This window comes from Panthera leo, chromosome D3, assembly GCF_018350215.1.
Source record: "Panthera leo isolate Ple1 chromosome D3, P.leo_Ple1_pat1.1, whole genome shotgun sequence".
In the NCBI taxonomy this organism is placed as follows: domain Eukaryota; kingdom Metazoa; phylum Chordata; class Mammalia; order Carnivora; family Felidae; genus Panthera; species Panthera leo.
Window position 1 is genome coordinate 42,108,915 of NC_056690.1, and position 144,179 is coordinate 42,253,093.

Consider the following 144,179-nt stretch of genomic DNA (forward strand, 5'->3'; position numbering starts at 1 on the left):
TTAAAAGATTATTGGACATATGTTTGTGGATTCATTTCTGGGTTCTCTATTCTGTTCTATTGATCTGAGTGTCTGTTCTTGTGCCAGTACCATACTGTCTTGATGATTACAGCTTTGTAGTATAGCTTGAAGTCTGGGTTTGTGATGCCTCCTGCTTTGGTTTTCTTTTTCAAGATTGCTTTGGCTATTGAGGGTCTTTTGTGGTTCTATACAAATTTTAGGATGGTTTGTTCTACCTCTATGAAATATGCTGGTGTTATTTTGATAGGAATTGCATTGAATATGTAATTGCTTTGGGTAGTATTGACATTTTAACAATACTTGTTTTTCCTATCCAGGATCTTGGAATATTTTTTCATTTTTTGTGTGTTCTTCAATTTGTTTCATAAGCTTTGTATAGTTTTCAGTGTATAGATTTTTCACCTCTTTGGTTAGATTTATTCCTAGGTCTTTTATGGTTTTTGGTACAATTGTAAATGGGGTAGATTCCTTGATTTCTCTTTCTGTTGCTTCATTGTTGGTGTATAGGAATGCAACCGATTTCTGTGCATTGATTTTATATCCTGTGATATTGCCGAATTCATGGTCAATTCTAGCAGTCTTTTGGTGGAATCTTTTGGGTTTTCCATATAGAGTATCATGTCATCTGCAAAGAGTGGCCGATTTGGATGCCTTTTATTTCTTTGTGTTGTCTGATTGCTGAGGCTAAGACATCCAATACTATGTCGAATAACAGTGGAAAGAGTGGACATCCCTGTCCTATTCCTGACCTTAGTGGGAAAGCTCTCAGTTTTTCCCCATTGAGGATGATATTACCGGTGGGTCGTTCATATATGGCTTTTATGATCTCAGAGTATGAACTTTCTATCCCTACTTTCTTGAGCATTTTTTAAAAAAATTTTTTTAATGTTTTTATTTATTTTTGAGACAGAGAGAGGCAGAGCATGAGCAGGGGAGGGGCAGAGAGAGAGGGAGACACAGAATCAGAAGTAGGCTCCAGGCTCTGAGCTGTCAGCCCAGAGCCCGACGTGGGGCTCAAACCCACAGACTGTGAGATCATGACCTGAGCCGAAGCTGGACGCTCAACTGACTGAGCCACCCAGGCGCCCCTCTTGAGCATTTTTATCAAGAAAGGATGCTGTATGTTGTCAAATGATTTCTCTTCATCTATTGAGAGGATCATCTGGTTCTTGTTCTTTCTTTTATTGATGTGATGTATCACATTGATTGTTTTGTGGATATTTAACCAGCCCTGCATCCCAGGTATTAATCCCACTTGGTCGTGGTGAATAATTTTTTTAATGTTTTGTTGGATCCAGTTGGCTAGTATCTTCTTGAGGATTTTTACATCCATGTTCATGAGGGAAATTGTTCTATAATTCTTGTTTTTAGTGGGGTCTCTGTCTGGTTTTGGAATCAAGGTAATGCTGGCTTCATAGAAAGAGTTTGGAAGTTTTCCTTCCATTTCTATTTTGGGAACAGCTTCAGAAGAATAGGTGTTAACTCTTCATTAAATGTTTGGTAGAATTCCTGTTGAAAGCCATCTGGCCCTGGACTGTTGGTTTTTGGCAGATTTTTGACTACTAATTCTATTTCCTTACTGGTTATGGGTCTGTTCAAATTTTCAGTTTCTTCCCGTTTCAGTTTTGGTAGTGTATATGTTTCTAGGAATTTGTCCATTTCTTCCAGATTGCCCATTTTTTTGGCATATAGTTGCTCATAACATTCTCTTACTATTGTTTTTATTTCTGCTGTGTTGGTTGTGATCTCTCCTCTTTCATTCTTGATTTTATTTATTTGGGTCCTTTCCTTTTTCTTTTTGATCAAACTGACTAGGGGTTTATCAATTTTGTTAATTCTTTCAAAGAACCAGCTCTGGTTTCATTGATCCGTTCTACTGTTTTCTTTCTTTCTTTCTTTCTTTCTTTCTTTCTTTCTTTCTTTCTTGGTTTCAATAGCATTAATTTCTGCTCTAATCTTGGTTATTTCCTGTCTTCTGCTGGTTTTGAGTTTTATTTGCTGTTCTTTTTCCAGCTCTTTAAGGCAGAAGGTTAGGTTGTGTACCTGAGATCTTTCTTCCTTCTTTAGGATGGCCTGGATTGCTATATACTTTCCTCTTATGACTGCCTTTGCTGCATCCCAGAGGTTTTAGGTTGTGGTGTTATCATTTTCATTGGCGTCCATATACTTTTTAACTTCCTCTTTAACATCTTGGTTAGCCCATTAATTATTTTGTAGGATGGTCTTCAGTCTCCAAGTGTTTGTTACCTTTCCAAATTTTTTCATGTGACTGATTTTGAGTTTCATAGCACTGTGGTCTGAAAATATGCACGTTATGATCTCGATCTTTTTGTACTTGTTGAGGGCTGATTTGTGTCCCAGTATGTAATCAATTCTGGAGAATGTTCCATGTGCACTGGAGAAGAATGTGTATTCTGCTGCTTTAGGATGAAATGTTCTGAATATATCTGTTAAGTCCATCGGATCATGTGTCATTCAAAGCCATTGTTTTCTTGTTGATTTTCTGTTTAGATTATCTGTCCATTGCTGTGAGTGGGGTGTTGAAGTCTCCTACTGTTATGGTAACACTATCGATGAGTTTCTTTATGATTAATTGATTTATATCTGTGTGCTTTCACATTTGGAGCATAAATGTTTACAATTGTTAGGTCTTCTTGGTGGATAGGCCCCTCAATTATGATATGATGCCCTTCTCTTGTTACAGTCTTTATTTTAAAGTCTAAGGTTTCTGACATAACTATGACTCCTCCAGCCTTCTTTTGGTGACCATTAACATGATAGATTGTTCTCCATCCCCTTACTTTCAATCTGAATGTATCTTTAGGTCTAAAGTGGGTCTCTTGTTAGCAGCATATAGATGTATCTTGTTTTCTTATCCATTCTGTTACCCTATGTATTTTGATTGGAGCATTTAGTCCATTGATGTTTAGAGTGAGTACTGAAAGGTACAAATTTCTTGCCCTTAGTTGTATTGCCTATACGGTTGGATTTTCTGGTGGTCTCTAGTCCTTTCTAGTCTTTGTTGCTTTAGGTATTTTTTTCTCCCACCTTTTCTCCCCTCAGAGTGTCCTCTTAAATTTTCCTGCAGGACTGGTTTAGTGATCACGATCTCCTTTAATATTTGGTTGGGAAACTTTTAATATCTCCTTCTGTTTTGAATGAAGCCTTGCTAGATAAAGAATTCTTGGTTGCATATTTTTCTGATTCAGCACATTGAACAAATCCTGCCACTCCTTTTTGGCTTTTCAGGTTTCTGTGGATAGGTCTACTGCAAACCTGATCTGTCTTCCCTTGTAGGTTAAGGACTTTTTTTCCCTTGTTGCTTTCATGATTCTTTACTTGACTGACTATTTTGTGAAGTTGCCTATGGTACACCTTGTTGATGGCTGGTTTTTGGCGAATCTAATGGGAGTCTTCTCTGCTTCCTGAATTTTGATGTCTGTGCATTTCCTCAGGTTAGGAAAGTTTTCTACTATGATTTGCTCACAAAACACTTCTACCCCTTTTTCTCTCTTCATCTTCTGGGACCCCTATGATTCTGATGTTCATTTTTAAGGAGTCACTGGTTTGTCTAATTCTTAAATCATGCTATTTGCCTTAGTCTTCCTCTTTTTGTCTGCTTCATTGTTCTCCATAAGTTTGTCTTCTATATCGCTGACTTGCTGCTCTGACTCATCCATCCTTGCTGCTGTGCCAACCATTCAGGATTGCAGCTCAAGTATCGCATTTTTTATTTCATTCTGACTAGCTTTTTCTCTACAGAAGGGATTCTACTCTGTTTTCAACCCCAGCTAGTATTCTTATTATCGTGTTTCTGAATTCTGGTTCGGACATCTTGCTTGTATCTGTGTTGATTAAGTCCCTGGCTGTCATTTCTTCCTGTTTTTTGGGGGGTGAATTCCTTCATTTTGTCATTGTGAAGGAAGACAAGGAATTAATAAGGTAAAAAAAATTACAATTAAAAAATTAAAATCAACACAAAAAAATCAAATAAAGGATGCTAGATCCTAAGTGTGTTCTGGTCTCGTTGTTGATAGGAGCTTGATAGAATAGAGAAAAAAAGGATAGATAAAAAAAAGAAAGAAAAAAGAAAGGAAAATATTTGAAAATTTGAAAAAATGAATACAAGGAAATAGAATAAAATAAAATGATGGAAGTAAAAAAATGGAATATGAAAAATTTCCAAAAATAAAACGTATAGTAAAAAAAAATTAAAGAAAAATATTTTTAATAGAAATGGAAAATTTAAAAAAAAATTTCTCTTTCTGGGTTCTAGATGAAGAAAAGAAAAGAAAAATTGAATAGATGGTCCAGCAAACACACTGAAGTATGTTTGAAATTACATTGGTTTCCCCTAGGAGTCAAACTATGAAGCAATGTATAGTGTATAAACAACTCATGTTGTTCCTGAAGAACAACACTGGTCCAGTTGGGCAGGGCCAGTGTAATGATTCCATTCTCCACTAGATGGCACTGATTAGCTTACTGGGGTGGATTGTTGTGGCACCTGTAGGTGTGTGTGTGCACGCGTGGGAGGGGTGAAAATGGCATCACCCTGCTGCCCACTCTCTAGTATTAGAACTCTCTGCGCTCCTGTTGCGCTCCCATCCTTTGTCTCTGGCTTCTTCTACTCCCTGCTTTTACAATGCCTGTGACTGTGCTCACAGGTTGCCAGGCAGCACCTCCCTGCTGAGTTTTATCCCAGATGCGGCTATGTTTCCCAACCCCTTACTTCTGAGGGACTGTGGCTGTGACCCGCTCAGACCCTCTGGGGGTGGGTCTCACTGAGCAATGGCCAGGTGCCAGCCTGCCCCCAGGAACGTTCATGGGACCGTTCCAATGCCAATGCCCAGAGACTATGGCTGGCTGCCAGTCCGCCCCCGAAAAGGTTCATTTGATTGTGTAACAGCAGTGTTTCAGGTGTTATGGTAAATCACAACACACATGTGGCACCAGGCTTCCCCCTTAGCGTGCTTGTTCCAGCACCAGCAAATGTGGTTGTTCACTGGGGTACACTGGGCCCTTTGCCTGTGGGAAGGATGCACAGCCTCTACCAAATGTCCTCTCAGCAGAGAACTGCCTCTCCATGTGTGGCCAGAGGACCATGAGGGCCTTGCTTTCTGCTCCTGGGAATTCATCCTTCCCACCAGAGCACCACCAGGTATTGAGCTTCAGAGTTTCAGACTCTGTACTGCCCCTGTTTATAGAGTCTTAATGGAATTTAAACCCTCTCCTTTCTCCTTTCTCCCTTTTTTGTTGAGTCCCTTGCATACTCTTTCTTTTTTCTCCAGCTGCTTTTGGGTTGGGGGATGCTTTCTGTACTATCCCTCTGTCTCCACAAGCAAAAACAGCTCCCTGCTCTCTGTGGCTTTCTCCCCCATTCACCTCTCTGAGCCGCATACCTGCTAAGTTCTGTGGTTCAGGTTATGCAGATTGTTGTGTTAATCCTCAAATAAGTTTTCTACATTTGCAGGATGGTTTAGTATTGATCTGGCTGTATTTCAGGGATGAGAGATGCCAAAAAAACTTCCACATTGTTCTTCCATCTTGGCCCCTCCCAAGTCTCATGAGTTCTTCACATATTTTGGATATTAACCCTTTATCAAATATATGATTGAGAAAATGACATTTAGCATTAACTCAGTAGATACCTACATTGGTGTTATATACCATATACCTGATATTTCTTTATTTGCTGACTTAGCCTGTGAAATAAGAATTGGTCTAATTGATTAATATAATTATATTAGGAGAAATAAGAGATTTTGAGATTCTGGTGCATAAAAATCACTCAGTAATATTATTTTTTCATGATTGCCATAAAAATATAATACTAGGAACTTTATCCTTGAATGAGATAGATATAGACTAAGCCAGGCAGTGCAGTTTTACTATCATAATTTCATATCACATACTATTTATGCTACTTGTGATTTTCTGAAAGACAAATTAATAAGACTTGCAAAGTAATGTGCTTAGCATTTTATTCAAAAATAATGATTTCATTCCTCACCTTTATTTATAACCACTGCAGAGTTATTAAAAGGAACAAGATGGGGAGATTTTACTAAATTGGTGAAGCTTATTAGAGTACTTTCTAGACTAGTATGAGGTAAGAGGAAGAAACTGGGAAGCACAGGCTCAAAGTCTTAATATTCACTTTTAATTATGTGTATGCTAGACCTAGAAATTCTCAGGAAAACATTTGTTATTCTAGTCTCAGTTTTAATTAAAATTTTAAGTAAGTGTGACCTTTTATTGCATGCTAGTTTTTACTTAACATTTTGTTCCTTTATTCAGCAAATGTATCTCTATCTTCCTATCTAGATATTTTAGTGTCTACCAGGCATTGAATTAAAATACAATGAAACATAATATGTAGTTCCTTTGATCAATGCCCTGCTATTTTCTACTTTTGCTTGCCTAGATTTAGGTACCTAGGTCATCTTTAAAATGAATTATCTCAGGTTTGCATTTGTGAACTGCAAATATACCCAATGGTCAGATCATGTGTGGTATTTCTGCAAATGTGAATAAATGGGGATTAATTTCATGCTCCATACAGCAGTCAGATCTTTTGCATATTTGAAGGTAAATCACAGAAGTGGATGGGTGATATATCAATATAGTGTGATGCTTTACTCTTATTTCTTTGTCCTCAGTATTTAGAGATGTGAATATTTGAAAAATAATGCAAATTATGAAGAATATTAATCATTTTTCTAAAACTATTTTTGGTAAACTTGTAGGTTTAAGGCCATTTAATACAATAAGGAAGGAGAAATTGCAATTATTTTGTTGGATTTCTTAAAGCTTTACAAAAATTGCTATACTAGATGGAATTCAAAGAGTTGAAATGTAATTGTTTAACTGAAATTGAAAGTCTGAAGAGAGTGCTGTGTAGTGGTTTTTAGGCTCTGAGAAACAAGAGAAAAGACTCCTATCTCAAGTGAGTTGTTTCCCTAAATAGGTCTTTCAATTTTTAACTTTTACAAGCAAAACCAGAAAGATTTTTTTTTTCTTATTTTTCTTTTATTTATTTATTTTTTTTTTAATTTTTTTTATTTTTTAATATATGAAATTTACTGTCAAATTGGTTTCCATACAACACCCAGTGCTCATCCCAAAAGGTGCCCTCCTCAATACCCATCACCCACCCTGCCCTCCCTCCCACCCTGCCCTCCCTCCCACCCCCCATCAACCCTCAGTTTGTTCTCAGTTTTTAACAGTCTCTTATGCTTTGGCTCTCTCCCACTCTAGCCTCTTTTTTTTTTTTTTTTTTTTTTTTTTTTTTCCTTCCCCTCCCCCATGGGTTTCTGTTATGTTTCTCAGGATCCACATAAGAGTGAAACCATATGGTATCTGTCTTTCTCTGTATGGCTTATTTCACTTAGCATCACACTCTCCAGTTCCATCCATGTTGCTACAAAAGGCCATATTTCATTTTTTCTCATTGCCACGTAGTATTCCATTGTGTATATAAACCACAATTTCTTTATCCATTCATCAGTTGATGGACATTTAGGCTCTTTCCATAATTTGGCTATTGTTGAGAGTGCCGCTATAAACATTGGGGTACAGGTGCCCCTCTGCATCAGTACTCCTGTATCCCTTGGGTAAATTCCTAGCAGTGCTATTGCTGGGTCATAGGGTAGGTCTATTTTTAATTTTCTGAGGAACCTCCACACTGCTTTCCAGAGCGGCTGCACCAATTTGCATTCCCACCAACAGTGCAAGAGGGTTCCTGTTTCTCCACATCCTCTCCAGCATCTATAGTCTTCTGATTTCTTCATTTTGGCCACTCTGACTGGCGTGAGGTGATATCTGAGTGTGGTTTTGATTTGTATTTCCCTGATAAGGAGCGACGTTGAACATCTTTTCATGTGCCTGTTGGCCATCCGGATGTCTTCTTTAGAGAAGTGTCTATTCATGTTTTCTGCCCATTTCTTCACTGGGTTATTTGTTTTTCGGGTGTGGAGTTTGATGAGCTCTTTGTAGATTTTGGATACTAGCCCTTTGTCCGATGTGTCATTTGCAAATATCTTTTCCCATTCCGTTGGTTGCCTTTTAGTTTTGTTGGTTGTTTCCTTTGCTGTGCAGAAGCTTTTTATCTTCATAAGGTCCCAGTAATTCACTTTTGCTTTTAATTCCCTTGCCTTTGGGGATGTGCCGAGTAAGAGATTGCTACGGCTGAGGTCAGAGAGGTCTTTTCCTGCTTTCTCCTCTAAGGTTTTGATGGTTTCCTGTCTCACATTCAGGTCCTTTATCCATTTTGAGTTTATTTTTGTGAATGGTGTGAGAAAGTGGTCTAGTTTCAACCTTCTGCATGTTGCTGTCCAGTTCTCCCAGCACCATTTGTTAAAGAGACTGTCTTTTTTCCATTGGATGTTCTTTCCTGCTTTGTCAAAGATGAGTTGGCCATACGTTTGTGGGTCTAGTTCTGGGGTTTCTATTCTATTCCATTGGTCTATGTGTCTGTTTTTATGCCAATACCATGCTGTCTTGATGATGACAGCTTTGTAGTAGAGGCTAAAGTCTGGGATTGTGATGCCTCCTGCTTTGGTCTTCTTCTTCAAAATTACTTTGGCTATTCGGGGCCTTTTGTGGTTCCATATGAATTTTAGGATTGCTTGTTCTAGTTTCGAGAAGAATGCTGGTGCAATTTTGATTGGGATTGCATTGAATGTGTAGATAGCTTTGGGTAGTATTGACATTTTGACAATATTTATTCTTCCAATCCATGAGCAGGGAATGTCTTTCCATTTCTTTATATCTTCTTCAATTACCTGCATAAGCTTTCTATAGTTTTCAGCATACAGATCTTTTACATCTTTGGTTAGATTTATTCCTAGGTATTTTATGCTTCTTGGTGCAATTGTGAATGGGATCAGTTTCTTCATTTGTCTTTCTGTTGCTTCATTGTTAGTGTATAAGAATGCAACTGATTTCTGCACATTGATTTTGTATCCTGCAACTTTGCTGAATTCATGTATCAGTTCTAGCAGACTTTTGGTGGAGTCTATCGGATTTTCCATGTATAATATCATGTCATCTGCAAAAAGCGACAGCTTGACTTCATCTTTGCCAATTTTGATGCCTTTGATTTCCTTTTGTTGTCTGATTGCTGATGCTAGAACTTCCAGCACTATGTTAAACAAGAGCGGTGACAGTGGGCATCCCTGTCGTGTTCCTGATCTCAGGGAAAAAGCTCTCAGTTTTTCCCCGTTGAGGATGATGTTAGCTGTGGGCTTTTCATAAATGGCCTTTATGATCTTTAAGTATGTTCCTTCTATCCCGACTTTCTCAAGGGTTTTTATTAAGAAAGGGTGCTGGATTTTGTCAAAGGCCTTTTCTGCATCGATTGACAGGATCATATGGTTCTTCTCTTTTTTTTTGTTAATGTGATGTATCACGTTGATCGATTTGCGAATGTTGAACCAGCCCTGCATCCCAGGAATGAATCCCACTTGATCATGGTGAATAATTCTTTTTATATGCTGTTGAATTCGATTTGCAAGTATCTTATTAAGAATTTTTGCATCCATATTCATCAGGGATATTGGCCTGTAGTTCTCTTTTTTTACTGGGTCTCTGTCTGGTTTAGGAATCAAAGTAATACTGGCTTCATAGAATGAGTCTGGAAGTTTTCCTTCCCTTTCTATTTCTTGGAATAGCTTGAGAAGGATAGGTATTATCTCTGCTTTAAATCTCTGGTAGAACTCCCCTGGGAAGCCATCTGGTCCTGGACTCTTATTTGTTGGGAGATTTTTGATAACCGATTCAATTTCTTCGCTGGTTATGGGTCTGTTCAAGCTTTCTATTTCCTCCTGATTGAGTTTTGGAAGAGTGTGGGTGTTTAGAAATTTGTCCATTTCTTCCAGGTTGTCCAATTTGCTGGCATATAATTTTTCATAGTATTCCCTGATAATTGTTTGTATCTCTGAGGGATTGGTTGTAATCATTCCATTTTCATTCATGATTTTATCTATTTGGGTCATCTCCCTTTTCTTTTTGAGAAGCCTGGCTAGAGGTTTGTCAATTTTGTTTATTTTTTCAAAAAACCAACTCTTGGTTTCGTTGATCTGCTCTACAGTTTTTTTAGATTCTATATTGTTTATTTCTGCTCTGATCTTTATTATTTCTCTTCTTCTGCTGGGTTTAGGCTGCCTTTGCTGTTCTGCTTCTATTTCCTTTAGGTGTGCTGTTAGATTTTGTATTTGGGATTTTTCTTGTTTCTTGAGATAGGCCTGGATTGCAATGTATTTTCCTCTCAGGACTGCCTTCGCTGCATCCCAAAGCGTTTGGATTGTTGTATTTTCATTTTCGTTTGTTTCCATGTATATTTTAATTTCTTCTCTAATTGCCTGGTTGACCCACTCATTCGTTAGTAGGGTGTTCTTTAACCTCCATGCTTTTGGAGGTTTTCCAGACTTTTTCCTGTGGTTGATTTCAAGCTTCATAGCATTGTGGTCTGAAAGTATGCATGGTATAATTTCAATTCTTGTAAACTTATGAAGGGCTGTTTTGTGACCCAGTATATGATCTATCTTGGAGAATGTTCCATGTGCACTCGAGAAGAAAGTATATTCTGTTGCTTTGGGATGCAGAGTTCTAAATATATCTGTCAAGTCCATCTGATCCAATGTATCATTCAGGGCCCTTGTTTCTTTATTGACTGTGTCTAGATGATCTATCCATTTCTGTAAGTGGAGTGTTAAAGTCCCCTGCAATGACCACATTCTTATCAATAAGGTTGCTTATGTTTATGAGTAATTGTTTTATATATCTGGGGGCTCCGGTATTTGGCGCATAGACATTTATAATAGTTAGCTCTTCCTGATGGATAGACCCTGTGATTATTATATAATGCCCTTCTTCATCTCTTGTTACAGCCTTTAATTTAAAGTCTAGTTTGTCTGATATAAGTATGGCTACTCCAGCTTTCTTTTGGCTTCCAGTAGCATGATAAATAGTTCTCCATCCCCTCACTCTCAATCTAAAGGTGTCCTCAGGTCTAAAATGAGTCTCTTGTAGACAGCAAATAGATGGGTCTTGTTTTTTTATCCATTCTGATACCCTATGTCTTTTAGTTGGCGCATTTAATCCATTTACATTCAGTGTTATTATAGGAAGATATGGGTTTAGAGTCATTGTGATGTCTGTCTGTTTTATGCTTGTAGTGATGTCTCTTGTACTTTGTCTCACAGGATCCCCCTTAGGATCTCTTGTAGGGCTGGTTTCGTGGTGACAAATTCCTTCAGTTTTTGTTTGTTTGGGAAGACCTTTATCTCTCCTTCTATTCTAAATGACAGACTTGCTGGATAAAGGATTCTCGGCTGCATATTTTTTCTGTTTAGCACACTGTAGATATCGTGCCAAGCCTTTCTGGCCTGCCAAGTTTCAAAGGAGAGATCAGTCACGAGTCTTATAGGTCTCCCTTTATATGTGAGGGCACGTTTATCCCTTGCTGCTTTCAGAATTTTCTCTTTATCCTTGTATTTTGCCAGTTTCACTATGATATGTCGTGCAGAAGATCGATTCAAGTTACGTCTGAAGGGAGTTCTCTGTGCCTCTTGGATTTCAATGCCTTTTTCCTTCCCCAGTTCAGGGAAGTTCTCAGCTATAATTTCTTCAAGTACCCCTTCAGCACCTTTCCCTCTCTCTTCCTCCTCTGGGATACCAATTATGCGTATATTATTTCTTTTTAGTGTATCACTTAGTTCTCTAATTTTCCCCTCATACTCCTGGATTTTTTTATCTCTCTTTCTTTCAGCTTCCTCTTTCTCCATAACTTTATCTTCTAGTTCACCTATTCTCTCCTCTGCCTCTTCAAGCCGAGCCATCGTGGATTCCATTTTGTTTTGCATTTCGTTTAAAGCGTTTTTCAGCTCCTCGTGACTGTTCCTTAGTCCCTCGATCTCTGTGGCAAGAGATTCTCTGCTGTCCTCTATACTGTTTTCAAGCCCAGCGATTAATTTTATGACTATTATTCTAAATTCACTTTCTGTTATATTATTTAAATCCTTTTTGATCAGTTCATTAGCTGTTGTTATTTCCTGGAGATTCTTCTGAGGGGAATTCTTCCGTTTGGTCATTTTGGAGTGTCCCTGGCGTGGTGAGGACCTGCAGGGCACTTCCCCTGTGCTGTGGTGTATAACTGGAGTTAGTGGGCGGGGCCGCAGTCCGACCCGATGTCTGCCCCCAGCCCACTGCTGGGGCCACAGTCAGACTGGTGTGTGCCTTCTCTTCCCCTCTCCTAGGGGCGGGATTCACTGTGGGGTGGCGTGGCCCATCTGGGCTACTTGCACACTGCCAGGCTTGTGTTGCTGGGGATCTGGCGTATTAGCTGGGGTGGGTAGGCAAGGTGCATGGGGGCTGGAGGGGCAGGCTTAGCTCACTTCTCCTTAGGTGATCCACTTCAGGAGGGGCCCTGTGGCAGCGGGAGGGAGTCAGATCCGCTGCCGGAGGTTTGGCTCCGCAGAAGCACAGAGTTGGGTGTTTGCGCGGAGCGAGCAAGTTCCCTGGCAGGAACTGGTTCCCTTTGGGATTTTGGCTGGGGGATGGGCGGGGGAGATGGTGCTGGCGCCTTTGTTCCCCGCCAAGCTGAGCTCTGCCGTCCGGGGGCTCAGCAGCTCTCCCTCCCTTTGTCCTCCAGCCTTCCCGCTTTCCGAGCAGAGCTGTTAACTTATGACCTCCCAGACGCTAAGTCGCGCTTGCTGTCGGAACACAGTCCGTCCGGCCCCTCCGCTTTTGCCTGCCAGACTCGGGGGCTCTGCTTGGCCGGCGAGCCGCCCCTCCGCCCCGGCTCCCTCCCGCCAGTCCGTGGAGCGCGCACCGCCTCGCCGCCCTTCCTACCCTCTTCCGTGGGCCTCTCATCTGTGCTTGGCTCCGGAGACTCCGTTCTGCTAATCCTCTGGCGGTTTTCTGGGTTCTTTAGGCAGGTGTAGGTGGAATCTAAGTGATCAGCAGGACGCGAGGTGAGCCCAGCGTCCTCCTACGTAGCCATCTTCCTATCTCTCCCCCAGGCCATTTTTAAATTGGATTGCAGTAAAACCTTGGATTGTGAGTAATTTGTTGTGCGAGTGTTCTGCAGACAAGCAAACATTTCTAATAAATTTTAACTTGGTAAATGAAGGATGTCTTGCAATACAAGTAGTATGTGATGCCAAATGTCACATGATCACAATGGAGCCAATGGTTCTTCTCTCTTTCTCTCTCCCCCACCCCGTCTCTCTCCCTGTGGGATTGAGGGTGATTGTCAATGCAATGTCACATTTCCGTGAAATCCTCAAAAGGAGGCAAAAGCAAGTGTCATTAGATAGGTTCCTTGTTAAAGTTTCATGAAAAGGAAAAGATTCCACTGAGCCAAGAGATAGCAGTACTTGTTAGTGATAGTGAAAGTTGTCCTACACAATAACTCTCCTCTCTCGTCTCCTTCATAGCAGCTATGAAGGTTTTCAAAGGTAAGTGCAGGTTAATTTGTTTATTTTTCTTTATAGTTTGTATTTTATTTATTGTTTTTTATTAAAGTATTGTAATCAATTTTATATGAATATTTGGGTTTGTGGAATGAATCATCTGAGTGTCCTTTATTTCTTATGGGGATATACAAGTGCTTTGGATTGTAAGCATGTTTCTGGAATGAATTATGCTCACAAACCAAAGTTTTACTGTATTTGTTTTTTGGGTGTTCATACACACACACACACACACACACACACACATATACATACATACATACATACATTCATACACACACACACACACACATACATACATACATATATCCTTTTTGACTTCGCCTAATTTAGATGGCTCCCTATCACATGATGTTACATTTCAATAAGTTTTGGTTAGCAAACTTAACCATAAAAATCATTTTTATTTTATTGCTATTGACAAGAAAAAATATGACTTATAAGATTTCTGGCTCATTACAGGTGCTGCAACTCAACTCTTTGGAAGTGGTAAAACTTGTAAAACTCTTTTGTAAGCATAAATCCTCATGGATTTTATTATATGATGTTTAAACTGTATATTTTAAATGGCAATTTTAGTTTTTTAACATTAAAGATAAGTCATAAAAATAGAGGTAGGAGGATTACATTTCCAATAAGAGAATTACAATAAGATGAAGAATAGAAATAAAAATGTAAATTATTAGTAGATCTGTAGTATGCTACCATTTGAATACTTCCCATATTTCACTGTATTGTATTATGTACTATTCTATCAAATCGTATCTTCTTTTAATATAAATTTACTAAAACAGATGACATTGGAACCATAAGGCTTTTGTGGTTGTTTTATAGTTGTGTTTTTCTTTCCAGAGCTAGTATGAATTTAGTTGCCAAATACGGAAGAAAACCTGATTCAGTTAACTTTGTATACATATGTTGTTATGTGGGAGGAAAAGTAACAATTAAGGACTCGTTTCATTGAACTAGAAACTTCTGTGAGGGAAAAGTGAGGGAAAAAATCAATCACACATTTGCGTTGTGGAAACAAACAGTTTTTAACCATTAGATATGCCTTCCATACTTATTAAGTAGAAGGTTATATTTTCTAGTTCATTTGGTATATCTCCACAAATGTTTTCAGAGCTCATAGAGAAACAACTGTTAGAATCATTTAGTAATTTATTCTCCAAATATTTATTCACAACCAGTTTTCTAATGGCTGGAGATATACAATAAATAAAATAGGTAAAATATCTCTGCCCACATAGAATATGCACAATACTGAGGTGAGAACAATTAAGTATGTATGTGTGTGTGTTGTATATATGTATGTATATATATATACTTATAAATAAAATATATTTTTATTAAGTATTATGAGCATTAAAAAAGAGAGAATGTTTGTGTCCCCTCAAAATTCATATGTTGAAGTCCTAACCCCTAATGTGATGATATTTGGAGGTGGGGCCTTTGGTAGTTAGGGTTAGGTGAGGTTGTGAGAGTGGAGTCCCCATGATGGGATTAGTATTCATATGGGGGAAGACAGTCCAGAGCTCTTTCTCTCCCTCTTTCTGCCATATGAGACAGAGTAAGAAGGTGACTGTCTGCCAGCCAGGAAGAGTGTCTTACCAGTAACTGAATCAGCAGGCTTCCTGATCTTGGATTTTTCAGTCTCCAGTACTGTGAGAAATAAATTTATTTTTAATGCCATCGAGTTTATAGTATGTTGTTGCAGCAGCCCAAACAGACTAAGACAGAAAGGATGGGGGTGGAAAATGTTAGAGAATTCAGGGAAGACCTCACTGAAAAGATAATATTTAAGCAGACTTTAGAAGTTGAGTGTGTGAGCCATGTCTTGGTATGCATAAAGAATTGCAATACAAGGGTCTTGGGGAGGGAAAGTGCCTGGCTTGTTCCAAAACAGTGGAAAGCCGCAGTGAACAAAGCAACAAGAACAAGCACAAATATTAATAAATGAGGTCAAGGGGATAAATAGTGGCCTAATTTTGTGTAGGAAATGGAAGGCCATTTTAAGGGCTTTGTGTTTGCTCTGAGATGGAAAGTAATTGGAGGGTTATGAGCAGCAGAAGAAGATGCTCTGAGTTATGTTTTAATAGGATCATTCAAGTTCTATAGGGAGAACATATTGGGAGGACTGGAGCAAGAGAGGAAAATGAAAAAGGAATCAATACATGATGGTGGCTTTGACAGTGGAAATAATAGCAGTAGAAGCTGTGAGAAGAAGTTGGGTTGTGGATATTATAGTTTCAAGATAGAACCAATAGAATAGGCTGATAGATTGGATGTGGCAGGTAACAATAATAGAGGAATAAGCGATTACTTTAAATTTATTGATGTAGGCAACTGGAAGGAAAGAGATTTCATTAGGTGAAATGGGGAAGTCTCTAGAATGCAGGTTTGGTGGAGAAGATTAGAAGTTTGTTTTAGGAGATACTATTTGAGAAACCTATTAGGCAACCAGGTTGCGATATATAGAATAGGTTACTGAATATAGAATTCTGAAATTCAAGGGAAAGATTCAGAATTGGGATATAGATCTGTGAATCAGAAGCTTGTAGGTAATATGTAAAACATGAGATAGGTTGCAATCACTAAAGAAATGATTATCAAAGGAAAAGTCCCAGGCCTGTGCTTTGAGGGCACTTCAATATTAAGAAGTTAGGGATAAAATGAGCAAAGAAGTAACCAGTAACCAGTGAGGTAGGAGGCAAGTGAGGTAGGAGGCAAGACAGGTGAGTGTGTTATCTATTTCTGGACTTTCTCTTCTGTTGCTTTGATCTAGAAGTTTGTCCTTTTTTCCAGGATCATATTGTTTTTGATGACTTCTTTATACTTAATCTTAAAATCAATTATGATTCCAACTTTTTTTTTCAAAATTGTTTGGCTCATCCATTATTTTGTTTTTCATATACTTTATATAATGAGATTTTAATTATTTTCAAAAATCCAGCTCAGATTTTGATTAAAATTGTATTTTATCTCTAGGTAAATTAAGAGAGAACTGACATATTTTATTATATTGAGTCTACCACTCTGCAAATGTGGTGTATTTGACCATTTATTTAGACCTACTTTGATATGTTTCATCAGTGTTTTTTTAGTTTTCAGAATACAGATCTGACACATATTTTGTTAGATTTTTGCCTAATTATTTAATTTTTGAGGCCATAATGAAGTTTTTTTCAACTTCCAAATATTTGTTGCTATATATTACATATTTTTTGTTACCTTCTTTGAGATTTTTTAATTAAACAATATTATTGCCTGTGAAAAAATGTTTTTGTTTTGTCCTTTCCAATTTGTATGTCTTTTATTTCTCTTTCTTTCCTAGTTGTGCTGGCTAGGACCTCCAGTCCCATGTTGAATCTAAATGGTTGGAGCATATTATGTTCCTGAGATGGTCTTGTCTTATTCCTGATTTTGGTGGGACAGTGGGCATTATTCAGACTTATATCATTAAGTATTACATTATAATATGATCATTGCTTTCTGAGCACTGCTTTAGTTTGACTCATCATTTCTTGATATGCTGTTTTATCATTTTAAATTCTTCCAAAATATTTTCTATTTTCCTTTCCTGTGATTTTTTTTCTTTGACCCATGACTTAGTGAAAAACATGTGTCCGGGGCACCTGGGTGCCTCACTCGGTTAAGGGTCCAACTCTTGGTTTTGGCTCAGGTCATGATCTCATGGCTCATGAGTTCAAGCCCTGCATCAGGCTCAGTGCTGCTGGTTTGGAGCCTCTTAGGATTCTCTCTGTCTCCCTCTCTCTCTGCCCCTCCCCTGCTCTCTCTCTTTCTCAAAATAAATATATAAACTAAAAAACAAAACGTGGTTTCCAAACATTTGGGGATTTTTGAGATATTATTGTTATTGATTTCTAGCTTCTTAATTTCATTGTATTCAGTGAACCTACTTTGTATTGTATAAGTTAAATTTTTTTAAATTTCTTGAAATATATTTTATGGCTCAGAATACAGTTTATACTGATGCATGTGCACTTGGAAAGAATGGACATTCAGCTGTTGATTGGCAGATTTTAGATAAAATTGGATGAAAATATGGTTCAGGTCATCTATATCTTTACTGATGTTTTTCCTTTTCGTTCATTTACTGAGAGAGGAATATTGAAACCTCCATTTATATTAGTTAATTTATGTAATTCCATTTTATCCTCCACTATTGGCTTATTAGACAGCCTTCTTTTTATTTTATTTAATGGTTATGCTAGGGTTTTGGTACACATTTTAAACTTATAGTCTATCTTCAAATGATATTATACTACTTCACAGTTAGTATAGGAAACTTACAGGTATATACTTCCATTTCTGCCCTCCTATCCTTTGTACTATCATTGTCATATACATTACTTTTACATACATTACTAACCCTGAAATGTGCTTGTAGCTTTTTTTGCATTCAGTTATCAACTACCTTATAAAGAGTCAATAAATCAGAAAAAAATCTTTTATGTCTCTTCTTGTCTTTACTATTCTGGTACTCCTCATTTCTTTGTATAGGTCCAAGTTTTCTTCTAGTATCATACTCCTGCCCAAAGAAATTCTTTTAAACTTTCATTTGGGTCTAGGCTTTTGTTGGTTGGTAAGTCTTTCTTCAACATTCATTTTTGAAAGATAGTTTTGCTGTGTATAGAATTTCCTTATTTATCTGTGACCTTCCATATACTTTCCTTGCAGAAAAAATATATATATTTCATTGCTTTGTAGTTACTTCTTCTTTGTACCATGAAATACTAACTCAAGAATTGAAATGTTAAAATAAGTTATCCACTTATTTGGCATCATGTGGAAAAAACTACAGAGATGTTCATGATTCCATCTATTTTTATATTATGTAAGTGTTGCCCCAGTATGACAAATCCCTCTGGTACCACTGGTACAAATTATTTGATGAATGAGAAAACAGGCAATAATTATGATTTATTGGCACTTCCAAATAATATGCTTAACTACTGTTATGGGAAATCCTTAGCAAATTCCCCAAATGAGATGACACTTCTGGAACAACACTGTAATATTATTTTCTTCTTATAGGAACCAAAGATGACAATAGATTGTAGCCACTTTTCTTTTTTTTTTTAATATGAAGTTTATTGCCAAATTGGTTTCCATACAACACCCGGTGCTCCTTCCAACAGGTGCCCTCCTCAGTGCCCATCACCCACCCTTCTCTCCCTCTCACTCCCCATCAACCCTCAGTTTATTATCAGTTTTTAAGAGTCTCTTATGGTTTGTCTCTCTCCCTAACTTTTTTTTTCCCTTCCCCTCCCCCATGGTCTTTTGTTAAGTTTCTCAGGATCCACATAAGAGTGAAAACATATGGTATCTGTCTTTCTCTGTATGACTTATTTCACTTAGCATAACACTCTCCAGTTCCATCCATGTTGCTACAAAAGGGCATATTTCATTCTTTTTCATTGCCAAGTAGTATTCCATTGTATATATAAACTACATCTTCTTTATCCATTCGTCAGTTGATGGACATTTTGGCTCTTTCCATAATTTGGCTATTGTTGAAAGTGCTGCTATAAACATTGGAGTACAAGTGCCCCTATGCATCAGCACTCCTGTATCCCTTGGGTAAATTCCTAGCAGTCCCACTTTTCTTAAGCAAAGTGTGGCAAGTTCAATGTTCCATTTTCTAATCTATAGAAATGCTTGTCTTTATTGAGGGAGGAGTAACATCTGCATATCATCTGCTCAGAGGCCTTCTGGTTAGGAATTCTCCTTTCTGTATTCTTCTTATTTTTTTGTGAAACCAGTGTCTCTGGGTAAATTGGTAAGATGAGAGATCTGTCCCTTTGTATCTGGCCAAATGAACATTATAATTGGATTTCACCATGGACCCAAAACATTGGTCCATAGAAAGTAATAAAAAGATCAGAATACTCCTGTAACATTCACTAGTGCTCCCTAAGGTTTTGAGCTGTGGGCTGTGTGCATGTGTGTGGGGGGACAGCCCACTGTCATCCTCCTGCAAGACATCAAGTGAACAATTCTGGCTGTCATTTTTATAATTAAAGATACCAACATTCAAGCAAATGCCTGAAGACAGCTAGATTAACATCTGGATATCGTTAAACATTGTATTTGGTAGGAGAAAAGGATTGAGAAAACTTTTGATTATTTCTTCCTCTCATTGACTTGGAATTTACATGTATGACTTTGAGAAGAATCAAAGTCAGGTTTTTTACAGACAAGGGAAGGGGTAATACCAAGTTTGGTGAAACCTAAAACATTGTACACAGCTAAACAGCTACGTTCTTTAGACATGCAAACACTTTTGAAAAAATATTGAATAAAAGTTCAGTAATTTGAAAAGATCAGCAAACATTTTAATTGCAGTGATTTTTGCATCATGACTAAGTTCTACCATGATTTAATCTCATGAGGCTCTCCACGAATAAGCATCAGATCACATTGTAGAGCTGACCTCCACACTCCAACCCCTGATCTCTTTCCACATCTCATGCTCTGTTGCTTCTTTGCTGGTGGGCAGCTTAATTCAGTCACTGGTCAGTCTCCTGAATGTACTATTGGTGCTAGCATTTTGCACTCACACTTCATTACTCTTAAGGGTGGATGGTATGGATTAAATGTTTGTATCTCTCCAAAATGCACACATTAAAGCCATAATATGATGGTATTTGAATGTGGGCATTTGGGAGGTAATTAGGTCATGAGGGTGGAGCTTCCATGATAGGATTAGTGTCCTGGTAGGAATAGGAAAAGAGCTAGCTCTCTTTCTCTCCACCATGTGAGGGTACAGTGAAGATGGCTGTCTATAAACCCTCACCAAGAACCTGACCTTGCAGGCACACTGATCTTGGACTTCTAGCCTTCAAAACTGTGAGAAATAAATGTTTGTTGTTTAAGCCACCCAGTCTATGGTATTCTGGTATAGCAGCCCAAACTAAGACAGTGGTTTCTTCTTGAATTCCTTTCTACTCTAGAATATGTTATATATACACATATCACTCCTGTATTACACTTTTCTCTTTCACTTCACTTTTATTTGAAGTCTCTACCCAGTATCCATACCAAATGAAAGGTCACATTATAAAATTAATTTCCAGATCTATTGATAGTTAAAGCTCAGAATTATATCCTTCTCTGGGATAGAAAGCGGCTAAAGACCATGAAATTATGGTTTCTGCTAAAATGAACCAAAATCTTGTCCTCAGGCACCTCAGGTCTTACATTCTACACATAATTGTTGACTCATTTCTCTCTATCTGACGTACTGTCTGTGTTCTGCCTGGCTCCTCGATGTCCATGTGAATTAGTCTCTGATCACCTGGTCATATGCAGGTTAAAACTCACCTCATCATCTCTTTCAGTTTTTCAGCCTAACCTGGAATCTCCTCATTTGTGTTGCCCCACCTGGACTTCTTTTAGGTAGTGCAACAATATCTCCTAGAAGTTACATTCTCAGAGGCATAACTACCAGGATTTGGTATGTAGATAAATAATTGCTTTCCAATTTATATCCATAAATCTTTAATTGTATTAATTTTAAAGTCTTTAGAGTTCTACAAATCTAGATTGAATTCTGGATCTGCCACTTACCAGCTATGTGCCCTTGGGCAAATTGCTAATATTCTTTGGGCCTCATTCCCATCTTGTCTAGATGTTCTACTTGTGCATAGGATTATTTTGAGAATTAAAATATTTATGTAAACTGCTCAGTACAATATCTGGTACATAAGGCACACAGTATGTGCTGAATAAGTGTTAGCAACTATTAAAATTTTTGTTATGGTTCTTAATAAAGGCTGTTATGAGAACATAATGATGATGAAAATTAATGATATAAATATTGTAACTATCAAGGTGTGGTGGACATTAACAGTATCTACTAACACCTTGTTCTTTTCTCATTCTGGGTATACTGGAGGATTAAAATTTCTAGTCTCTTGAAGTTAAGCATGGCTATGCAACTTACTTTTAGTTAATAAAATATTTGAGAGCTGGTATGTGACTCTACATTATTCTCTTCTCTTTCTATCCCTGTCTGGATTATTGCATAATCATTTATTGATAAGTCTGGGCTAATGCACAGAGCACTGGAACGTTTCTTTAAGCCATTTAGATTTTGGTATTACTACCAAATAGTAATTATCTTACTGTCACTGATTTGTAAAATCAATGAAAGGAAAACTGATATCATAGGTTATTGTTTCTTGATGAGCTTGCCTGAAAGGAAAGTTAGAATCTCAGCACTGGCCAGAGGAACTAAATCTAGGGTTGGGCATTGAGTGATTTAAATCTATTCTAAGGGCTATAGTGACTGCATGATCAGTTGAACTGACTCTCATAGCAGAGAGTGACACAGATACTGAGCTAGGTCAGGCGCAGCCACCATCCCAATTCTAAGGAGAACGCTATCTAGTCACTGGAAGTATGATGAAGAGTTCCACCTCCTGGGAAGGACAAGCCCGCAACATGTAACCACTTATAGAAAGGGCTTCACTGAAGAATTTCAGCCCCAGAAGGGGAACCAGAATACTGATAACAAAAATGAGGCAAACTCAGTTCTAGAACTTAGTAAGTTTTTGTAGGTTTGTGGCAAAGGGGGCAGAGTTTGATGGAATGGAAAAGAGAGAAGTGCTGAATTGTTCTCTCATTTGGAATAAAATAATAAAAATGTTTCCTTGTGTTTTAAAAACTTTAAACTCAAACTATGAGACAAATGAAACCCAAAGTGCCTGAGGAAGTAGTCATACAATTAAAAAGTCATAAATTAAACCTAGTATAGATTTCACTTTTGAAATTTCATTAGGGATTGAGAAAATTTTAGTAATTTAAAAATACTGTAATGCAATAATTAAACATGAAATAGTATAGCTTGAAAGGGAGAAACTTCACCCTGTCAGGAAATGATCAGGTCACAAAAATTATTAATTTTATATTGCAGCTATGCAGAAAGTTTAAAGAAAAAGAATCCTTAGGGATTTTTACTGGTCTGTCAGGAAGAATAAACTGATGGAGTGAACCATGCCATTTAAAGGTTTAGTGAGCTGTAGCAAGAATATTATCAGTAATGGCTGTGTGTTATGTGGGAATGCCACCTCCTTCAGATCTCTTATAAGTAGCTCCAGGTCTTGCTGCCATGTGGGTCCTGTTGATTTTTTTCCCTTTTCTCTGGTTCTCTATGGACAAATATGACATCTATTTTTCTGAAGTTTGCTGAAGAAACTTTTACTGCTGCTGCTGCCCATTGGTATAACTGCTGAGGTGCTAGGGACCAATGTTGTGAGACTGTAGCAGGTGCACAGAAGAGAATAATCCCCAAAGAACACAGCCTAAACAAGATACAAATTTATTTCTTTTCCTCACAACAACAGTCTAGGGCTGGAATGGTGGCTTCCTGGCCAAAAGGGACCCAGGATCCTCTGAGGTTAAGCTCTGCCATTTTAGTTGGCCTCATCTTCAAGGTCATCTCCTTTGTTACAGGCCATGTGTAGAAGAAAATGTGGACGGGCAAAAATATGCTTCTTCCACTCCATCAACCTTCATTAAGTGAAGCATTTCTACTCACATTCTGTTGGCTTTGACCTAGGCACATGGCCATGCCCAGGTACAAGGGAAGGTAGAAAATGCAGAACTTAACTCCAGGCAGCAGGTAGGGTTTCCTACTATTCTGCCAGTAGAAAGACAAAGACTAGATATGAGAAGGTAATTAGCTATCTTTGCCATAACTACCAAAGCCACTGTCATAAGTGCTATTGAGAATTTTTTATCTCAATGTCTGAGGTTTTTTTGTCCTAAATAAAAACAATATATACTTTTTATCAAAAAATATATATTCATTATATAGCACATGGAACAGTCACATAAAAAGAATATTAAATTTTTTCTCTAATTGTACCATTCAGAAGTAACACGATATGTTGGTATATATTCTTTCATTATTTCATATATATTTATGCACTTATATATCCATCTACATGAATTAATGAATATATATATATATATAGCATATTATAAATATGTACAAACACTGGTAAATGAATGTATATTTGGGCATATTATAATCTTACTTTATACATTTTTTTTTACTTATTAACATATCCTCATATCAAGTTATTCTTTGGAAAAGAATTCAAAACTTTTTATTGGTCTATAGTATTTTATTATATCAAAGAGTTACCTTTACTAATTTAAATGATACCCAAATATTCTGTAAATCTGTTATACTTGATGTACCTTATGTGATGATGAACATTGTGTTTTTGTTTGCGTCCATTTTGGATTCCTTAGTATCAATTGATTAGAATTGTTAAGGCAAGGATTTTATATTTTGCCAATTTAATATTATGTATCACACTTATATATTTGTATTTAGGTAACTTTTATGACTGAGGGTATTTAGCAAAACTAAACCTAAAACCAAATCTAAATTATACAGTTCCTTATAAAATAAAGGGGTATACACAGGCAATTTTTTAAAGGGTACTTTAGGGTGTTGGTGTTTATAAGTTTGCTCTAAAAATAACAGCACAGAGAAAAAAAGATGACGTATAGCAGACACTTCTGGCATCACTACCTTTCATAAGATGTAAGTGAATCATGAATGCTATCTTCTTAATATTTCTTTTTGATGCCAGCATTGAACAGATATTTTCTTTCTTGAGTAAGGAAATACTGACTGTGTTTATGTACACAGAAAATTATCACTTTCCAGTAATGCAACAGACAGCATGGGAAATTAAGTGTATGACTGTGTAAGGGAAAATGACTCATTTACTGGGCATTGTTCTTAGCATGTGAGAAGACACCATTTTTTTTTTTTTCTGCACTCAATTCAGGCCTCTGTCACTAGCTTCCAGTTGATTGAGTGGGGCAATGCCAGAGACAAAAACACTTCATTTATAACGAATTCAAACCCTTTCTTAAGATACTTGAGAGCAAGACCAAACTTAGGAAAGTCATATATTTCAAAGTAGGCTGCTTATAATTGTCTTTGGTATATCTTATACATCTTTTTAATTAACAATTTGGAGAAAGCTAATCACCCAGGGATGCTCAGAATAGTTTAATTGTTCATTGAAGAACTGAAGCCCTGAAGGTCTTTCTAAAAAGAGAATGCTGAATGTGTGTATTTGACTAACAGGGGGTTGAAAGAATTTTTAAAGATGTGGTTGTTAATATGGACAAGGGGAGAAAAGGATCTGCTCAAAAATTATAATTAGAAATCTGCATTTGGGGAGAAATCTTTAAAATTTGCTTAGTATTCCCTTTGCTTAATGTCATCCCAAATGAGCAGTTTAATAAATCTTATCCTTGAGAAGTTACTCATTGTTATGGATTTGAATATAGAGCATTTACTCCAGGAATCATCTCTTGATTTTTTTTTCTTTCAAAATTTGAAAGACTTACTTTATAGTAAAACTTCCAGTTGGGCCATTTGCATTTAAACACCCAGCGCCCTTTCTTTTTCTTAAGACACTACTGAGATAATAAAAGGGCTGTTTATTGAATTCTTATTCTGGATCAAATCCTTCATGTGTGTTGCTTTCAATCTTCACAACAAATATGCAAGGGAGGAATTATTATTACTCTTTTGTTAATGTTTATTTATTTATTTTTGAGAGAGAAAGAGAGAGAGTGAGCAGGGGTGGAACAGAGAGAGAGGTTGACACAGAATCTGAAGCAAGGTCCATGCCATCAGTACGGAGCCTGGTGCCAGGCTCACCCACAAACCATGAGATCATGACCTGAGCCAAAACCGAGTCAGACGCTTAACTGACTCAGCCAACCGGGTGCCCCTATTACTCTTTTATTAATAAGGAAACTGAGTTTCAGAGAGGATGAAAATTTGTGTCAGGTCTCACAGCTACTAGGTGTCAGAGATAGAACTAGAATTTAGGGTATTTAGGCCAAAGGCACCAGGATGATTCCCTAAGGAAGGTATTGGCTGTTGGATGGAGAGGGTAAAATAAAAGGTACAACAGCATAGAATGACTGTATTAAAAGTACACAAGAATATTAAAAACCAAAAACCAACACCTTCAAAGAATTACTTCTGAGTTTGTTTTTTATTATTTAAAACAAAAATCTAGTGAAAAGGGTAAGTTTCAGAGTCAAATATCAGTCAATATATACACTATTGTGATTGAAAACGACGCCCAGGTTCTTAAATTTTTGGAAACTATATGGTCCGGAGCATTTACCCTGATTTGATCTATCTGTAAAATAGAGAGAAACATGTGTTGAGTTCACTAATGAGATAAGTGGTTAGTTTTCTTCTGAGGGCCTGATTATATGGCAAGGTTTATAGCAGCATCAGCTTACACTTAATGAAGGCTCCACATGTATCAAATGCTAAGTAGATAAGAACTTAGACAATTTAGGTAGGAATACTTTGAGCAAGATGGGAGTATAAATAGCATTATATTTTCATGTAGGGCTTTTTATTCATTTGTAATGTTTAAATGCTTGCTGGGTATCCATAGTGTAGTGTTTAAGCAGTCTGAAATGTTTAGCTCTTGAGATGCAACATAGCTTAGTGCTTATGATGTCCTGAGCAAGATTTCCTGGGTGAAAATCCTGAAGTACTGAATCACCAGTTGTGTGTTCTTTATGAATAGTTTAACCCCTCCATGCCTCACTGTTTTAACGTTTATTTATTTATTTACTTTTCATTTTTTATTTTTAAGGTTTATTTATTTTGAGAGAGAGTGCGTGTATATGCATGAGGGAGTGGGGGAGGGGCAGAGAGAGAGGAAGAGAGAGAATCCCAAGGAACCTCCACATCCAGCGCAGAGCAGGACATGGTACTTGATCCCACGACCATGACCTCATGACCTGAGCTAAAACCAAGAGTTGGATGCTCAACTGACTGAGCCACCCAGGTTCCCCTCTTATCTTTAAAATGAAGCTATTAACAGTACTTTTTCACAGAGTTCTTAAGAGGATTATATGTGATAATATTTGTAAAGCATTTAGAATACTTAATAATATATAGTGAGTGCTATGTGAGTTTGATACTTGTTTTAGGAAACAATGTATAAAGCTGGATACATGGGTGAACAGGAACTTTACTCACAATACATAATTCTGAAAATGCAATTCAGCGATTTCTTCAATTTCTTTAGTGTTAAACAGGTGACATGATGTTTGTGTGGTGGTATGATTGTGTTTAAAAGAAATCATTCAAACACAATTTGGGAGGGATTATAAATCTTTGAGATTATTTGAAATTGATTTTCTATCTCAGCTTGTGATTCTTAAATTAAGGAGGAGGTACAGTGAGATTAAAACTTTGACTTTTAGAATATCAAGAGCAAAGAATAGATTCTAAATAATTCCAGAGAACATAACAAGGGAATTGAAACTGTATATACTTCTTAACAGGTACATATTGTGCTAGACAACAGGAGGTGAGTTTCAAAAATTCAAAGGAAAATTGTTTTAGCGTAGAATTCTTTACTTAGTCAAACTTAATCAAGTGTATAATGAGATACCATTTTCAAATAGTCAAAGGCTCAGAAAGCTTACCTACCATACTTCCTAAGCCTTAATTTAGAAGTTATGTAAAGATGGACTAGAGCAAAATGAGGAGTAAACTAAGAAAGAGCAACATATGGCAGCTAGGAAACATTTGATCTCACTCAGGAGAGTAATGAAGCACCTTCCCATAATGATGGCTGGGCAGAAGTCTCTGAGGACCATTGGTTCAGGATAAGCAAGAGGATAGAGGACCAGAAGGGAGGAAACTGTGAAAAGGTATTTGAAGAAATTTGGTAATGATCTTGAGAGACTGGATGTGTTAAGGCAAACTATATAAGGAAGAAGGAAAGGCAACTAGGAAAAACTTTTAGAATGTATTCACTACTCTTTTGGTCCAAGGGCAACATTGTGTTTTTTTTCTTTTCCATCACTTCTCTCTTGATTATGTTGCTGACTTCTATATGGTACATTCATTGAAATAAACCGCTTTAGCTCCTCACTTTTGTGAGGAGTGGGGTGGAGGTGAACTGCTCACATCCTCCTTCACTAAGTCTAGAAGAGTTGCGTTGCCTCTTATTCAAGCTGAGATGGACCAAATTCAATGTGTGGCCCCTACTGCAGCAGCCACCTGCCATGAACTTGACTGAACAGAACTGATGGGATAGTGAATATCCTGTGAAGAGGAAGGCAAACTGGTTAGTCTTTTGTTCAGGAAAGAACAACCTTTCTAATCCATATTAGGCAACTGCTTTATTGCAAAGTGTAGAATCTGTCATCACAATGAACTGAGGCTTTGTTTTAGATATGTGTTTTTCCATGTGCTTGCTTTGGATATGATGCTGTACCACATTCTTTCAGTACATACTTCCATTTTCATACTGCCATCTTGTTAGCAGCATGCATTTAAAAATTATAGTTTCATTATATTTTCATTAAGCTAAAAAATTTGGACTAAGTGCATCACTGTATTTGGGCTCTAAATAACGACAAAGTATTTCTTTATAAATAAAACGAGAGTCATTATATCAAAGAACACATTCAATATGGGATACCAAAAGTGGCACTACATATAGAAATACCTTGAGTTCCAATGATGGCTCATTCATTATCAGGCAATCAGTAATATATGATCATTTTGCAATCAGGAAGGTTCAGAAAGACTTCTAGAGGTGCATAATCTTGGAGTTTTAATTAATGTTTTCCTCATCATTTTTCCATAAGTTATTTTTCCAGGTAATAATAGCTTCTCTCAGAAACTGGCTTCACTCTGTATTTCAAACTTCCATAGAAAAATGATATAATAATTCTTATGAACTATACCAACTCTGTCCCTGAGAAGCCATTTTATATGACAGAAAAGCTTCAGGTGATTAGTTCATGAAGAATCAATTAGTTTATCCATTTTCTCCCTTTAAAGGATTTGTATTACTTCTTGTTGCAGCTTTATAATTAATTTATAATTATTTTTAAAGAATCGGGAAGAGATTAATGTTCCAATCTATGTTAAAATGAGTAAGAGATATCTTCCCTGAGAGAATGAACTCTGCCAAACCACCTGATAGTCTCATTACCAGAGAAACATGATTGCTGACAGAAGTAATGATAAACTTATTTACTAAATGATTTTTCATTCACAAAAACAACAGCAATAAAAAACAGAAATAAACACCATATAGAAATTGAAAGCACACAAGAACAAACATACTACTAACCTACTCCAACAGAAAATCAATAGCAGTGATATATTTAGGTCAGTGGTCTAGCGGTGTAAAGGATAAAGGATAAAATTTAGTTATCATTTAGCCAGGGATAGAAAGAGTAAATTGTTCCACATAATCTTATATTTCTTTTCAGAAACTTTGTTTTTTATGAGAGAAGAGTTTCCCTATTTAAAAGGCATTTCTACACATGTATAGCATGCAGTGTTTTTCTGCCTTCTTAAAATAACCTTCTCAAATGCAATTAGTGTGACAGAGACCCAATTAGAGGCAAATGAAGTGAAGTGAAGGTCAGAATCTGGAGGACCTGTGATACATGGTTGATGAGATAATAACAAAGATTGGGAAGGATGACATGGCTTTTATGAGCATCAATTTACAGTTTTCTCACTTCGAGAATAGACAGAGATAAATTCTAAGCTGCCTTTAGGACTGACATCACCGACGTTTATCGAATATACAGTTCATCTGGCCCTGCCATATTCTCACTTCAAGTAGTAGCTACATTAAATTACATTTTAAGGATCAGGTGGTCACCATTTTCTGATTGAAATCCAAGTAATTTATACTCTGAAACCTATCAGATTGCCCTCCATTGAAACTTGGCTTTACATTTACCTAGAATCAGTAGTACAATGTTTAAAATATTGTGTCAACCAGCTTATGTCCTAAAATTGTTACTATTAAATACTAAGATTTCTCTAAAGTAAAGTAGTGATATTTTATGGTATTTTATAGAAATTCACATTTTTTCTTTTTTAATCAAAATGTTAAGATGCTAGTGCTGGAAGTGATTTTAAATCCAAATTAATCTTCTAAATATTTCATATTTCATGAAGTTATAGTTCATGATGTTAGAACTTTTTGAATAAAATAGCTGTTTAATTTTTGCAATATTTTCTTCTTTCTGTAATGTACTTGTCCTTTTTTCTCTTGTTTTCAATAGAGCTTTTTTAACCTTATTGCATCAGATACTGTTGGCTTCCTATCAGGCATCCAAATTCCTTCTCTCTTCCTGATGATTAAATGCTGATTTCCCCAACATTAGAGAGAGGCACTCTATTTCTAGGCCGTATCTAACCCTTATTAGTTTAGTGATGGTTATCTTACCTCCTTGCCGTTGGTTGGTTTATGAATGGGAATAAGATCTAGTTTGGGCCAACGAGATAAGAAGGGATGTCTTGTGAGAGCTTTCTAGGAAAGATCACCATATGGGATTCAGATATATGCCCAGAGAAGCATTTCTCTCTATGAGGATAGCTATGCAGTAGGCCCAAAGAGCTATAGGTGTAAATTTGAATAAGCAATGGAGGTCGAGAGGGAGGATACTAAGAAAAATGGTTTGAAAGAATTTGGTAAAGTCCTTTAAAGATTGGTTGTTAAGGCAAACAGTAGAAGGAAAAAGGGCAATTAGAAATTATTTGAAAAATGTATTCTGTGTTTAATGAACTTAAAGGCATCGAGACATCTCTTTTGAATCACTTCCTTCTTGATTATGTTGTCAACTTCTGTGTCACCCATTCACTGAAATAAATCTCTCTAGCTCCTCACTATTTCTAACTATTCTTTATATTCTTCTAATAAGTGATCTGTTTTTCTGTTCTTGGATATCTGGCTGTCAGGTCAGCTGTGACCATCTGGGTAGTTTCCTGAAGCCTAAGCCAATGCAGGGAAGAGAGCAGCAGCAAGAGAATCACAGGGAGGCCTAGGTAAGCCCTGTGCCCTGCCCTGGGTCTGCTTTAGGTTTGTTGTTATGTGAGGTAAACAGTCATCTTCTCATTTGTTCCAATTTGAGTCTGGGCGTTTTGCTAATTTTGGCTAAAGGGCCCATTCACAAAAGCAAACCCTCATTGAACTTTACATACTATGTTAATGTGCTATGTGGATGGGAGAGAAGTAAAATCATAAAGACAATCATGTGAGACTCATCTTTATCCCTGTTTCTCCAACTCTTTAGGCTAATTGAAAATAGGGATCATCTGGCTTTTTCTGAGACCCTCCCCTCAAGATAAATACACTTCTTTTGTGATAAATATACTTGTTGTAAGATGATTCCATGTTTCAAGTACCAGCTATGCACTAATATTTTCTAAATCGACTGTTCCAGCCTCAAACTCTCCCCTGAACTCTAGACTTCTGTCTTCTGGAATCACGTGATTCCTTGACATCTCTACTTGGGTTTCTAAGAGACAGCTCAAATTTAAGAAGTTCAGAAACCAAACTCTGACTCCCTTACCCCTCATAGAAATTTGTTCTGTCCATAATGTTCTTGCCTAATGCCAACTGTTTCCTTCAGTCTAAAACCTTTGAGCCATCTTTGACTGATATACTTTCCTCATACCCCATACCTGATCCATCAATGTGTCCTGTTGCCTCTATCTTAAAAATATTCTTATAACCAGATTCCTTCTAACGACTGTATGCTACTGTTCTTGACCCCACTCACATTCTGGTAAGTCCAGATTGGCCCCACTCTCCATCCTGCTGTCTATTACCTTTCCCTTCTCATGCATCCTAACCTTGTGGCAGTTCTTGGGGCTTGAAAAGGCAGGGACATTTCCACCTCCGGGGCATTTTGTACACTGTTCCTTTTGCCTGTAGCTGTCTGCCCTCCCACCACATAGCCACCCTTTTGGGTCACTTCCTTGAGGCTTTTGCACAAATGTCAATGAAGAGTGAGGCTTTCCCTGAGGTTTTTCCTTTTCCCCTATTTTTGAAATTACATTTTCTCTTTGTCCTCAGACTCTTTTTGTGTCTTTATGATTTTACTTCTAAACACTTATCACAATCTTGCATACTATATATTTTAGATGTATTGCTTTACCTTCTGTTTCCCTCTCTAGAATATAAATTCCATGAGGGTAGGGAGTTTTGGTTTTTGTTTTGTGTTTTTGGATATCACTGTATCTCCACTGACACACTATAGGCACTCAATAAATATGTGTTTAATTAGGAAACATTCTCACCTCTAGGCAGTAACTAACCTGATAAGTGAGTTTTTGCTAGTAGTTGTCATTGGTAACATAGTAAGATTTTAATATAAGAGATATGCCATAATATGCGTAAACATTTAGTTTAAATACAGGCACTTGAAGTCAATATCTTAACAAAAATCAATGATTTTACTAGTGTATATTTCATTAGTTAAGAGAAAATGAACCTCGCCTTAAACTTTTGTAGTTGATAGCATTATTTCAGTTGTAAGTAATAGAAACCCAATTCAAATTAAATTATATAAAACTATTAGCTCACTTAATGGAAATGTCTAGGTATAGGGTTTTAGTTAAGGTTCTTATAATCTTGGCTTCATTTTTATTTCCCAGGAGTCTCTTACCTAAGTCTTCCTCCATAGAGTGACTTCTTCCTCAGGGTGGTAAAATGTCTGTAGATATTATGGCTTCATATCCATGCATGGCAGTGTTCAGGAAAAGGGAGGTGAAGTTGTTTTAGAAAAATTCTTAGGAGAGACAGAAGGAGTTTTCCCAGCAGTTCCCAGAAAATCACTCCTCATGTACCACTTGTTCAGTGAAAGTCACATACTCATCCTGAATAAATTATTGTCAAGAGATTTGGGATTATATTTAGCTATTAAGTCCACTCCAAGAGCTGGAGGAAAGGAGGGCTCTTCTGAGGCACATTGGATTTGTGGGAAAAGGGAAGGGCTTAAGAGCTCCAGGTAATTTTAGTTTTATGAGGAAGGAAGTAGTGGGGAGACAACCAAATGTCAGCTGTACTTTTTTTGTATCTTATGCACCATTTATTACTATTTTTCCAGCTTTAGAAACACATTTATAATCTTTAAGATAATAGCTATAAAGTATTCTCATCTTTAGATGTCCTCTGAAATTCATCTAAATTGCTGCTATGGGTAAAGAATTTAATTGTTTTTCCCCTAAATGAACTGAACTCAATGTCACCTAGGGAGAAAAAAAACCTTAATTTTTATTTTTTCAAGTGCTTTGAATTATGTACCTAGTGCTATATGAAGTGTGAAATGAATTCATTAGTTCTGAAAATTATACTTGGATTATTATATATGCTATTGATAAGTTTTCATTTTATTATAATGACAAATGCATTTAAGGTTATAAAATGAAAATGAGATAAATGTGTATCTTCTCATCCTGAAAATTATATTATGCTTTTTAAAAAAGAGTATATTGAAAATATGTATTAGGATCAGTTTAAGGACTATTGACATAAAATAACACAAATCTGTCATTTGCATCCAAAAATGTAGGACATAAAAAGAATTCATAGAGAATTTTAGAGCATGTGATTTGGGTTCTCATTGTAAATCTAAAACCAGACCCAGGTTTCATGGGAATTTTCCAGGTATTTATGAATCATTTAAAGTCCCATGGTCTTCAATTAAGCATTATTTGATTATGTCTGCACATAAATTTGACAAGGTGTGTTCTTCTTGTTTCATACAGCAAGACCTAGAAAATTGGTCTTTGGGGAAAGAATTCTTCCTGACCATGTTGTCTATGGCTAAAGCTGTGACAAGACCATTATCATACCACTCATTGGGATCATCAGAAGTAAAATTGTAAGGCACTTTCATTGTAAGAGGGTGGAATGTTGTCAAAATAGAGCAGAAACATTCTCTCTGGAGCTCTCTCTGGAAAAGAGATTTGCATATCCCACAAATCCTATCTTCAGTTTATTGGTGAGCTATCCTCCTCTGTGCTAGATTTCTCTACAGAGAGTCAAATCTTTACAGAAGGGAACCAAAAGTTAGCTATCTTCAGTACACTAGAAGACTCCTTTGTGAGATTTATGTCTGTAAAATCTGAGAATGAAACTTTTGCCTTTTCTTTCTCCTCCTCCTCGTCCTTCCCCTTCCCCTTCCCCTTCCCCTTCTCCCTCCTCCTCGTCCTTTTTTTGAGGCTACTCTGAAATATTAGACTAGAGTGGATTGAGAATGATTCTGCCATTCAAAAGAAGAGTTACTTCAAGTCTAAAACCCATTTTGGAAATGAGCCTGACCCTCTAGCTTATTATAAGAGAAAGAAAGTCTTGCACTCTAAACTGAATGCTCATAAAATCATGTGTTTATATTAAAAGGAGCATTGTTTTGGAAATAGTCTAAGAAAATAGATTTCATTTGCCCTCTCAACGACCACCTGTTGTGTCTCCTAAGAATTCTTATTGAGAGGTTTTGGAAGATTGATGCACAATTAATCGTGAAAGTTAAATTTTTGAAGAAAGCCATCTCCTGTATCTTGTGGTATAGGGGGTTGTTTGCATGGGCTGCTCAGCAGTCATTCCATAATGTTTTGTTGGAAGAAATGACTGAATTAAATATGATGAATAGATTGAATGGTACAAGGTACAAGATAACATCATTCTAATAATTCAAACCAGTTGATGCAAGAAGTGGGCTTTCTGTTACTCTTCAAGAGAACTTTGGCCTGTGGTACCACTGGATTGTTTAAGTATCAGGAAATTATCTTGTCAGTCAGTGGAGGATCTTTGTAGGAATAAATGCAGGGAAAATCCTCGCCTGATTAGGCCATAGTTTATCTTCACATGGGATTGACAAATACCTCATGTTCAGCTTTATGAAAGTAAATTAAAAGGATATATATATGCCTCATAAACAAATAAATTGATAGCATAATAATATTTTAAAGTTTGCCAGTTTTTGAGTCTGTTGACCTTTTCATCCTTGTCTTGGCCAGAACATATTTTGATACTCATTAATTGCAAAGAGACTGATATTTTAAGATATTTAGAGGTATCAACAATTAAAAGAATCTTACAAATCTTGTAGTTCTTATTAAATGTAATATTCCCTCCCATCAGTAATGTAGATACTATCTATAATACTTGTAGCCTTCCTTATGCCTAATATGGGACCCAGAGCTGGCATTGCCTTTTGGTGGATTAAAAAGCAAATGGTAGAAAGGTTTTGATCCAAACCTCTCTGAAGAACAGTGAGATACTTTTAAAGTAAAATATTGGGGAGATTCCCCATGGCAGGATTGTGAATCAGTAAGGAAATGTATTTATGTCTTTCATTTGCCTTATTTGGAATACAAAAAGAAAAGTTATTTCTACATATGTTTATATGAAGTGTGTCTCCAAAGACCAAGCCTATATGATTCCTAAATGAAAGGTAATTTAAGTAGGTGATATGTGTATGATGCTCAATATTTCCCAAGTTAAACAGTGACTTAGGTCTATGTAATCTATTAGTTTCATGTGTTCCTGTGGTAAGAAGAAAAGGCAAATAAAATAACAAAAGGCAATACAATTATAGGAAAGGATAAAGAGGATAAGAAAAATTACGATGATTAATGAAATTAAACATGAAATGAAAATAGTAGGGGATGTGTGATGATTAAAATAGCCAGACTTACATAAGAGCCAGACAGGCAGACACTAGGATGTAACTGTTGTGAAGGCAGAGAGTATATTCCTTTAGGTTGCCTTTACATCCTTGGCAATTAAACACGTATTTATGAGAGGAAAGAATGATATTATAGAATAAAATCCAAATGGATTAAAAGGGAAATAGTTAATGTAATGTCTTTATGTAAATGTATATCAACTTTTTTTTTTAAATCACCCTCCACTCCCAACCAATGAGCCTTCTTAACATTTTTTTCTATTTGTCCCCACTCTCCATGAAATTTTAAAAGGGTCATATACTGTGACCCTTTGCAGGACCACAAACAACTGTCACAACTAAGAATTTTTTTTATCTCCCAAAGCCAATTTTTGCCCCTTAGTGGAGATTAAAATTTCATTACAATTCTATTCCATTAAAAATGCATGCTTTATGGAATTGTGTTTTATTATGAATATTGTTTAAAAGTCAGATTAGGCTTGAATCTGCTTCTTAACATGTGGGGAAGTTACTCAACCTCTCTGAATCCCAGGATAATAATATCTACTGTGGAAGCTTGTTGTCAATGTAAAAATGCCTGCCACTCTGGCATATGAATTGACATTTCATAAGTCATAGTTCTATTACACACTGCGGTATTTTTAAGAAAGTAGTGAAAACGTTTGGCAGATATGCCAATAAGTAATGTTCTCTAAAATATGGTACTTCCTGAGAAGACCTCTAAAGCGTACATTTTAATACCCATGAGCTGAAGAGCTTAAACAAAACCTTTGGGTTCCTGCCTTTTGCCTTTTCTCTGACCTTAATCTCAGTCTAAAGTGATGTCTGATATGGGTCCAAAGTGAAACAGCTAAAAATCCCCTTTCTTTCAATATTGAACTGAAGCCTAATATGTAAAACAGATTAGAGCTCAGTGACTGTGACTGAATCTGGTCGAAGAGTCCCACTTACCACTGCACATGGCAAAGCTAGTCCTCAAGATCCTTCTCTGGAATCCCTGGGGCTCTATGAACAAACTGGAAAATGATTATGTTGCATGATCCTTTCTAGTCTTAAGGTTTGAACACACTGATTCATGTACAGTTTGTATGTTGGGTTGAATTTCTAGTTGCCTCCATGTTGCTGTTTTTTAACACGGTTGATATGTTTAGAAACAAATGAGAAATCAGTGTTTGGTTTACCTTGTGAACATAGAAATTAACGTGTTGGGTTTTTTTCTTTTTTTTTGTCATGGATTAAATTAAAAGCTTTCTCTTTCTTTCTAATAAAACTGGGAGAATTTGATTATTTTTTCCATTCTCACATGGATAGCCGCAGAAAAAATCATATGGTGTGAAAAAGGGTGAAAATTGCAAGACAATGTAGGTGGAATAGATGTTGACATTGAAGTTGCTGGTGATAGGAGAGACATATAGCATTATGATACTCTCTTACTGGTACTTATTTTGCATCTTTCACTACGTGTTTTGCGTATGTTTAGTATACATTTGTTTGTGAAACTACCGCATAGTGAATATTATCTAGGAAAGCACCTTAGCCATGATGTATGGTGGAAAACAATCTTTACAACTAGTGATAAGATTATGCCAAGATTATTCTTCATTAAGAATAATGTAATAAGTGAAAGTCCTCACAAATGATTTCTTTCTTTATTGTTTCAAAGTATTATTCACTCCAAGGCTTCCATGGAGTGGAAACTAATTCTAACAATAGTTGAATGGGTTTTCACAGGAGTAGCGAATAGCAGTAAATTTTATATAGGCATATAATTACATTAAAGATACATAAAACTGTTATAGAAAACAGACACTTGGGTAAATGCAGAACACTTTGAATAATTAACAGTGCATGAGTAATGGCCTCAGATATATAGACATTACAAAGGTGAAGAGAGCTTGTTGTTGAAACATTTTTATTAGTATAAACAACAGTCTTTTTCTTACCCACAGATGTGCCAAGTATAAGCATGAGCCAATGCATCACTGTCTTTCTTGAAGAAAAATTTGTTGTTGGTAAGTAACAATTTCTATCCAGTTTCCAACTTGTGAAATAAAATTTCTTGAATTCTACAAAATTTTTCCTTTTCTGCTATGTGAATCTTTTCATTTTGGTTGAGGTTTTGTAATCTGAAAAACACAAAACATGTTTCTTTTAACATTATCAAGATGAAGAATGACTTCCATTATTCTAAAATGATGTGCTTCCTTTCACAACAACCATGATAACAAGACATGCCACTTGACTTTTAGGGAGATGAATATTCTTCCTTTGACATCAAAGATAGAAAGATAAACTGGCAAAAAAACATCTCTAGTTTCTCTTTGCTCACTGTCCCTTGAATAGAAAGTGTGTGTGTGTGTGTGTGTGTGTGTGTGTGTGTGTGTGTGTGTGTGTTTTCAAGGTGTTGCTGAGAAACTCTTTTTGCTAGTTAGGAGCTTTCTGCAAATCAAGGTGCCATTAGAAAGACAGTGCCAAAATCTAGCAATCTGACATTCAGTAGACTAACCAATAAAATAATTTGAAATTAGTATTAGTGGGGGTGCCTGAGTGGCTCAGTCGGCTAAGCTTCTGACTCTTGATTTCAGCTCAGGTCATGATCTCATGGTTTGTGAGTTTGAGCCCTGCATTGGGCTCTGTGCTGACAGCGTGGAGCTTGCTTGGGATTCTCTCTCTCCGCTCCTTCCCTGCTTGCATTCTCTCTGTCTCTCTCAAAATAAACATTAAATTTTTTTTTAATTAGCATTGACATCTTGACTCTCTTCTGTGCTATATCTTCATAACTGCTCAGCACTTTATTTTATTTTATTTTTAATGTTTATTTTTGAGAGAGAGAGAGAGAGAGAGAGAGAGAGAGTATGAGTGGGGGAGGGCAGAGAGAGAGAGGGAGATGCAGAATCTGAAGCAGGCTCCAGGCTCTAGGCTGTCAGTGCAGAGCCTGATATGGCGCTCAAACTCACAAACCATGAGATCATGACCTGAGCCAAAGTCCGACAGTTAACCGACTGAGCCACCCAGGTGCCCCTATATTCATTTTAAATAGTAGATTTTAAATAGATATGTTAATGGTGAAAGAGAGAATCAAGATCTAGGTAACAATGATGCTATGTCTCCAAATAGGCTGACAGTAAATGGAGACAGATGTTCTTGGGGTGGAAGAGGGGGCTGCTAATTACTATTCATAAGCATTTGGTATATGACCAGTTTGTAAAATACTTTTCCAATATTGCATGTTACATTGTAAACCCAGATTCCTGAACAAGAATGGAGAATAGGGAAATGTATAGACTTTTATACGAAGAAGCTTTTCTAGGAAAATATCTCAAAATCAAGAAAAGTGTAAACTTCCACATATACTTGAATGGAAGCACAAGTTCCATTTTATTTATTTTTTTAAATGTTTATGTATTTATTTTGAGAGAGACAAATACAGAGAGAGAGAGAGAGAGAGAGAGAGAGAGAGAGAGAGAGGGAGTGGAAGGGGCAGAGAAAGGGAGAGAGAGAATCCTAAGCAGGCTCCACACTGTCAGCACAGAGCCTGACATACGGGCTCAGTCTCACAGATTATGAGACCATGACCTGATCCGAAACCAAAAGTCAGATGCTTAATTGACTAAGCCATCCAGGCACCCCACAAGTTCCATTCTAGTGGATTCTTTAGATTGATGACTTTAAGTCTGGAATGAAGATAAAAGTGGGGAAACGATACCTATCCCTAGGTGTTCTTACTTTTGTCACATTGGTAATTTGGGATATTCAATGTAAATCCTCCAGTATTTTTTTTATTGAATTTGGGATCAGAGGGGTGGGAAGTCCAGACATTTAAGGTCACTGTAACGCAACAAAGATCTGGGAAATAGCCACTTTCCTACATGGCACTAGGTTGCTATGGCACTAGTTTGGACACAGGCCAAGAATGGATACCTGGAGGAGACAAAAACAGCTGCTATCTGATGAGCTGGGATGGGATGACCCTGAGAGGGCAGAGGGAACAACATATGGGCACAGTGCAACGTAACCCCAAACAAAGTAAAACAGGGAAATAATAGCTTCTAACAGAAAAACAAGATGTGTGCCTCTGACACAAGCCAAGTGGCTTTTGGAGACTCTGACTTCATCCAGAATAAAGAACTACATTCTTTATAAACCTCATCTTGAAAACTAGCTATAGATAAATTAGTACATAATAAATCCAGAGCAAGGAGAAATTATGCGGTTTGGTGTTGTTATCCTGTGTACCTTCTGGCAGTCTTAGAGAAGTTCATTTCTGGAGTCTTTCATGAGATTCATATCAACTAATATAAAAAGTAAACTAGTAGCATGTTGCATTTATTGTGAACTAGTGCAGGCAGCTGATTCATGAATAAGACATCAGGCTGGGAGTCACAAACTTGGTTGTACTTCTTCCATTACCTTGCAGGTAGGCTTGGGGTGACCACATTACCATGGCCATCATCATCATTGCCCCCATGAGTTGAAAAATAGGTTTGTCAGTCTCTGCTCTAACACTTGAAACATAATATCTCATTTAACTCTTGCAAGTGATTTATTTGGTAGTTACTGTTATAATCTCCATCATATAAAGGAAGAAACACACCCAGAGAGATTAAATACTTGCTCCACTTTATTTAGCCACTAAGCTGAGTAAGCATTTAATTGTGGGACTTCAAAAGCATTAATCACTGTATTATACTCTCACACTGTTGCCTTCTGTGAGTTTCAGTTTATTTGTCTCTTAAACTAGGAAACTGTGCTAGACAGTCTCTAAATAGCTGCTCTCAAATCCTAATTCTGACCCTTAAATTACTTCTGGCTCCCCCAATACTACCCCACAACAGCCCTGAGGATATCTCCAACTCTGGAGATGACCATCATCCTTCCTCCTTCCTCCCCACTCTTTTTATAGGACATATTTTTATTTCTTTGATATTATTTTTAGTTCCCACATATGTAGGACTTGTTGTAATTCATGTGACCACCTCCCCACCTCCAAGGAGGCCAAAATGAAATTACAAGATTTAAATTGTGTTAGCTCAGATCCTGGGAGCAAGTTGGATTCCTTGGAGGTTGTTAAAGCTCATGTGCTAACCCAGAGGTCCAGACCAGGAAGATGATGTCCCTGCCCTTGCCTGATTTGCAGCCGGGAGAAGGTGGAGCAGTGATTCATGATAATATTTGTAATGAAACTAATACATTGAATGAGCAAGTTATTCATCTACAGTGAGCTGAAGTCAAGGAAAGAATTTTATATTAAAGTGGTAAATGTAGAGATCAGCAAGAATATTCAGAAAAATCTAGACCAAGGAATTGGTTTTATAGTTTTACCTGCTTAGAGTAGCTGCCTTCACAGCACAAATGTCTTGAATATTAGTTTGACCCAATGTCATTTTTGCTGTGTAGACTTGACATGGGGAGTCTGGACAGTGTCATTTGTGTAGCTAATATGTGGTTATGCTATGAAACGATGGCTTGGGAAATCTCTTAAATTTAACTGTCCTTAAAACATATGGTACTATGTAATTTCATGATATTAGATATTGAAAAATACAGATGTGATAGTCTGTAAAATTTGCCTGGGAATAATGAACACAAATAATTATAAAATAAGGTTTCTTAGTTATTGGATTAGACTCCAAATTGAAGATTGATTTCACCAGTGACTTATAATGGTCTTTACTAATCAGATAAGATCGCTGAGAAGTGGGATCAGATACTCCAGTTTAAAATCTACAGTGCTATCTGATAGAAAGTTCTGTGATCATGTACACTTTCTATATCCGGGCCACATGTGGCTATTGAGCACTTGATTTGTGGTTAGTGTGATTAGAACTGAATTTGAAATTTAATTTTAATTACTTTAAATTTAAATAGCCACATTTAAATAACCTACTGGTAATTGTATTATACAGCACAGAATTAGAAGCTCATCCTAGATCTATTTCTGAATTATACTTTGGCTTCAAGTTGAGACAATTCATTATTTTATTATAGATATTACCCCATGGATAATATGAACAACAATCCTTAAAACCAATGAAAAGGAAGCATAAAACCTTTATGTGTCCAAGACTTAATTGCCTCATGCCAAAATAGTGAGTCTATTTGTTTACCTTCACGGTGGTCTTGGAAAGTCCATCTGTTCTCTGGAAAAAGCGTGTGGTTAAAAGACTTGGCTAACAAAACATTTCATACTTCCAACTGCTTGTGTTATGTCAAACTCAGAACTTTTTTTGGAAAATTATAATTTATTTCAAGAGAGAAGTAGAGTAGTATTCTTGAAAATATTAGATATTTAGAAAAATAACTCAGGCACTGTGGCTTCTGTGGCTAAGTTCTCAACTACTAGCCTATAGTACTTGTCATTTCATTGTGGCTGACTACTATTCTCTTTCACCCTCTTTCCTTCAAGCTCCTCCATCCTTGAGTTCTTCAAGTAGAGAATGAAGGCAATATGGCTAAATATTCTCATTCTTGCACTGACGATTCATTTACCATGTAGGTGACCTTGAATATGCATATTTCTACCTTTTTTATTTTTTTATATAGGACAATTAGGATGTACTTGGAGGTATCCTTGTTGCCAAGATGCCAGAGAGGATGTACTTGGGACTGCTCTGTCTAGAGTGCTGCAAGGTAAGGATATCACTATGTCTCCTTGAGGTGAATTAACCTGAACTGCTATCAAAGAGGTAGGTACATAAGCTGTAGGAACCACCAGTGTCATGACTCAGCTGAGATGGTCTTGACCGTGTTTAGTGTCTAGGTTCCATAGGCCAGGAAAAGCACATAACTATGGTTCTGCATAATGGCAACCTGCCCACAATGTCAGGGAAGCTTCTGGAAAATTTCACAGAGTTCATGATCACCAGCATCTCGAGATTGAAGGTTTATTCAGTGAACCATTTTATATGCCTTGTTCATAGTAGTCTGAGCGCACAGGCAGGAGTAGTTGAATGATAAGTCAGAAGAAAAATGCTCCCTCTGTTATTTCTTAAAAATAATTGGACTTAAAAATATCGTATTAAAGTGATTCTAATACCAAATGTTAATTACACGTTTAATTAGAATGCACAATTAGAATAAGGTAAGTTAGGCAACATATTCATGAATGGTTTAGAGTTATTGAATGCCTGGGATTCTGGAGGCATTGGGAATTTGCTGCTGTATGGATATGTGCATGACATTTGTGATATATCTCTCCTTGTTTCTCATCATTAATGCATCTAGAACAACAACCATGGGGTATTTAGGAACATCTTTATCACTTTATTGCTCTATTTATGTTACTGACTATCCCACTAGAATGTGAAACTTATCTTATTCATGATGCTTTCCTAGGCCCAGGTGTGTTGTATGTCACAAAGGTTTGAATGAATGACCGAAAGGGTAGTAGGAGGATTAGGCACAATATTACCAATATTTCTGATATTAATAGGGATTTTCAGTGGAGATAACTGGGGACTATAATAACAAAGGTGAAATTCCATAAAAATAATTTTTGGAGCATTTATACTCCAATTTTTTATACTAAATAGTATAGGTGAACCTGATGCCCCCCAATACCTCCTCTGCTTTCATTGTTTTGACTAAAGGATGAGGGTTTTTTTTGACAACTTATAACACTCTTTATAATGCCAAATATGTCATAAAAATAAAAATGTGTGCATAATCATTGTGACGGTAATCTATAGATTCTACTGGATGGTCTGTTGGAGAATAGACACTCTTATTTTGTGCTAAAGTCCCAGCCTGGTTTCTTCCTTTCCAAACCTTATTCCTTTCCTTGTTCTACTACACGGTGCAGAATCTCCAGTTCACTACTGAAAATAAATGCTGATGGTATGCATCCTTAGCTGGTTCAAAATTGTAAAGGAAATTTGTTCAATGTCATATGTTTAAGATGTTTGTTCAGGGGCACCTGAGTGGCTTAATTGATTAAGTATTCTACTCTTAATTTCAGCCCAGGTCATGATCTTATGGTGTGTGAGTTCGAGCCACGCGTTGGGCTCTGTGCTGACAGTGGGGCTCTGTGCTGCTTGGGGGTCTCTCTCTCTCTCTCTCTCTCTCTCTCTCTCTCTCCCCTTCTCCCTCACCCTCTCCCTCTCCCTGCTTTTCCCCAGCTTGAGCTCTCTCTGTCTGTCTGTCTGTCTGTCTCTCTCTCTCTCTCTCAAGTAAATAAACTTAAAAAAAAGTTTAGGAAAAAAGATAATGTTTGCTGAAGTTTGCTATGCAAATTTCCTTCTATTCTTAATTTTTTTTTAATATTGTGAACTGATACTGAATTTTATAGGATGCGTTTCTTGCATCTGTTGAGATTGTAATTGACTTTTTAATCTGTAATTGCTTATTTGTTGATTTTCTTATGCTAAACCAGCTTTGCATTTCTAGATAACCTTAAGTTACTTGTGCTCTATTTGATATTTTTTTATATGGTGCTGCAGTCAATTTCCTGGTAGTTATACTGATATGTTTTTGGCCCAATAAAAGTATGTTTTGAAAGTTCACATGTAAGAAAAATCCCTAGTTTTTTAATAATTTTTTTTATTGATTTCCAACTTAATTGCTTTGTAATGGTATCTATTGTTAATGTGTTGACAATTGCTTTCTGGCCTGGCATTTACTACATTTTAATAAATATATGATGTATGCTCAGAAAAAATTGTAATCTCAAACTGTGGGATGTAATGTTCTATATGCTTTTTAGAATAAACCTGTTTATTGAGGGTACAAATGTTACAGATTTTACCGATTATTTTTTTTCACCTTAATCTTTGGAATCTGTTAAATTCCAAGATATATCTAACCATTTTCCATAGTGATGTTGAAACTCATCTCTCCTTCTAGAGCTATCAATTTTGGATGATGTAATTTGAGAGTTTGTTATTAAATGCATAATGATTTAGAATTGTTTTATCTTTCTAATGAATTGAAACTTAAGCAGTTATTTTCCTTAGTTCTAGTAATATTTTGTCTGAAAATCTATTTTTAACAATATTTATAATACAATACCAGTTTTCTTTCATTTTGAACACAAATCTAGCATATATATTTTCCATCCTCAAATATACAAACTTTCTGTGTCCATGTATCTAATAGGTCTTTTGTAAATGACTTATAGCTAGATTTTTTAAAAACTTGGTGACATCTTCATTTTTTAACAGAAAAGTTTCTCTTTTGCAATTACTGATATACTTGGACTCATTTCTACATCTTAATTTTCACTTTGTATTTTTTGACCTTTTTAGTTTCATGTTTTACTTCCTTTCTTCATTTGAATTGTTTTATTTGGTTTGGGTTTGTTTCAATTTCTAGGTTTCTTTTTCTTATTGGTTCTCCATTATTAAACTTCACTATTTGGAAATTATACTCCATATAGCTATTTTTTAATGATTATCCTAGATAGTTTCACATGCATATTTAACTAAACAATGTCTGAAGTTATCAGTATCTTTACATATTTTGAAATATATTGGTATCAAAAGTGCTTTAACTCTCATAATAATTCCCCAGATAAATTATAACGTATTTGTGTCTAGTGGTTTTTCTTAATCTGTATTTCAATGCCATACACTTGTACTAGACATTATTATTTTTTAAAACAATGTTTTATAGATTTACTTAAATCATTACCAGTCATTCCCTATTTCTTTTTGAGTAGGAAAACTTTTAGAGTTTTATTCAGTGAGAATTTTTGGTAAACTTTCAGTTTTCATTTAGACAGAAAAAACCCAAAATTTCATCATTATACTTGAAAGATAGTTTTGCTGGTATAGAGTTCTAGGTTGACATTTATTTTCTTCTAGGTACATTAGAGAATCTTCCAGTGCTTCTGTTTTCCAGCTATCAGGTTAAAACCATCCCTTTGGCTCAGGCTTCTATAGGTATCACACTCCATTTAGTGCTCTAGTTTCATTTAAAATGTTGGATGACTGTGGCACTTGGGTGGCTCAGTTGGTTAAGCATGTGACTTCGGTTCAGGTCATGATCTCACGGTTCATGAATTTGAGTTCCTCTTTGGGTGAGGACGAGCCCTGCTTCAGGTGAGCCTCGCTTCTGTCTCTCCCATGAGGGATTCTCTCTCTCCCAATCTCTCTGCCCCTCACTCACTTGCACCCTCTCTCTCTCTCTCTCTCTCAAAAAAAAAAAAAAAAGTCAGATGACTAATTATATAAATATAGTCATATATGTATTTGTTATTTAAGGCAATCAGTGGGTTTCTGGAATCAGATGTTTTGTGTTTTTCCATAATTTAGGAACATATATTTTCCATATTTTTGTATCTTTGGACTACTTTCAAGTTACTTCTCTGTATCTAGCTTTTAATTCAATAATTTGTTCTTCAGCTGTATCTAACGTTTACTTCAATCTGTCAACTGAGTTTTACATTCTGTTTTTCATTAAAAAAATTGTACTTAACTTATTTCAAACCTTGTATTCTCTGTCCCTTGCTTATAATTTTAATAAATACTTTACTGAAACATGAAAAGTACTCATTTTGCATACTCTTTCTGATAAATTCTAATAGTTGAAGTATTTCCTAGTACCTTGTTTTTGCTGGCTGTCATTAACATCACCTTATTTCATATATTTCATAATATGTTCACATATTTCATAATTGTCTTTGTGAGCTCATATTCCTTAGAACTTCAGCTGTGATAAATCTTTGATGTCTGGGTATGCTTGCATTCCTCTGGAGAGTATTTCCATTGGGTTCTGCTACTTACCTGATATCATTGTCAATTTGGGACGACTTGAAAATCTGTAAATATAGTATGACCCTAGGCTGGAAAACCTTAGATTTTGAGAGCAAAACTGTGCTTACAAATTATCAGGGAGCCTTGGAGAAGCATGATTTAGTCTGTTAGATCTCATTCACCCTCCCAAATCTCAATTTTATGCAGAGATCTTCTATTAGACCCTTCACTTTGGATAGTCCTTGATTTTATTACTTATTTCCCATGGTCTGCACTGCTGTCAAAACAGAAGCTGAAATTATCATGGTTAAGCAGATGCTTCCTGGGGAAAAGCTGGCTTTAGGTCTTAGTTACTTTCCAGCTATCTTCCTTTTCTTCATTTTCAGCTTCTGAACATTCTTTACTTTCTCACTCTCAGGAAATCACTGAAAAAAGATGTTTTCAATACATTATTGAGTATTTTAAGTTATTTTTATTTTTCAGGATACGTGGAGTGGTTGTCACTGGAACTGAAATTCCTTTTCTGAAGTCTCTGGGAGAGAGGCATTCTCTCTCTGTGGCATTCTGTGACCAAATGCCTTAAGAACCACTCTGATGTACCATGAAAGGGTGAAGACAAAATACTAATGGGTTGACTGATAATCTTGAAAATCAATTCAGCAATGTTAAAGGTTTTTATTTAATTGGAGCAAAAATACCCTCAAGGAGGACACTATAAGACTACAACAGCGAGATGCAAGCATTAAATACAAGATCATAGCCTCAGCCTAAGTTGCTCAATCGTGTTTGTGGAACTGCACCCTTGACTGCGTTTAGTTATTCTTTTTGTGAATGAGAAATTATTTCAGTTAAAATATTATTTGAATACACTTAAATGTGTCTCATCAAAAACAGGTTTAACATGTAGTTTTTAGCCATGAAATTATATATTAACCAAACAAAATTATTGACCAAATAATATTGTATCAACTCAAATAATATTGACCACACAAAGTCCCTGGACAGTAATTTCACATGACATTATGGCCCAAGAAAACCTGAGATTTCACCTGGCAAGTTCCCAAACTCAGAATTATAATGTCGTTTTAATATTGTGGTGGTTGCTGTGGAAATTTGTTTTGTTTTGTTTTGTTTTGTTTTTAACACTGAAAAGTGAATTTTCAATGGGACAGGGAAATAAGTGGCAGGTGCTTACGAGCTGCAAATATAAAAGATATTCTTTCAATAGAGTTAGACTGTCACTACTACCTCGTTATTATGAGTCAAATGGGAATGTTTGTTTCCATCAAGGGAAATCTGTCTTTGTTTATCCTCCCTACGTTAATTATTTTCATACAGAGAATCTATAATAGGTCTTCTCAGGCAGCTCCAGGGGCCAGACTCAGCTGTGGAGAGAACATTCCCAGAGACCTTGTAGGCACTTTGGGAGGTATGCTAGCTCTTTCATAATAGCAGAGTACTAGTTAGGGCATTTTCTCCATTGAAGACCTTGTTTTTCCACTGTGATAGTAACAGAAATATTCATTAACCTTCGTAGTTGTATAGGGCATTAAAATTATATAATCACCATTGTTACTGTATTATTATTAATGCATAGTTCTCAAATCTGTTTTGAAGCTGGTAGGATATAATTGTAAGTAAATATGAATGATTTCTATGGAAATAGAACTTCTATTTCATGGTAATATTAAATAATGAAATCCTTTCTCTAACTGGAAATATTAACTCCATTGATTCCATGACACAATTCTAGGAACACCATCTTCTTTGGATGAATGGGAAGTCCACAGCATGAGAAAATGGATAAGCAGTGTGAAAATATGACTATAATAGAGAAAACTTGGCTTGCACTCCTGGATCTGCAGTATGTTAATGGTGTGATTTTGCATAAATCAGTTAATCTCTCTAAATTTAGGTTTCTCACCTATAAAAAGTATTTGGGGAAGTTAGACATAGATTTGAGTTCTGAATCTGCCAGCAATGAACTGTGTAAATATGAACAAGTTGCTATCCTCCTCAGGAGTCAATGTTCTTATCTATAAAATGGAAATAGTGCAGTGTCTGGATCATTTGAAATAATAAGAGATTTGTTCCTTTTTTCCCGGGAAAATGCAAGTCCATCTTTTTGTTGTGGTTGTTGTTGTTTTACCCCCAAATTTTTCCTCCTACATCGTAGGCTAGTCACCAGTTTGAGTGAAGCTAGAGAGAATGAGAGAATTGAAGATAATTTTACTGATCTAAGATCAGACAGGAGTCTTGTATCACATTCTGCGTAACATGGAAAAACAGGCCCCTTCACGCATGAAAAGCTCAGTTAGTGGTAACTTTTATCAGGCCATAAATTTGTTGAAGTCAGAGACTCGGTCATGCAAACTCACTCAGTAAATAATTATGGAATGCCTACATTTCTGTCACTGGCATAACGCAAAGGAGAAACCAGCCAAAGTCCCTGTTCAAATGAAGTCTATATCATAGGGTTCTTTATATTCATATCGTTTTCTAGAAACTTCCATAATCTTGGCCCATAGAACACACAAAATAAATACTTGTTGAATGAATGGTAAAAGAATGAGGTTTCTTATACCCAGATAGAATTAGTAAGTCAGGAGACTTTCTCTTTCTAAGCTAATAAAGAGGAATGAGTTTATTTACATGAACGTTAATCTAAGAAATGGCATGAAATGTTTGCGATGAAATTAACAAATTCCATTTCCTGTTCCACTTCTACCTTCTAAATTGAGTATCTACTCCTCATTGACATAGTCTATGAATAGATATTCTACTTGGCTTTTTGTGAATGACCAATCCTTACGCCATGGGAGACTTATGACTATGAATAAAGATTAACTTCAAAATTACATCAGCAATTCAAGCATCTTATGGTGTACTAAAAAATAGATTAAAGTAATTATCATCAATGTGCCATTTTAAGCTGTAAGAAAAATGGCCATACTGTCAGTTTGATAAATAATGCTGGTGTGAGAGAATGTGCATGTTTTAATTTTATCCTTTGGAGCTGCAAACCCACATCCATTTAAAAGTAGTCCAGGATGATACAGCAGGCTTGTTATTTGCCAGGGAATAAATCATCATCTCTTTTAATAAAAGTGCTGATGGCCATTGTTCAGTAACCCTTCTGCTTAAGTAACAGATCTGTGGCTTCAACAGAAGGTTATAACTAGTTTTCAGCAATACACAGTTTTATTAGACAGAAATCTGTATTAAAAATAGTACTGAGATATAAGTTTAAGTATGTGGGAGATGAGGCCTGTCCATAATAAATAGTCCTTATACTTGGAAATACCCCCAAGCAAATTTCTTGAGGACCTTAATGCATTCTTGATCAAGACTAAAATAGTGTCCATTTCAAATTATGCATCAATTTTTATATTGACATTAACTTTTGTCTGGAAAGAACTTTGAGATATCCATCTAGCCTGCTCTCTTCTAAAAAGGACCATACTTACAACTTTGGTATCAGGGAATTAATTTTGTGTTTAAAGTATCCAAGAAAAAGAGATTTTATAACTTTCTGGATCTGTAAATTACCAGACTGGGTAAAACAAGGTCACTGCATCTCATAGTTAATCCTGGAACGTTTGGCAGGTGGGAGAACCAGCAGGCCTCCCCTTTGGCAGACTCTCCTGCCTCCAGACCTGGGAGGCTGAACTGCCATTACCCAGATTTTTTGCAACATCTCTAGGTATGATACTGCTCTTGGCATATTGGATGTGCTTAGTAGATCTTAATAATACATAAAATTTCTCAGAGCTTTCCTTCTTGGAACCATGGTTGGCATTGAATAATATTGTATGTTGTTTTTTTTGTTTTTTTTGTTTTTTTTTCTGAGAAATAGACTTGGAGACTCTGAGATTTGCATTCAGGTAGTTTATTTGGGAGTTTGTTTATAGGAGTTAATACCTATGAGAGATTAGGGAAGTGTAATTGGGCAGAGAGGTGAATTGAGATGCAATTGCAAACTGCATCCTAACTGGTTCTACAGGTTTCTCTGGAGCTGGCATGGACCTTCATTGTTGTCCTGAGTGCAGACAAGGGGGATCAGCCTTTATATCTATATGTGTACCAGTTATGGGAGGCTAACTTATCCTGGAAAGGGAGCAAATGTTGGGAAAGGCATCTACCTTCCCTAACAGAATTAGATTTCTGAACAGGTCACAGATGTGAATCATCAGCTGCCAACATATCTGGAAGCTGGCAGATTGAGTGCCTAAATCCTAAAGAGAGATCTAGTGGTATACTATAGCATTTACTGCAAGTAAACATTTGTACCACAGTATCTACCACAAATAAACATTTGTTTAATTAATTAACTGTTACATTTTTTAAAAAGAGTTGCTTCCAACATGAAGATGGCAAGAAACAACAAAATACTAAAAAAATCATTGTGATTGGAAAGCAGGGGTGGGGATGAGGAAGTAGCTTGATAGTGATACACAGGAAGAGTTTGGATTTTATGATATCATTACAACTAACAGTACAGGAAGGAGCAAGAATTGTATTCACAAGGGAGCAGGTAGAAGAGGCTTGCACAACCTTTTTAATACTCAAGACTGACCATGCCATTTTCTAAGACACAATGATCTGATTTTTGTTTTCCATCTCCATCTTGTGCCATGACTCCCTTTCTGGTATTTGTATATACACAACATACATCTTAGCATTTATACATTTATCCTATAGCTTATTTCATCCACGATGACTTCTCCATCCCTACAAACTGCCAAACATTTATTTATCATTAAATAAAGGTTTAGAATGAAGCCCACCCTTCTTGAAGCTTTTTCTGTTTACTCTCTTCCTGGTACTAGGTAAAATTTATAGCCTCCTCCTAATGGTGGTCTTTGCTTCATGTTGACTCCAATCATTTTTTTGCTTCATGTTTGACTCCCCAGCTTAGATTCTAAACTCTCTGAGAATAACCCAGTCATATATCTCTTTGAATAATTACCAACTGATATTATGTCTGACAAGTGGTGGCCACTGAGAACTGTCTTTTGGTTGAATTAATGAATTGCATAATACTTGGGTAGGATTCCAGTTGTTAGGATTAAGGGGATGTTGTAATTTAGCATAACATAGTTCTCAAGTGCAAAGAAAAAAGGAATATCTAAAGTAACTTTAGAAAATAGTTAGCAAGACCTGTCTAGCTGGGCCTGAGGGCTTATTATGTGGGCAAAGAGAGAGGTGAATGAGAGAGGACGTTGGACACCTGGATAAGAAGCTCACACTTAAGTATTTTTAGTTCATGGTTTTTCAATATGGGCAAGTACACAAAGTCTCATTTAAATACTGAAAGGGTGACTTATCAGGTACACTGAAGGAATGAGTGATTGAGATATCATACCAGTTGTGCAGTTACTGCAGTTACCTGGCATAAAGTAGGAGGCAACTTACCTCAAATGAGCAGTGTAGCAGACAGATACTCTAGAGTTACACTGAATATCCAGATAGGTCAAACTCAGGGCAAGTTAGAAATGAATCATGGCAGGATACAATAGGCAATGCAAGAAGGTAGTGAATAGGCGATAAGAAGACTGCATTATCTCATGGCGAGCCACCTACAGATTATCCTACACTTCACCATCTGGAAGGTCTGACTGCAGGTGGGTGTAATAAGAATTCAGAGAACTTGGCAGCAGGTGATAGGTAGATTCCATCAAGCCAGCTGGCAGTAGAGAAATCTGGCAGAAGTCAAGAGAAGCCAACCATAATATCAGGATTTAGAAGGTAGTCCATGGGATAACTGAAGAGAACAAAATAGAGGTCTCATACTCTAGGAGTCTCACAACAGGTGAAGCACCAAGGCAGGGTGTCAGTTATTGAAATTAGCATACAGGGTGTGAGTGTGATCACAGTAATAGGCAGCATTAGAGTCTGCACTTTGTTCTTATCCATTCTAAGGAAGGAGTCACACCTGGTAACCCGTGGCAATGATGGTCTTCTTTGAAAGCTACTTGGAGAAGAAAACAGGAATACAGCCGTAGCGTTCCTAGTCTGACAGCAATACTAGTTACTCAATAAGAACTTTAATAATTGTCACCTCAGGAATGGTTATCATGGACCAGAGAGACTCAGCCACCTATTTCTTTTTCTCTTGTCATTACTGAAAAGTACCATTACATACTGCTTCCTGCTTTCTGTCTGTGTTTCTCATCTTCTGTCTTCCACTTCTGATTCTAAGCTCTTCTGAATACCTCATATTCAAACTCCCCAAAAGAGCTCCAGTTGGCACAGTTAGTGTTACAACTAGTTTGCAGGACTGTCTCATAAATATACTTAATGGGCTACTTACTGACAGGCTGATAAACTGTCTACCCTTAGGTCAGATGCCATCATTGGTTGAGCCAGCTGTGATGTTGGTGATTGGTTTGGATTACTTGGTGATCGGTGGTTAGCTTCCCTTTACCAAGGGTGGTGAAGGTAGCAGGCATTCAGTCATACTGGACTCCTCTAACCCACTGAAAGAGGAGTAGATGATCAAGACTATAGCAACAGGAAGGCTGATGGGATGTTGACCAAGGATTCCAAACATTCAAACCCAAGGTGGCAGTGACAGGCCACCAAGCAGGTAGTTTCAATGCGATATGTATGAGAAACATTATAAAGAAGACTTGGAAAGTTTGGTTGCTAAGTAATTTGGTTGACTTTTCTTATATCTCTCTTTCCTCCAGAAGAATCTCTGAACAGAGCCTTTTAAAAAGGTCTTATTCACTAGCAGAACTAAGAGAGCTCTGAGAATCAAAGTATATATTCCACCTCTTACCTTCTTTGCTATACGAAGGCCACAGTAAACAAAAGTTCATGACAAAATACAGTTTCCTTTAAGATTAAGATGATTAAGATGATGACAAATTTGGAGGGAAAAAAAATCCATGATCAACCAGTAAGATTCCAACTAGTATTTCATACAAAGCCAAAAGTAAATATAAGTTTTATTTACATAAAATAAACCACAAGGATTTTGAAATGCAATTTTTCTGTTAGAGTGAGCCAACATAGGCAGGTCTAAAGCTACTTGTTAATACCTTGTAAATCCTGTAGAGTGAAAAAGAATATCATCATATTTAAGAAAATGGAGGGGCTCCTGGGTGGCTCAGCCAGTTGAATGTCTGACTGTTGGTTTCAGCTCAGGTCATGATCTCTGGGTTCCTGACATCAAATCCTGCAACCGGCTCTGCACTGATAGTGTGGGGCCTGCTTGGGATTTTCTCTCTCTGCCCTTCCTCTGCTCCTGCTCTCCCTCGCTGCTTTCTCTCTCTCTCTCTGTCAAAATAAATAAATAAACTTAAAAAAAAAGAAAGGAAGAAAATGAAATTTGTTAAGTATGAAATGGGCCAAACAACTGAAAATTTTAGACAAGACCTTTAAGAAGAAATGGCAAAGATTTTTTTCATTGTCACCCAAAGAACAATACACCTAATTTTTCTACATCATTTTGTAATTAACACAACTCTTTGCATTCCTTAGATTATAAGATCTTTACCAAAGCCTTTTGCATGTAAGGAAACTGTAGGTCCAGGAAAGGTGATTTGCCCAAGTCCATATGGCTAACAAGCTGCTAGACCAGAACTTGAGCTCAGAACATCTTTAATCTGACTCACTGAGTTTCCCCGCCTTTCCCCAACCTAATCCTTTATTGTTCTCAGAAAGAGCTAGATAGAAGGAGAAATAAATGATACAGTATTAGCGGCACACTAAACTGTTTCTACTTCATTAATATGTATCAGATTTAATGGTATTCAGGGATTCTCCATAAGTGAAATTGTGTTTCCTTTAGCTCCGTGTGCTGCACAGCAACCACCTGCATTTTTGGGATTCTTTCTCAGGAGTACCAGGAATTTCAGCAATATCCAGATGCCAGCCTTGGATTATGGTCTTATAGCAAAAATAATATTCTTTAAAACGTGTTCTGTAATTTACAAAGCTTTTCATATACACACTGTATAAACACAAACAAATCCCTTCCTTACCCATGCTCTCCTCCTAAATGGTAGCATCTATTCATGCAAGCTAAAGCAAATAATAGGACAATACTATACACACATTGTCACTTAATACATTTTAAAATGTCTCATGATTATATGAGTATATTCCTTTCAGATTCAACTTCATTATGATGTTTGGAATATTCATATAAAATCTATATACTCATGATATATTGAGGTTAGAGTGAGTTAGAATCACTTTTAATGTTAAAATGATCCAATATTCAATCTGTAGTTATTGAGGACTCCTATAGGTCAGGTACTGTGCTGGCCACTGAGGCTATATAATAATGTACAGGACAGGTGTGGCTCTGTCCTCCTAGAACTCACACTCTGCAGGTGAATTAGGCATCAAATAAATAAGCAAATAGTTAAAAACATAGGTTTAGAGTTATGAATGCAATAAATTGATTTCCATATAGAAAATAAGCAGTTTAATAATGGGTGTTCAGGAAACTTCTCTTTAAGTGGATGTCAGTTAAGTTAGGCCCTGAAAGAAATGTCAAAAGTTCAGGAGAAAGAGATTCCAGGCTGAGGGAACAAACAGCTAGTGTGTGCGTCTGAGTCAAGCATTGAGGGAACTAAGAGAAACCAGAACAGTGGCACTTACTGGGAGTGGGGTGGCAATGGTTGTGGGTGGAGAGAGGCCTGCAGAGTACTGTGAGCTAGGGTAAGACATTGGATTTTAAGTGGTGTTGGAATCTGCTGAAGGATTTGTAGGATGTTTAGAATCATGGTGTTCATTATATCATGAGGTGAGTTTCCGGAGGTCCTGAAAGTTCCAGGAATGGGCACCGGCTGGACAAAGTGGTGGAGTTTTCTGAGCTTTCAGAATCCTTAGCAGGTTGCCCTGGCAGATCCAAGTCTCCAAGTCCTCAGCCACAACAGGAGACCTCTTTGGACTTGAATCCAATCTCCTATTTCTCCTTGCTGTGCAGGGAGATCAAAGAAAGACCATTCATGTGGATTCCAGCAAGGGGACTCAGGACAGAAGTCTGGCTCAGGGGGCGCCTGAGTGGATCGGTCTGTTAAGTGTCCAACTTCAGCTCAGGTCACGATCTCACAGTTCGTGAGTTTAGGCCCTGTGTTGAGCTCTGTGCTGACAGCTCAGAGCCTGGAGCTGCTTCAGATTCTGTGTCTCCCTCTCAGTCCCTTCCCCGCTCGTGCTCTGTCTCTCTTTCTCTCTCTGTCTCAAAAATGAATAAACATTAAAAGAAAAAAAGAAGTCTGGCTCAGGAGAAAACCCAAATATATATAAACTTGAAACAACAGAATTTCTCCTTCAGAATCTGTAGTGTCACTATAAGCAAAGCAATATTTATATGAACTGTGTCCTTAGTCAAATAGAACTAAAAATTATTTCGATATTTGTTGAAAGTATTTTTTCTGGTTAACATCTGATAATGCCACAAATTTCTACTGAGATTTTTAATGAAAATTTACTTAAATGTTACAGGTGTATGGGAAATAATCACAGCAGCCAGGACATGCTAACCCTGCAGAAAGACATTTTTTTTTTTCCAGATGCTCGTAACATTCAGATTCCAGAATTCCTCACAATGTATAATCCAGTGCAAGGACTCCCTTGTGCATCAGTTTGTTCTGAAAAGCTGAAGTAAAGATTTGTAACTATGGAAACCAAAGTGCAAAAATAATTAGTGGGCCTTGCAAAGAAGTAACTCAGGTATTATCCATACTGACTTCAAGTGATTTACACACACAGTCTAATTGTCCAGGACAGTGTATGACTTTTAGTAGTCTCTGACGAAAGTTAACAGAATGAACACGAATTTGTGTTAATGAGCATGTATATTCAGAGTTACTTAATACATATATAGCTCTAAAAAGCTTTGTCAGTAGAAAAATGGAATGGCATACATGGATAAATGAAAGAAAACTACATTTTCACTCATAGTTGAAATTTACTTACCTCTTGTTAGCTCATCCCATCCTCAAAACAAAGGACATAAACAAAACCCCCAGACCTTTTGCCTTCACAAACCAGTTCTAGACTGATTCAAGTTTTCTTTTAAAGTTACTCCCAAATGTTTTTAGTGAAGGCTTAAACAGGCAATGAATCAGCCTGTCATTTAGAAAAAAGAGAAACCAGGGGCGTCAGGGTGGCTCGGTTAAGAGTCCAACTTTGGGTCAGGTCATGATCTCACGGTTCGCGAGTTTGAGCTCTGTGTCAGGTTCTGTGCTGACAGTGTGGAGCCTGGAGCCTACTTCAGGTTTTGTGTCTCCTTTCTCTGCCTCTCCCATGCTCATGCTTTCTCTCCCTCTCTCTCTCTCGCTCTCAAAAATAGACATTACATTTTTAAATTAAAAAATTATTAATGTTTAGTTTTGAGAGTGAGAGAGAGAGAATGAATATGCAAGCTGGGGAGGGGCAGAGAGAGCGAGAGGGAGATAGAGAATCTAAAGCAGGCTCTAGGCTCCGAGCTGTCAGCACAGAGCCTGACACAGGGCTCGAACTTGCGAACTGTGAGATCATGACCTGAGCCAAAGTTGGATGGTTGACCAAATGAGCCACACAGATGCCCCCCAATTTTTTTTAATGAAGAAAAAGAAAGAAAAAAAAACAAAGATGAAGGGGAGAAAGAAGGTTTTACTGTCTTTTAGGGGAGACTATGATAGCCAGCTTCTGGCATGGCTTTCAATGATTTATTCCTCCTGGTACTCACACTTCCGTGTAATCCCCTTCGCTTGGTCGTGATTTGGACCAGCCCTGTCTGGTACCTTAACTACAGCCCTGTGAGAAACCCTGAAACAAAGAACCTTAGGTGAGCTGTGTCCAAAGAACCTGTGTCCAGGTTCATAACCCATATAAATTATAGGATAATAAATGCAGGCTGTTTTAAGTGACTAAATTTGGGAGCAAATTGTTACATACCAATATATAATGAATATAAGAACTTTTAAAATTATTCTCATTAACATGCCCTTTGCCCACCCTCTATCCCAGTAATTTGGCATTGCACCATAGATTTTGAAATATTTGACCATTATTCCCCAGAAGATCTTGATATAATCACCTCTCCTATTCCCATCCTCTATCCACTTGAAAGCCACTGTCTCATCTTTACAGTTAAAAATAAGAACTTCAGTAATTGAGAATATTTGGTAGAGGAAGGCCTCCATATTTGTGAATTGAGTTTTGTGGTTTTAAATGTTCTAATACGTGGCATAACTATTTACCCTCTGAATTGTTCACACTCTCTTAACAAGTGTGATGGAGGAATAGTAATTTCCAGGTGGTGGAAGAGGCCAGTAAGAAGTGGGGAAATGGGAGAAAAGACTGACAAAATGATGAAAAGTAGCAATTTTGGAATTAGAAAACTCGAGTTTCAGCATGTAATATGCCATGTGCAAGCTCTATGATTTAGGAGGAAATTATTCAACCTTCAAGGCCTTCTCTTTTTCTCATTTATATAAATGGGGAAATAATTAATGTAAGCTAAAGAGCCCAGCACGTGGGGAGCACCCAGTGAATGGTGTTTTATGTTGTTACTTCCTTGCAATGATGCAGAGCAAGCATATGAGTAGGGGAAACTGTCTCTTCACCAATTGACATTTTTTCCTTTGGCCATCTCATAATATGCTCTTTTTTATGTGGATTCTGAAGCTCACTTCTAGTTTTCTCACTTCTCAGGTCAGCATGATCTAGTGATCAGTGGATTCTGCATTCATTACATTCAAATTTAATCTCCAATGGATGGAAAATATAAACCATATCTGATTTTATGAAGACAACTGTATTCACTCCCTTAGCACATCAAATTTATGGAAACTTCATCAGTTTCTTATCTATGTATTGTACCTCTCTCTCACTTTCTCTATGCTTGTATCTTGGAGGAAAGGCAGACATATAGAAAGAGCTAACATAGCCTGGTCTGGTTCAGCTATGCTGAACACTAAAGCTAAATATCTGGAACAGAGCTGTGATTAAGGGCAAGCAAACCTTAATGTATTCAGGTAGGAATAGGATTTAGCTTGGATAAAGGAGCTTTCTTCCCATTATATCTTAGTTAATATCAGGCAAACAGTGGATTTGAAAATTGGGCTCTTCTGAGCAAAACATTGCCAAACCTGTCTTCCAGAGACATTCAATGTGTAAGTGGATAGGAATGTACTTTAGAGCTTTTGTCAGACCTCTCTTTTATATCAGTGAGTAAATCTTCTCACAAAATGGAACAAACTGAATAGAAATACAACCAGGTTCTCAAAGTCAGGTATTTCTAGTTAATTTAGGAAATCCTTCACTGCAGAGATCTTGAGTTAATGCAAGGGTTCTTGCACCTGCAAGGGCACGTACTCCTGAACAGGGGCTCATTAGTCTTCATTTAAAGATACCTTTGTCTTTGGATTTGTTTCCAAACATTGCCCACATCCCTCCAAGTAGTTCCGTTCCTCAGGGCTAGTTTTCTGGTACCAACCCTTCCTTTTAATGTCTGATTTTGCTGTGCATTTATTCAGAGAAAGTTGATATTCAGCTTCCCATATCCCCTTTACCTAGTTAATTCCACCAGGTCCCCTTTTCCCTTTGCTTCCCCCATTCTCTGATTACAGGCCATCACTGCCAGTCCCAGACCCAGTTTGGGCCTACTTTCCCTTGGCAGGACAGAGCTGGTAAAAAATGGAAGCATTAACCAGCTGGCCAACTCAACCAATTCAGCAGGGAAAAGGTATTTAATGCATGTCTTTAGACCAAAAGGTTTATTTACCTTTTAAAAAGATGGTGTACATTTTTAACTTCCCCATTTGGTCTGTAAACTTCTTTAGATCACATTGCATTTATGTTTGTATCTCCTAGGGGGCTGACTATAGTATTTTAGTTGTGTAGTGTTAAATACATGTTTTTCTTGAATGGGACTAAGAAAAGGAAAAGGAATTGGCATTAATAGAAACTTAATTTATCCAAGTCCAGGTATCTAGTGAGTAACAGAGCAGACATCAGAACCTACGGTTGTCTATGCTTTCTTTTACAAACCTCTATGCTTTCTTTTACAACATGCTGCCTTACCATTGTGGGTTCACTGCTGCAGTCATGCAAGATGCATCTTTCTGCAATTTTTATCATCAAAACCTGTATGGACATTGCTCACTAGGGAAAGGTGGCAGTCTGAAGAAAATTGCTGAAAGATTAAAAAAACAGATTTTTAAAAAGTGAATTGGAGGAAACAACAAATGTGTTGTATTGAAGTCACTCATTTTGCATTTTCTCAGTCTTTGATCCCTTATTCACTTCATGAAGAATTCTTTGTCAAATTTTGGAGAGAACACTGACGATGTGTTAGTGTAAATAGGATGTAACATGTAATGATGCTTGAGTAAAGGATTTTGATGATCTACACAGATTCTCATTTTATTTTATATTCTCATGTAAAATAGTAGTATTTAAAATCTTATTACTCTTTTAGGAAAACCTGACAAAAATAGCCATTTTCCTTACTACATATGTTTATTTTTTTTATAAGGAATGCTGCTTATATGTAAATGAAGCATAATCAGAAATGACAAAAACATTGGTAAATAGTTAAAGTTGGCATCACTAGAAAATGAATTTAAAATAAAAATGGAGGGGCACTTGAACCCTATGTTTATAGCAGCACTCTCAACAATAGCCAAATTATGGAAAGAGCCTAAATGTCCATCAACTGATGAATGGATAAAGAAATTGTGGTTTATATACACAATGGAGTACTACGGGGCAATGAGAAAGAATGAAATATGGCCCTTTGTAGCAACATGGATGGAAACTGGAGAGTGTGATGCTAAGTGAAATAAGCCATACAGAGAAAGACAGATACCATATGGTTTCACTCTTATGTGGATCCTGAGTAACTTAACAGAAACCCATGGGGGAGGGGAAGGGAAAAAAAAAAAAAGAGGTTAGAGTGGAAGAGAGCCAAAGCATAAGAGACTCTTAAAAACTGAGAACAAACTGAGGGTTGATGGGGGGTGGGAGGGAGGGGAGGGTGGGTGATACGTATTGAGGAGGGCACCTTTTGGGATGAGCACTGGGTGTTGTATGGAAACCAATTTGACAATAAGCTTCATATATTGAAACAAAATAAATAAAATAAAAATGGAAAATGAACGGTAAACATATGTTTAAATGTTTTATAAATTATAAAAGCACTCCTGTGTCCAGAAAGTTACTAATACATTAACCAGTAGTTGAAAACATTGACTAAAATCTGAAGAAAAAAATTTTAAATTTGTGAAGGCATTGCCAAATGAGCAGAGTTGGAGAATGAATTATAAATTTAAAATACTGTTTGAAAAGAAAACAAAAGAAGTGCAAAAAGATTTAGAAAACAACATATTTTTTTGCGAAAAATTATAACATGAAAAAAATACTTAACACTGTAAACGAAACTCAGAGACTGTGTAATAGTGTGTGAAGTTTCCTGTAGACCTAAAAACTCACTGAGCAAAAAGAGCCTCTTGAAATCTATCAACTGTTTGGAACACTTCAGGTGCATGGTTTGCTTCCTGTGTGGAACCTGAGCGTTCATAGAGTGCCCCTTTCATACTCCTCTGAACCTTCCTCTTTGAAGTGAACACATCTAATTGCTGAGGATCTGGTATTGCTAGTTAGGTTGGAATTATCTTCCCTGGTTTTGTTCCCAATAATCCACTATTTTTTCTTTCAATCTGCTTAAACTCCATTTCAAGGTAATTATGATGAAATTAATTTTTCCTTTTAATCTTCTTATTGGTTAGGAACTTCTGTCCTCCATGACTGTTTTGTACATGTGGCTGAAATAGTCTTAGTCCTAAAACTTTGCACACGTGTACATGTTTTGTGCATGTGGCTGAAATAGTCCTAATCCTAGAACTTTGTTCTCTCAGACATAATTCCATATGACCTGTTCATTGTAATCCTAGAAAGCTTCTTTCTGTTTGGCAAACGCCATGTTTTTGCAGCTGTCCATTTTTTTTTCATTTTTTTTTTTTAAAGTTTTTTTTTTTTATGTTTATTTCTGAGACAGAGAGAGACAGAGCATGAGTGGGGGAGGGGCAGAGAGAGAGGGAGACACAGAATCAGAAGCAGGCTCCAGACTCTGAGCTGTGAGCACAGAGCCTGACGCGAGGCTGGAACTCACAAACCGTGAGATCATGACCTGAGCCGAAGTCGGTCGCTCAACCGACTGAGCCACTCAGGTGCCCCCATTTTTTTTTTTTAAGGAGTCTTTTAAGCTTCCTCTCACCCTCTTGAATAACACCCTACTTGCAGACCAGGAATCACAGAGAAGAGAAATCATGTGATTTTTATCTGATAACTGAATAAAGCTTGTTTTCAGACTGTGATTTCCCTTGGTAACTCCCTAGCAGTATGTGACTTTTGTAACTTCCATTGTTTAAATATTTTGAAAAATTATGATAATTTTGGGGGCACCTGGGTTTCTCAGTTGGTTAAACGTCCAACTTGGACTCAAGTTATGGTCTGACCACTCGTTATTTTGAGCCCCGCATTGGGCTCTGTGCTGAACAGCTCAAAGCCTGGAGCTTGCTTTGTATTCTGTGTCTCCCTTTCTCTCTGCCCCTTGCCCACTCATGTCTGTCTCTCTGTCTCTCTCTCTCTCTCTCTCTCAAAAATAAACATTAAAAAAAAATTATGATCATTTTTACTGCTGAGTATTATAACATGAATATTTTTAAATGAAAACTGATCTGATTTAAGCTGTATGGATTAAAATAAAGGTAGTCGAAGGATGTGATAATGATATACAAACAGTTTAAAGATGTAAAATTTAGTGAATAATGCCCCCAAACAGTTCTATTTTCCTTCCTATTATCTCTCATGATGATGATGGAGCAAGGAACTTTTAAAAGAAATCTTATACAACTTCCCATTGTTAACATCCCCAATGTAAATCTTACTGGAACAGGTACTGAGGGGCAGTATTAGGGCATGTGGAGGGTGGGGAAAGAACAATTCATCTTCCCTCCTTAAGAGGAAGAATTCATAAGCAGCCCAATCTGCCTGAGATGGAAAATGGAACTTATTGATGCTGAATGACAATTACAGTCTAGTCTTTTGGTTTAAGTAATTCATGAGTCAATATTATCCTGCTAATCAACTTGTTAAAATAAATAACAAAGGAATGAGTAATTAGGCCACTAATTTGTCAAACATAATACCAACCTGGTTATTATGTACCTTGAAATAGACAATGCATTTTAAGCAGTCATTCCAGATATTCCATAAGCTGGGTTATAGCAACTCTTGGCCACTGAATTTTCAGAATTTTTAGAAAAAATATTTGGGTAAATAAATGGACATGGATAATTGGGTTAAATTTCATATCCAACTTTTAACTTAGTAAAAGCTTTGGATAAGCCAAGTAAGATTATGCACTGAGTTTATTACATAAGCACAACATAAATTCAGTTAGGCTAAAAATACTCCCCTTTAAAAAATTTTTTTAATGTTTATATTTGAGAGAGAGAAAGAGAGAGAGCACAAGAGGCGGAGGGGCAGAGAGAGAAGGAGACGGAATCTGAAGCAGGATCCAGGTTCTGAGCCATCAGCACAGAGCCCAATGCCGGGCTGGAACCCACAAACCTTGAGATTATGATCTGAGCCAAGCCAAAGTTGGATGCTTAACCGACTGAGCCACCCAGGTGCCCCTCCCCACCTTTTTTTTTTTTTTTTTTTAATAGAATGAAAGTTTCTAGAACCTGAAAAACAGTATGGAGAATATGTTGATATCTGCTGTTTTTTATGTTGTTTACCATGCTACTGCTTTCTTGCAGTGCTAACCACAGTTCAGGTACAATTTTTGAGTGAATGCCTAACAGTAAAGATTCATTAATAGCTCTAAAACATAGTGTACTCATCAGGTGTCCAAAAATTGCAGTTCAGTTTTACCTAGAAAGCAGGGAATGATTATATGAAAACTATAGTTAATTGAATTTAGTTTAAATGTATAGTATTACATAATCATTTTCTTCACAGATTCAAAATAATGTTGGTTGGCACATCATTATTATTAATAGTTAGAAATTCAAACAGTTCTTGGTTTCCTTTTACTGTAGACATCATGAAAGGAAAAAGCTATCTCCTTAAATAAGAGTGCTAGGTGAAATATGTATGGCAAGTATCTCTTAAGGAGAGCCTTAATCAACAGATGATTATCTTAGAAGAGTTAGGGAATTTATCTGGAGACTTAACTTGGAGTAGTAAATACTAATTTTGATCTGAATTTTCAGCTTTTCTGAAACTAACACAGGATTTATTATGTCATAAAATTCAGAATATTTTGCTCTGTCAGTCAAGATAGGTTAAGTTTTATACTCCGGTAAGAAACAATACACACATTTCAGTGGTTTAAAGTAACAAGGTTTAAGTCTCACTTATGTTACATATCAATCACACAATCCGTGAGTGTTCTGCTACATGTTGTCCTTAATTTGGGCCTGGTGTCATAGACATGATCTGGAACATTACCGTTCTCTGGCAGTGGGAAAGAGAACGTGGTGAATGGAATACTGACTCTTCCTTATATCTTCTGTTTGCTGAGACTACTTTACATTTATTTCAAAAGTGTTCATGATTTTTCACTCAAGCATTTTAATAAAAATCACCTTAAAGTCCTTGCTAGATAATTCTAACATCTGTGTCATCTTGGCCTTGGTGCCTGCTAACTGTCTTTTTTTCCATATGAACTTTTTATGATTCTTTGTATGCTGAATAATTTTGGATTTTATCCTGGATGTTTTGAATGTTAAATTGTAAGGCTTGGGTCTTGTTTAAGTCCTACAGAGAAGGTAGAATTTTTATGTTGGAAGAGTTGTTAGGTTCAGGCCATAAGTTCTATTTTATCTTCTGAAGCCTATGGCTCCAATTTAAGTTTTCAAAGCTGTTGTAGTGCTCTTCAGATATGTCCATATTGTTCCCCACCCCACGTTCAGTCAGTGACCTGGGTGATAGTTTACCCCTTAGTTCAGTTCACAAAGTCTTGGCATGCTAATTAAGATCAGGTCCTTGGGCACCTGGGTGGGTCAGTCGGTTAAGCGTCTGACTTTGGCTCAGGTCATGATCTTGTAGTCCATGGGTTCGATCCCTGCATCGGACTCTGTGCTGACAGCTCAGAGCCTGGAGCCTGATTCTGATTCTCTGTCTCTTTCTTTCATGGCCCCTCCCCCACTCACACTCTGTCTCTCTCTCAAAAATAAATAAATATTAAAAAAATAAAAAGATGAGATCCTGTGTAAGAGGCTCTGAGATAAGCCCTGGGGCACATACACAGCTTTATGGGATTGCTTTCATGAACTCCATCCTCTCTGCTACCTCCTTAACATTTTCTGGCTCCCTTGATCTCCTCTTTTCAGGATTCTGGCCAAAATCCTGGCGTACCTGTTGCCCCAGTTTGCTGAACATTTTTGTGTTTGGGCTTACCTCTGTGACTAACCCACAAAAGGCAGAGAAAAAACAAATAATGGGTGGCCCTGCATTCTTGATATCTCAGCTTCTCCAATTGGAGAGGAAGGTTATCCCTCACTCAGAGATTTGACTCCTTCTAGCTCCCCTCACTGGTCACCATAGTGGCATTGCTGGCAGCATAGAGTGTGAGAGAATGGAAAAAAGAGAGGAGTAACAGGGAGGGTTTCTATGTTCTCTCTGGGTGTTAGAAGTTCCCCTTTTTGCTTCTCAAGTCAGAATTAGAGGGTTTTTCCTGGAACTCTCTTTGTGACACAGTGCTTATTACATTTACTCTGGGGTGATAGTGTGGGAGAAATGATAAGCCCAGTGTGAATTCAGTGGTACTTCAAATTCTTTGTTCTTCTCCAATATGCTGAGTATAATTTACTTTATAGAGTTTACAAATAGGTACTGCATGATTTCTGTCCAGGTTTTATAATTGTATCAGAGGTGAGAGATGGGTGCATTTTGCTTACTCCATTCTTAACTGCTACTAAAAGTGATAATTAGGTCTTAAGGCTTTCACTGGAAATGATACATGTTATTTCTGTTCACATTTTGTTGGACATAGGAAGTCAAATGGCCACAACTATCTTCAAAGAGGAAGAGAAATGCAACACTACTCTTTGCCCTGAAAGAGAGTCATAGTATTTGCTAAATAGCACCCATGGCTACCCACATTGCAATAGTTTGGACCTCTAGGATGAACTTCATCTTGAACCAAACCCAAGCACCAGTTGACTATACCTAAGCTAGAAGTATAATGATTCTCTTAAAGGCATACTTGTGGGATTCTATGCCATCAAAATCTATGGCTGTCTTTGTGGGACTATCTATAGTCCAACTACTTAAAAGAGGAATCAATGATGGTATGCTCCACTCATATAATCTTGAATTTATACATTGGTACAAAGTAAAGAAACAATATGTTTTTAAAACTCCAAAGGTGGTAATAGTGAGGAAAATATCTATATGATTGAATACTAACTAGAAATAAAATATAACTGATAGAAGAAAGCAGAGTTTACCAGAAGAAACACTTAAAAGGAAGTCATATAGATCTGTTGATACTATATATTTTGTCAAACTAGTCAATATTACAGTCTCATTAAAATTGTTTCCAGAACCTCCAAAGGAGTTTTTGGGACAGCTTTATCTATGATGTTTCATATCAATCTGTACCTATCCCACTAATATTAATTAACTTTCTCCACTTTTCCCTAAAGTAATGTATTTGCTCCCACAAAAATAGAACTTTCATTTTATTTGACTTAGGCATAGAGTTTATTTTTTTTTATTTTTTTTTCAATATATGAAATTTATTGTCAAATTGGTTTCCATACAACACCCAGTGCTCATCCCAAAAGGTGCCCTCCTCAATACCCATCACCCACCCTCCCCTCCCTCCCACCCCCCATCAACCCTCAGTTTGTTCTCAGTTTTTAACAGTCTCCTATAGGCATAGAGTTTAATTCCAAAGTTCTGCTCTACTGGAAAACAACTTAGAATCAGAAAGTTGTTGCATAATTTCTCAACAGCCTGGAAAAGGTGCTGGGCAAGGGTTTAGATCTAGTTTACAAGTAGTACAAAGGAAATATGTAATTCAGGAAGTAATTCTCAGTGAACTTATAGTAACATGACTCACAACAAGAAAATCGGTGAATAAAATATGCTGAATGGGAAATGATTCAGTGAAAATATTATTCAGAATTAGCAATTACCGAGTGAAAGTATTACCCACAGCAGACAATTACTCAGTGAAAATATTACAGGGAGCAGGCAAATATTCAATCAAACATTTGACAAGGGGAGCAATTATTCAATAAACAATCATATAATTGTACCCAATAGAGCATGCTTGCCATACGGCATACAAATCATTTGCAGACACTCAGGATGATGTTCTGACTGTTGCAAATGTGGATAATTTATGGTTCTCATTTGTCATTTTTGAGATAATTTCATTTCAGTTTTACTTTCAAGTAAACACCATTAAAATGTGTACAACCATACTAAAAATCAATTTTTCAAATAATCCTATTTCAGATTTTTTTTTTTTTCTTCCTCTCATATCATTCTCTCCCAGTCCTTTCTCCTTCTTTCCCTTATTTCCTCCTTCTCTGGCTGTTTCTTCCTCTATCTCACTGTTTTCCTTTCTCTTAATATATTTTAAAGAGTAAGTCTGAATATTAAGAAGCCCACATTTATTATTATTCTCTCTATAAATCACTCATGAATGTGTTTTCTGGAAGGAAATATCACCAGAAGTTATTTATCACACATTGATGGATTGCAGGTATAATCTGCAATGTGAGACCCAGTGAGAATGTAACTGTATTTTCAGGAAGTTCATAGGCTAAAATGGTAACAGTGAATGAATCAATGAATACATATTTCAATCAGCAACACTATTGACTATTCCCTGTCAGTCACTGTACTGATACATATGACAGTTCCTGTTCTGAAGGAGTGTATAGACTAGTGGTAGAGACTGTTCCACAAACCAAAAATGTCAACAAAATATAGTAATTGCTGAGAGAGGTGTGCATAAAGGGATAGTGGGGCAAAGGATGAGTTCAAGATAAGCTACCTGGAGGTATTGGAGACTCAGCTACATGTGAAAGAAACATGAATATTTAGCCAGGTAAAGACAGTTGTGAAAAGGAGTCTTTTGCTAATCAAACCTGTGGTAAGTGTGGGGACTCCAAGCAGTTCAGTGTTGTAGCATGTGACATGACACTGGGTCAGTGGTGGGAAAGGATGCTGGCAAAATGATCCCATCAGAAGATCAACATACATAGGGCGCTTGGGTGGCTCAGTCGGCTGAGCATCCGACTTCAGCTCAGGTCATGATCTCACGGGGGTCATGGGTTTGAGCCCCACATCGGGTTCTGTGCTGACAGCTCAGAGCCTGGAGCCTGCTTTGGATTCTGTGTCTTCCTCTCTCTCTGCCCCTCCCTGGCTCATACTCTGTCTCTCTCAGTCTCTCAAAAATAAATTAAAAAATGTTTAAAAAGAAAACTAAAAGAAGATCAACATAAAGCAAATTAATATTCCTCCTTTACTTGTCTTTAAAAGGCTCTTGGTATATAATTTCTTCTCCATTTTCCAGTTTCTAAAGGAGAATTAAATATAGTTGTTGCTCCTCGTCTACATTCAGTTACAGAGGGGATTGAAAAGTAGTGTGTATTCATGAAGGAAAAATGCTTGCTTCAAACAGGGATGGCCATCATTCAGCTTGCTTGGTGATGCAAACAGCTTGAAGAGGGTATATGGTCACTGACTGTTTTTGCATCTAGTATTCATTTGCCTTTTCTTAGTAACTGCATCCCTAGTGCCCTGCTAGGGATCAGTTCTCCCCCAGGCTCACTGTGTGATTTGAGCAGCACTGATTCCCATTCCTAGTTCTAGAGGCTCAAGACAGTCAGGGTTTCTATTCTTCAATGGTGTCAGTGACTTCTCTTTTTCCATGGGAAGCATATATCCCCTTTAATGGCCACGGTGAGCTATTTTCTGGAGCTTTGAAGAAAGGAAGCTTTCACTTATCTTCTGGGTTGGCTAGAGTGCTGGAGTGAGACAGAAGTGCTGAGCTGTCTTCCTATGGTGGGGTGGCTAGCCTGAGAAGAATGTCTACACAGGACTTCCACACAAGGGCACAGCATGTGGGTATGCATTGTAGTTTAGTGCCCTGATTAAGCCATTAGGCAGTCATCTGTCTGTTCCTTGAGCTTTTCAGACTATGCCAGTTAATGTGTTTCCTTTTTTCTGCTTAAGCCTGAGTTGAATTTTCTGTCTTTGGAAACCAGAACAACCTTGACACAAAGGTTGAAAAATTGAAATGGTTTGCCAGGTGGCTGGTGCATATTTGTTTAGTTACATAATAAACTAATTAAACTAAATGAATCTGCTAAATTCTCTCTCATTTCTCAGTTCCTTATCTATGAATGGTTTTTACAGTTGCAAAGCATTTTGCCTACATTCTCTGGCTTAATCTTTGTAATAAAAATTGAAGTAGATACTATTTATACCTTTTGTCTTTAAGGAATTTTTGCAGGATTATACAAAGCATGAATGTCTCGGGCACAGTGTCAAGCTTTCGTACTCCAACTTGAAGGATTTTGCCAAGTTACTTTTACATCTTTAACTACTATCATGTGCACATCAAAGACTCACATTATACTTCACATTATTGTAGCTTTTAAGAGATGAGCATTAAGAAGGGGTCTGTTCCACTTTCTCACACCATTCACAAAAATAAACTCAAAATGGATAAAGGACCTGAATGTGAGACAGGAAACCATCAAAACCTTAGAGGAGAAAGCAGGAAAAGACCTCTCTGACCTCAGCCGTAGCAATCTCTTACTCGGCACATCCCCAAAGGCAAGGGAATTAAAAGCAAAAGTGAATTACTGGGACCTTATGAAGATAAAAAGCTTCTGCACAGCAAAGGAAACAACCAACAAAACTAAAAGGCAACCAACGGAATGGGAAAAGATATTTGCAAATGACACATCGGACAAAGCGCTAGTATCCAAAATCTATAAAGAGCTCACCAAACTCCACACCCGAAAAACAAATAACCCAGTGAAGAAATGGGCAGAAAACATGAATAGACACTTCTCTAAAGAAGACATCCGGATGGCCAACAGGCACATGAAAAGATGTTCAACGTCGCTCCTTATCAGGGAAATACAAATCAAAACCACACTCAGATACCACCTCACACCAGTCAGAGTGGCCAAAATGAAGAAATCAGGAGACTATAGATGCTGGAGAGGATGTGGAGAAACAGGAACCCTCTTGCACTGTTGGTGGGAATGCAAATTGGTGCAGCCGCTCTGGAAAGCAGTGTGGAGGTTCCTCAGAAAATTAAAAATAGACCTACCCTATGACCCAGCAATAGCACTGCTAGGAATTTATCCAAGGGATACAGGAGTACTGATGCATAGGGGCACCTGTACCCCAATGTTTATAGCGGCACTCTCAACAATAGCCAAATTATGGAAAGAGCCTAAATGTCCATCAACTGATGAATGGATAAAGAAACTGTGGTTTATATACACAATGGAATACTACGTGGCAATGAGAAAAAATGAAATATGGCCTTTTGTAGCAACATGGATGGAACTGGAGAGTGTGATGCTAAGTGAAATAAGCCATACAGAGAAAGACAGATACCATATGGTTTCACTCTTATGTGGATCCTGAGAAACATAACAGAAACCCATGGGGGAGGGGAAGGAAAAAAAAAAAAAAAAAAAAAAAAAAAAGAGGTTAGAGTGGGAGAGAGCCAAAGCATTAGAGACTGTTAAAAACTGAGAACAAACTGAGGGTTGATGGGGGGTGGGAGGGAGGGCAGGGTGGGAGGGAGGACAGGGTGGGTGATGGGTATTGAGGAGGGCACCTTTTGGGATGAGCACTGGGTGTTGTATGGAAACCAATTTGACAGTAAATTTCATATATTAAAAAAATAAAAAAAAAAAAAAAAAAAAAAAAATAAAAAAAAAAAAAGAAGGGGTCTGTTTCAGATTTCTTATTTATAACCATGGAGTTTAGAGATTGATCGAATAGAATGATAGGGAGGAGAGGATTGCTTTTTTTTTTAAGAGATTTTTTAAAATGTTTATTTATTTTTCAGAGGGAGGGGAAGGGCAGAGAGAGAGGGAGACAGAGGATCTGAAGCAAGCCCCGCGCTGATGGCAGAGAGCCTGATGTGGGGCTTGAACTCACAAACCATGAGATCATGACCTGACCCTAGCTGACTGAGCCACCCATGCGGTCCAGGATTGCTTTTAAAGTGCAATTTTAAAGTAGAACTTTAAATAAAATTCTCAAAAAAATTTTTTTGAAGTGACTAATTAATCTTAAATAAAGATAATTTACTAGAAATATGAAATTCCCTTAGCAAATTTCAAATTTGCACATCAAGTGTATTATAACACATTGTGCTGTTATGGTATTGAATAAAGGCCTTTATTTTCTAGGTCACCATTTTTGTGACTTTAGAATTGCTTGTTTGTTGATTCATTGATTTGAATCTGTTTAATTGTCTTCCTTTTTAGAGAAAAAAAATACCAGAAAAAAATTTTTTAAATAAATACTGTACATTCCTTTTTTAGAATTGCCAAAGAAGTATTTGGAGTTTTTGCCTTTGTTGTTTCTCCTGCTGTTTTTTCTCTTGAGATGTAATGGAAATATAACATTATATTAATTGATATAACATTTATATTAATTTTAGGTGTAGAACGGTATACGGTATTTGTATACATTGCAAAATGATCACCACAATAAGTTTAGTTAACATCCATCACTATACAGAGTTACAAAAATGTCTTTTTCTTGTGATGAGAACTTTTAAAATCTATTCTCTTAACAATTTTCAAATATGCGATACGGTATCATTATAGTCGCTGTGCTGTACACTACGTTTTTATGGCTTATTTATAATTATTTTATAATTGGAAATTTGTACCTTTAGGTTAACTTTTTTCTATTGCAGTATTTGGTTTTTAATTCCCCAAATGTTCTTGATATAAATCATTTCTTGGGGGAATCGTTAGGCTCTTGAACTCTCTCTGCCACTCATAGATAGCTTCCCCCTACCAGGAGGCCCTGGCTGGAGTTATAAGAGAGCTAAACAAGTCTGACTGGAACCTCCCATCATCAATTTAAATTCTGGGTCTGTTTTTGTTGAAATAAAAACCCTGGAGAAGTAGTGCATGAAACTTTACAGTTAAAAAATAAGTATTTTCCTTTTGGGTAAAGTACAGTTGCTGCACATTACTCTGTGTTATTTAATCATACCCTTAGGGACTAGAAAGAGGTTCCTTGAAGAGTTGCTCCTGTCTTATGTCATCAAATTAATAGCAAAATAAAATGCCCCTGCAGAAACAGAATAAGAGGTCCTACTCTTTTCTCACTTGAACTTCATCTAAGTATATCAAATACAATATATAATACTTCTACTTGAACTTTAATAGTGCCCTCTGTGAAATTTTGATAAAATTTATTCACCCTTTGCCCTGCCAGTTAATTACTCATTTATGCATCATTTCTGCTCAGAATAACTTGTGACCTTATTGAAGGCATAGATGACGCTTTTTAAAATCCCATTATCCTATACCTCCCATCTGAATACATAGTATAATCCATCATATTATTAGATGTTCAGTGTATGTCTGGTGACTGTGTTAAAAGTAGATCTGCACCATATTGGTCCAAAGCATTGCATTTGCAATTTGATTTAAAGAGAAGAAATGAAGATTAAGTTCTGATGAGATGATAATAAAACAGATAAATTTATATTGCTAGTGAAAAAATAAAATAATATGAACCTACACTGAGTGAAAGGAGGATCTTTCAGGATCCATAAAAGTATCAAAGCTGTTTGGCCCTACCATTATATTAATAAAGATTTTATTCTAAGGAAATAATTACTCAGCAGAAAATAACATTAATTTATTCAACAAACAATTATTGAGTGATAGCTATATGCCAGATACTGTTGTAGATACTTGACCTCTATCATTCAACAAAATGGATCTTATATTCTAATAGACAGTGACAAATAATAAATGTAATAATTATAAATGATGAAAGTATAAAGGATATTAGGTAGTAATGAGTGCTTCGGAAAAAAGGGCAGAGTAAGGATCAAGGATTTGGAATTAGGGATTAAAATTTTAAGTGAAGTTTTGGGGTAGGTCTTATTGAGAAACCATATATAAGCATTGAAGAGAAAGGGTTACCACATGATATCTGTGGCAAAGATGATAAGCAGAAAAAGCAATAGTCCTAAATTAGGAGAGTGCTTGGCATGTTCCAGGAAGAGCTAAGAGGGCAGTTGGGGGTTGGGGAGTGAGCGAAGAAGAGAAAGTAGTAGGAGGTGAAGTTTGGGAGAAATGGAAGCCCAGATCATGCAGGGCCTTGTTGGCCTTGTAAGGAATTTGGCTTTTATGCTGAGTGAACTGAGGATCCATCGCAAGTTTCTGAGGAGGAAAAAAAAAAAAGTGGCCAAGATCTAACTGGCATTTTATTTTTTTTTATTTAAAAAAATTTTTTTGACGTTTATTTATTTTTGAGAGAGAGAGAGAGAGAGAGCGAGTGAGCATGGGGGAAGGGCAGAGAGCAAGGGAGACACAGAATCTTAAACAGGCTCCAGGCTCTGAGCTGTCATACAAAGGCTCGGAGAGCCATGAGAGATCATGACCTGAGCCAAAGTCAGCCACCCAACCGACTGAGCCACCCAGGCTCCCCTATCTAACTGACATTTTAAAAGGATCACTCTTGTTGCTGTGCTGAGACTAGCCCATGAAGAGGGAATGATTGAGGTTGGGTGACTGGTTAGGAAATTTGGTAGGCTGAATAATGCCTCCCCAAATGATATCCACATACTAATTCCTGAAACCTGTGAGTGGTGGCTTTTGTGGCAAAAGAAACCCAAAACAGAACAAAACAAAAAACTAAACTCAAATAAAAATCCTCTGGATGTGATCAAATTAAGGATATTGAGATGGGGAGATTATCTGGGATTATCCTGGTGGGCACTTTAAATGCAACCACATGTATTTTTCTAAGAGGGAGGCAGAGGAAGATTTGACCACAGGTAAGAAGAGCAATGATGGAAGCAGAGTCAGAGACAGAAGATATTATAACATTGATTTTGAAGATGGAGAAAGAGGCCATGAGCCAAGGACCACAGGGAGTGCAGCTGTAGTTGCTGGAAATGGCAAGGAAACAGAAAAGGTAAGGAAATGAATTCCCCCCCACAGCTCTCGAGGGAGTGTGGCCCTGTCAATACCTTGATTTTGGCTCAGTGATAGTGGTGTTGGACCTAAGGCTTCCAAAACTGTAAGAGAATAAATTTCTGCTGTTCTAAGCCACCAAATTTGTGGCCATTTGTTATAGTAGCCATAGAAAACTATTGCTCTTATCCAAGAAAAAGATGATGGTAGTTCAGATGACAATGATAAAATGGAGATGATGAGAAGAACTGCATTTTGAGTAAGTTTTATACATAGAATAAATAGGATTTTCAGTCAGATCAAAAGTGGGATTTGAAATAAAAGAGAATCAAGAAAAGCACCAATGTTTTTGCCTAAGTAACTGAAATGATTTTGCATTAGATAAAAAAAAAAAGTTGCATGTGGAAACGGTTTTTCAAGGGACAACCAGGAATTCTGTTTGGAACATACTGGATTTGAGAATTTTTTTAAGAGATCTAAATGGAGGTTTGATTAGGCAGTTGGATATAAAAGCATGGAGTTTAGAAGAGAGATCTTTGGCTACTGATGCAAGTTTGGGAGTTATTGACACATATTTGTAGAATTGTATTATACTTCTTAGTTGAAATGCTGAAAGTCTGCCTTAAAAGGATCAAAATTCAACTTCTTGACATTCATATGCACTTTAAGTTGGAATGCTTTTGTGACATTATCCTCTAAACTACTGCATTTTCCCCCTATCCTGTTGGTGTAGAGACTATTATAGTTTAATAAAAACTGTCTTATTTGTAAAAGGAGGAAAAGGGAAGAAAAAATATCAATATAAGCATTAAACAAGGAATGTAACCTATTAATATGGGTTTATATTAATTATATTAATGAGGGTTTAATAATAGAGATTTTCAAGAAAGATGATCTACTTATTTCTGATTTCTCAGAAATATGAATTTAGGCTATGGTAGCCATGAATTGATTTCTGTCATATTAGCCTTATGGCAGAAATTTGACACTATATGGAGATACATTTAGTGTTAAATTTTTATAGTGTTAGAATAACTCATCAAAGAGAGAAAAGGAGTCCCTTAACTGTTAAATATTTTAGTGTCAAAACCCACTTTATTGATTTTTCACTGATATACTTTCATTAACATTTAAAATTTTCCATTGCTTGAATTTTACTTTTCCCTCAAGCTGATTTGTAATATGTGGACATAGGCTTGTGTTGAAAGGGTGGCTGGAACAAAAGTTCTTAGAGATCATATAGAAAGAAATTATGTTATCTGTAAGGAAAACACACATGATTTAGAATTTTTTATAGTATTATAATGCATCATCCAAAAGCTTAGAAGACTTTTGTAAATTTGAAAAGCAATGTTGGGGTTTCCATTTCTGTCTCTGATGGAGTTTCTTGTGGAAGTTCTGCCAAAATCAACTAAGAGAGCTAAATAAAATATAATAAATAACATTTCTTTGAAGGCATCAGAAGGCTTCTAGAATAATAACACTTCAGGGGGGAAAGTATGGGGAAGTAGGATTCATACACAAATGTGAGCTGATATGCTATAGCCACTTTTATCTGTAGGATATTTCTGATATTTTATGTGGACCAAGAGGCTGGGAGTCCCAACTAAAGGTGCAGAGGACTACTAGTGAAAGGCAGTGCAAAAGCAGAGATACTGGCAGAATAGAGATTTAAAATATTAGAGACTTGAGATTCTAGGATCTCAGTGAGAAGAGATGGGTAAAGAATTGACACAAATACCACTGATTTTTCTCAGTACATCTGTCTAATTCTAAAACTGTGTATGGTAACCTGAGCAGAATAAGAAGCTAAGCAGAAAGCCCTTGAGATGCAGAGCAGAGCTGATAGCAGTCCTGGTGATAAGGGTTAGAATTCAAGATATTTCAGAGGGAGAGACTCTGGTGAATACCACACAGACTCTTCATGGAAAACACTAGAGAGTCACTTTCTATGAATGAACTCAAGGTACTGGCAATCATACCTCAAGACAGCTAAGTCTCAGTGGGATTAAGGGGATTGACATCACACTATTAACTACCAAAGGAAAAGTTAAACCTTCTGTAGAGGAAGATAACATGGTTCACAATTTTTATAATTTTTCATACATAATGTTTTCCATTTAGTTACAAAATTACCATGTATGCAAAATGACAGGATCACATGACTAGAAACCAAGAGAAGAGAAAAACAACATACCCGATGATGATCCAGACATTGGTCAAGGACTTTAAAATTCTTACTATTAATTTATGGGGGAATACATGGAGAGGTAAAAATGAAGAATTCACCGGAGAACTGGTGTTTTTAAAAAGGACAAAATATCTGTTTGAAATTTTAGAGGTGAATAACACAATAACTTAAGAACTCAGTAGTTGGGCAATAGCAGACTTCACCAGAGAAGAAGATAGGGTTAGTGAACTGGAAGGAAAAACAGAACAAAAAGGATGAAAAATACAGAAAACTTGTCAGAGTCTTATGGGACACAGTGAAAAGATCTAACACACTTAATGGAGTCTCAGAAGAGAGGAGAAGAAAACTAGTGCAGAATTAATATTCAAAATAGCTGAGAACAGTGGCGCCTGGGCGACTCAGTTGGATAAGCGACCAACACTTGATTTCAGCTCAAGGTTGTTGGTATTGAGCCCTGTGTCCAGCTCTGTGCTGATGAGTGTGAAACCTGCTTGGGATTGTCTCTCTCCATCTCTCTCTCTCTGCCCCTGACTCCCCCTACCTCTCTCTCAAAATAAACAAAGAAACATTAAGAAAAAAAAAAAAAGAAATAGCTGAGAACAATCCAATATGGGTGGAGGATATAAAGCTACTGATTCAGGAAGTTCTGCAAACCTCAAGTTTGAAGAACACAAAGAAAACCATCACACTTAGACACACCATAGTCAAACTGCTGAAAACCAAAAAAAAAAAAAAATCCTAAAAGCAGCTCAGGCAGTCAGAGCTTTAATTCAGAGTTTAAAAAAACAAACAAATAAACAAACAACCCCCTTCCAAGAGTCTTTATGAAACAAAAGGAGGATAGTTTATTTTTCAGCAGAGATTGTGGAAGCCAGAAAAAAAATGGAATAAATACTCAAAGTATGGAAAGGATACAACTGGCGATTAAGAGCTTTCTAGTCAGAAAAAAAAATACCCTTTAAATACAAAGAACAAACAGGTTTGATGAGGGGTGGGGAAGAGGGTAAAGTGGGTGATGGGCATTGAGGAGGGCACTTGTTGGGATGAGCACCGGGTGTTGTATGTAAGCCAATTTGACAATAAATTATATTTAAAAATCAAAACAAAACAAAACAAAAAAATTTCAGTTGAAATCTTCAGACAAACCAAAATTGAGAGGTATCATCGTCAGGAGACCCATACTAAAAGAAATACTAAAGTTGATTTGTAAAACAAAAACAGTAAAGTCTTACACAGTTTTGAATAAGTAATATTAAAATACACAATAATAATTCAAAAGAGTCAGGAGGAGGTAAAAGGAATTAAGATGTTGTAAGTTCCTGGTCATAAATTAATAATTGTATTAGAGAATTGTAAGTCAAAGACAGTGTAATCTCTAGGGTAGCCACTAAATGAAAAATAAGGCAGTGTGGGTAATTTGCCTTTGCCCTGGTCCCTTCCTTGGAAGAAGGAATGACAATCTGTTGGTGATCTCACATGGGGAGCTGTCTGATAAATCACTGGATTTTTAGTAATTCATTCAAGATCAAAATAATCATGATTAGACAGCTTTGAAAGACATAATTGGTGAATCCAGAATATAAACTTTAAAGAACACTGAGATGAGCTAGACCTGGGAGGAGAGAACCTGGATTTGACATTCATTATAAGACTTTGAGTTTGTAGGATAACATGGTATGGCAGGCATGGCTAGTTGCATATGTAATGTCCATTTTTTCATTTTTATGTATTTTATACAACTAGGATGCACATAGTTCAAAATATTCACTTTTCCAGTTTCCTTCACTTGAAGGTGGTCAGTTCTGACCTTCAGATTTAAAACAAAACTCTACCTAGGAATTTTGAGAAAGTTTCTTCCTGATATCCATGTTACCTCTTCCTCCTTCTTCCAAACCCCTCTCTTCAAGGCTGGGTTGGCCATCTTGAGAGTAGCAGCCATCTTGAGATCATGAGACATGCTAAGGATGTCAGAACAGAAAAACAAAGGGAGCCTGAGTCTTTACTGATATCTTTGAGCAGTTAGCTGTAGAAGACATAAACTAATTGCTTGAAGGATTTTTTTGTTTGTTTGTTTGTTTTGTTTTTGTTTTTAATTTGAGCACAGTTGACACAATGGTACATTAGTTTCAGGTGTACAGCTTCAGGTGATTTGACATTTTATGCATTATGCTATGTTTACTACAAGTATAGCTATCCTCTGTCCCATTACATCACCATTACAATATCACTGACTGTATTCCTTATGCTGTACTTTTTGTTCCTGTGACTTAGAATTCCATAACTGGAGACCTGTATCTTCTCCCCTTCACCTGTTTTGCCCAGCTGCCCCCATTCCCTCTGGCAACCATTAGTTTGTTCTCTGTACTTTTAGTTCTGATTCTGTTTTTTGTTCATTTTTTTTAGATTCCATTTATAAGTGGAATCATATGCCATTTGTCTTTCTCAGTCTGATTTGTGTCACTTAGCATAATAACCTCTAGGTCCATCCATGTTACTTCAAATGACACAATCTCATCTTTTGTGATAGCTGTGTAATATTCCATAGTATATATATACCATATATTCCCTATCCGTTTGTCTATTGTTGGACACTTAGTTTGCTTCCATGCCTTGGATATTGTAAATAATGCTGAAATAAACATGGGGTGCATATATCTTTTCAAGTTAGTATTTTCCTTTTCCATAGGTAAATACCCAATACTGGAATAACTGGATCATATGATATTTCCATTTTTAATTTTTTTTAGGAACCTTCATGTTGTATTCCACAGTGGCTGCACCAGTTTGCATTCTCACCAATACTGCTTGAGAGTTCCTTTTTCTCTATATCCTTGCCAGTACTTGTTTCTTTTCTTTTTGATTTTGGCCATTCTGAGAGGTGTGAGGTGACATCTGATTGTGTTTGTGATTTCATTTCCCTGATGATTAGCAATGTTGAGCATTTTTTTCATTTGTCTGTTGGCCATCTGTATGTCTTCTTTGGAAAAATGTCCATTCAGATCCCCTGCCCATTTTTTAGTTGGACTGTTTTTTTGGTGTTGATTTCAATAAGTTCTTTATATATTTTGGATATTAACCCCTTATTATATATATCATTTGCAAAAATCTTCTCCCATTCAGTAGTTTGTGTTCTTGTTTTGTTGATGGTTTCATTTGCTGTGCAGAAGCTTTTTATTTTGATGTAGTACCAGTAGTTTATTTTGGCTTTTGTTTCCCTTATCTTAGGAGACATATCTAGAAAAAATGTTGCTATGGCTGGATGGCAGAGAAATTACTGCCTGTGTTATCTTCTATAATTTTTATGGTTTCAGGTCTGTTTAGGTCTTTAATCCATTTCAAATTTATTTTTGTGTATGGTGTTAGAAAGTAGTCCAGTTTCACTCTTTTACATGTAGCTGTTCAGTTTTCCCAATGACATTTATTGAAAAGACTTTCTTATTGTATATTCTTGCCTCCTTTGTCATAGATTTATTGACTGTGTATAAATGTAGATTTATTTCTGGGGTCTCTATTCTGTTCCATCAATCTATGTGTCTATTTTTATGCCAATACTATACTGTTTTGATGACTACAGCTTTGTAGTATATCCTTAAATCTGGAATTGTGACACTTCCTGCTTTATCCTTCTTTCTCAGGATTGCTTTGGCTATTTTGGGTCTTCTGTGGTTCCATACAAATTTTTGTATTATTTGTTCTCGTTATGTGAAAAATGCTGTTGGCATTTTGATAGGGATTGCATCGAATCTGTAGATGCTTTGGGTAATATGGACATGTTGACAATATTTACTCCAATCCATGAGCATGAAATATCTTTCCATTTGTTTATGTCATCTTTAATTTCTTTCATCAGTGTTTTACAATTTTCAGAGTACAGGTCTTTTACTTCTTCAGTTAAGTTTATTCCGAGGTATTTTATTCTTTTTGGTGCAGTTGTAAATGGTGTTTTCTAAATTTCTCTTTCTGTGACTTTGTCATTGATGTATAGAAACACTGCTGATTTCTGGGTATTATTTTTGTATCCTGTCACTTTATTGAATTTATTACTTCTAGCAAATTTTTAGTGGAGCTTTGGGATTTTCTATGTATAGTATCATGTTGTCTGCAAATAGTGACAGTTTAACTTCTTCATTACCAACATGGATGCTTCTTATTTCTTTTTAATTGACTTATTGTTGTGGCTAAGATTTCGAGTACCATGTTGAATAAAGTGGTGAGAGTGGACATCCTTGTTTTGTTTCCAACCTTAGAGGGAAAGCTCTGTTTTTCACCATTGAGTATGATGTTTTTCATATTTGGCCTTTATTATGTTGAGGTACTTTCCCTCTAATTCCATTATGTTGAGTTTTTATGCTGAGTGGATGTTGAATCTTTTCAAATGCTTTTTCTGCATCTATTGAGATGACCATATGATTTTTTTAATTTTCCATTTTGTTGACGTGGTATATGACATTGATTGATTTGCAAATATTGAACCATCCTTGCATCCCAGGAATAAATCCTACCTGATCATGGTGAATGATCTTTTAATGTATTGTGTGTTATTTGATAAGATTTTGTTCAGGATTTTTGCATCTTTGTTCATCAGAAATATTGGCCTGTAGTTTTCCTTTTTTGTGGGGTCTTTGTCTGGTTTTGGTATCAGGGTAATGCTGATCTTTCCTTCCTCTTCTATTTTTTGGAAAAGTTTGAGGAGGATAGATGTTAAGTCTTCCTTAAATGTCTGATAGAATTCACTTGTGAATCCATTTGGCACTGGACTTTTATTTTTTGGTAGGTTTTGATTACCAATTCAATTTTTTTACTTATACTAAGTCTTTTCAGATTTTTTATTTCTCCCTGGTTTAGTTTTTGGAGATTGTATGTTTCTAGGAATTTATCTCTTTCTTCAATGTTGGCCAGTTTGTTGGCATATAATTTTTTATTGTATTCTTTTATAATCCTTTGTATTTCTATTGTGTCAGTTATTACTTCTTCCTTGTTTCTGATTTTGTTTGAGTCCTATTTTTCTCTTGATGAGTCTGGCTAAGGGTGTGTCAATTTTGTTTATCTTTTTAAAGAACCAGCTCTTTGTTTCATTGATTTTTTGTTGTTGTTGTTTTATTTGTTCATTTAGTCATTTATTACTTCTCTGACCTCTATCATTTTCTTTCTTATACTCAGCTTGGGTTTTGTTTGTTCTTTTTTAGTTCTTTTGGGGTAAGGTGAGAATGTTTGAGTTTTTTCTTTTTTCTTGGGATAAGCCTATATTTCTATATCTGTTCCTCTTAGAACTGCTTTTGCTGTGTCCCAAAGATTTTGGACCATTGTGTTTTCATTTTTATTTATGTCCATATATTATTTCATATCTTCTTTGATTCATTGACCCTTTGGTTGTTTAATATTATGTAGTTTAGTCTCCACGTGTTTGTGTTTTTCCAAGTTTTTTGGTTGTGATTTGTTTTTAGTTTCATACCATTTTTGGAAAAGTTGCATAGTATTATTTCAATTTTCTTAAATTTGTTGAGGCTTGTTTTATGGCCTAATATGTGATCTATTCTGGAGGACGTTCCATGTGCACTTTAAAGCAATGTATATTCTGTTGTTTTTGGATGGAATGTTCTGTATATATCTGTTATGTTAATCTGGACCAATATGTCATTCAAAGATATTGTTTCCTTATTAATTTTTTGTTTGAATGATCTATTCATTGTTGTAGGAGGAGTGTTAATGTCTCTTCCTATAATTGTATTGCCATCAATTTTTTTCTTTAGGTCCATTAATATTTGCTTTAGATATTTAGGTGTTCAGTGATGTGTGCATGGATATTTATGATCATTATTTACTCCTGTTGGACAGATTCCTTTATCAGTATGTAATGCCCTTCTTTGTTTTTTGTTGGTCTTTGTTTTAAAGTCTATTTTGTCTAGTACAAAGTATTGCTAAGTATTGCCTCTGGCTTTTCTTTTTCTTTTTTTTTCACTTCCATTTGCATGGCACATGTTTTTCCACCCCTCCACTTTCTGTCTGTATGTGTCTTTAGGTCTGAGGTGAGTCTCTTATTTTTTTTTATCCATTCCACCACTCTTTATCTTTTGATTGGAGCATTTAGTTCTTTTACATTTAAAGTAGTTATTGATAGGTATGTACTTATTCCCATTTAAATTTTTTTTCTGTTTTTTTTTTTTGTTTGTTTTTTATTCATTTACTTTTTTGGTTTGTTATTTTGTTATTTTGTTTTTTGTTTTTGCAGTTCTGTGTTTCTTTCTTCTTCTCTTGCTTTCTTTTGGCCAGTTAGTATCTACAATGTTTCACTCTATTTTCTTTCTCTTTATTTTTTGTGTATCAATCATAGGTTTTGGGTTCTGGGTTATCATGAGGCTCATACATAACATCCTAAGTAAATAACAGTCCAAATTAATTTGAGTGTCACTTAAGTTCAAACACATTAAAAAAATAGAAAAAGAAAAAAATCCTTTTTTCCTGTTCTCTTCCATTTTTACCTCCTTCTCCACATTTTAGGTATATATTGTCATATTTTACATCTTTTTATTAAACTTTTCTTATATCCAATTCTGGTCATTTCTTTTCCACCTGAAACCCTTTAACATTTCTTGTAAAACTGATTTAGTGGTGATAAATGCCTTCATCTTTTGTGTTTCTGAAAAAGTTTATCTCTCCATCAAATCTGAATGATAATCTTGCTGGGTGGAGTATTCTTGGTTGCAGTTTTTTTTTTCCTTTCAGCACTTTGAATATATTATGCCACTCCCTTCTGGCCTGTAAAATTTCTGCTGAAAAATTAGCTGAGAGCCTTATAGGTTTCTCTTTGTAGGTATTTTTTTGTTTGTTTGTTTCTATCTTTCTACTTTTAAGATTTTCTCTTTATGTTTAACCTCTGACTTTTTTTTTTAACGTTTATTTATTTTTGAGACAGAGAGAGACAGAGCATGAATGGGGGAGGGGCAGAGAGAGAGAGGGAGACACAGAATCCAAAGCAGGCTCCAGGCTCTGAGCCATCAGCCCAGAGCCCAACGTGGGGCTCGAACTCACGGACCGCGAGATCGTGACCTGAGCTGAAGTTGGATGCTTAACTAACTGAGCCACCCAGGCGCCCCAACCTCTGACTTTTTAATTATTATGTACCATGGTGTGGACCTCCTGGGGTTCATCTTGTTTGGAACTCTCCATGCTTCTTGTGTGGAGACTTGTATGTCTTCTATTTCCTTCCCTAGGTTAAGGAGGTTTTTAGTCATTATTTCTTCAAATAAGTTTTCTATATCTTTCTCTCTTCTTGTGGGACTTCTATAATGTAAATATTTGTTTGCTTAATGTTGTGCAAGAGATAGCTTAATTTATTTTTATTTTTAAAATTCCTTTTCTCTTTTTGCTGTTTAACTTTAGTGCTTTTCATTACCCTGTCTTGCAGATTGCTGATTTGTTCTTCTGCATCCTCTAATCTACTGCTGAGTCTCTCTAATGTGTTTTTTATTTCAGTTATTGTATTCTTCAACTCTTTTTTTTTTTTTTTATATTTTCTATCTCTTTATTGAAGGTCTCACTCAGGTCTTGCATTTTTTTCTCAAGCCCAGTGAATATCTTTATCATTTCTTTAAATTATTTATCAGGCATAATGCTTACCTCCTTTTCACTTAGTTCTTCTTCTAGTGTTCTGTGTGTGTGTGTGTGTGTGTGTGTGTGTGTGTGTTCTTTCTTTTGGAGCATATTCCTCTATCTTCCCATTTTGCTTGACTTTGTGTGTTTGTTTCTATGGATTAGGTGAAGCATCTACTTTTTCTAGACTTTAAGGAGGGGTATTATGTATGTTGTTCCCTATGTAGACTTTGTGCTTAGTGACTTTTGCTGGCTGGCTGGAGCTGTGACTGTACATGCTACTCTTAAACCATGGCGTTTCTGTCTCTCCTGCTATTCTCTTGCCATTCTTTTTATCTTATCGTTGTTCAGTAGCTGTTCATTCAGCCCTTATTTCTTCTTCAGGAGGAATTCTTCTATTAATAGATGTAATTCAGGTGTTTCACAGAGGAAGTGAGTTCAGAGTCTTCCTACATCACCATTTTGAGTCCTGCATGAAGAGTTTTTATTATAAGAGAAAAATACATCACTATTTATTTAACCCACTGTAGTCTAGTGTTGTGTTGCTTAATGTTAAATGCCTCATAATTCATGTACAAGTTTCCTTTATTAAGGCCAACTTTTTACCCTGACACCCAAGTCTGGTCTACTTTAGTTATTTCTTCTGGCACTTCTCTGCTCCTTCTAACTTTCTTCACTTTTTTTTGTGGCCCTCTTCGTTGAAGAACAAAAAGACACAGCTGTCCCTCTTCTTACAAATTATATCTATAATTATAGGTTTCCAATATTCATCCAATACTTTTCTGTTTCTGTATCTTGGCTCAGACTTTCAAAATCTTAACCAATATTTGATTATTGTATACACAATGAAGAGTATTAAAATTGTTTTAATGTTTATATTTTTTTGAGAGAGAGAGAGAGAGAGAGAGAGACAGAGTGTGAATGGGGGAGGGGCAGAGAGAGGAAGACACAGAATCTGAAGCAGACTGTAGGCTCTGAGCTGTCAGCACAGAGCCCAATGCAGGGCTCAAACCCACAAGCCATGAGATCATGACTTGAGCTGAAGTCAGACACTTAACTGACTCAGGCACCCAGGAGTCCCAATGATTAGTATAAAAATCCCCAAAATGAAAATGGCCTTCATATCTGGTTTTTGGAGCAGGAAAGAAGTGGAAGTCTTTGGTAATGGTTTCTCACATTTCACATTAAAAGCTTCAAATTAATTCTACTAGATTAGATTATGATGGAATAGCAAATCAATCCCAATATGCCACCTATTTAGAATATAAAGGTTTAATTCTCTCCTAGGCTGCACGTCAATTGTGAGTTTGTTGGGGCCTCTGCTCCATATGATCACTTAGCTCAGGCTGACGGAGATTGCTCAGTGTAGATCATAGCAGCCGAAGTAGAGGAATGAGAATGCAGGACTCATGTACCATCACTTCTGTGCTTTGACTTGGAAATGACACATATCCTCACCTCTCTCAGGCCATTGGTCACAACCAGTCACATGACTCTACCAAACTACCAGGGCTGGGAATCTAGGATAGCAGAAAAATCTTTGGTGAGCCTTCTATAAGCTCCACCAAGCAGAATGAGCGCTGGAGGCATGAAAGAGGAAAAGATTGTGTCCTAGGTATCTGTGGAAAAGAGGAGAACCCGGCAAGTCAGTCAGTCTGTGTTGAGAGGTGACCTCAGTTTAGCTGTTGGTAATCCTAAATGGTTCTCCAGTGTATGTCCACAGAGCTAATTACTGGAAATAAAGGCCTAATGTTTATAGACCTAGGGCTCAGGTTGTCAGCAACAGAGATGACATTCAGCTCATACCAAGAGTTAGCCAGAGGGCTGGGGCTTAGATGGAGCTAGTTGTTGCTCAGTAGTAAGGTTAATTCTTGTGCCTTAACTTCTCTCTGTGACTTTCCTTTCACAGGCAACAATATGTCCAAATGTTGAAAAAGTAGAACCTAGGAATAAAAGGGTCCTGAGAATGCTGAGAATAATCAGTGAATAATCTACTTTCTTCCTAGAACCATTGTGTTCTACCTGGAACAATTATACTGAATGTAAAGTTTCCTGTTTCACATGAAATATTTCAACCATAACACTACATTGAAGTTTCAGTTTCAATTCTACATTGAACTTTCTTTATTTTAGAAACACATTATAGGATTTCATTTTATCCTCATAACCCACTCTATTTAGTAGGTAGCATTACACTCGTTTTACAGATGAAAAACCAGAGGCCCAAGGAGATTGTTCAAGTTTGAAAGACTTAACTTTCTAGCTCACACATTTCAATCCAGGCCTGTCTACTTCCTTCATATTGAGAGAGTTTTCAAATTAGGCTATAAATCCTCATGTCTCTTTATACTGATGAGACAAAACACTTGACTTTTTCAGCTAATTTTAAAAATGAGTGATTGCTCACATATCTCTCATCGTGTGTGCCTTTTGGCCATCTTAGCCTTCAGCACGTTTTGGTGGCTAAGTGCTGGCTGGCAGTTGCAAAGTTCCCTGGGATCTTATCTTTAGGCGCGAAAATGATTATACCACTTGACAAATGTGATATCTGAACTTAGCACCCAGCAAAAATGAGTGTTCACAGTGGCAGGGCAATTTGAATATTACGTAGATGTTCTTGTGGGTTGCAAACACTTTATTACTAGCACCAAAATACTAACATATATGCATGTAGTGGCGTAGAGATTGCAAAGCAGTTAAAAAATGGAAGCTTCCTCCATTGCTAGCAAATCAAATGTAATGAGGAAAAATTGACAAAATGAAAATGGAAATTACTTTCCCTGTAGCAAGTTAAGAAATTGAAAGTTTTCTTTCTCCCTTATTTCTTTCTCAAACTTAATTTTATAGCAGTTTTACTCTGCATTAACAAAATACTCTTCACTTAATATGTAATTATTTCCACTGAAAATACCACTAGAAACTGGAATACTTTCTTTTATAATCATGATACAAAGGAGATAGTACAAAGCCAGATCCTATGTATTTAAACTTTATTCTTTTATTCTTACACTTTTATATGCCTCACTGTATCATGTAAGATGCTTTTAGTTACAAATAAGAGAGGACAGAAAACAAACTAGCTTAAATTACTTGGAAATGCAATTCAGAGCTACAACAGTCTTCAGGTATAGTTTGATAAGGGCTTCAGTTCCATTTCTCTGCTATAGTTTGTTCATTACTTTCTCCATGTGATGGCTTTACCCTCAGACTGACTTCCTTGCTGGTAGTAAAATGTCCTTACCTTACATGTACAAATCTGTAAATTAAAAGCAAGAGAGAAATATTTTCTTTTTCCAAACATGGGACAGAAGATTTTGTGTTTCTCTCTATCCTAGGATAATGCATTATACTAATTAGCCCAGTCCTGAATAATTTCTTGTCTTTGATCCTATCACTGTGATAAAGAGGACATATTTACCCCTAGAGGAAAGAGTAAAGTAAATAACCCTTGAAACATAGCTACAATTCAGACGAAGAGGGATGGCTTTCTAGAGCAACAGTCTGGGGTTTTCTGGGAAGAGAAAAGGAAGGAATAGACACTGCTTGCATAATGAATATATGACCATTACATCCACTGATGGTACTTTTTAGGGTCAATAAATTTTCTTTCTACTGAGATAAAATACTGTCAGGAAACCTCTCATGTGGTAAATTCATTTCCAGAATAAAAGGAAAATGCCAAAAATACTTTATAAAATATTTGTCTGAGCTGAGGATAGTCAGGGCTTCTTTACCTATGTTGTATCAAATGTAAGCTATTGGTGTACCTGTGAAAAACAGAGGCAGACAGGGAGGAAGGCTCATTCCTGGTCATTACAGCATTCTGTAGCTTCTGATTTCAGCCCCCTTCTTGGGTCACACCTCTCAGAATGTCTTTAGTGGTTTTTGTTCAGGTCATCCACTCGTGAAATATTAGTAACAGCTCTTGTGATCTCCTACAGATTCTGTTTCTTAGAGCAAGATTGCAACTGCTTTGGCTATTTGAATATTCTGAATGAACTGACTATTCATGTCTTGTGGCTTAGTTTCTACCTCTCTCTAGCTTTTATTGATGGCAGTAACTTGGCTATCCAACAGTGATTAAATTCTAATATTGTATATGACATTGAATATATATGTTCTTGTTTAATATAGAAATATTTTGTGCCCTAATCCCTGGAACCTGTGAATACTATGAGCCATCTTTCCTCTAATTGTTATGTTATATGGCATGGTTGACCTTTAGATAGAGAGATTATCTGGGTGAGCCAGATCTGATACACAAGCCCTTAAAAGCAGAAGTAAAGAGCTTTCTCTGGCTTATGGCAAGGAGGAAGGCAGAAAAATCAGAGAGATTTGAAGCATGATAGGATTTGACACACTGTGGCTGGCTTGAAGGTGGAGGGGGCCTCATGCAAGAAACATTGAGTGAGTGTAACAGTTATGAAGAGATTTCAGTCAGGCGGCAGGGAAGCAAAACCTTCAGTCCAACAACTGCAAGGAACTGAATTCTGCCAAAAACCTGAATGAGCCTGGAAGCAAATTCCTCCCTATAGCCTCCAGGTAAGATCTCCATCCAACTAATATCTAGATTTTGGCCTTGTGATACCTGAGCAGAGAACCAGGCTTACTATAGTCAGACATCTACCTACAGAACTGTAAGCTCATAAGTGGATATTGATTTAAAGGTGTTAAGTATGTGGTAATATGTTATAAATCATATAGTTAGACTGAACCTTCAATGAGGACAAAAGCCATGAGTAACCTCATGATTTGAAAAAGTAAATGGAGCTTTCATTAAGGTGAGTTGTTTGGTTCCCATATATGGATTGACATATTCCAGAGGAGATGGTCAAATAACAGGAGGACATGGTCCAAGTGAGAATGGGACTTAGTCATGGAGAATGGCCAGTCATGAGCAGGTAGACCACAGCATCTCTGGGCTTTGGTTTTAGAATATTCATCTTATTTTCTACATCTAATCCAAGGGCATTGTTCTTGTACCATCATATTTTTTCCCCTGATTTGAATTGTCCTCTAAATACAAAGGGTCTGTTATTTTCCCTTCCAGTTGTTTCCCCCATAGAGTTCCTGGCCCAGTATACATGAGTGGTGTTGATGCATTTTAGCTTCACTTCGCAGCTTAAGGTAACTACGATCCCAACAAATCATTCCAATAGCCTCCCTTTAAGGTTGAATCTAACACTTTTTATAACACTTTATTTTTATTCCATTTCCTACTCTATTAGAACAGTCCAACCCCTCAAGAATATTATTTTAATGCAAGCTCTCAGAAACTCCTGACATTTGTAGTTTTATTTTATTAGTAAGTTAACCATCTTGATTAATTTACTCTAAACACACCAAAATATTTCTTACTAGGCATTTGGGAGAAATGGGAGCTAAAAGTAAAACCTTGAAATTAGACATGCTAACTATGCCAGCATACATCATAATGCTGAAGCTGCCATGATAAAAGAATAGAGATAGGGCACTTTGCATTTACTTCTTAGAACTCTGAGTTTAAGGATCCTTGCATTTCATTATTTCATTTTTGTGTATTCTTATTCTTATACTTTGAGCTTTAAGCTTATCTCCCACAAGGACACTAGAATTTCTTTCCAACTTATTATTGGAAATTTACATTCTTGTCTCCATCTTCAAAACTGAATGTATTAGTGGATCTATTATAAGGATATAGATAGTCACAGGTAAGTATCTTTTGGGAGTTCGTTATGCATGCAGGGGTAGTTTACATTAATTGTGGTTTGAGGAATAAAATATAATGGACAGAAATTTCCTTTCATACCAGTCATGTGGAGACTGGTAGAGACTGGTACCAGACTTTTTTTTTTTTTTTTTTTTTTACCTTTATTTAACTATTGAGGAAAGTGAAGCACAAATACCTTACAGAGCTTACCCAAAACTCACTATTAGGACTCAGATCTGGGCAATCTGATTTTGACATGTTCTGAGAGCTAAGGTTTGAAATGATTCTGCCATTCTAAGTAGGCAGAGGGGAGGGCCTCTGTGGCAATAAATGTGGCCGTCTGTGGCAATAAAAAGCCGTCTGTGGCAATAAATGTCTTCTCTGTCTAAACAAATCCTACCTTGTTTGAATGTAATTAAGTAACAATAAAAACAAAGAAAACAACTTAGAGAATATGAAAAAGGAACAACAAAAACAATGTAACAAAAGCTATTGGGGGTAGCATCTGGAAAACTCAAGCAAATATTCCTTAAGAGGATCTAATGAAGGATTAAAGAAGCATTTCAGAAGAACTGGTATCCTTCACAACATGAAATAAGTTATGAAAATGGAACAGAAAGCCAAAGACATGAAATGGACTGGTATAAAAAATATTAAAAATGAGTTACATGAAATAAAAAGTACCAAAATGAAAATTTAGATGCCAAACCAGAATTGAACCCTTATTTCAGTCAGTTAGGAGCCTAATTGTTCCTGTAAAAAATTGAATTAATGATATGGAGGTTAAGTTGACAATTTTTCACAGGATTCACAGTGCTACAATGGAATCAATTCTCTTATCTAAACACCATTCTCAAGCATTTCTTTCAGTATGTATGGCAGGATTTCAGAGAAGTAGATTTGGAACACTGTAGCCAGGGAATGGGAGAGGAGGTCAGTAGGGGAGAGCTGAATCCCAGAGGTATTAACAAAAACACTTGAGAAGACCACATTCTAAGACCCAGGCCCACTAGAAAACAGAGACATAATCAGAGGATAAAAAGCTGAACTTCCCTCCCACCCACCACCACACAAACAAGCCTCTACTATTAAAACAGTGGGTTATAGCTGAAAGACAAAGACTCAGAGGAATAGAACAAAGGAAGTCCCACAGCTAATAGAGGAAGGAAAAAACGAGTTCATTAGAGGAATTTCAGGCCTCTGATGTTCATAGCCTTAACAAACCTCAAACACAACCCAACTCCTGGCCAGATTAACTAAATCTTTACACAAAAGGCTGATGTAAACGTGGTACATATTAAAGATACAACATGTTCAATTTTCAACAAAACAGTTAGAAAAAAAATGCCCAAGAGAAGAAAAAAATACTATCTGAAGAGACAAAGAAGTTATCAGAATCAGATCCAGATATGACATAGGTGTTGGGATTATCAGCAAAGAACTTAAAATAATGATGGCTAGTATGCTAAGGATTTTAATGGGAGAAATAGACAATTTTTAAAACCAAATGGGTATGGTGCACAGAGGGTTGGAAATTATAACAACTGAAATTCTAGATATCAAAACCCAGTAACAGAAATGAAGAATGCCTTTAATGGCTCATCAGTAGACTGATACCACAAAATCTCTCATAGAATCAGTTTTAAAGGTAGAGGTTGATAACACATTCATGATGACCTGTTCATACCACACAAGAATTATGAGACAGTGTCATCATATTTGTCTATACACATTTTCAAAGTCCCTCTTAATAGGTGATGTTTTTTTTCCAGGAATTAAGAAGAAACAAACAACAGCAGCAACAACAAAACCAACTATGGGTTTTAGCAAATGGCAAATGCAAGCAAAACTAATAATTTTATAATACTCAAAAATTTTGCTGTCAGTTCTAAATGTGATAAAGAGATAAAGATATGCATGGGTTATTAATTTTTTTTCTGTCTCCATGCTGTCATAATTGTGTACTATTCAAATAATTTAAAGGGTTGGTATGTCAAGAAGTCTTGGATTCAAAATCTGATCGGGTAACATCCAGCTGCTAAAGAGGTATGGGTCTGTGCTGCTCTCTTTAGCCATCCAGGACAACATCCTGGATTGCACAGGCAGCAGAATCCAGAAACTGTCTCTCCTTGAATTTCTTCAGGTTTTGACATCTTTCATCAGGAACCAATTCTTCTGTGTTCAGAATATATCCCTTCTTACCATGGGCAAATCATATGGAGTTTGGTTTATTTCCTTGATTTTGACTCAGCTAATATTTGAAAAAAAATTTTTTAATGTTTATTTATTTTTGACAGAGAGAGAGAGAGAGAGAGAGAGAGCGAGCGAGCATGAGTGGGGGAGGGGCAGAGAGAGAGGGAGACACAGAATCCAACGCAGGCTCCAGGCTCTGAGCTGTCAGCACAGAGCCCAACGCAGGGCTTGAACTTATGGACTGTGAGATCATGACCTGAGCTGAAGTCAGACGCTCAACCGACTGAGCCACCCAGGCGCCCCCTCAGCTAATATTTTGATGGAAAATCAAGTCAGAGAGAAAACTTGGGTCCCAAATATTGATACTACAAATTTGTTAATTTTTTTTTCTCTCCTAATAGAGTTGAGTAGGTAGACTGCTATGCTCATTGTTGCCAAAATTTAAGATACAAGTTCAGAACCATATAGGACAGATCAAAAATCTTTCTCTAAAAATATTAAACTGTGCACTTTCAAAAGGAATAATATTGTCCTCAAAGTGGTAAAAATTTGGTTTTGGGAAAAGGCAAAAAAATCTTGCTCTTTTTATGTATAAACTCAGGAATACATACAGTACATAAATATATATACAGCATATTTCTGGTATTAAAATTTTTGGAGGGGAGTTATGATTAAGGGGAAGGTCTAAAAATGTTCCTTGGAGGGTCAATAATGAAAGAAGGCAAAAGTGTCTCAAACCAGTGACTTTTCTTCCTCCCCTACTCTCAGCTTATCTATAATAGAGTCTGTGCCTACATGTGTACACACCCAGATATTTGAAAAAATTTTTAAAATGACCAGTCATCTTGTATTTTACTTTCAAAATATCAATTGGTATCAGGAGATTGAGAAAGACAAGCCAAAAATTAGAGAAAATATTTGTAGAAGACGTAGATGATAAAGGACTGTTATTCAAAATATATAACAAAATGAAAAGGCAAACTACTGAATGGAGAAAATATTAGCAAATCATGTCTTATAAGGGCCAACATTCAAAATATATGAAGAACTCATGCAATTCAAGAGCAAAAAAAATCTGATTAAAAATTGGGTGGAAGACCTGAATAGAAATTTTTCCAAAGATATATAGATGTTCAACAGGTACATGAAAAGATACTCTGTATCATTAATCATCAGGGAAATGCAAATCAAAACCACAATGAGATATAATCTCACACCTGTTAGAATGGCTACCATCAAAAAAGAAGACTAGAATAACAAGTGTTGGTGAGGATGTGGAGAAAAGGGAACCCTTGTACAGTTTTGGTGAATGTAAATTGGTGGGGCCACTGTAGAAAACAATATGGAGATTTCTCAAAAAATTAAAAATAGAACTACCATATTATCCAGCAATTCCACTTTTAGGTATTTATCAGAAGAAAACAAAAACACTAGTTCAAAAAGATATATGCACCCCCATATTAATTGCAGCATTATTTACAATAGCTAAGGTATGGATATTACAAAAGTGCCCATTGACACAAGATTGGATAAAGAAATTGTGATATGGAATATTATTCAGCCAGAGAAAAGAATGAACTCTTGCCATTTGCAACAACATGGATGGACCCTGAGGTTGTTATGTAAGTTAAATAAGTCAGACAGAGAAAGACAAATACCACATGATCTCTCTTACACGTGGAATCTGAAAATAAAAATAAAAATAATTAAAATTAATGAAATTAGTGAAAATAAAAAAATAAAAAATAAAAATTTATAGATACAGAGAACAGATTGATGGTTGCCAGAGGAGTGAGGGGTGAGAAAATTGGGTGAACTGTTTTTGTTTGTTTGTTTGTTTGCTTTAGTTTAAATAAATGGAATTTTTTGAAAAGGAGAGAAAATGGAAAGAAAGAATGAGCAAAAATGAGAAGCTATCTGTATATTTTAACACTGATTTCAGTGTTTCAGCTTTTCCTCTCTCTTCTTTTTCTTTAGTCAGAGCAGGCAATATAATAGTACAATGTTTTAAGATGTTTTTCCATGATTGCATTTTCTAGGCATTTCTGTATTTTGGGATAATTCTATCTCAAAACACATATCTCAGGAGCAGCAGAACTAGTACATTGTATTAAAGAGAAAAGGACCTCTGTTTTTACTAATTTATTGCTGTGTGACAAATTACCTCAGAACAGTGACTTAAGGCAACCATTTATTTTATTAATGTTTTGTGGATTAGGAATTTGGAAAGTACTCGGACATATAGTTAGTCTCAAACCCAGATGGCGTTAACTGTGGTGGTTGGAACTACCTGTTCAAAATGGCTTCTCCACTCGTGTTTGGTCTTAGCTTCTTTCTTTCTTTCTCTCTACATCGCATCTCATCTTCCACACTTTAAGTGGCTTGACCTTGACATAGCATTTTCATAGTTTTTGGATTTCTCTTTTTTTTAAATGTTTTTTATGCATTTATTTTTGAGAGAGAACAAGCGGGAGAGGGGCAGAGAGAGCGAGAGAGAGGGAGACACAGAATCTGAAGCAGGTACCAGGCTCCCAGCTTTGAGCACAGAGCCCCACACGGGGCTTGAACCCACAAACTGTGAGATCATGACCTAAGCTGAACTCAGGTGCTTAATCAACTGAGCCACTCAGGCACCCCACGGTTGTTGGATTTCTTAATTGGCTGGCTTCTTCTAGTATGAGCCAGAGCAAGTGTTTCAAGGGATTCAAAAGGAAGCTGCAAGACTTCTTATGACTTGGCCTTAGAAGTTCCAGAACATTTATTTTGCTGTGTTCTATTGGTCAAAATATTTACCAATATCAGGATAGATAGAAAAATAGACTGAACCTCTTAAGGGAGGAGGGAGAGATAACACACACACACACACACACACACACACACATGCACACACACACCCAAGGACAACAAAAATTGATGGCAGCAATCTTGCAGATATATGGCAACAATTATTTTCTATACAATTTGTCACTTATAATTAAAGCAAGGGGGAGTCTGATTAAAAGTTATTATTATATTCAACATGAATGATAATATGAATCCCAAAATCATGACATATCTAGGATACAGATAACATGAGGTTATCAGATTTTTCATGGGGTTTCAGCTATGAAATAGCTCTGTTACCTTAAACTTTTGAAGGCTGTAAATTCCTAAGCTGGTATCAATTCAAGGTGAATATTTGTTTGAAAATCAAATGAATTTTATTGTTAGTCTCAAAGACATCAAGGGACCCAAGGTCAAGCAATTCTGGACTGTAGATTTTCCGGGACACACATATTACCCAGAGTAAATTATATAAGGATAGTTTGTTAAATGCTCATTAAATTATGCATAAGTAACTCCTATTTAATAAAAGAGTTCATATCTAGGCATAATAATCCCATCATTTAATTAAGGATCTGATACCATAAAAATAATTTTCTTTAGAGCAAAATAATCCTGTTTCTCTATGTTCACAGCAAAAGCATCAGTATCAATTACAACATAACCTAGCAATTGAAAACAGGATACTTATTGTTCTCTTGGGTTTTAAAATAAACCAACTGATGTTTATGTAGCCTTGGTCCATCAAAAACAACAAAGGCTATCTGGGGGTGGGGATGAATGGTTGAAAGGTAAATATGTTCCAGAAATATACAGGAAGTTCAATTTTTATCATGCGCAGGCCTGTGTAAACTCATCTGAACCTTTTATGTGCATCCTGCTGTGTACCTCAATTCCTACTGGTATTATGCCAACCCTATAAAACACTCATCTGCTCCAAGTTACTACTAACAGGGAATCTCTACTTTAAAAAAACCAACAGAAAAAACCCCACCAAAACCAAAAACCCTGATTATCCCCAAAGAAAGCTATTTTAGTATTTGAGAAACTGATTTACTCATTGATCATGGAAAGATTCAGGAAGACTAATGAATACAGATGAACTTCCTTTTAGCACTGAAAGTTTACATTTCATTAAAAAATTATTTCAATACTATATCTAAAAAAGAGTGTGATATAATGCATAGAATCAGAACTAAAGAATATAAATGCTGAAATTCAGTTCTGGTTGCTCACCTTACTAGTTCTATGGTTTTGGTCAAATACTACAACCTTTAAAGTTATCAGCATTATCATTTATGAGTGAAATATTACCCGCTGTTTATTTTTCTCTTTCTGTCCCAATGTTTGTGAGCAGAAAAAAGATGAAGAATATTATATTTTTTGCCAGGTGTAATAGGAATACCTCACAAGGAGAAAATTACCTTTGTTGGGAAGATGACTTGATAAATTCATCTGAAATGGCCGTATGCTGGGGTCACAGCTTTTGAGAAAGTCTTGAAATAGTTGGTAAGATGGTAGGAGATTGCATGGTATTTGATGGGCTCCTACACTTACACTTTTTCACAATCATGAGTGTGAATAAGAGTGAAAATTACTAAAATTTAAGATGTTTTATCTAAGTGTATTTATTTATTTGTCTTTATTTATTTGTCTTTGTATTTATTTATTAATCTTCTCTGTTTTGGTTTGCTGTACAAGTTGCTATGGGCAAAATCAAGATAGCATATGTACACGGAAGTCAAAGAGATGATGAGAAACCAAGTTCTGGGGGGCTTGCAGAAAGTATATACAAATATATCATATCTGTGGTATTACAATTTGATGAGAATTATGATTAGCAGAATTCCAATACCTTTAGTATATGTGCATTGGTGTCTATGCATATATGTGTGTATTTTAATATAACTCTGCTCTAATTCCTAGGAATCTTGAAAAACAAATAGCATATGGGCATAGCCTAAAATATCATTTATTTCTTTAACTGATACTTCTTGGTTAATCTACTGACATAAAGGGTTTATATATCCTCTAGTTCTTGGATTACTTAGTATTAACTTGGGACATTTGGGGCAATTATTTCAAATGAGAAAAAATATTCTACTTCAGTGTGGCATGCCCAGTAATTAATTTTCTAAGAATCTTTAGAATTTCATATTAATACTTTTGGAAGCTGGTGATAGCTTGATGCATGTCCTTAGAATTCTTCATGAATTTTGACTTTTGTGATGTGGAAAGAGAATGGAAAAGAAATCGACCAGATTGAATAGGAATTCATGGTTCTGGTTTGATCTAGTTATGTAAGCAGATGAAGCCGCACACACAAAAATATATTCTCAAAAACTAGGAAAGTATACTCTAGTATAGTTTAGTGCAATGTTTGTTGGCTTTGAGGAGAGGTGGAAACTGCTTAATAACAAGCAATAGCTCATCATGATAATTTTTCTTTCTGTAAGTTATTTCATAAGATAACACAAAGATGAGGTCAAAGAAGTTGAGACTGGTATATTTCAGATATAAAGGAGACAAAGCAAATTACTTCTTTTAGACAAATACACAAGCCAGATGAATAGGGAATAACAGTTAAGTTACCTTTGTTTTTTTGAAATCATGCTCTTTTTTTCTCCCAGTGGGGAAAAATTTGTAGAAATATTAATTACATACCATCTCTCTTTAGTGCACATAAAACTTTATACTCTCATTCTTACTGTTTTATAACAAATGTATTCTAAGCTGAATAGAACTGTATCTTTAGATTGATCTTCACACTATCCAAACAACCTGTTTCAAACTAATAATGTTAGCAGATAAGTTCTTTAAAACTTTCTGATAACTGCAGAACTAACAGAAATAGGCTTCTGAGACTTTAGTAACTGTATAGATAAATTTAACTTGAGTGGAATTTTTCTAGGACTCTTCATCTGAAGAATGTACACACCCAGTTTTAGGTTAATAAGAATAGTAACAAGTAATTATAACAGTGGAGGACAAAACTTTTTGCATTTAGTAATCAAAGGACAAGTATTGGTAACACTGAAGATATGCAATCTTATGTAGGGGCAATTAAGATTCATGACTTATTTAAACTGAAGTTGGGGATGTGCATTCCTATTTTACACATGAAGGCAAGGAAATGTTTATCATACTGTTTGAAATAGCAAAAATTTGTGTAAATGTAATTAAATTCTCAAAAGGAGGGAGAGTGGGTAAATACTTTTGATATATTCATAAAATAGATGTTCTTCTCAAAAAGGATGTAATGAATGCTATATATGTAAACATGATGACATTCCAAACTATAATGTTAGGCCCACAAATATTTTTTTTAGGCCACAAATATTTTTCAAACAAATATAGATTACATATTTATGTAAGATAAATTTATTTATATTTTAAAACAAAAATTTATATAAATTTTAAAACTTAACAGTAGTGTATGTAGTTGAATGGATATGTTTGGTTTATTATTATGTAGTAAAATTGTTAAAATATGCATTGAAATTATACTCACCATGGTCAAGGTGGTGACGGCCCTGGGATTGTATACTGGGGTTCAGGAGATTTTTCTTTTCTTTTTCTTTTTTATTAATTAATTAATTTTTTTAACTTTATTTTTTATTTTTTATAATTTACATCCACATTAGTTAGCATATAGTGCAACAATGATTTCAGGAGTAGATTCCTTAATGCCCCTACACATTTAGCCCATCCCCCCTCCTACAACACCTCCAGCAACCCTCAGTTTGTTCTCCATATTTATGAGTCTCTTCTGTTTTGTCCTCCTCCCTGTTGTTATATTATTTTTGTTTCCCTTCCCTTATGTTCATCTGTTTTGTCTCTTAAAGTCCTCATATGAGTGAAGTCATATGATTTTTGTCTTTCTCTGACTAATTTCACTTAGCATAGTACCCTCCAGTTCCATCCATGTAGTTGCAAATGGCAGGATTTCATTCTTTTTGATTGCCCAGTAATAGTCCATTGTATATATATACCACATCTTATTTATCCATTCATCCATCGATGGGCATTTGGGCTCTTTCCATACTTTGGCCATTGTTGATAGTGTTGCTATAAACATAGGGGTGCACGTGTCCCTTCAAAACAGCACACCTGTATCCCATGGATAAATGCCTAGTAGTGCAATTGCTGGGTCATAGGGTAGTTCTATTTTTAGTTTTTTTGAGGAACATCCATACTGTTTTCCAGAGTGGCTGCACCAGCTTGCATTCCCACCAACAATGCAAAAGAGATCCTCTTTCTCCACATCCTCACCAACATCTGTTGTTGCCTGAATTGTTAACGTTAGCCATTGTGACAGGTGTGAAGTGGTATCTCATTGTGGTTTTGACTTGTATTTCCCTGATGATGAGTGATGTTAAGCATTTTTTTCATGTGTCGGTTGGCCACCTGGATGACTTCTTTGAAGAAGGGTCTATTCATGTCTTTTGCCCATTTCTTCACTGGATTATTTGTTTTTTGGGTGTTGAGTTTGATAAATTCTTTTTAGATTTTGGATACTAACCCTTTATCTGATATGTTATTTGCAAATATCTTCTCCCATTCTGTCAGTTGCCTTTTAGTTTTGCTGATTGTTTCCTTTGCTGTGCAAAAGCTTTTTATTTTGATGAGGTCCCAGTAGTTCATTTTTGCTTTAGTTTCCCTTGCCTCCAGAGTCGTGTTGAGTAAGATGTCGCTGTGGCCAAGATCAAAGAGGTTTTGCCTGCTTTCTCCTTGAGGATTTTGATGGTGTCCTATCTTACATTTAGGTCTTTCATCTATGTTGTGTTTATCTTTGTGTATGGTGTAAGAAAGTGGTCCAGGTTCATTCTTCTGCATGTCGCTCTCCAGTTTTCCCAGAACCACTTACTGAAGAGACTGTCTTTATTCCATTGGATATTCTTTCCTGCTTTGTCAAAGATTAGTTGGCCATAGGTTTGTGGGTGCATTTCTGGGTTCTCTATTCAGTTCCATTGATCTGAGTGTCTGTTCTTGTGCCAGTACCATACTGTCTTGATGATTACAGCTTTGTAGTGTATCTTGAAGTCTGGGATTGTGATGCCTCTTGCTTTGGTTTTCTTTTTCAAGATTGCTTTGGCTATTCAGGGTGTTTTCTTATCCCATACAAATTTTAGGATTATTTGTTCTAGCTCTGTGAAAAATGCTGGTGTTACTTTGATAGGGATTGCACTGAATATGTAGATTGGTTTGGGTAGTATCGAGATTTTAACGATATTTGTTCTTCCTATTCAGCAGCATGGAATCTTTTTCCATTTCTTTGTGTCGTCGTCAATTTCTTTCATAATCTTTCTATAGTTTTCAGTGCATAGCTTTTTCATCTCTTTGGTTAGATTTATTCCTAGGTATCTTATGGTTTTTGGTGCAACTGTAAATGGGATTTATTCCTTGATTTCTGTTTCTGTTGCTTCATTGTTGGCATATAGGAATGCAACTGATTTCTGTGCATTGATTTTATATCCTGCAACTTTGCTGAATTCATGAATCAGTTCTAGCAGTTTTTTGGTGGAATCTTTTGGGTTTTCCATATAGTGTATCATGTCACCTGCGAAGAGTGAAAGTTTGACCTCCTCCTGGCTGATTTGGACGCCTTTTATTTCTTTGTGTTGTCTGATTGCAGAGGCTAAGACTTCCAATACTATGTTGAATAACAATGGCGAGAGTAGACATTCCTGTCTTGTTCCTGACCTTAGGGGGAAAGCTGTCAATTTTTCCCCATTGAGGATGATATTAGCATTGGGTCGTTCATATATGGTTTTTATGATCTCAAGGTATGATCCTTCTGTCCCTACTTTCTTGAGGGTTTTTATCAAGAAAGGATGATGTATTTTGTCAAATGCTTTGTCTGCATCTATTGAGAGGATCATCTGGTTCTTGTCCTTTCTTTTATTGATGTGATGAATCACATTGATTGTTTTATGGATATTGAACCAGCCTTGCATCCCAGGTATAAATCCCACTTGGTCGTGGTCAATAATTTGTTAATTTTTTGTTGGATCCAGTTGGCTAATATCTTGTTGAGGATTTTTACATCCATGTTCATGAGGGAAATTGGTCTATAGTTCTTTTTAGTAGGGTCTCTGTCTGGTTTTGGAATCAAGGTAACGCTGGCTTCATAGAAAGAGTTTGGAAGTTTTCATTCCATTTCTATTTTTGGGAACAGTTTCAAGAGAATAGGTATTAACTTTTCCTTAAGTGTTTGGTAGAATTCTCCTGGAAAGCTGTCTGGCCCTGGGCTCTGGTTTTTTGGGAGATTATTGATTACTAATTCGATTTCCTTACTGGTTATAGGCCTGTTCAAATTTTGTATTTCTTCCTGTTTCAATTTTGGTAGTGTATATGTTTCTAGGAATTTGTCCATTTCCTCCAGATTGCCCATTTTTTTTGGCATATAATTGCTTATAATATTCTCTTATTATTGTTTTTATTTCTGTTGTGTTGGTTGTGATCTCTCCTCTTTCATTCTTGAATTTACTTAATTAGGTCCTTTCCTTTTTCTTCTTGATCAAACTGGCTAGTGGTTTATCAATTTTGTTAATTATTTCAAAGAACCAGCTTCTGGTTTCATTGATCTGTTCTGTTGTTTTGTTTTTGTTTTTGTTTTTGTTTTGTTTCTTGTTTTTTTTTTTTTTTTTTTTTTTTTTTTTTTGGTTTTGATAGCGTTAGTTTCTGCTGTAATCTTTATTATTTCCTGTCTTCTGCTGGTTTGGAGTTTTATTTGCTGTTGTTTTTCCAGCTCCTTAAGGCATAAGGTTAGGTTGTGTATCTGACATCTTTCTTCCTTCTTTAGGAAGGCCTGGATTGCTATATACTTTCCTCTTATGACTGCCTTTCCTGCATCCCAGAGGTTTTGGGTTGTGGTGCTATCATTTTCATTGACTTCCATGTACATTTTAATTTCCTCTTTAACTTCTTGGTTAGCCCATTCATTCTTTAGTAGGATGTACTTCAGTCTCCAAGTATTTGTTACCTTTCCAAATTTTTTCTTGTGGTTGATTTCAAGTTTCATAGCATTGTGGTCTGAAAATATGCACAGTATGATCTTGATCTTTTTGTACTTGTTGAGGGCTAATTTGTGTCCCAGTATATGGTCTACTCTGGAGAACATTCCATGTGCACTGGAGAAGAATGTATATTCTGCTGCTTTAGGGTGAAATGTTTTGAATATATCTGTTAAGTCCATCTGGTCCAATGTGTCATTCAAAGCCATTGTTTCCTTGTTGATTTTTTGATTAGATGATCTGTCCATTGCTGTGAGTGGGGTGTTGAAGTCCCATGCGCATGCGCGGGAGTGGTGAAAATGGTGCCACTCAGCTACCCAGTTTCTTCTCCTGGATCAGCAATTGCGCACCTGTCCTCTCTCTTCAGCTCTCATCCACTCCCCACTTTTTCACTCTCTGTGACCAGGCCCCAGGCCATACCTCTCTCCTGAGTTTTGTCTCAGATGTGGCTGTTTTCCCCGGCCCCTTACTGCTGAAGGACTGCGGCTATAGCCCGTTCCGCCCCTCTGTGGGAGAGTCTCACCGAGCAATGGCCGAATGAGCAATGGCCGAATGTTGGCTGCACCTAGGAAGGCCCGCTGGACCCTGTCGTTGCTGGTGCCCCGAGACTGCGGCCAGATGCCAGCCTGCCCTCCAAAAAGTTCATGAGACAGTGTAGCATCAGCGTTTCAGGGGTTATGGAAAATCACAACACACATCTGGCACCAGGCTTCACCCTCAACGACCTTGCCCCAGCACCAGCAAATGTGGCTGTCTTCTGGGATCTGCTGAGACCAGGTGGCTTCAACAGTCTCACCAAATGTCCTTCCAGCAGTGGAACCACTTTTCCCCGTGTGGCCCGAGAACCTCCCGGACCCCACTCTGTTCCTGGGAATTCACATTTCCCTCCAGAGCACTGCCAGGTATTGAGCTGAGGAGTTGCAGCCTTTGTGCTCCCCTTGTTTACAGTCTTAATGGAGTTTAAACGCTGTCTTTTCTCCTTTTTCCTTTCTCCCTTTGTAGTTTAGTTCCCGCAGCTATCTCCAACTTTCCACTTTCTCTCCAGCTGCTTTTGGGGAGGGGTGCTTTTCCCATATGCTCCCCCCTCCCCAGTCTCCATCCTCTCTCCGCCCGCAAAAGGGGTTCCCTACTTTTTGCGGCTTCTTGCTCCCCAAGTTCAGCTCTCTGTACCTGCTGAATTCTGTGGTTCAGGTTGTGCAGTTTGTTGTGTCAATCTTCCAATCCGTTTTTTAGGTATGTAGGATGGTGTAGTGTTGGTCTGGCTGTATTTCATGGACGCAAGACACAGAAAAAGCTTCCATGCTATTCTGCCATCTTGGCTCCTCTTCCAGGGGATTTTTCTTTTAAATGTGATATTTTGTTTCTGTATTAAAAAACAGATATAAATATGGCAAAATATTAAAATTTGATGAAGCTCAATGGTAGAGATACGTGTGTTTATTATCTACTGAACTGTATTCTACCATGAAATATAACCTAATGTTGATGACATTTAAAATAAATTCTTAACTATATTTTTCTACTTTTTAATTTTTCAGAGAATTCTTTAGTGCTGTGAGTTTTTCTCTGAATCATCAGCTTTTAGTCTTTCCCTGAATCACGTCATGTTACAGTGATAGATTTTAAGGTGATAATTGCATTTAAGATCTTATTTTTTAAACTACTATAGCTGTCATAGTAGCATATATACAAATATAATGTACAGCATATTATAGTATATACTACAGAAATATAGTACTTATATATGGTAATATACTCTATACATGTAACAACATAAATCTGCTCTAGTAATAGTGTGTATTTTATGGTCTATTTCCATTTTATGGAAGATAACAGTTTCCTATTCTTCCCAGCAACTTAAAAATCTTTTTAATTGGGGGAAAAACCCCACGTGCAGAAAATTTACTGCCATTATACAAAGAACAATTATCTGCAAGAGGGTTGAACCATTAAGCATCTGTAACCTTAGTGGCTGCCTGCATGACCCTTTATAAGCCCCATTTTAGTTACAAAGATAACTCTTAGCCTGACTTTTATGTTAATAATCCCTTCATATTTATTTATCTTTTATAGCATTTAAGTATGCAACAATAAACATCATAGTTTTTACCTGCTTTTGAACTTCACATAAATGAAGTGAATTTTTGTTCTTCTGAGTATGCCTCTTTTTTATTGTAAGGTTTATCCATGTGATTTTATGTAGCTTTAGTTCATGCACTTTTGTTCAGGAATATAATACATTATGTGAATATATAAAAATTTAAAGTCTCCTGTTGATAGTCTTTGGGTTTAATATAGCCCAATATCCCTACTAATGCTTAGCATGTCAGACTTACAGTTAATATTTTTGTGACTGCTGAAGTACCTTACTGTATTGTATATGTTTATGTTTGAGGTTTAAATTACTTTGATGTGCCCTGAACTTTTACATATGGATAAGCCTTTGTAAGTGCCATCCAGATCAACATAGAGATTATTTCCGGCATCCCTGTAAAGATTCTCACAAATGCCCCCAAAGGTAACCACTAATCTGAACTCTGTCACAATAGAATGTTTTGCTATGTTTGACCTTCATATTCACATAAACTACACTATACAGTTTGCTTTTTTTTTGCAACTGCCTTTTTTTTGGTTCAGCATTTTGTCTTATACATTTTTGCATGAAGCAGTTGTTCATTCTCTTAATTTCTGAATTCCACAATTTACCCACTTTACTATTGATGGACATCTGAGTTGCTTCTAGTTTTTATCGCTTATGAATAAAGCTCTGTACACATTTTGGTGCATTTCTTCTAGTGAATATAACTAATCATTTATTTGTATATACAGCTAGGAGTGGAAAGGCTGGGTCATAGACTATACCTATGTGTAGCTTTAGCAAATAGTGACAGTTTTCCAAAGAGGTTTTACCAATTCACACCTCCACCAGCAATTTATGTGAGGTCCACTTCCTGCACATGGTTGGAAAGTCTTGGTATTGTCAGTCTTTATAATTTTAGTTACTCTGGTGGGGATATGGTGATATCTCATTATATTCTTAATTTGCATTTTCTTTCTTTTTTTTTTTTTTTTTTTAATTTTTTTTTCAACGTTTTTTATTTATTTTTGGGACAGAGAGAGACAGAGCATGAACGGGGAAGGGGCAGAGAGAGAGGGAGACACAGAATCGGAAACAGGCTCCAGGCTCCGAGCCATCAGCCCAGAGCCTGACACGGGGCTCGAACTCACGGACCGCGAGATCGTGACCTGGCTGAAGTCGGACGCTTAACCGACTGCGCCACCCAGGCGCCCCTGCATTTTCTCTTTCATACATTCATTGTCCATTTGTATATCCTCTTTCTGCTTCTTAAAGTGCCATTTCAAGCCTTGACTTCTTAAAAACATTTGGTTAGCAGTTGACTTCTTATATACTTTAAGAATATTTTGTATACTTGGTAATATGAATCCCTTATCAAAGATGTGTGATGCAAAACAGTCTATGGTTTGTGGATTTACTCCCCTAATATCTTTTGATAAATATATATTCCTAATTCTAATAGAAGCCAACTTATTAAACTTTCCTTTAATACTTTTTATTCCTTTACAAAAATATTTGCCTACTCCAAGATCATGAAAGTGTTTTCCTATGTTTTTTTTTCCCTAAAAGTTTCATGGTTTTAGGATTCACATTTAGACCTGGAATTACTTTTGTGTATGGTGTAAGGGTCCAGATTCACTTTTTTCCCTCTATGGATATCCACTTGACTCAGCACCATCACTAAATTGAAGTGTGACATTTGTCATAAATCACTGTTACTAATTTAATTGCTGTAGCTTTTAATAAATTTTGAATCCCGTTGTTTAAGTCTTGTAGCATTTTCATCTTTTTCTTCAAGATTGCCAAACCTATTTTTGGCCCTTTACATTTATATAGAACTTTGAATATCAGCCTGTCAGTTTCCACAAAAACTTTTGTTTGAGATTTAAATTAGAATTTCCTCAAATTAGAGATGAATTCACAGACAACTGACATCTTTACAATATTGCATCTTTCAATGTACAAAGGTGGCATAATCCTTTATTTGTCTAGGTCTTATTAAGTTCCTCAATAGTATTTTACAGTTTTTGGTTTAAGATATATTTTTAATTAGATTTGTTCCTAAGCATTTGATAGTTTTAGTGCTGATATAAATTATTTTATTTTCTCATTATTATTGCTGGCATAAAGACATAAAATTAATAACTCTACTAATCTTATACCCAGAGAGGTTGCTAGATTATTTGATTAATTCTAATAATTTGACTTTATATTTTTGACATACCCTATGTACCTAATCATGACATCTGCAAATAACCATTATTTTATAACTTCCTTTTAAAACTTTATACTTTTTTTTTATTTTGTTACAATAGCTGGGACCTCCTGTGCCATATTTAATCAATTGATATTGGTGGACAAATATTTCTCATTCTAGATCTCAAGGTTAAACCTTTTAATATTTCAACTTTAAGTATGATGTTTACTGCAGACATTTTGTGGATACTCTTCCCCTGTGGTATCTACAAATAAACTGTTGCTTGCTTAGCAATTTTTTAATCATGAATACATATTGAAATTATTATATATAGGGTTTTTTTTCTCTATGGAGGTATGCATGTTTCCTCTTTCTTTTAATTAGTGTGGAAATTTGCATTGATTGATTTTGAATGTAGGAATGAACTTAACTTTATCATGATATGCTTTCCTTGTATATCACAGACTGGATTTGATTAAAAAATATGTTTAGAATTTTATGCATTTATGTTCCTGAAAGAAATTGTCTATAATTTGCCTTTTTGGTGATTTATTTGTCATATTTTGCTACTAAGGTATGACTTTTTCATAAAATAAATGTAATTACTTTTACCCAAGTTTATGAGAATTCACCATTGAAGTAATATGGGTCTAGAGATTCATTGTAAGAAGGTCTTTAACTATGGCTTTAATTTCTTTAATAGATATTTCAGTGTCTTGAAATGAAACTTTAGATAATTGATATTAGCCTTTTTTCCTTCTCTATGTATTCATAAATTATATATGATATTTATAAGTCTTTCAACCACAGCTTTAGATGCTTCCCACATATTTTAGTGTATCTCTTCCATTTTTATTTATTTTAAAATATCTTCCATTATTAAGTTAATTTCTTTGATTCTTGGGATATTTACAAGTACAGTGGTTAATTTATTGATATTTGGACATTTCCACTTTTATCTTAACAATTTTTAGCTTAACAGTACTTAATTCTATGCTATTAGAGAACTTACATAATTTAAAACTTCTGAATGTTTTGAGATATATGATCTAGCAGATGGCTAAGTCCAGTTAAATAATCCATGAGCAGTTGAAAGTACTGTAGAGTCAGCTAAAAATCAAAGTCACAAGACTCAAATAAGCCCTACCTGATTTCTAGGGGAATGGTACTAGAAAATTAATCAAGATGAAATTCTCATGCAGGAAGAGAATTAGCCTATTTTTTTTTTTTTATAGAAGACCAATGTTAAGTCCTTAGAACACTAGCTCTATTTACCATTCCATATCTTTGTGAACATTTTCTTGCTTTTTAATTATCCCCTCCACTTCCTTTTACATACTACACACATTTGTAAAATATTTGTATATATGATTTCCAACTTAGAAGTATGAGGACATCTCATGTACACCCACACATAAATTTACCAACTGTTTCCATTCTTGCCCCATTCTCTTTATCATTTTTTCTCTCTCTATATTGTAAGTCTCAATTTACCTATGGCCCTTCTATGGTGGAATTTTCCAGGGCTCCTAACTGAGACCTGTGGTATTCCCTAAGCCATCTCCTTGAATCCTGAGCCCACGTGTCTCTCTTCTCAGAGATGTGAGGTTGCTGAAAATTCTCCTGACACTTGTTGCTTGACTTCTTGACTGCTTGACTTAAGCAGTTTAATTAGAACATGTCTTTACTGGAAAATGAGTTCCAGGAGTAATTCTGACTTCACAGTGCCTCCCCTTGATAAAGGGTCTTAGCCCTTCATGTATTATTTGGTATGGGAGCACCAAACTCCATCCAAATCTCTGCAGATTTCTCTGATCTCAGCAACCACCCTCAGTCCAGCTTCTATACTCTTGCTTTGCAGTATGGATTGGCCAATGACCCAAGTAGAAAAGCTGATTTATGAATAGAGTTCACACAATTTCTTTCTCTTCAGTCTGACTGCTCAGGTCTGGCTGCCTTGGCATCTTCTGATGTCATCAAACACATGTTTTTGTGTTTTGTATTGCTTTAAAATTTTTTTTCCAGTGGCAGCATTAGCCTGTTACATAGCTGAAATCCGAACCTGTACCTTCATATTTCTTTCTTTTTTTTTTTTTTAATGTTTATTTATTTTTGAGACAGAGAGAGACAGAGCATGAACGGGGGAGGGTCAGAGAGAGGGAGACACAGAATCTGAAACAGGCTTCAGGCTCTGAGCTGTCAGCACAGAGCCCGATGCGGGGCTCAAACTCACAGACCACGAGATCATGACCTGAGCCGAAGTTCGGCCGCTCAACCGATTGAGCCACCCAGGCGCCCCTCTACCTTCATATTTCTAATAAACATGCTCAGTGCTGTTTTTTTAAATCATATATGTAGTCTATCTTCTTTCCATTACACAAAGTGAAGATTTATTTTTTATACCTTCCCCTTAGAAAAATGTACACACTTCCCTATTCCTAACACTCCAAATATATACATAATTATTTAAAAATAATATTTAATAATATTTAGATTTTATTGTAAATACAAGAATATTTTCTTTTGATCCATGTACAATGATTACATTTCTTTTATATGTTTTTCCTGGACTTGATAATATGTCTACTCATTTTTATTTCCTTTTGGTCACTGTTTCAATTCCCTGTGGTTGCTATAACATACAACCACAAACCTAGTGGCTTAATATAACAGAAATTTATTCTCTTAGAGGTCGGGAGGCCAGATGTATAAAATCAGTTTCACTGAGCTAAAGTCTAGATGTCAGTAGGGCTGATTCTTTCTGGAAGACCTAGAGGGAAATAATTTCCTTGCCTTTTCTAGCTCCTGGATAAGATCTTCATTTCTTGTCTCATGACTCCTTCTGTCATTCCAATTTCTTGCTTCCATTGTCATATCTCCTACTTCCTCCATTGACCATCTCTATTTCCTTTTATAAGGACTTGTGTGATTATATTTAGGGCCCATCCTAATTAACCCAGGATAATCTCTCCATCTTAAGATCATCAGTTTATTCATATCTGTAAGTCTCTTTGGCCGTAAGAACTAACAACATACTCACAAATTCCAGGAATTAGAAGTAGATATCTTTCGAGGGTCCATTATTCAGTCTCGCACACTAATTCAACCTCAAACTACCTCATAAATATAGGATTCTTAGTAATACCAATCATATCTGGAAGGTTTTCAATTCATTTTATTCTTGCATACATACTCCTTGAAGTCCCCTGTTTACCTGCTGCATTCTCTAATCTGGCTATGGTATTCCTGGCCTGTTTTCCACCTTTTCTATCATTTTGTAAACATCATTTGCTTTTCTGTTTCCTGGATCCCATGCCTTCTCTTCCTTGATTAACTCCCTTATTTTGGTGAAACAAATATTTCAGCAACTTCCTGAGAAAGAATCCATGGAGGTAATTTTTTTTGTGCCCATACATACCTGAAAACGTCTTTATTTTTTCTTTCCACTTGATTGACAATGTTGTGTAGAGACTTCTGGTCTCCATGTCTAGTTCTCTTCTGTTACCTCAGATGACAATAAGGTGATAAATCCCAATCCCTTTGCATTAGGTAGGACCTTGCTATCAGTTTTGGAGGTGATATGTCACTTCTGATCCAAAGAATTTAAGAACCAGTGCAATCTGTTGACTTTCTTTCATCTTTTGCAAAAGCTACACTGAATGCCATGGATTGATATAATGGAGCCACAGATGAAACAGCTCATCCTTGTACCACTGAGTCACTGCTTGTAAGAAAGCCGCTTGAGAGAGCTGCCCAACTTGAGGAAGTCTTTGTATGAGTAAGAAATAAATTATGTATTTAACTTCTAAGATTTGGAAATTAGTTGCTACTACCAAATAACCTAGCCTATTGTAAGCAGGTATGTAAGCAGGTATGAAATTTTAGATTTCATGTATTTTTTCCTGGTCATTTTGAAAGTATATCTCCATTGTCTTCTAGCTTTCAATGTTCTGCTAAGGAGTTTAAGGTTCTTAAGATTTCTGATTCCTTATTACATTTGTTTTCTTCCCATCAGAATAATTTAGAATCTTCTCTTTGTTCTCACTTTTCAGAAATCCATGAGAATATGCCTTGTGAGTTTTTTACTTCAGCTTGTGGGCACTTTATAGTCTCTTCATCCTAGAAAATAAGTTTTTTTCAGTTGTAACAAATTTTGCTATATTTGAAAAATATTTCCCTTTCATCTTCTTTGTCCTATCTTTCTGGAACTTCACATAGCTGGATATTACGCCTCCTAGATTAGTCCTTTAGTATTCTTTTCTGTGCTACTCAGTTTCCATTATTTAATATTTTCTTCTGAGATATTTTTTCAACTTGATGTTCCAAATATTTTATTAATTTTTAAAAATTACTTTTCATATTTTAATTTCCAAGAACACTCTTCCTGTTTTATGAGTATATCTTTTTTGAATAGCACTCTTTTTATTTTATGGATGCAATATGTATCTTTCTGAGGGTGTTATATAGTTCTATAATATTCTCATCTGCTCTATATAATCTCTGTTCTCTAATTAGATTTTTGTTATTTGTTTATGTTTTGTTTTTGAGGAGAAGCTATTTGCCTTTATATTACAGCTGTTCATCAAATACTGGTTGCCTATTTATATTTGTGAGTAAGGCGCTGAAGCTGATAAGTTACTTGCGTTTAGGTAGGACTTAATGAGTGACTGGATCCAGTTATAAGTGGTGAAACAAGGCTGGATACTTAGTTTAGCAAAAAATAAACTATTATTTCCTGCTTTGGTGCTATAAACTGGCTATTAGTTTTTTGAGACCAAAGTATGGAAATATTGTAGAGCAGAGAATATTGAAGAGAGTAATTAGAATTACTTTGTCTTTTTTTTAAGTAAGACATTTATTTGTCAAGTGTTGCCAAGTCCAGAGTCTCCCTGATGCAACTTCTCAGAGAATAAACATCTAGGATTTTTGTGGGAATGAAGGAGTAATTATCTGTTGCTCCAGGGCAGGAAGGATATCTGGGATTCTATCCTTTTAAACTGAGTTGGAACCAGTCCTCTTGTTTTTAATCCTATTTGCATTCTTTAAACATAGCTGATGCCTCCAGTTTCCCAGCATGTTTGGGATTCTGTTGTGAGAATAAATATGTTTCTTGGCCTCCTCACCTTCACATGTATTTATACCCTTTCCACCCCAAATCTATACTTTTGGCTTTCCACTTTCCAAGCTTAACTAAGTCAGCTACTGCTACTTTCAATTTATTTTCTAGGTTCCATAATTTTGTTGACCTCACTCCTTGGCTCTAATGTCTTCTCCCATTAGCTTGTGTGTGTTCAGATTGATATGCTTTAATTGAAGTCACCTGCCTCGAATTATTCACTGTACCTTTTGTGAATTTGACCATGGTATCCTCTATCCTTCATTATTCTCTATTTCTTATTCTAGGTGAAAACATATTTTTAAATGTTAGAATTAAACAATAAAATCTTACTTTCCTTTTGCCATAAGATATATTTGCCAATTAAAAAGTGATAGATTTCCAGGACTCTGATTAGTCCCTGTGATTTCCCACAAGATGACCTTGTAGTTAGCAAGTAGATCAATATACAATGATGGGCAGGAGTCAGGCGTGTTCTCATAAATTCAGAGACATAATGTGATGTCTATTGCTTACCATATTGCTCTGAAAAATAGGCATCTTCTAGTTGTAGTGATTTTGCTGTTTGTTTTTCTTAAATACTCCAACTCCCTATTTACTTCTCCCCGCGTATACATAGAATAAATCCATAATGGCTAATGTATCTGTATAATTGAGATTTGATTGCCCTGGGATAGATTAGAGAGCATCTAGGAATGAGGGTGAAAATGTGATGAAGGTTTATCTGTCATGCTCTGGTCTAAATAGATTCTGTCATCTCTGAGGTGCGAGCCAGCAGCATGTCTGGATGATTATTTCTAACCACCTTCATGCTTGCTATTCTGTTGGCAGTTCATTATTTTTTATTGTTTTGTGGACATTTTCTTTTGGGATCTGGTTTCTACTGCCTTTTCAACTTTGTTTTAATAAGTAACTCAAAAGGAAGGAAACTTTAATCTGGAAAATCTCCATTATGTTTGTGCTAATAAAGAATATCTTAAGAGACTCTTAAATACAGAGAACAAACTGAGGGTGGCTGGGGGCAATGCGGGTGGGTATTGGGTGAGGGAATGGGATAAATGGGTGATGGGCATTAAGTAGGGCACTTGACGGGATGAGCACTGGGTGTTATATGTAAGTGATGAATCACTAAATTCTACTCCTGAAACCACTACTACACTATGTTAGCTAACTTGGATTTAAGTTAAAAAACAAAAACAAAAACAAAAACAAACAACTTTGTTAACAAATATGGATTCTTAAGTAGCTTTCAAAATAAAATAAATTATTACTTGTTAGAGCTAAGGCCCTTTGTTTTTCTAAGTTCTATCTAATTCCACACAAAGATCATATTAATTCTGATTAGGTGATCACTTATTTTCTGATAATCTTCCTTTTAGCTTCTTAAACATCAAGATCAATTTTTATTTAAAATACATTAATATCTATTAGTATTATTAGTATTATTTCTGTATTCATGATTAAAAAGAAGATGCCATGTTACTTGTATTGTAAATGATGTTCTCTTGAATGGAATGGAAACATTTGATTAAAGATCTAAAGGAGAATTGCAGGGGTGCCTGGGTGGCTCATTGAGTTGAGCGGCCAACTTAGGCTTAAGTCATGATCTTCTGGTTTGTGAGTTTGAGCCCCACATGGGGCTCTGGGCTGACAGCTTGGAGCCTGGAGCCTGCTTTGGATTCTGTGTCTCCCTCTTCCTCTGCCCCTCCCCCACTCATGTTCTGTCTCTTTCTGTCTCTCAAAAATGAATACACATTAAAAAATTAAAAAAAAAAGTGAATTGCAAGTGTTTGTTCCAAATCAATTTGAAGATTAGCAGATGATAGATTTAAAATGCTTGTGTTGCCCAGATTTACCATTTTATATGTGTAATTTTCTTAGCTCTGACTTAAAGTAGCTATAATGACACTTTGCTGACTATGTGGCATGTAATGTCAGTAACTTGCTCCATCTTCTGAAGCTTCAATTACATAACAGTTGATGAAATTCATGAGAAAAATAATAGAAGTTGTTATTCATTTTATCAAAAGATAAACGTTCAGATCTCCTGTCATGTAATAATGGTCTCCATGTGTCTTCTTAGAGTCATGGACAAATCACCCCAAAGTTACATATTTTTTTTTAGATGAGAGAGTAACAAACCAAATCAACCACATTCTTTTGATTTCAAATTTTATATTCTTAAATAAAATTCTTATAGAAGTAGAGAATTTATGGATAATATATAAAATTTCTGTTTGACCTTTAATCAGAGCTTACATTGCCTCATAAAGTAAGAAAGATTCCAGTATTAGGCACTTAGGCTATTTCCATATCGTCGTTATTGTAAATAATGCTGCAAGAAACAGTAATGCATATATCTTTTGAAATGAATCTTTAAGTTTTGTTTAGGTAAATACCCAGCAGTGAAATAATTGGGTAGTGTGGTATTTCTTTTTTTTTTTTTTTTTTTTTTTTTTTTTTTTTTTTTTGAGGAAACTTAGCTCCACCAAGTACAAGTACATTCCCACCAACATTGCCATTCTGGCAGATGTGAACTGATATCTCATTGCGGTTTTGATTTGCATTTCCCTTATGATTACTGATGTAATCAGTAACAAGCACATGAAAAGATGCTCAACATCAGCACAGGGGGTTCCCTTTTCTTCACATCCTCCAAACACTTGTTTGGAGTTATTTCTTGTTGTTCTGAGAGTACTATATCTTAACAGTAACTTGATAATTGTGCTCTTTATTTTTCTTATTCAGAATATTTATGACTACTCCTCTCCCCTATCTTCTATAGGAATTTTGGGATCAGTTTTCAAGTTCCATGAACAATCTTTTTAGCATATTGATTAGAATTACATTAGCATGGGGGCATCTGGGTGGCTCATTCTAAGCATCTGACTCTTGATTTCAGGTCAGGTCATGGTCTCACAGTTCCTGAATTTGAGCCGCAAATTAGACTCTGCACTGTCAGTGTGGAGCCTACTTGGGATTCTCAACTCTCTCCCTTTCTCTCTGCCCCTCCTCCACTTGCTCTCTCTCTCACACACTTTCTCTCTCTCTCTCTCTCAAAATAAATAAATAAAGTTAAAAAAAAAACATAGAATTACATTAGTATGGAGAATTGATAATGACTTCTCTAATTTCAAAGTAGTGAACTTGTCAATGATCTTTTGTAATACATGTAAAAACTGTTATTTGACATGGAAATAGCTATACTTTCTAGTCTTTCTGTTGAAAAAACCTGCAGGCACTGCTAGCTCTACCCTAGTTTGTACACTATGGAAAGATTGTTAAGTTTTATTAGAGGTAAACTCTTTCTCTCATCCAACTTCATGGACATCCCTAACATCCCATGGACAACCCTAGGGTTAAGAACTCCTGTTTGAATGGCCTATCTCCCCACAATTGATCTTTTGTCCTATATTTCCTCTCTGGGGTTGGGGGAGAGAGGTTCAAGTGAGTTTAGAAGTCATAGAAGTCGCTGGCCAAATTAGTGATTTTCCAGATGGACTTGGTAACTCCTCCAAGAATTCAGAAGAAAATGATAAAGACATGAAATTATAAATGAAAGGATATAAGACTTAAAGAATAGAGAAATAAACTACATATACAAATGCAATGTTTACAACCTTACATAAAATTTTTATCATGTAAAAAGAACAAGAGATCTAAAGTACATACACATGATATGAAGAGAAGGCAATGAAAAGATATATGACCTCATGGAAAGAAGCAATGTTCAAATAAGTTACAAGAAAATTCTAAGCAACTTAAGTTTCCACATTGAAGGGACTCTCCAAATATAATACTGACATAATTATATTCACAGATTGACATTTTTACCATTTATCCCCAGGATTAAAAAATAACCTCATAAGAATACAAGAAGAAATAGATAGGCTATTTGCCATGGAGATATAAAATTATAGCATGATATTTCTCTGTTAAAAATATACATATATTCGGGGCGCCTGGGTGGCTCTGTGGGTTGAGCATCCAACTTCGGCTCAGGTCATGATTTCGCAGTTCGTGAGTTCGATCCCTGCATCGGGCTCTGTGCTAACAGCCCAGAGCCTGGAGCCTGCTTCAGATTCTGTGTCTCCCTCTCTCTCTCTGCCCCTCCCATGCTCATGCTCTGTCTCTCTCTGTCTCAAAATTACATAAACATTAAAAAAAATAAAAAATATATATACACACATATTTGTATAGATATATATTTCCAGATTACAATGATGCAATGTCTGTAAAATTTTTAGGGAAAAAATTATAAGAAAAATTTCTGCATACAATGGAGCTATAAAATTAGAGTGTAAGGAAGGATAAAGACAAAGTATCTTTTGGAACTTTAGGAGGTAAAAGCTTCACGATCAATCATATCTTCAAATTCAGACCTCTTATTATATACCAGACCTCCACCTTTATTCTTTCAGTGTGTCTTTTTAGATCTCCAGGTACATTGTTTTGCCTGAGCGTATCAACCATTCAAGTGATTGGTTGTCTGATTTTTCTCACTACACTGTATCAGTACAAAGTCTAGACACTGGATTCTCTGTGGAAAGCTTATGGTAGTTTTAATTGGCACTGCAGATAGAATCTCTAGAAATTATCTTTTTAATGAAAGATTATGGCAATACATATCCTCTCATCTTTCCCACAAATGTTGATGACAATTGCCATGTGTATAGACTCTAGGCCATTTATGTGAGTTTGGGTTACCCAGAATCAGTCCTTTAGATAAAAATTGAAATTAAAACAAATCCCCAAATAGGGATAATCTCAAGACTGGTATAAGGTAAGTAAATCAAAAGAACAAGGGCAGCCAGTAAGGGGTCATTATCAAGCTAGTGCTGCTGTTGGTAATCAGAGCTTAAGGTTTTTGGAGAACTCTGGAATTCCTTATATAACATGTGTCTCATTCATGAGGTAGGAACTTGGGACTTTTTTATACCTACTCCCATCAGGTATTATTGAGGTCTGTTCCTGGGTGGTAAGGGGAGCTTAATTTTTCTGGTACCTCTGACCTACTCTGAGGCAGGGAAGAGAGCCCTCTTCTCTGAGGGAAGTTACTCAGTTGAAAGGCTTCTGTGTAAGGCTCAAGGGGATATAGTTAGGACTTCAATGGCATTTATTACAACATACTTTGGGTAATTGGTGAGTGGACATATTAATTAGGTATATTAGGTGCTTCTAGCAAAATGTGAATGTCAGTATAAATTTATAGTTTCTATTAGCAGGATTGAAGATTTAGGATACCAGAGATGGTGAGAGAAATAAAAACAATGGTATAACTACAGCCATGGCTTATAATGCCAAAGCCAGATAACACTTTATTATAATAGCGAGTAAGGCTAGTCAAAAAGATCAAATGAACTAATAATCATATAATAATAATTAATTAATTAATCAGCTAAAATGCCACCTCAGATGAAACTACATATTGTAATACATGGTAACAAAAATAATAAAATTTTATTTTAGAGGCTTGGAAAAGAAGAAGACTGTGTTTTAAAATGAATCATTTAAATTAATTTTCAGATATACAGAGAAAGAGAAGTTTATGATAGAAGAGAGCAAATAAGATAAGTCTGAACAAAATTCTGCCTATGGAAGTTATATGATTCAAAAAGGTGCAGTTGTACAAGGTAGTGAGACTGTTGGGAAAGTTACAATGTCAGAATAGGGCTGAAAGAAATGTCAGGTGATTTTTTTTACCCTTCTAACTTATTGTATTAAATCTATAGTCATGCATTGCAGACTGTAAAAACACCTGATTTTTCATGGATCATGGACAATAGAGGAAAAGGCTGGACAGTTCTAAGAGTGAATCAAAAATTGTGTATGGCAACTGAATTAAAGCAACTGATCCTTTTTGAGGACCACATCTGTTAAGATACGGGGTCCTGATTAATAGTATTTCATTTTATCATTAACTGAAGAAGGAGTGCACTCTAATACAACTCCTTAGTGTTTGGGTCACTGATAATTAGGGCCACAAACATCATTCTTGGGTCCTAGTAGTAGAGGAGAATTTGGATTCTGTTCAGTTTTTGATCATTTTATTTTGAATAGAGCTAAAATTAAACATTCTTTCCTGGCAAGAAGTAAAAAGCTAATTAAAACTAGAGAAGCTTAGAGTTTGAAATTAAGCTCAACCCCAAGCCAAAAATATTATGTAAATCAGTAACCTATTGAAATACAACTTGTGAGTGGTATTTTCTGAGCTGTTGGGGTGAATGTACCCAGCCCTGGAAACTGGGACCCCTGTCATTTTTACACTGAATGGCATTATTTTACTGGGACTATGATCTTGTCAAACCAGATGAACATTCTTCTTTGTCGAATGCAGGAATTTAATATGACCTCAAGGGCTCCTGCAGCCATCACCTAGTAAGGACTGAGGTGGGGTTGTGTCCGGAGGTCTTTGGCTTTAGTTAAACTAATTTCACTAAAGCAAAGAATTGAATGAATGAAGTTGTGTTTATTCCATGTAGTTCCTACTATATTGTGAGAATTTTTGTATACTTACTACTTTATAGTACTTTTTAATTAAAGGACTGATGTAGATAGTCTTCTGGCATCCCAAATAGGAAAATTTGTGATTGAATGACATTACTCTCAATTATTGAGGATGTAAAAGATGGAGAGGTGATTTTGTAAGGAGGAAGCACAGTCCTGACTGTGACTGTGGAAGCTGTGCATACAGAGCTCTTCTGCCCTCCCCTGCGATGGGAACATGTGCTTGGGTGTGTGGTGAGTGAGGGTCTCCAATTCTGCTCAGATGTGTGGAACAATCAGGGAATAAAATCACATGAGTAGAGGGCTAAGAAAACAGTGTGGTTAGTATCTGATTATTAGTTAGTATTATCTTAAAAAATAAACTTGGTCAAAAATCCTTATGATTCACGCTTTTCTTTTGGAATTTCGAGACTTTTTAAAATTCTCTGCTTTTTAAAATTAAACAATTTATCAATTTAGGGAAGAGAAAAAGAACAAACCCCTGTTCTGATTTTTGACCAAGAATTTCTGCTAAATGATGTGCAATAATAAAATTGTAGTCAGTTCTGTAATATATGCCCATACTTTCATTTTCCCTGTTCTCCAATTTGCTGAGAACCTGCTTAGAAAAAACGTTTCATATGAATTATTTTATACATGCTGAAAAAGTCATTTTTAAATAATTTACATGAAATATGGGTGATGTAGGAGAAAAATTGAATGATAAGATTTCTAAAACTCCCACATTGTTTTTGAGAAAAGCAATCAACTCTGCAGATATTTTGAAAATAAGGGAAAAATATGAAACCAAGAGGAGTGTGTTTTAAAATAGCATATCCTGCAAATGATGTGACATATTTGCTTGAACCTAGCTAAGGACATATCAAAACAATGAGACAAAATGGATTACAAATAAAGAAACCACGAGGAAATAAAAACTATATTCTAAAATTATACTTTCTTTTTAAAAATAAAGATTGTCATATGTATTAGGGCTGTCCAGAGAAACAGAACCAATAGAACATATATGTGTGTGTGTGTGTGTGTGTGTGTGTGTGTGTGTGTAATTCCTTTGATATATATAATCACAGAAATTGACTCATAGAGTTTTAGAGACCAAGAACCCTATGATCTGCTGACTGCAAACTGGAGAACCAGGAAAATAGGTGGTATAAATTCAATCTGAGTCCAAAGGTCTGAGAAGGACAGGTTGAGAAGGAAAGCAATGGCCTAGGTCTTGGTCTGAGGCCAAAAGCCTGAGAACCAGGAACAGTCATGTCTGAGGCAGGAGAAGGTGAATGTTCCAGCTCAAGTAAGGAAGCAAATTCCTCTTCCTCCACCTTTTTGTTCTATTCAGATGCTCAGTGGCTTGAATGATGCCCAGCCATGTCTTTGTTACTCAATCTACTATTCCAACTGACGATCTCTTCTGGATATGCTCATGGAGACACTCTAAGAAATAATGTTTTACCAGCTATCTGGGCATCCCTTGGCCCAGTCAGAGTGACACATAAAATTAACCATCACATCTGAGATCATTCTGAGATCAAAGTTTTAAAATACTGGATATAGAAAGAAAATAAAAGTTACTTTGGGAATCTTATGTTTATATCCTATACTGAGAACAGAAGTATCCAATTCAAAAACATACACTAAAATATACTTATTGTTATGACATTATTGAATGGAAGCTTAAGGAAGCAGGGTTATAGTACAGTAGCACTCATGAGGTGGAAGTGGAGGTTTTAAGAGGACAATTTGACCAAAGAGTCACTAGGGGATGAAAGGAGGACATGCCCTAATTCAGACAGGTTTGTTTCAAGTGGGGCTATTCCCTAAATAAAGCCCAACTGATGAGAATAATTTAGAGGCTGCTCTGTCATCTACAGCAGAAGCTCAAACAGAACTCAAGACATTTCTACTTGTCTGGTTTCATAGGAAACTGTAGGGAATTTATCTTTCACCTGCTCATGGAGACATACCAGTGACGTGGTAACTGGAGCAGGGCTTAGCCAGGCAAAAATTTGATTCTACTCCCCCTCCGCCACCTCTCCCACCTCCTCAGGCTTAGCCTCAGACCAAGACCATAGAAAACACAAACTAACATTTCTTACTTTTGCTTTTGACCTAGCTGGATCTTATCTGCTTAGAACTACTATAGGCTTATAAATTCAATTGGGATATCCAAGTCTCCAACATCCTTTATTCTCCTTGGAAACTTGCACAGGAATCCTGACATGATATGGGCAACTGTATGCCCAGACAGGGTAGCAGAATATGCCACCCCTAAATATGCTTCTTCTATACCTGCAACAAATATGCTGGCATGGGCAGGATGCTTGGAGGTTTCAGGAAAGCAAGAATTCTCTAAAACCTGCAATCATTTCAAGATTACTTAGGAATATTTTTTGGTAACTGTGACAGAAATTCAACTAAATCTAGATAATAGATAGATGATAGATAGATAGATAGATAGATAGATAGATAGATAGATAGATAGTTTTTTTACAGTGATAACTGGAGTATATTCTGTAATCCAGGATCCAGGGTAAGACCAACAAAGGAAAGGGAGCAATGTGTGGGCCCCAGAATGGTTATTGCTTTCAACTTCTTTTTTCTTAATGTCTCTTTGCATATCAATATATCATATTTGTTAAGTATATACACTTAATAAAAATTGCATACACTAAAAAGTTATAGGAAATATTTTATCAGACAGCTATATGCCCTTTACTATGAATGAACTTATATTAACGTTTTGTGGTACTTGCTATAGCCCTTCTGCACCTCTATTTTGAATAATCACTATTTTAATTTTTTTTTTTTTTTGAGAACTGGCAGAGGTCATTTATTCAGAACTTGCTAAACAGTCAGCCCCCATCACCTGTGTTTTGTCAGAAACTCAAAGGCAGGAAGGAGGAGTAGGAAAGCTTTATATTGGAAAAAAGGGAAAACTTTAGCTATGCCCTGATTGGAACCTGTTGGCGTGGGGAAGCTACAGGTAGACAAGTTACCTATAAGTGGGGTGTTCTTTGTGATTCGTTAAGTATAGATAGTTGGCTCTCTCTGGATGATTCTGCACTTGATCTTAGCCAAAAGGCCAAGAAGTGATCTCTCTGTATGATTCTAAATCAGAAATGGAGGGTGAATATTTTTATATCATCTAACATACATATCTGTACTTTTCTACATAGAATTTTATAGATACTAAACAACATTTGGGGAAACTTAAGTATTACGTAACTTGTATCGTTGGGATACACATGGTTTTCCATTTCTTTTTTCTCTCCACATGCCTTTGAGTTCTGTTTATGTTGACATGCATATCTATAGTTTATATATTTTAAATTATCAATAGTATCTGTTGCAGGAATAACCTTTAGTGCATGCTCAGTTGTGTGCTATTCCTATTTTTTGTGTTTACAGAGGGCTGTTTGTGGCAAACATCTTTGTTTATCTGTGTGAATGTGTTCTCTAGGGCATATTTTAGAATTGGAACTGCAGACTCATAGATTTTGTGCCTCTCACCTTCAGCTTTATTAGGTGTTTCTAAATTGTTCTCTGAAATGACTCATCAGTTTGCCTTTCCACCAGTAGTGTACAAATTTCTCCATCTTCATGTCCCCATCCAAGCTATTTTTTTGCTCATTAGAAGGAAATTAGGTGATACCTTGTGTTTATTTTCTCCTCCCTGATTTTTAATGAAGTTGAATGTTTTCTTGTGTTTAAGAAATAATTCATGGGCCAAAGAATATACCATATTGGAAACTGGAAAATGTTAGAGCCAGATCAAAATGAAAACCTTACATTTTAAAATACGTAGGGGTCAAAGTATCAGGGAAAGGTAACTTTTTGGCTTTCGCTCTGGTGGAACAAAGAGATTCTCCCCTGAGAATTCTATCTGCAGGTCTGTGCCTCACATGGATTCAAGTTCACAATATGTGCTAAGTATATTGTCCAGGAGGTCTGTAAGTGCTAAACATGGGGAGTGGGGGTTGGGACAGTCTCCAGGAAACTTTGGGAACTTTATTTTCCTCTCCTTCTTGTTTTTGTTACTGTTTTCCAACTTTATTGAAAGACATATAACATCGTGTAGGTGTACATCTGGGTTGATTTAACACACTTGTGTATTTCAAAATAATTGTTAGCTATCACCTCCATCATGTCATATAATTACCATTTCTTTTTTGTGGTGAGAAATCTTAAATAGCGCATTATAAACCGCCTTGCCCTTATCATGGATAAGAGTGAAATTACCAGATGTCCAGGTGTGCCTAGAGATAAAGCTTGTGCTTTCCTGTCTAGCTGTCAATTGTTCTAATTCCACTCCTGGTATGTCCCATAATGGGAGAGTGGGGAAGTAAGTATGGGGGAAATGGGCAAATTCCCAGAAGAGGAGGAGCTTCTTGGCACACACAATAGATGAACAGTGACTTTCCAAACTTACGTTTATTCTTTAGGCAGCTACACCCAGTCTTAGCTTTTAAGAAGAATGGAATGCAAGGGCCAGAAAAGAATTCCATATATGCGATCAGAAGAAATTCCTATCATTCTCTTTTTCTTTGTCAGAAAGACTAATAACTTCAAAAGGCAGCATCAGCCTCTTCCTCTGTGCATATGTCCTATTGGTAATGGTTGACGGTGTCTGAGTCTATACAGAGAAACTTTAAGGCTTATAGAAAATATAAAGGGAGGACTGTATTCCTATGATGCCATGTTCCCTACCAGAACTCCCCTAGGCCCTGAGTCCCTGGGCCAGTTTCTATAGTTCTAGGTTTGCTCTGTAGCTCCTGGAAATAGTTTGTTTACCTTCTCCCTGACCTCACAGACTGTTTCTGCTGAAGCCTTTTTTTCCCACCTCAGGCTCATTTTTAAATCAGAACAAAACTCTTGGAACACTGATTATAGCCTGCTGTGTCCTTCAAGCTATTATACAACTACTTTGGCTTTTCCAAGCTTTTAAAGTTAGCTAAAAAATGTAGAAAGCAAACGGTGTGAAATAAGGAGGAGGTGTAAAATTTTTAATAGTTCCCGAAAAGACAAAGAATAGGATTGATGCATGGGTTTCAACTTTAGTACTGGAGTAGATCAACTGATAATGTCACATTCAGCAGTGGAAAGAGCACAAATATTGATGAGCAGAGTGCAATAGCACTCAACAACAATAATAATTGTTGGACACGACAAAGATAAGAATAATATCTTCATGTCTTATTTATTTAGTATGGGTCTGGCATGCTACTAGCTACTCTAATACATCATTTCTTTCACTCTTCACAACAATCTTGTGATATAGATACTCTTACAAGATGAGAAAACAGAGGCTTATTTACTAAAGTTAAATAGCTTGTTCAAAATCATACAGACATTTTGTTATATGACAGGGAGGGATGGTAGCACAAATGTCATGCATTTGAGGTGATCTTTGGATTTTAAATTTATTATAAAATGAGCTATAGGGGCGCCTGGGTAGCTCATTTGGTTGAGCGTCCGACTTTGGCTCAGGTCATGATCTTGCAGTTCGTGAGTTCAAGCCCTGCGTCAGGCTCTGTGCTGACAGCTCAGAGCCTGGAGCCTGCTTCCGATTCTGTGTCTCCCTCTCTCTGCCCCTTCCCAGCTCATGCTCTGTCTATCAAAGATGAATAAACGTTAAAAAACATTTTTTTAAAAAATGAGCTATACTTATTACAGGGGTTGGCAAATTACAACCAGTGGTCCAGATATGGCTATTTTTGCAAAAAAAGAAAAGTTATTGATACATAGCTGTACCCGTTGATGTAGATATTCTTTGTGGTTGCTTTCACACTACAATGGTAGTGATGAGTAGTTGGGACAGAGACCCTGTTGTCTGCAAAGCCTAAAATTTACTGCCTAGCCCTTACAGAAAGTTTGCCTAGCCCTGCTCTGTTGTGTACTTTTTTAGAGCATTTTGGAGACATCTTGCTTTTGTGTTCTACTTTTCTTTCCTTCATATTGTGTTCTAATATCCAGCCTATGTTGGAGGTTGAGTATTTTTTCTAGATGATTCTCCAGCCACTTTTAGATTCTCCATCCTACTCAAGAAGGTTCAAATTTTGCAGTTGCCCTTTTTCCATCTGTGTGATAAAGTCCCCAATATAGCCCTGTACTTTTCCCCTAAGGCTTCAAGTAGAAGTTTATTTTTTCTTCAGCCTTCCAACATGGGGTTCTTGCATGATTCCAAGGCCTTTGAAGTAGAAAGATTCTTAAAAATCTGGGTTTCCATGTTATATGCTTTTTATTCACATAATTTTATATCTCTTCCTCATTTTTTTCATGGTGGCTGTGACAGAAATCAGTATTCATGTCATGAAATTATACTTTTATCTCCGTATATAATCTTCCTTGCTTGAGTGTATGTTTTTTGTCTACACTCTGTTTTGCTGTTTTAGCATGCATAGATAACTCAGCTCCCAATGAGAAAAAAGTGAGGAGAATATTCCTTCCAGAGAAAGATGTCATGCTAGCTCAAAAGGAGCATGACTCACACAGCTCCTTGAGGTCATGAATCTTAGCTATCTGATTCTTAGCTCTGGCTCTAGTATTCAGCAGCCTGGTTCACTAAGTGCTTATTGAATAAATGAATGAGTAACTGTAAAAGAACATCTCAAGTAGGGAGATGACCGAATTGATTTTTTGTCTATGGTTCCACTATTTCCCAGACTTCTTGTTTAGTATCTCTCTGGGTTCTGGGACCAATCAAACCTCTAGGCAGAAGAAATATATGGAGCCCTGCTTGTAGAGTTCTATAGCTTGGCACCATCTCAGTTTTGCTCGTGGTCCCACTTAAAATTTCTAGACCTTTACCTTGTAATCAATTACCATCTTGAATCTTATCAAGGTTATGACTTTCAGAATTATAAGATAATAAATTGTATTGTTTTAAGCTATCGAGTTTGTAGTAATTTTCTACAGCAGCAATGGGAAACTAATATGAATGGATATACACCTGGCCTTACAAACATGGTTCTGAAGGTCAGAAGTCCAAAATAGGTCTCACTGGGCTAAAATCAAGATGTCAGCAGAGTTGTATTTCTTCTAGAGGCTCTAGGGAAAAATCTGCTTCCTTGTTTTTTTAGGTTCTAGAAGCCACCTGTATTCCTTCCTCCAAAGCTAGCAGCCTAACATGTTCAAATCAATCTGTCTTTTCCTCTGACTTCTGCTTCCTTCAGCACATATCTTCGGACTCAAAACCTCCTGTTTTCTCTTATAAAGACCCTTGTGATTATATTGGGCCCACTGGGACAAACCAGGACAATCTCCTCAAGATCCTTAACTTAATCACATGTATGAAGTCCGTTTTGCCATTGAAAGTAACATATTCACAGGTCCTAGGGATTTGTAGGTGGGCATCTTTTGGTGTAGAATTATTCAGCTACCACACTCTTCCTCCTTATTTGAACTGGCCCTTGGCTACCTACCTAGTAACCTGAAGCTAGCCTGAGGAAGGAATGTCACAAAAGGAGACCTGCCTGAACATCTGCCAGCAGCTTGCTGCAACACTCCCTGAGACCTTCATGCACATTCTGGACCCTGTATTCTGTCTAGTTCTAAATCTCCCTGATGCCTATCTGTGTCTCTGCCTGGAGTTTTCCACGTTGCTACTCCTGAGATCTACATCAAGTCCACGTTTAAGGTACACTCCTAGTTCTCCCCACTCCTGACTCTGACAAGAGGATTGACAGCAGAGACTGTCAAGTAGCAAATAATCCTGGGACAGAGCTCTGCAAAACTGCTTGGGTCAATCCAAATGGCTAGGAATGGAGATAATGGAAAACTATAGAAATTCTATTTGATGTAGTCTGTGCTTCAACCTCCTTCCTGGTTTTCTTTTTGGTGATGTCTGGATAGCTTCATTGTTTTCAGCTTGACTTTACTTCTGGATATTGGATTTCTGGCTTTTTCTCTACCCACAGTGTAGTTTCCAGGACCCCACTAAAGCACAGTTCTTGAATGTGTACAGTCATTACCAGCCTACTTTGGCCATGGCTCCATTTATCTCATCTAGCTGCCTCACTCCAATCAAACATGGGTTTGAAGAGGAGCTGGCAAAATTAATAAAAGTATTATTGGGACCTCAAATGACTGTGTTAGTTACAATTCTATTGTCTGCAAGTGTTAAAGATGGAAAACAAAAGTAAACAAAACTGAAACTGAATTAAAATTTTTGCCACCTTTCTTTTAATGAAATTTATCAGAGAAATCTTTGACAGGAAGAGTAACAAGTGAGATCACTCATTTTAATCACTAGGAGATAAACAGAGTTTTTATAGTTGGGAAATAAAGGCTTATATACAGAAACTTATCATGTGTTATGCTGATTTCTTCACCAATTGATTCAAAGTTTGACCCATCATTAATTATTTTCTTGCTATTCATTTTTTAAACTTTATGTCATTATTTTAAAATATTTCAAAATCCTTAAAACATAGAGGGTTTTGTTGAGGAAACTGAAGCTAATGACCTGAAGGCACACACCAAGCCTTCTGGAAGAGTGTTTATTAGGAGAAACTGATAGGAAAGAAGTGAATATTCCCCCACTGCTGATTACATTCTAGGCAGTGAACTGGGATATAGCCAGGCCAGATGTTAGACTTTGGGAGAAGAACCCGACTGGGGTGGTTGATTGGAAAAGTACTAGCTCCTCCATGGTATGACCAGGGGCTGGGTACAGGTCTTGTGGTCATAACCTCAGCTATGTGCCTAGACTGCTTGCCTTTAACACTTGGCTGTAACAGATTTCTCTAGATCTCTGCAGGAGGACAACTCCCTCTCTGGGATGTCTATGTTTAGTAAATCAGAGCATCAACTGGAACAAGTAGACCTTTACCTGTCAGTCTACTCCCTTGACTTCAAAGAGCATGTGTTACAGGCTGGAAAACATCAGGTCTGGCCAAGAAGTTGGCCAAGCAATGGTTAGCAAGAGTGGTGTGGACAGGCTGGCAACTGCAGCTAGAGCATGAGGTCAGGAAAATGCAAAACAAGGCAGAATTATATGGAACAAGGTAAAAGTAACGTTTTCAGCTCTGGTCTTTTGGGCCACCAAGTTCAAGTGCTTGTCAAAAGAGAGAAGTGCCTACATGTTGGAATCAACCTACAGTTTTATGGAGGGTGTGTTAAAATCCCTCAACTACTCAGAGCATCATAGTAGAGGATATAAAAAGAAATGTGGGAAGGATATGTAGAATGAAGGACGTTTCATTGGCTGATTGGCTAATACTTAGATATGCCAGTAGTAAGTTTTATCACCCCTGCAATACTTCAGTTGGGCAGGAGACAGATGGAGGATTGGGTGAAGGGGGAGGTTGCCATTTTTCAGTCAAAATATCTTCTTTACTGCCTTTCTGGGAGTAATCCTGCACTTGCTACCTTGATAACATAAGAAGGATATACAATTTTGCAATCTGGCTCTGGTCATCCTCATCTTCTGGATATTCTCTATCATATATACTGCAAGCTTAGTCTGATTGTTTCTTTCCCATCAGTGGTCATTGAGTACACCTCCAATATCCTGTCATTATTATTTTTTAATAAAACTGGGCTTAAGACATCATCAATCTCATTACATGTGACTTTTCATTGTGAAACCTGTGACCATGTAGCCTACAAGAATTCATTGAGGAAGCTCACAGGATAGTTCTAACAATACTTTGGTTCTCCTTTGCTCTTACTTCCTTCCCAAGAAAAACAGGTTGTCACATTTGATATATGTCTTAGCTTTCCTATACCCTACTGCATGTAACTGGGCACGTAGTAGTTCTATACCATCTTGAGCTCTCCACTGTGTCTTAGGAGAGAGTCAGAGAGGCCTTACTGGGTTAAAATCCTCTAATATTTCTACTGTAAGGGATTTGTTGATATGAGTTACTTTCTACCATCCTGTGTGGTTGCTTATATTCTCCCTTAGTGAAATCTGACTCATCATGAGCAAATTCCTCCAAGCTTGTTAATAACCAGAGATATTTTCCCAGGTGACAATCTCTTGCTTAACTCCTCCCTCCAAGTCTCCTGTTCATAGCGGATCCCTGAATAGGAGATCCTCAGGAATTTCATCAAGCATTCTCATTTTTTTCTTTCTGTCAGAGAAGTCCTTCCCATTCAGGGATATATTCTCTAAAGCCACTGATAAGAGCCATAAAGTATCAGTTATCATCAGGAGAAAGTGTTGACTAGCAGATGCATGTGCCAACCCAACCATGAATGTGATGTTCGATTTGGAACATTTCCAGTTGAAAATCTTGGAAGTAAGAGGTAAGGCTCTTTAAAGCACGTACTCTTCACTCTTTTTTCATTTCAAATCCATTTGCAGTGAAGGAGATATCAGAAATGACTCTGGTTCTTTGGAGGAAGATTCTGTACAACTGAAAGGCAAATTAATTTGCTTTTCCCTTTTTTCTGTTCTTAAATGAAATATTTTTGAGTTTAGTTTCTTCCTCCCTCCCTTCCTCCCTTCCTTTCTTGCCTCCATCCCTCTTCTCTCTATTTTAAACTGAAACTGACATAGCTTCTAGGAAGATAAAATGACTTTCTCAAGATCACATAGCTTATCAGGAATATAACTGAAACTAGAATCCAACTATAGGAGTTGCATTTATCTTATATCACATATTCAGCATATATGATCTGTGTAGTATATAGTCTTCAGTCAATTTCTTTTTCCTCATTCCTCTGTTCATTCTTGCTAACCAATTCTATTTCAGGCTTTCCTTAACTTCTCTTTATAGAGTTGCAAGAGCTTCCTGTGGGGTCACATTACTTCTAATTGCTCTTCCCTTCAATCCATCATGACTCTGATCCCAAATTAACTTCCCTAGAGCACCACTTTGATTCCAGACTCTTTTGGTTAAAAATCAAAGTGACTCACTGTTTTACACCAAACTCCTTAATCTTCATTCAAAATTTTTCACATTCTATATATAGAGAGGGTATGTCTATGTATACAATAACAGTTGACTCATAGCTTGTTGTTAGACAGTTACTGCATGCCCATGACAGCAAGTAGGTATTTGGAGCAGGGCGGCGGTGGGTGGGAGACAATGCATTTGGATGTAGGCAGTGATATCTTAGTGTTTTTATTAGCTGCTGCTGTTTGTTGTTGTTGTTGTTCTTTTTCTTCTTCTAAAATAAAATAACTTACTTCCAACCTTGTTTCAAGAGGTTGTGTTTTTCTCACTGAGGGGAATTTTCAAGACCAACCCCTTCTGCCAATAGGATAGGCAGACTGATAATGAAGCATGTGGGAGTTCCACCATGTTTTATAAGTCACATATTTATTTTTTATGAGTATTTTCTATGATTAAAAGTTATTATAGGAAATTTTAAAATAATGTAGACAGTAGATCCATGAAATTTAAAAAAATGACTCATTTTTCACAATCTCAATGCCTATAAATGTCCTTAACCATAATCATTGTTAGAGTTTTGGTTATATTACATTTGGATATATTTCCAAACTTCCTCAAATACTCTAAGAAGTGCAAGACCAACAGATACCAATAAGTTCATATTAATAGTTATGCTCAATTTTTGTAGCATCTCTCTAACCTATACGGCTACAGGGACTAAACCCTCAACTCAGCAGGACTTGTGTTTCTAGTATTCTGGGGAGTTTCCAAAGCTGAGAGAGTGAGCTCTGAGAATGATCATGAGTCACTGCCCTCGCTGCCCTGGATTACTAGTGAGAGTCTTTGGGGTGATGCCCCAAGTTATTATGTTCAACAGCTTTAACAGTTGAAGTTTCCACCATTCTGGAGGAGTCTCAAAGCAGAGTTCTTTGGAGTATAATTTATTAAACAGGTGAGTCAACTTGATTTATTTGGAAAAGGACAGATTTGATAAATGACCTTTTCTATTCCATGACAATGAGGCCAGCTGGTTGCTCCATTTGGAACAGAATCAATTAACATCCATCACTCAAAATTCAAAATCTCTTCAGGCTGGTGTTCACCCCTCTTGTCTAAATCTGATTTTTATTGATTTAATATGAAAACTATTTGATCTTAGTGGCCATAACTTTGATTTCCTGATGTTTAGTTGCTTAGATGTGCATCTGCTTCCACAAGCTAGATGCTAATTGCTTTGATTAAACATTATGAATTCCTACATGAAGAAACTCCTATTGTGAAGGAAGTATGAGAAAATGACAACAAACAAAGGCACAAGGCAGTTCTGGTTGAATGATAAAATTAACAAAATTGGATGTGTGCAGAAACTGGATAGAGCTTTCTGTACTTACTTGCCACAATCCATTATGAATGAAACAAATACATGTGGGTTGGATAAAGTACCAGATAGGATTAGGATTCAAGATTGGTTGATGACTAGGATGCTGTTGGTGAGGCCATTACCAACTTCGAGAGAAATGTGTGTATTGCTAAAGGACTCTGTGACTGGCTGGGCCTTCTCATTGAGAATAAGGACACTGGGGAACATAGGTCAAATTTCTATATGCTGTGAAAATTTGATGGGTGGTTGATCCATATCCAAAAGGATGTTTCAATAATCAAATAAATAAACATAAATAACTGTGAAAATCTAATAGGATAACAGTGAATAAGAATAAAGTTCTTAGCATATGTGCCAAAGAGCTATTTCACAGGTGTGGGTCAAAAGAGGCATAGTTTACCAGCAGGGCTTAAAGAGAAAGCCTGGGATTTGGGTTGGCTCAAATATTTGTGGAGAGTAAAATGCTGCACCAACTGTCATAAAAATCTCAGGTGTTATCAATGAAAGTGTTTTCAGATCAAAGGAGATTACAGTCAACTTTGTGCTAGACAGATCATACCTAGAATAATTATGTTCTGATCTAGACACTGCACTTCATGTGGGATGATGAAAGGCTAAACAGACAAGGATCATAAACTAGCTTAAAACCAAGAAATATTAGAAAAACAATAAATGGATGGATCTGAGTTTATAATAGAAAAAATATTAGTGAAGACATTATAGCTGTCTTCAAGTATCAATATATAGTTATTGATATAAATGTAGTTACGTTTACTCTATATCATTCCTGAGAGAACAGTGAAAAAAATAACGAACATGTTTTCAGTACTTACCAAGTGCCCAGTCTGAGGTAGATTATCACATGTGTATGTATATAATTTCATTGAAATTTCACAGCAATTTACAGTGCCTGGATGCCTCAGTTGGTAGAGCATGTGACTCTTGATCTTGGAGTTGAGTTTGAGCCCCACACTGGGTGTGAAGATTACTTAAAATCTTTAAAAATATTTTTTCACATAACTTTATAAGGTAAGGTATCTTATAATTTAGAATTCTAAGACTCAGAGAACTTTATAAAATTCTTTAAGGTAACATGCATAGTTATGAGATATAAAATTAGAATTGTAGAGTGGATTCCATGGTAGACACCTGATTATCCGGTGAAACAACTCCTCTTGTTCTCAGTCCATGAAGTCTGGGAGGCTCTGTGTTTCCTTCCTGAATCCAGGGTAGGGCAAGTCCTCCTGTTCTGCTCAATCAGAGCATAGGATCTCTGGTTCTGAATGGCTTAATCCATGCATATGGTATCAATTCTAGGGCCTTTGATTATTGGGGAAGAGTCATTCTTTCTTCTCAATGGGATTCTTAAAGGCTAAGACATAAAACATAAGCTGCTGGCAGACATTTTGCCAACATGAGACAAAGATTGGTGCCTGACAATGGGCCAACACAAAGGAAAGCAGAGCAGCTTATAGTGCCATGCTAAGCACTTGAAATGTATTTTAAATTTATTTTTTACTATGCATGTGAGGATGATTCCATCATCTTAATTTTGCAAGAGAAAAAACAAGCTTATTGACAATTCTGAGTTCACAGTATTATTCCTAGCAGAGCCAGGATTCATATCCAGCTTTGTCACACATTTCTTAGATATCATTGATTATTACCATCTCTATTTTCATCTCAATTTTGCAGATCAAAATAAAACTATGTATATTATTATTATTATTATATTAGTATATTATTATACTATATATATAATAATATATTATTATTATATTAGTATATTACTATACTGCAGCTCTTAACTTCATCATATAGATGAGAATATATGTCATCTCTCTACATGAAATTATTGAATTTCATGTTTAGGGGATAGATTAATATACTAACAAATTTAGGGGGGAATGCAAATTTAAATAGCTGTTCAGAGAAGGTCATTCATATTTGCTTCCCTCTTGTGCCTGCCAAATCCAATGCATAGGAGAATATTGTCAATTGTCCAATTGTATTTGAAGTGCAACTACTTTTTCTAAATCCCTATTGCCCTATTTCCAACACTCAGCAGCTTTTGGCTAGGCTGCTATCATAGTCTTCAAACTAGTCTCCCACCTTCTTCAATGGACCTCCTATATTTCATTCTTCTTACAGTAGCCAGAGTGATGTTTTTAAAAAATAAGTCAGGTTGTATCAAATCCCTGTTTATAATTCTTTGGGGGCTCCCTATGACACTTGTGATAAAATCCCAGGTCTCTTTACCCTGTCTTCAAGGTCCTGTATGGTCTTGACTCTTTCTGACTTTCCAACCACACAGCATGCTTCTCTTCTCCTTGCTCAGCATGTTCCAGCCTTAATGGCGTTCTTTCTGCTTCTCAAAAAGATCAAGTTTATTAATGCCTTGGGGCATTTCCATCTTCTGCCTTTTCCTCCTGGGATGCTCTTGTTTTAGATCTTTTCATGTCTGAATCCTTGTCATTCAGCTTATAACTTCTACAACCATCTCATGAGCAACAGCTTTCCTGACTGTCCAGCCAAAACAACCAGTTTCAGTCCCAGCACCGTGTTTAGTTTTGTAGCAATCATACTTCTGTACTTTCTCATTTATTATTTTATTGCTAAAATATAAGTTCTAACATCACTATAATGTAAATTTACTAGAACGTAAATTCCTCAACAACTTAGGAGAGTGTCTAATATGAGGCTTGCAACATATGTTTGATAGGTGAGTTTAATTATATTTCATTTAGGGGAACAATACTTGGAAATACTACAAATAGAAGTACAATATAAATATTGTGTATTATTTCAAAGATGTATAATACTATAATTGTGGTAAAAAAGATTAGAAAAGATTATAATAAAATATTATCCTTGGTTATTTCTAAAGTAAGATTTTTTTCTTGTTAATTTTAAGTTCATAATTTCAACATTTTTCATAAATGTTATTAGAAAATATTCAAAGCTGGAAATAAGAGTTTAAGTTATTTCTAGGTTAAGTAGGAATGTTGCACTCTTCTTTAAAGTCAGTTTTGATGTTCAAAATATTTTAATAAAATAGTTGTATGCAAGTAAAACAAGGAGAAATTAGTCCATCAAAGCCATAGAACTTTAGGTAAAACAAAAAAGAATATATCGAGGACCTCCACTTCTATCTGAAAAAGTGAGGAAGGTAAGAGTCAATTAAAACCAAAGCAAGCAAAAAGAAGTAACAAAGATCAGAGAAGAAATTAATGAAATATAAAATAGGGAAAATTCAAAAAGACAAAAGGGAATATAAATGGCACCAAAAGCTGATTCTTTGAGAAATTCAAATTGATGAACCTCTACAAAGACCTATCAGAAAAAAAGATAGGGGCGTGATAAAGATAGAGAGAGGGATAGAGATGAACGAATGAGAGAGAACAGAGAGATAGAAGTGGAAGAAAGAGGGAAGGAAGGAGGGGAGAGGCAGAGAAGGAATGAGAGAGGGAGAAATAGGGGGTAGGAAACAAATTCCCAAAATCAGAAAGGAGAGAGGTGACATCAGTACAGATTATACAAATATTAAAAGGATAATAAGAGAATACTATGAACAACTGTTTGTCTATAAATTTAAGCAACTTAGATAAAATGTACAAACTACCAAAATTAATTCAATAAAAAATGAATAATATTGTCATATATATTAATAAAATTAAATTTGTAGTTAAAATCCTTCCTGAAATAGCAAAAAACCAAAACAAACAAACAAAAAAAAAAAAACAAAACTCTAGGCTCAGATGATTTCACAGGTAAACCAAATATTTAAATGGAAATAATGTTAATTCTACTCAAAATCCCCCAGAAAATTAAAGATGGAATACTTCCCAATTCATTCCATGGGTTCAGAATTTCTCTGATATACAAAGAAAGAGATATGTAGGAAAAATGCAGAACAATTTTCCTCATGAATATAGATGCAAAATGTTGTAACAAAAATTTGACAAGTCAAATTTAACATTATGTAAAAAACATGTCATGACCAAATGGGTTTTATCCAGGATTGTAAGGTTAATTTAACATTTGCAAATAAATTAATGTAACTCAGCATACCGAGAAACTACAAAAAAAATCAATATGATTACTTCACATTGTTTAATAAAATAATTTATCAAAATCCAACATCTACTGTGATTGAAACCCTGCAGGAAACTGGGAGTAGGAGGGAACTTTCTCAACCTGGTAAAGAACATCTATGAAACCCACAACTAACACCATACTTAATAGTGAAAAATTGTATGCTCTCCCTCCCTACAATTAAAAGGTAAAGAAGTCCTCTCTCACCAACATTTTACTGTAGGTTCTATCTAGGGAAAAAAAAAATCAGAGAAATTAAATAAAGGGAATTCAGACTGTAAAGGAAGAGGTAAAACTCTATTCCCAGATGACATGATCAACTAAGTAGAAAAGCCAGTGGAATCTACAAACAAAACAGAACACAAGTACTTCAACGAATAATAAGTGAGTTTAGCAATGTTGTAGGATAATCGATCACTATACAAAAATTTTATTGTATTTTTAATATACAAGAAGCAAACAAAACTCGAAACAAAAAATATGATTTTACCATTAAACAATGTGTAATACCTATACACTGAAAGCTGCAAAGCATTGCTGAAAGAATCGGAAGACCTAAATAAAAGGAAAGATTATAACATCATCATGGGTAGGAAGACTCAATATTTTCAAAATGTCAAGTATCCCGTAATTAATCAAAAAATGAATATAATCTGATTCAAAATCTTGGAAGCTTTTTCTTTTTGTAAAATAGAAATTGTTCTAAAATTCATATGAAATTAAAAAGGACCAGGAGTAACCCAAATAATTTTGAAAAAGAAAAAAGTTTGAATATTAAAATTACCTGATTTCAAGACTTATTTAAAAACTACAGTAATCAAGACATTGTGGTAATGGTATAAAAATAGGTAGATAAATAAAACAGAATAGAAAATCTAGTAATAGATTCACACTCATGGACAGATGGGTTTCAAAATAGTTTGCAAGAGCAATGATAGAGAAAGGATACTTTTTCCAACAAATGATATTGGAACAATTGGATATCCATATGCAAATAGATCAACTTTGACCAATGCCTTACATCATGTTACAAATATGAATGAAACATATATCATAAAGGAAAAAAAAAAACACATGAACTATGCAATTGGTGCAGAAAACAATTTGAGAAAATTTAAATGATAAAAACACTCTTGATAAAAACACTCAAAGGGGGGGGGGGGGCAGCGGGTGGTGCCTGGGTGGCTCAATCAGTTAAGCCTCCGGCTTCCTCTCAGGTCATGATCTCACAGCTTGTGAGTTCCAGCCCCGCATCAGGCTCTGTGCTGACAGCTCGGAGCCTGGAGCCTGCTTCAGATTCCGTGCCTCGCTCTCTCTCTGTTCCAACCCACTCACATTCTGTCTCTCTCTCTCTCAAAAATAAATAAACATTTTAAAAAAATTTTAAAAACCCACTCAACTGGGAACATAAGGGAACCTTTTCAACATAATAAAGGCCATGAGAGTGATATCAGCATCATGGCAACATAAGACAGCTTTCCTTTAAAAATAGAAGTCGTATATAAAAAGCCAACAGCTAACATCATACTTAATGGTGAAAGACTGAAACTTTTTCCCTAAGATCAGGAATAAGAGAAGCATGCCGACTTTTACCACTGTCTTTCAATATACAACTGAAAATTTTAGCCAGAGCAATTAGGCAAGAAAAAGAAACAAAAGGCATCCATATTGGAAAGAAATAAGATTTTATCTTTTCACAGATGACATAATCCTATATGTAGAAAATCCTAAAAATTCTGCCAAAAAAAAAAGTCTGTAAAATTAATAAATAAATTAAGCAACATTGTAGGATATAAAATCAAAACTCAAAACTCAGCTATGTATCTATGCAATAACAATGAATGATTTTTAAAAATTTTAATTTGAAAAAATTTTTTAAAAATCCCATATACAAATGTTCATAGCAGCTTTATTTTTAATAACCGAAGACTAGACATAGTTCAAATCTTCACTGCTGCATTAAATATAATCTTTCTAAAAATAGAAACTCAATCTAATGTTAAGGGATCTTGTTTATGATTTTGTGACTGTGTTGTAAATGGTCTTATTAATGCATTTTGAGTTCATGGGAAGAAAATTTATTCAAGAATCAGTTTCTTTGCCTGGGATAAAATTTGGGAAATAAATCTACCTAAGAATCAATTTCTTACTTTGTTCTGGATCCCAAGAAAAATATCAAAGCCTCCAGGTTTTCCTTTCCAATTGCATTGCTACAGATATGTTTTTTGTTTTTCCTCCTTATAACAATATAATAAATTTATTTTCCATAATAACATAATAATAAACTATAAATCAGCTGTTCTGTATCATTTAATTTTAAGTAATCACAACTATTTATATAATGTAGTGTTAAATGCTTATCTTAAATATACCTTATAGTTTTCTATCCTAAAACATATATTTTTATAGAAACAGCCATATATTTCAGAATACTAATACATCAGAGCTAGCATACATGGAATAGGGGAACTCTTTTGCTCACCCTGTTCTCATTACTGTGTCATGGTTAGTATTTTTTTTTTCTGATACACTGTATACTAAATACATTGTAAACAATAAGATTTTGATTAGATCATTCATTTGAAATCAGTTTCTTCTGCTTTTTGTTCAGTACAACATGGCCCTAGCAAAACAGACCATCTTCTCTCTCTTTTATCTCCTTTGTTCCCTTCCTTTTCTAGATCGAATGAATGATATAAAGACTTATACAATTTTATTCCATATTTTATATTTTAAAAATGAGTTTTACTTGACAAAAAGGTAGATAGCTAAACCCTACCACCCAGTATGTAGGGTTTGAAGCTCATTAAAGTCTGGTGGCTTCTGAATTAACTTGTGAGTCCCTACAGTGATGGAAATTGCTTCTTTCCAGTATTATTGACTGACTGAGCAGGTGATAACTTGTTTGCATCTTTTGAACAAGTTCATTTGTTTCCCATAAAGGCTGTTTCAGGTAAACACTCCAATATTTAATTAGCAGATTTTCTTTGGTGAGCTTATCAACAATTATAGGACCTTTTCTCTTCCATTTGCATTTAGGGCTCAAATGTTTTTTATGGCCAGTCTCACTCATCTCCAGTCAATAGGTGTATGCCTGACAGCTGCCATTAATAACTATTAAAGCAACTGCCTACTTTTTTTTTAATCTAAAAATAAGATTCCATCAATCTTCAAGATTAACTGCCTGGGCAGCAAAAGTTTTAAGCCTCTTCAATCCACGTCTTCAAGTTGACACCACTTACCCAGAATCTTCTGTGTCATTGCCTAATAAATTGAAGCAACATATAAGTGTTGAAAATCTCTATATTAAGCACATACATATGTTCCTAACAATAACCTAGTGCAAGCAGACATTCAGTTTCAACATATGTTGACTACTTGCCATCAGCTTGTCCCTAGGGATACAAAGGGTACTAAAACATATTCTCTGCCTTAATATAATTCCCATTTAGTGGAGGAAATAGGTAAGCATTTAACTACAGTATGTTTTTAAAATTTTTTAATTTTGTCATGAGATTCAGAGGAGTGAGAATAAGAGAGATGTTGTATATTGAATAGTGCAGCTTTGAAGTAATTTCTGTCTACTACTTGTGAAAGGAATGATGTAAACAAGGGAGCCACATAGCATTGAAAACAGGGCTTGAAGAAAGAAGATAGCAGTACTTAAAAGTGGCTCTTTGTATGTACCTCTAGTAAAATGGAGAGATATCTAAACAGGATTTTAAGAAAGTTTTCTTTATAATGCTTTCTCCCAAAAAAATGAAACCCATGGGGCACCTAGGTGGCTCAGTCGGTTGAGGGTCTGACTTCAGCTCAGGTCCTGATCTCACAGCTCGTGAGTTTGAGCCCCGCGTCAGGCACTGTGCTGACAGCTCAGAGCCTGGAGCCTGCTTTGGATTCTGTGTCTCCCTCTCTTTCTGCCCCTAACCCACTTGCATTCTGTCTCTGTCTCTCTCAAAAATAAACAAACATTTTTTAAAAAATTAAAAAAATGATTTTTGAATAAAATCGTTACCCTAGAAACTGAGCTAAAAGAATGCATTTACAATGACCACTCAAATGTTGGAATTACAGTGCAAGAGATTGAGTATTAACAGGATAAGAGATATAGTTTTTGAAATAACTCAAATCAATGGAAATGGCATAGAACTCTCTGGGAGTAGAATTTCAATACTGGAGGATTTTTTTTTTTTCAAGATTTGGTTGTACTAGAATTTTTCCAGAGTTATATTAGCTCACTAAATTAAGGGAATCTATGAAACTTCTCTACAAAGTTGTACATTTAAAAGTGTTTTTTTACCCAATAATCTTAGACACAAGATTTCCTGGTAAATTAAGTCTTGGACAGAGAGTAAAGGGCAGTATTTCAGTTGAAGAATTTTACTTGCTCAACCATCAGCACATGAATCTTCAGGAACTGGCAACTACTGGGAGATTTTAAGCAAAGCAGGATTTGGAATTACTGTATAGATTATTTGCTATCGGAGAAAAATAAGACTATTCTAAACACCTTTAAAGCATGGATCTCAAACTCAACGTCAAACATAAGTTATGCAGCAGGTGGGTATTTCAAGAGATAGAACTGGAAAGCACAGGCCCTGCCCCACCAACGGGTTTAGCCACTCTTCGGGTCTAGTGATTATTGCTGCCATACTGGAGCTAGGGCCTAATTGTTGTCTCATCTTCAAGATTTTAAAGAGAAGCTGAAATATAGCCTTTAAAAAATATTAAATCTTCCATTTTTAAATATTATATTTGAAGAATACCATTTATTTTTAGCATTTTATAGATAATCATTCTTAAAACCAAAAAAAGGACATAGACCAAATCTTGAAGATAGTTAGTATACACAGTCAATAATTATTATTTATGGAAATATATTTGGGAATTCATCTACTTACTAAAAGTTATTTGTAGCTCAAATTTAATACTAATGCACTTTCATGGTCATTTGAGAACATGAACAGCATATTAAAAAATTTGAGTTGCCACATATAACAAGGCAAAGCTCTGTCTTCTTTTTTCAGCTCTCATAATTTAAATGTGTCCTTTTTGTGGTCTATTTAGTGCCACAGTTTTCATATTTTGGTGCTTTTTGTTGGGGATTTTGCTGTTAAACTGGCTCTCAAACATAGTGTTTAGAGTACTGTAGTGTACCTAAGTGCAATAAGGCTGTGGTGCAGAAAATACTTGTGTTTGATAAGCTTCGTTCAGGCATGAATTACGGTGTTGTTATTTGTGAGTTAAATATTAATGAATCAACAATATATGTTTAAAAAGATATCTTTAAGTAGAAACACATAAAGCCAGGTTATGTATTGATTGATTCATGAAAATGTTGTGACCAGAAGCTTCCAGAAACCTGTGTATCTTTTCTTAGAGCACTGATTCAGTGTTTGCTAATTGAATACTTGTGACTTTATAGGACATAACTGAGTAACAAGAACTCATTATACTTTCTTGTTACTGCCATGAGTTACTAAACAAAACCAGACTTCACAAAAAACCCAAGGAGTGACAGTTGGTGCAGCCAGTTAGCACTAAGAAGAAATAATGGATCAATAAGTGGAGCTCTGACCCAAGTTACTCAGGCAGCAGTGAGGAGCTCTGTGTGACACAAGTGTCCCTCACACTCCTACAGTCAATTCTCCTTCTTTCCATGATCCTGCTGAGAATAGGAGAGAAAAGGTTGGGGCATGTTTTTCACCATCAGGTACTCCCCAGAGCTAGACAGGGCTCAAGTCAACATCTTGTTTGTTTCTAGAGTGACTGGTAACGTGTAGTCACTATGTCCTTCTGGGTGTAAGTCTCTGGTGCTTCCCAGTTCTCATCAGTACATTGAGAGGTGAGGGAATCTCCCATCATTGCATCTGTGAGGCAATGAAGGAAAGTATATTTGGGCCAGCCACACTAACAAGGCCAAGAACAGGGTGAATCCTCCATTTTTTCTCCAGGCTGGTGACATAGACAGTGAGGAGCTGGACTAAAATTGAATTCTAATAATAACGAGTTTGCTCTTGTGGCAAACACAAATACTTCAACTGCAAGATTTATTAGAAGAAAGATCACAGCAAGATTGAGATAAGTGTCACCATCCACAGAGATAATGGGCTAGTATGTGAAGAAAAAAAGGGAAGTTTGGTGGTCAGTCAGAAAAACTCAGATATTTCAAATCGGTATGGAGGTTCCTCTTCTCATCTATTCATCTGAAAGAGAGTTGTATCATAGCTTTGTCTGGGATCAACAAATTTTTCAGGGCACAAGATAATGAAATGATTTTATTTTCCAAAATTCCAAACTCTTTCTCTTGAGAAGCAGATAGATCAGAAGATAAATCACCTTTTTTTAGAGACTGAGTATAGATTCCACAAGGACAAGAATCATGCTTGTTTTTGTTTACTATTAAATCACTAGTACAATGCCCAGGACATAGGAAATTGTTAACAAATGCTTATTAAATAAATAAATACAAATATTGATTATCTTGATAATATTAAGAGTTTCTGTTAATTGAATATATGTTATGTGTCAGGAATGGTACTAAGCAACAGTTTATGTACATTATTCCATTTAGTCTATAAATGGAGGTATAATCCCTGAATTCCATATAAAGAAACAAAGGTTAACTTATATGGACAGATGGTAAGAGATAGAGCTAGAATTTAAAGTAAGATATGACTCTAAAATCTATGCTTTAAACCACTGCTCTATAATACACCTATGAGTGTGACTTATCACCTGTGCATGGTGCATGGCAGGAGGGGAGAAAATGTATCTTAGATGGTAGCTGTGAATTATGGGATGAGGCGCAGAAAGTTGATGGAGACAAAGGGGAGACATTACTAGCCAAAACTAAACTCTGAGATTAGCTAGAGCTTTGGTATGACACTATAGAGATGCACCTAGCAACTTCCCATCATCTGAGTCAGATATAACTAGCCTGCCATCTGCAAAGAATAGTCACTCTTCCTGTTTAAAAATGAAAAGGGCAATCAAGAAAATAACCCAAACAACAGTTTTTAAGGCTTCATATGACTTGAATTTGATGTTTAAAAAAATAAATAATTTACTCTTGATTCATCAATTCAATCTTACTTAGATCAATAGTTAATCAGAATCACTCAGGTATACTTGAATGCCTATGAAAAATACCTGCTTAGTTTAAGTCCCATTATGCAGACATCTCTATCACTTTTACTTTTATTTAAATTTCTTTTCAAATCCCATATTGTAGTATTTGTTCCAGCCCCAGTTATGCCTTGATATATCCTTTGGTTTATCAGAGATTTGCCTGGTTCTACCAGGCATTGACTTAAACTTATAAACCAAGGCATGCATCGTAAGGTGAGCTTCCTTGGATAGGACATCCCTTCCATCCTTTTTTTTTTTTTTAATGTTTATTTATTTTTGGAGACAGAGACAGAGACAGAGAGAGAGACAGAGCATGAATGAGGGAAGGGCAGAGAGAGAGGGAGACACAGAATCTGAAGCAGGACCTAGGCTCTGAGCTGTCAACACAGAGCCCGACGTAGGGCTTGAACTTGTGAACACCGAGATCATGACCTGAGCCAAAGTCAGATGCTTAACAGACTGAGCCACCCAGCTGCCCCATCCCTCCCCTCCCTTGAACTGAGTTCTCTTCAGAGCCTGGTTTTACTTGTCATTTTAGAGTCCCTGGTGGCCACCTGCTTGAGAACATCTGAACAACAACTCCCACCAACATTCTGCTTGGATTCCTGAAACAGAAATGGAAACTTCTGAACAATGTGTTCATTACTGCTGACCTTGTTATGCTCTACACTTGGGATTTGCCTCCCTCTGACTATAAAGTAGGTCATTTAACTCTGCCATACTTCTCATCTTGTCATGTTATGGTAGCAATAATAATTTAAGGTCTGCAATGAATTCAGTTATAGTTGTCTTTATATTATGTGTTTTCTCCACTCCTATCTTTTTCCAAGTTTTGCTTTCCCTCCAAACTTATTTTACTATGCCCCCTATGACTAACAAATAGCCCATTATAAATAAATACATCTGTTTTCTTAGTTCTCCTCTTTTCCCATTAATCCTTTGGCAGAAAGGATCATTAATGCTCTCATGTCCTCCAGGCACAACCCCCTAGGCAGCCACTACTCCTGATTGTTGGCTTAGTAATTCTCCATACTTGGTCCCAGGAAAAGAGGCAACTCTTCCTCTTGCATAATGTCATTGACTTTAGATTTTCATTCCTTCTGTGCAAAATCTTATCCTTTTATGAGACCTATGCCATGCAGCCATACTTCTGTCTTCCACTCTGTCTTTGTTGTCTACTGATTTAATAGCTATTTTCATAAATCATTGAGGCTCTTGGCCTTTGGTTCCTTGTCTTCCCCCTATTCCAACCACTGCTGTCTTCTTCATGTCTTCATATATTCAAGTGGAAGATCCATCTAATGTTATAGCTTCAAAGTTTTGTGGTCTCCTCAGTATATGCTATTGTATCTTATTTAACAAATCCTTCTCTCTCCCAAGATCATAGAATTTTTTCTTCTATTGTTTTAAAATATTTTGGGGCGCCTGGGTGGCTCAGTCGGTTAAGCGTCCGACTTCAGCTCAGGTCATGATCTCATAGTCCGTGAGTTCGAGCCCCACGTCGGGCTCTGTGCTGACAGCTCAGAGCCTGGAGCCTGCTTCGGATTCTGTGTCTCCCCCTCTCTCTGGCCCTCCCCCGTTCATGCTCTGCCTCTCTCTGTCTCAAAAATAAACATTTAAAAAAATTTTTTTTAAATATTTTATAATTTTTCCTTTCACATTTAGATATTAATGACAATGGAATTGAAGTTTATGTATTGCGAGAGATAGGAGTCTAATTACCCTTTTTTTTTTTTTCTTTTGAGAGAGAGCATGGGCGGGGGAGAGAGAGAAAGAGAGAGAGAGAGAGAGAGAGGGAGAGAGAGAGGGAGAGAGAGAAAGAGAATCTTAAGCAGGCTCCATGCTTAGTGCAGAGCCTGATGTGGGGCACGATCCCACAACCCCGGGATTATGGCCTGAGCCGAAATCAAGAGTTGCACACTCAGCTAACTGAGCCATCCAGGTGCCCCTCACACTTTCTTATAGGTAGATTCCTAATTGTTGCTCCGTTTATCTTTGGGGAAAGACTTTGCTGAAATTCCAGCTCTGTGATAAAGCAAGTTCCATTGTCTATGGGTCAATCTGTTTCTAGGATCTTTGTTTTTTTCTATTGTCCAATTTATCTATGCTTGTTACTATCCAGTGATCTAATTATCACAGCTTTATGTCAATTGTTGATATTTCTTAAGGAAATTCTCACTCCTTTGTTAGTTTACAAACATTTGGTGGGGAATCATAGGCCTTTTCTTCTACTCTACCAATTTTAAAATCAGCCTTCCAAACTTCATAAACAACCTGTTTATCCCAGGCCTGTAGGGATTTTACTGGAATGGCATTGAAACTACACATTAATTTGGGGAGAATTGACCAATATACTGAAACTATTAATCCATAAGCATGGTATATCTCTCCATTAATTTATGTTCTTTCTCTCTCTCTTTCTCTCTCTTTTTAGAAAGAGCGTGTGCACAAGAGGGGAGAGGGGCAGGGGGGCAAAGGAAGAGAAAGAGAGAGAGAGAGAGAGAGAGAGAGAGAGAGAGAATGAATCTTAAGCAGGCTCCATGCTCAGTGTGGAGCCAAATGCTGGGGCTTGATCCCAGAACCCTGGGATCATGACCTGAGCTGAAATCAAGAGTCAGACACTCAACTGACTGAATCACCAATGTACCCCTTAGGTTGTCTTAAATGCCTACCAGTAAAGTTTTATAACTTTCTCTGTGTACTCTAGATTCTAGAAATCTGCTTGATTAATTTCTATGTTGTTTATAGACTTTGATGCTATAGTAAATGGTATATTTTTAATTTTTATTTTCTAATTATTTGTCCCTGGCATATAAATATATAATTAATTTTTATATATAAATTATAATCCAGAAAATTTAGTGAACTGAAATAATTCAGTAATTCAAATAATAATTAATTATTTGCAGATAATGACAGTATTGTTTCTTTTCTTCCTAACCTTATAACTTTTATTTGTTTTTTGGCCTTAGTGTCCTGACTGAGATTTCCACTATAATATTCGTTAGATTGTCATTCCTTCTGTGCACAATCTTATCCTTTCATGAGGCCCATGCCATGCAGCCATACGTACATCTTCCACTCTTTGTTGCTTACTGATTTAATAGCTATTTTCATAATTCACTGAGCCTCTTGGCAAATGGTGATAGTTGATTCCCTTGTTTTGTTTCCTATATTTAAAGAACTATTTTGAACTTTACACTTATTTTAAGTGAAATATATGTTGTAGGTTTTGTATAGATATTCTTTATCAGCTTAAGGTTGTTATCTGATTTTGGTGCTTTGTTAACAATTTTTACTGTAAAAGAATCACATCATGTTCTCTTTGAAATATGCTAATGAGTTAAATTAATAGAGTTTCTGATGTTTACCTGTCTGTGTATTCTTTGGTTAAGAGGTTTATCTGATTCACATCGTTGGATTTGGTTGCTAATTTGCACAGTTATTTAGGATTTTTCATCTATTTTTATGAGTGTGATTGGCAGGCAACTTTTTTTTTTTTTAATGTCTTTACCTGATTTTGATATTGAACACTTTCTAGAGTCAAAGATGATATGGAGTGTTTCCTTTTATTCTATACACTGGAGTAATTTGTATAAGACTGGAATTACTCAGTTTTTCTTTTTCATAAAAAAGAAATACCCTGAAGTCATGGGCTTAACCGACTGAGCCAACCAGGCACCCTATTCCTTTTATTTCTTAATAACATGTGTTTTCTCTGCCTCTTCAATTCCTCTTCCTCTTCCTCTTCCTCTTTCTCTTTCTTCTTCTTTCTGTGTTTCTTTTTATCTTTTTTCTTTCTTTTTATCTTTCCCAAGACTTGCCATATTAATGGCATCAAATTTATTAGTGTTTTTATAGAATCAACTTTTGGTTTGATGATTTTATTTATTCCATGTTTATTTACTGTTAATCCAATGACTGTAGAATACACAGGACATTGAACATCCTTGTTGCATTTTCATTTCCCTATTGAAAAAAATTTTAAGAGCAGATTTTTAGAAATTTAGATTCAGATCACGTTACCAGTTATTGTGAAGGTTTTGCTTCTTTTTACTTAGCTAAGAAATGTTTGTTTACTCCAAGATTGAAAGATTTTTTTTAAGTATTCTCCTAAATGTTTGAGAGTTTTAGCTTTTGGTTTAGGTCTATGATACATTGTGATTTAATTTTATGTTCAAAATTTATTTATTTTTCTATATGGATAATCATTTATTCTGAGATATGTGTTAAAAAAGACTGTGATTTCCCAGTGTTGAGTAGTGTTGACAACTTTGTTGAAAACCAACCAACCATGTGTGTCTGGGTATATTCTAGTCTCATTATAATATTCCATTTATTTCTGTATTTATCCTTATAACAATACTGTATTGTTTAGTATAGTTTTAAATCTTGATGTCAG